We start from the raw sequence: 123,298 nt of genomic DNA, 5'->3' as shown, positions 1-123,298 counted from the left end.
GGGGAGCGCCGTGCTGGTGGCTGCTGGGCACAGCGTGTGGGAAGCTTAACCGTTCTGAGGGAAATTCCTGACACTGCGCAGAGGGAGCGCGGGGGCCGAGCGCTGTGCGTGGAAAGAAGCCTGAAGCCGCATGTGAGCGCACAGCCCCTCCATTTTAATGATTTCCCACTGAGGGAAACAGTGTCTTGTGTGGTCTTAGTTAAAAAGCTGCATTTAAGAGCAACTGCTTCTTTCTCTTAAATTGAATGGGTTCCAGCACTCTTATTATATGACTAACTGAAGTGAAAATAGGAAACAAACTCCCTGTGCACAGGCTCTCCACCAAGACGTTTGACGATCTTCTCCCCCTGGCTTGTGTCAGTTTCTCTCGTGTTGGTTGTGGGGAACCTCCATTTCACCGCAAACCCCCCCAGCTGCCTCATCCTCTGCGATGCAAAAGCAGTCGAGCTCCATAAGATGCTGTAACATTGCAGTTTCCACCAAGCATGTTGTCTGAGCCATCAAAACAGTTCACACAAAAAAACTCCTTGTGGGAATAAAAAATGTTCCTTTGCAGTCATAACTTCTTGAAATAATAATGCCCTTCTCCTTGGCTCACAGTTTTGGCATAGGAATGGCTTTTCGCAAGCCCCCTCCAAATAAGACTAAATTTGCTGATTTGTTCTTACCCACCATCAGGTTCTAGAGCAATATGTAACTGCTGGTTTGCATGAAGGTCAATTGGCACAGGTTGAATGTAAAAAATGCAACAGGCTGCACAAGTGTCAAGAGAAAGCTGGAGATATCAGTGCCTAAAAGGATGCCAGCTCTCTGTAACCTGAACGCAGGTGGTTACAAACCAGTTTTAGAAATTACCTCAGTTCTCACTCTCCAGACAGTAGCTCATCTCCTGAGAGCCCTGACTAACTGCTGCCCAGGACAGAGACACAACAGCTCTGCTTCACCTGCTGTAGGCTTTTCCAGTCCCCACGTTACTGACTGCGTGCACTCAGAGATGGGACAGCCCCTGTGCTGGGTTCTCTCCCTCCCTACTTGGGCAGTTCTGCAAACAGCACTCCAGTTGTTTGCCTTTCTCTCGGTTTGCAGTCTTCTGACAGCAGCTGGTGACAGAGTAGGGCTGTCAGTACATTAATAAAGCACCAATCGTTCCACCTCAGCTGCATCTGTTAGAACTATGGGCAAAGTTTTCTCGGAGACCCTGGGTAGTTCCTTCTCTGATACCAAAAATATCATCTCATTCCACTTTGAGCAAGGAAATGAGATAAAAATTGAACAAATAGTTCTAAGTTAGCTGAATTATGAGAAGCAAAATTTCATTTAGCTTTCGTAACAAATCAATAATTGTGTATCACACATTTACTGTGAATTCATTCTCTTCAGTGTCACAATAAAGAGGCATTTACTATGGAAATCTCTCAGCACTGCCTTCTGATATAATTGGGTGTCTGCCCTTTTTTTAATACATTCTTACTTCTGATGATTTTAGGGTCACTGTTTGGCAGTCTAAGGCTTCATAAAGAAATGCCGAGATATGCAGCTGGCTTGGTTTTTAAGTATTTATTTTTCCCTCTCCTAGACAAAACTTGCAAAGAAAATATAATTTTAATTTTCTCTTTTGCTGCAAGACTTCAGGTGACAACTGCATGAAACTTAAAAGACTTTTCAAAGTGAAATTAACAGATAGACTGTGGACATGGTCTTTATGTGTTTATTTCACATTTTTATTATAAAATGGGTAAAGTCTGCACAGAAATAAACTTCTCTGTCATTTAATCAGCTCTAATGTTTTGATTTTTTCTGTTATTACGTGACCATTCCCTTGGCTCCCTGCAGAGACTTTCAGAACAGTTAATGCCTGTATTTTGAGGATAACCACACTGTTCAGTGAGCAGCAGCACCAAGGATGCCTGGTTTCCTACAGGTCTGTGTTCTTTGTCCCTCTCATCCGTCCCACTCTCCCAGCAGCCCTGCATCTCCTGTGATGCTCCTCTCTACACAGACATGAGCAGCACGAGGTGCAGTCAGTCCAGGGCTGTGTTCCTGCGGGATCAGCTGGCAAAGGAACCACTCTGTGCTCCAGCTCCCTATGCCTTGCCTCGAGGCTGGCAGTGGCTGTTTCTCTCCTCTAGTTCTGATGAAACTTGGGATTCTTTCTTGCTCCCTAAATGCCGAGAAGGAAAAACGAGGGAGATAGCCTGACAGCTGAATAGAAGCAGACAGACCAATCACGTAAACCTCATTTTCATTAGGAAAAGAAGTCTGAAATACATTGTAACCTGCAGGTTTTCCTCAGACTTTTTAAAAGCAGGCAGGGAAGGCACTGTTCTGACTCTTACCCTCTAAGTTTCTTAAAATTAATCACTACTGCATATAGTATTGCACTATATCATACTCTATATTGCATACTTCATCCTGCTTTCTCTAACAGAACACTGACCTTTCAGGGATTTGGTTTTTAGCTTTTACAGTCTCACAGGACTTCAAAATTCTTTCACTCTGCTCAGAGGAGGTTCCTCTTGGCTATACTGCACAGTCCACCAGCTTTCACAGGGACATCACTAGGCGTTAGTTCTAGCCCCATCTGTGACAGATCTGTGTGTCCATTGCCTGTGACAGTTCACAACGGAAACCCACCATGAAAGCACGTCAGGATACTCCAAGGGCAACTAGATATAACTTTCCGAATGGAATCAAATCTGCACTGATAGCTCAGCTTCTCCAAAGTTACTGTTAGGTAACAACCACAGTATTTCTACCCAGTCCTTGGGGATTCATCCAGGGGTACAGAAAGGACTCTGTCAATGAAGGAACCCACCACACGTGAGTGTGTCACAAGGACTTCACTGTGAGTGCTTTAACAGCAGGCATGTGGCATTGCAGCCCAGAAGGCAAATAGTATCCTGGACTGCGTCAAATGGAACGTTGCCAGCAGGTCGAGAGAGGTGATTCTGCCCCTCTGCTCTGGTGAGACCCCACCTGGAATACTCTGTCCAGCTCTGAAGCCCTCAGTACAGGAAGGACATGGACCCATTGGAGAGCGGCCAGAGGAGGCCACTGAGATGATCAGAGGGCTGGAACAGCTCTGCTGTGAGGATGGGCTGAGAGAGCTGGAGGTGCTCAGCCTGGAGAAGAGAAGGCTCTGCGGAGATCTTACTGCAGCCTTTCAGTATTTAAAAAGGAGCCTATAAGAAAGATGGGGGCAGAATTTTTAGCAGAGCCTCTTACAACAGAACAAGGGGTAATGGTTTTATGCTAAAGGAGGGGAGATTCAGGTTAGACACAAGGAAGAAATTTTTTACAGTGAAAGTGGTGAAACACTGGCCCAGGTTGTCCAGAGAGGTGATCGATGCCTCATCCCTGGAAACATCCAGGGTCAGGCTGGACGGAGCTCTGAGCAACCTGATGTAGTTGAAGATGTCCCTGCTCATTGCATGAGGGTTGGACTACATGAGCTTTGAAGGTCCCTTCCAACCCAAACTGTTCTATGGCTCTATGATGATATGATTATAAATAATGTACCTCAGTAAAGGTACTTCTTACTCTGCTCCCATTTCTGAAAGATCAGTGATCTACCCATCTCACATGTGGATGTCCAGCCCTGGCAGGACTAGTGCAGCAGAAAGGTAGGAACATGAGTCTTTTGAGAGGACGCTGTTCCCAGGGAAGCAGCACACATCTCTCTAATCAATGCATCTGCAAAGTACACTGTTCCCTGCTTGTTGGGAAAGGTCTGGTTCACCACGAGCAGGAGCTGTGCTCCTATGCAAGTGCAAAATAAAGCACAGTCCAGTTGCAAGATGAAACAGGAGATCAGCTTATAGACATCTGCAGTGAAGGAACAGAAAGCTGTAAGGATGGGCAAAGTAAAGCCAGAAAGGTTTTTTTAAAGTAATGTATGGATGTTCTATCTTTCATTCACCAACACTGCTCTTTCAAATAAAAACACATCAATAAACAGAACTAGTGGGAAGCAGAGGGATGGACTGGGAAGGAGAAAGGCTCTGTTTCAGCAGAAACACTGACTATGCCTGAGTGACCTGCTCTTCCCCTTCCCTTCAGGGTTCTTTTCCACAATGTCTGCTCAGGAATCTGGTGGTCGAGTGCTCCAAGGAGAAATGACAGCATGGTGATGTAGCTGCCCGTGGCAGCAGAGGAAGCAGCATCAAAGCCTGGCTGTCCCTGGGTTGCTTTCCTAGAGTTGAGCACATTGCCATGCAGACTTAGAAAGCCACATTTCCTGTAGGTGCTGTCCCAAGCTTGCATGGCTGAGAGGGAGAACAGCAAGTCGATGTAACACCGCATCTCTCCCTTTGCCATCTCCTGGCATTTGCATCTCCCACACACACCACCTGAACAGAGCTGGGCAGTGCTGAGGAGCGGGCTGGATGGCTCCTGGCACAAAGAACTTGGGCCAGCATGAGGTGAAGCCCAAGTACCTGACTTGTGAGTGCTGTTGATCCTGCTCTGGCACAGGGTCCCAGTCTGACTCACCTCCTTGAGCCCTCACTTACCTGATCAGTGAAACGGGGAACAAATTCCTTGTCCATACTTTCAAACACTTGAAACAGGGAAAGCATTAGCTAATCAACATTAAATTTAATAACTCCTCGTTCTTTCCTTTGCACATGACAGTTGTCACAGCCCCAGATTCGAGTACTTTCAGCTCAGACAATATGCTCCTGCACTGCTATCTTTAATTGGCACTTTCCTGCCAAGCCTCAGCATTTTACATTGGGCTTTTTCCACATGAGAGCTGCCACAAACAAAGCAGCTCGCTGACCCACTTAACTCCCACGTGAAGGCACATGAAGCTTCGCTTCGGTCACCAAACAGAAAAGAAAATGCAAGAGCAGAAGGTTTTGATTAAAGTGAGCAAATGGCTTCAAGGCTCATCGTGTGCACAGGGACATGACTGTATGTGTTTTCTCCTCTCATAAATTTGGTCACCGAGGGAGAAGCATCCCATACAAAGCAGGTAGTCCTCATGCACTGTGAAGTGAGTTTGATTCAAGTTTTCCTGTTGGCATGAAAGTCCTATGAGCCATGCAATGTGCTCACGGGCCTCTTGCTCCGACCCGCAGTGACTGCCTCCAGGGTGGCAGGGGACAGTTCATTCTCCCTGGCCAAAACACCAAGGAAGGTACCAATTAGTGTTAATTGCAGCACTCTTTATTTTGTGACAGGAGTCTGAGAAAAAATCCCCCCAAACTGAACCCAGGCTACTGGCAACAGCTTTCCATCCTTTCTGACCTGAGCTAGGTTTAATGCAGTAGCCTAGAAGATGATCTCTAGTCTTAACAAGTCTGAGGCATTAGGTCTTGTATTTGCATCAGAGATCATATTTTTCTGGCTGCCCCCAGTCCTCTGGGAAGAGACATTTACAGGTCAAACTGACAGGACTCCTATCTTTGTCTTGCATTTAAATTTACATTAAACAACATTTCGGTCCTATTTCCTTCTCCCTCATAAATGCCATTTTAAACTCTTTCAAATTTATTTAACTTTTCCTGTGCCTGTTTCTATAGCTATCTGCTGTTATTTTATATAGTTATCTGCATTATTTTATCTTTTTTCCATCACCCAAACACTTACAATTATGCTCATGTCTCTTTTTTTGTACTTGCACATCACACATGCACATACCTTAGCAACATGGATTCTTTTAATCTTTGAAAAACATTTCCCTTTTATCCTCATCCAAATATTAAGCCAACTGGAAAGTGACACATCAAGGTTAGGAATGCAGTCTGCTCCTGACGAGGAAAAAACGCTGAGCTGTGCAAGAGAGGCTAAGTGGATTAAGATCCTTTTTAAAGATTAGGTCACCCTTCACCCTAAATGTAGATTTTTTTCTGAAATTAATGGAAGCTCTTGCAGAATGCAATGGGAGGGCTGACATTGAACAGCAACACAGCAAACATATATCGGCAGCCTGCTCAAACCTGATTGTCCAAATCACCAACTCCAAATGGTTCTTAACAACCAACTGATTGAATCTATACTATGTATTAACACAGCAGGATTTCATCTTGTAAAAATATGAGCTGATGGGGAAAAAAAGCTGAGCTAGTCATTCTCAGGATAAAAACCTGTGCTGTGAATCATCTGATGTGGCTGCACTGACGTTACACCAAAGGACAGGTTTGCCTCGGGAGAATCCATTCTGCCTCTGGAACTGGCTCCTGCCAGCCCAGTGGCAAAGCTCTGGCAGCTCCAAACCTGGGTAGTTTGTTTTTCAGGATACAATCCAATAGAATGCACTTTAAGCATTGCGCAGCTAATAAGCCACAAATGTCATGCCTTTGTGTGGGATAGCTGAGGCAAAAGCCTTATAGATTTGTCTTACATTTCCTCTGCCCATCGCTTCTGGGCCAGGGAACCCAGCCCTTCAAATAGGCAGACCTGCAAATGCAGCCCAGCACCTCAAAGTCATACCAGAAATAACAATCCTGCAGGCAACAAAGCAGCTGCACTGCTGCTGCAACTGGCACAGAGCCCCTGCTCACTCCCCACCATGCAACTGCCTTCTGCAGGGTGGGCTGGTGAGAAACAGGAGCTCTGAGCACACCCAGCAAGCAAGATGGAGAGGCAAAGTGCTACCGTCACTTGCAGAATGGTGCAACACTTTGAACCTTGCAAAGATATCCTAACAGAAGTAACTATTTCCCCTGCTCATTTTAAAGAAACCAAAACATATGCAAGCTGTGGGTTTATGCAAGCACTTGTGGGGAGCTGGCAGCAATGCCACACTGCGGAGCACGCAGCCCAATTTCCAGGTCTGTACCTGCTCACCAAGCCCTCCTCTCAGCCAGCGCTGGAAAAATGCACTGAAAAAAAAGTCCTGACTTTCCAAAATCACTGTCGTAAAACCCAGTTTTATTTGTTTTTCTCCTTCCTGTTCTTTAAAACAAGTTTCAAATCCTGGCCAGGCTCTAGACTCCATGTGATGGGTCAAATGCAGGGTCAAACGTGGCCACAGAAAGGTGACCCCAGTGCCTGTGGCTCACTGCAGACACCCACTTCACTGTTTCAAAGTGCTGCAGCATTCTTTCTCACAGTCCTGCCTGCTATCTTCACCACATTTGAAGACAATTACAAGCCAGCATTTTCTCCCCTGATCAGAGCCAGGTCTTGTGCAGGAGCTTCTCTGCAGCTTATCCTTTCCCAGCATAAGAGACCCACATAATTACTGGCCACAGACACTCAGGTGTGTAACTACTCCAAGCCTCCCAGGACAGCCTGCATCTCTGTCCCTGCCATATGCTTAATTAACGCTGGGCGGGAGAAGTGATGAGAGGCCTTGCTTTACCCTGCGTGGGAGAAAACAGTTCACTTTAGCAATTCTCACTCATGCAGTTAACCACTTCCTTGGTTTCCTCTGAAAGCTGCTGGCCTCGGGCAGGAGGGATGTGTCTGGATTAGCAGTGCCAGGTGCAGAACAGCCCTCCCCACCGCCTCCCTCCCAGCAGCACCCTAGGGTGGTCTCTCGCATATCTCTGGCCAGGAAGGCACAGATTATCACTGCCTGGAGTTGGACATTTCAAGAGTTTGTGGGTTATAACCTCGGGGAAACAGGATGTGTTTGAAGAGCATCTTGGACAATGAAAGAGTCTGGTCCAAGAGGAGGAAAACACCTAGTGGAGATCACACCCACCACACTCCTGTTACCTGCCAGCCCAAATTTCACCGGCAGTACCCTGCCCAGAGCAGGGATGGGCACAGCACCTCATGGAGCACAGCCCTATCCTGGCCAGTTTCAGGCACGGGCGAAGCGAGAACCAAACAGTCTAGTGCACTGAAAGCTGCGAGAGGAGGAATTTGCTAGAGCTACCCTCTGCTTTGCTTGGAGAGGAGAGGATATCACTGCTCAAAGCCATGCATAAATCCTCCCTTGCACCATGAGCTATTTGCAGACAGGTTTTAGCTTTGTTCCTTGGGGCTGCAGCCATTTTAAAAGCCAGGTATGCGAGCAAACAGGCTCATTACTGGCAAGAGCAAGTGTCACTTGCCCAGCCTGCTCTCCTCCTCCACTCGGGGCTCATGAGCAAGCGCTAGCACTTGGACCATGGTTTCTAGCACACTCCTGACATGCTGTGCAGCCCACACCACATCTAAGAGGCAAAACAAATAAGTAAAACACCAAACTGCATCTTTAATTTCAATCAGTCTAACACTGCCAGATTCACCAATGCTTTTTTCTCTAGAGGTGAGCACTAGCTTCATCATTCCTTTTTCCTCTCTGTTTTGCAACCAACTCTGCTTTCCCCTTTCCCCCCACTTCATTCTTCTTTTACTTCCAGCACTTGATGTGCTGGGAAATGCTATGCAGTCCTAAGCCCAGTACCCCTTCCTGCAAAACAGTGACAGTGGAATAAATGAGTGTAAATTAGCAGATTTTGCTAGCACCTAAGTGTTTCTGAAGTTTGAAAATGGTACTACATACACAGGTGTTCAGTAAACCAGCTCCACAATTCATGAGAAAGACAGAGAGCTTGCAACTTATGCCTTGAAACCAAAGCCCCAGCACCCCTGGCATCCCAGGAAAAACAACTCACAGTCTGGAGGTTTGTGTTTGTCTAAGATGAATCAACGACTGGAGAGCTGAAAAACAAAAATCAGTGCAAGGACTGTGGCCTAACGCATGACACAGCACGTCTGTCCATTTGCTATGGAAACTATGTTTGGCAAGTATCAGGTGTCTGAATTTCTGCTTATGTACATCTATCTCCCAGGACAGCAGTATATTAATAACACAAGCAGCCTAAAAACAGAAACTATCACCAAGAAAAGCTACACTTCTGCTGAGAGTTCCTTGCTGTAGCCTGGGTATTGTTATGCTTTACTCGAACAGCATAGAATTTAGTCTCCTTGCTTTTCAGATTTACCATCTAAGCTGATCTCAATTGAAAGAAGACTAATAAACAAAAGGAAGGGAAAGGAAACTTCCAGCAGGAAGCACAGTTTTCTTGACCGTCTTCCCATCAAGGAGAGTGAACAGCAACCAGGTGCCAGCTTAAAGGCACAAACCTTTCCAAGAGATCTGCAGAAGCGTGTCTGGAAGCTCATGCAGCTCAACAGGATGGCCCAGGCATGACAAGTGGCACAGAAAGGGGCCACAGAGTCAAACACATCAGAAAGCAGCAAGGAGACATGGGCCTGCAGGCAGGGGCAGAACTCCAGGCACAGAGAAGCTAAGTGAGAGAAGCAGAGTAGGGAGAAATCAACTCCAGGTTCAAAAGGCAGGCCAAGAGTGGGAATGGGAAGCACAGGGAGGGCACTGCTCAAACTTCAGTGAATATGGAACTGCATTGGATGAGTTACTCTAGACTAAGTTGTCTTAAGAGCAGCTTTAACTCAACAGCCTTGGAAGGAGTATTTGTGGCAGCACTAAAGAAATGGGCAATTTGGTTAAGATCCATACTAGATTTCTCCCACATTCTTAAATGGTGTTAGAGATGCGCTAGTCACACGAATGCAGCTAGTCACTCCAAACTGCCAGGACTAGACAGACTTCTTAAGTCTGGGAGGTAATTTCCCAGGAAACCTTGTTTTTGTCAGAGGGCAGCCAGTGTCTGCACAGCTGAAGGGTGCTGCCCCCCGGTGTCACACTGCGCCCAAGGGGTTCAGCTCTGGACGGGAGAAGGTGCAGCCACATTTCTAGTTCATCTTGGCCCAATAGCCATCTTCATTTTCACATGAACTTATGAACATGGACTTTAAAAGAAAACTGTCCTTTCTGGGCAGATGCATTTTGCTGCTGCTCTCTGCTCTACAAAGTCAAGATAGAAAAGTTCTTTCAGAGCTGCCTGTCCATTACTAACAGATAAGCAATTTCTGCCAACCACTCTGATCTTGTTTAACCCAAACCTTAGCTAAGGATATATTTTCCCGGGCTTTGAGGTATAAACACTACCTGTTTCACATGAAACAATGCACAGAGAAAGCCTGCAGACATATGGAGCAACACTACTTCTGAAAGGTAAGGATGTCCATGGCCATTGGGCTGGTCAACAGATTTCCCTGGCACGCCCAAGGTGACAAGCCTTTGATATAGAGACGCACTCATCCAAGTGGTTTCCCCAACAGTTCACAGTGACAAAGGAGAATGCTTTCATTTAAGTCTCTGAGAGAATGTCATTACAACCACAATTATTCAAGTGAGCAGGCCAGATAACACAGAATTAGCCAGGCCAATGGTTCAGATTTCTTCTCCTCTGCCAGGAGTCCGAGTCTTAAAATAGCCAAGGAATTAGTGCCAGCCACCTACCTGAGCAGCTGGTTATTATCACCTGGGCTTTCCTCTGAATCTTCTGCCAAGCCTGACCCTCAGCCAACAGCAGTAGAGAGTGTTTCATCTCAGACAGTAAACAATCAAGGCTAAGTAAGTGCCGCAAAACCTAAACTGGAATTTCTGTGGGTCTCAGATTTGCAATAAAATGCAAATTCTAATTGCATAGTCAAACTGCATTTTCAAACAGGACTGGGTATCTGCAGCCAGCTACAACAGGTCGTATTGGAACAAGAATAAGTCTTGATGCACAACAAAAAGCTACACTCAATTCTCTGATCTCCTACTACTGGTGACAAAAACCTGCCTTCCCATTCCTGGTTCACCCACCCAGAGGCTTATTACCATGTTGTGATGTGTTTGTCACCCCCTGAAGCAGAAAATACCCTTGTTTTATGCAGACAGTGAAACTAAAATAGAGGGACAAGGTGCTGTAGGGCCCAAAGGCCAACTGAACTCCTAAAAAAACCCAGATTGCCCCGATTGCTGCCACATCTTCTCAAAGATCTTCGCTTGGTCTGAGAACAGTGTTAGGTAGTGGTCACTGTTTGCTCACTGTTCAGCAAGAAGTCCCTCTAAAGGCAGCCACACTTTGCACATCCTTGAATGTTTTCTGAATCAGGCAACTGTACATCTAAGGCACATAAAGCCCCAGACAATCAGCAAGTTACCTTTGCCTGGTCAGCCTAGAGGTAAAGTAGATCCATAGATGCACATCAGGGACCTCGGCAGAGTGCAGGGTGGGGTGTTCACCCCTGCCCCCCGCTCAAGTGATAATTACCAGTAGTGGTCGTGATGGCTGCATCCTGCTCCAAGTGGATTTGGGGAGACAGAAAACACAATAGCCAAGGGCTCATTTACAGTAACGCGCCAAATTACCTACAGTGCTGGCCAATGTCTGACTCAAGCCAAATTTGGAAGAGACTAACATCTGCAGTGGGTACACAAACATGACGACAAGTCAATTATCTTACTCCATGAACAGTGGACAGCTCAGAGCCTTTTGAGCTCTCCTGCGCAGCAGTGGGCTGCACACCAGGACCTTACCTTGAGCAGGGACACCTCTCAAGGTCATTCCTCGAGGCTGAGAGGATCCTGATCACATCAGATCCTCGGTGACTAACAGCATGCTGAACTTTGAAATCTTAGCCAAGTGATATAAAGGATTGATTGTGTATATATAATTCTTCAGACATAAACCATTGACCAAGTCTGAGGTTAAGTCTGGATGCACCCTAGACTCTTCTCTGAGAAGGAGTTTAGAACGCAACGGAGTCCTTTCTGAACCTCATGACTCAAGAGGTGGGGCTCCTTACCAGTGTTGTCTGACCCTGTCCTCTACGCAGTACACAACCAAGTTCACCTTGCCATCCACTCTTGTTAAATCACTGACTCATTTACTAACAAACACTGTGAAATTGCTGGTTTGTATCAAAAAACATACTGCTGCTCCTCTCTTGCAAGTGAAGTGGATCACTCTTCCCACAACAGAGCGAAATCACTTCTATGCAAGTGTGCGAGGAATGAAAGCACAGCTGTGACTCCAGTTAAGCCACCAACACAGCCACCGTGTCCTCCACAGCAGGGCACGCTCCCAAACACACACCCTCTGCCTGCACGGGGAAAGGAATGGGAATCTTGAATGCGAGTGACTTCCTCTATGAGTGTAAGTACGTGAGAACTTGCATGAAACAGAGACATTCAGTTAAGCAGAAGAACCACCGCCAAGAGCCAAAACAGTTGAAAAAATGTTGTTTTTTGGTTTTTTTTTTTTTATAACTCATCATTAATCATCATTAGTTATAAATGTAAGACACAGCCCCCATCAGCAAGTTCTGAACGGACAGCCTCACATTTTCTTTCAACGGACAGCCTCACATTTTCTTTCAAAACAGCGAGTGCTGGAGACAAGTTACAGAACTAACTGAAGGTTCTGGCACGACCATAGGTTGTCACAGCATGGGCACTTGTGAGCACAGAGTCAAGAACATTTTCAAAAGCAGAGAAGACCATAGGCCCTCTGATGGCTAAAGAGGAGGGAGAGGATTTGTAAGTAGATTTCTTGCCTAGGAAAGACTGAAACAGTCTAGTCAAGATGAACCGAGCCAGGGCAGCAGAACCACCAGGTCTACCTCACCAGTTTCTGAGTTGAGGAAAAACACGGGAGTCATGAAAACTTTAAGTCTGTTTCTGTTTCTTCGAGTTTGGTCTTTTTCTTGGTCGCTGCTTTGGTCTCTGCACAGCATTCTTAACACTGGCAGGGGCCAGTCTGAGAGTTATTTCATTGTCCTCTGTGTCATCATCCACCTGAGCAGCTTTCCGGCGCTCCAGTACTGCAGGAGTGCAGACTGGAGTAGGATCCTGAAGAGATCAGAAAAACATGATTCATTGCAAAGCATCTGCCAAAGAAAGCTGTCATCTTCAAAGAAATATATGTGAAAGGCAGATGTAAATTAATTCACATTTCCTACCATGTCATTATGTACATTTGCTTTCTAAACTTTGTATTTCCATACTCAAAGCACTAAGAAAGCCAAGAAGAAAAGAACCAAGAAAAAAGGTATGTTTGAGACTGGCATACAGAAATGCCACGTTCAAACCCACAGCAGAGCTGAGACATCCCAGCTTCATTATCTCAGAAGTTCTCAGAACTCATTTGACTGAATGTATGAGTTACCCTGTCCTCCTCACAACCAGCCCCAGTCCAATTATCACAAGTAAATCCAGTAACATTTTTTTTAAAAAAATTAAAAAATAGAAACTCACAGCAGCAAGGAAACAAAACAAAAAAGTTAAAAACTATCAGAGATTTCAGACTGTCAGTGCCCCAAATTTCAGTGCTGATGACCCAAGCTTCCCTTACATCCCACTGCAAGTTTTAGCTGGCTTTAGTTCTCAAAATACTGGAACACCACACCTGGAGAGCGCGAGGGAGGAGGGACAGTATACGATATAAATGGACAGGCAGCACCAGAGTGTACTAATGGTTCCTTTTTGTCAGAGCAGACTGGTATTATAACATAGCACAGACTAACAGAAGGATGGCAGCAAGCAGATCATCCTGCACCAGTTTAAAGTAAAAATGTAGGTGGTGCAGAGGCGACTGTCCCCAGCACCCTGCGCTTCTCCTGCCTTGAGTGAGTGGAATGGCAGAGGCCGACAGCAGCCACAACGCTGCCTGGACGCACCAAGGGACAAGTGCTGCTCGTGATAAGATGCTGAGCAGAAACCTTTGCTGCTAAATAGTCCCACAGGAGAAAGAACTGAGAGGATCCAACCACCTTCCCCCATTCAAAAGTGTTAACACATCTCAAAGGAGCTCCTTCTCTCACGAAAATCTCTCAAGCAAACTATGTCAAGGTTTTCAGGTGTTGAAATTAATATGAAGAAACCAGTTGCAGGCGTGTAAAATCTGCCCCAGTGTGAATGGTGGAGCATGGTGCTGGGCACCACCAGGGCTGTTGAGTCTTACCTGGCTGCTCAAAGACAAGTTCAGTTCTGATTTCTTGGTTCTTTTAACTTTTTTTCTCTTTATGGAAAGCTCCTGTGCAGCCTAGGAAGCAAGATAGATCAGGCAGATCACTATAAACTTCCTTGTGTGAAGACACCATCACTTGTCTATAGGTTTCTTTGCTTCATAACTATAAAATCTTTGCTACGATAATTAGCTCTGAATTAATAAAATTACTTACAGTGCCACAGAGGTGATCTGGTTTGAACAAAACCACCCAAAGCAACATAAGAAAAGCTGCTACTATGCATTGTAAAATAATACATTAAACAGTATTGTTTAAAATTCAAGTACTTCAGCCACATGCTCCACAAATGAGCAATATGCTCAGTTTGCTCAGGCAAGGTCTAGGGATGGAAGTTCTAGTCTTGGGACCTGCCTTCAAACACCGACCCTGCCCAAGCCCCCCACAAGGCCTGGGAAAACTCTGCTGTTCTTCTGGGATCTACAGACAAATACGAAAAGCACAAGATATATATATGTTATACAGAAGAAAAGGAACATCTTCACTTTGCTGTTACTTATTTACTTCTTTAAAGGCAAACCCACACTCACATATAGAATAACACGGCAACAGCGCCACACCGATTTCCAGGAGCTTCTATGCAGTTCTCAACACAAATAAGTCTCCCTGGCACTCCAGCTCTTTTACCAGTTCCTCATGAAGCACATGATGTTATTGTATTTAGCACAAGCTTAGAAAAATGTTTTGGATAAAACAGTCATCAAAATAATGCCAAACTTACAAATCCCGGGAAGTCATAATTGAGCCCTTTTTCAGCCAGCCTCTTCCGTAAACGCTTCTCCTTCTGTAGCAGCCGCTTTGTCATCTTCGCCTTCTGAACGAGCGAGCGTATCTTATTGTACCTCCTGACTGCAGGCTGAGAAGGCTTCAGAAATCTTCTGTTACTGTTTTTGAAGAGGTTTTCATGAACCCTTTCAGGAGACATGAACTGACCTGTATCGTAAAGATACCCAGTTACGGCAGAGCTCCCCTTCTCACCAAATGTACTCACATAACGCTGTTCAGTTCTCCTCGTAACACTATCCGCTGCTGCAGCAGAGTGCTAGTGTGGCATGTTATAAACAAAGAACATGGAAAGTAACTAAATACTCACTAATAAGAGAAATGATAATGGATAGAAGAAAAGAACCCCCAGAAAACAGTCAGATAAACTTATTTGTCAAAAGTTCATGCTTATACAGCTCATAAGCTTTTACAGAGCAAGTGTCGCTATCACCATATCTGAAAAAACTTGCTAATTTCCTAAGTCTTTTAAGCAAAAAATCCCTCTATGTCTAACTACAAAGGCTGCACCTGCAACAATTACAAATACTTCCTCTAAAAAAAACCCAAGACTCTCCTAACAGTCCAAAAAGATAAAACAATAACTATGAATTTCCTCCACGTTTGAGGACTTACACTTCAGCTTATACTTACACTTCAGCAGTCTTTCAGAAAACAGGTAGTTGTTCATTGTGTCTGCAACAATCTTAGCGACGTCATCAGACTCAAACTCTATAAATCCGTAGCCTTTGCTAGCTCCGGTCTATAAACAACAGAAAGAAATCTAAAATGATGCTCGATACAGCAGAACTAAATTAAAATCACTTTATGCTTCCAAAGTCACAGCCCGTTCTCAGCTAAATACAAGTAATCTCATCAAGTTCAGTGAATCAATGAAAAGCACCGCATTTAGTTCTAAATTAGCAAGACATTATTCATAAATATATATTTGTATATGAAACAAACTGCTCAGCAATACCTATGTGGTAAATAAAAGCCGCCCTGCGTTGCTGTTGTTCTGTTGCTCTTACCAAGTGTATACAGCAATATTATAACGCAATGATAAATCCAGAAATTAGAAGTTACATTTATTGAGCACAAAGCAACAAAAAAGCTAAAATGGAGTGTTTACTGTGACATTTCACATTCTACCTTAAATTAGTGTATTCTGCCAACATTTCTCACATAAGCGTATTTATTTTTAGAAAAAAAAGTGGGCTCTGTTAACTGTCACTGAAACTGTTTATTTGCAGTTACAGAATCACAGAACGGTTTGGGTTGGAGGGCACTTTCAAAGATCACCCAGCCCAACGCCAGAGCCAAAGCCTCACCCGCTATCGGCCTGACACTCGCTGGAAGCACCATCGTTAGGACAAGCCGTTCCGCACGGTGCCCCCTCTGCCCGCTCATCGAACTGCAGCTCAGTTCTCCACGCGGCGCGCACGGCGGGCGGAGCCCCAGGGAGACACACGGAGCTGCCGAAGGCCCCTCAGGCCGGAGTTAACTCTGCTCGTTCCCCAAGCCGGCAGCCTGTGCAGGGAAAATCCCTCACAGAGACCGTCCGGCCCCGCGTGAGGCGTGACCGCGCTGTTGTGTCTCAGGCCTTCACAGGCAGTGGCGGCAACAAGGTAAAACCGGCAAGTTCCACAGCGCCCAGGCCCCTCAGCCCGGGCAGTGTTTTACCTTCTTACTCCTCGAGAGCCGGAGCCGCGTCACCGTCCCGAACTGCTGGAAGTACTCGTAGATCTGCGGCTCGCAGAGCCCCCGCGGGAGGTGCCCCACGTACACCACGCCCGGCGTCAGCTCCTCCTGCGGGCAGAGAGAACGCGCCAGATCAGGTCAGGTCGGGCCGGGCCGGGCCGGACTGCCCCCACCCCGCCGCAGGGCCCCGCTCACCTTGGCCGCCCGGTTGTTGCGGACCCGCTGCACCTTCTGCTGGACCTCTCGCTGCAGCCGCGGCTCCAAGGCCAGGAACGACGCCGACGGCGGTACCGCTGCCGCCAGTGCGGGCGCAGCCGCCTCCGTCGCCATGCTGCCGGCCTCGCCGCCGCCGGAAGCGCGTCACTCCGCTAGCACGCGGTGTCGCGCGGGGGCAAGGATGCGCAGGCGCAGAGCAGCGGGGCGCTGTCTCCTGGCAACGGCGCTTCCCCGTGCGGCCCCCCGGTCACGCCGGGCGCCGTCGCGTAGCAACGTGCCGCCGTCACCAGGCAGCGGGGCTCTCGCGCGGCTGGGCGGGGCGACGGCGTCTCCGGGCCCACCCCGCCGCACCGGGAGTGGGGCCCGAAATACGGACACCCCGTAAATACGGACACCCCGTCCGGGGCGAGCAGCTCCCCACGGGCACCCGCCTGTGCCGCCTCCTCCGCCGTCTTCTGGCTCATCCGGCCGCTCAGGCACTGAGCGGGGCAGCCCGGCGCGGCGCGGTGAGGCAATGCGCGGGGCAGCCCCCGCGCCGGCGGTACAAAAGGCCCTCTGAGCGCGTAGGAGGCCTAAGTGGCGGGAGGTGGCGGCAGCATCATGTCGGTGAGCGAGATGTTCATCGCGCTGCAGAGCGTCCTCACCGCCGACCAGGACATCCGAGAGGTGGGTGCGGGCCGGGCAGGGGCCGGGGCGGGCGCGGGGCACCGGCTTACGGCGGCCTGTCCCCGCAGGAGATCCGGCGGGAGGTGCAGGCGCTGGAGCAGACGGCCCGGGAGATGCTGACGCTGCTGCAGGGCGTGCACCAGGGACCCGGCCTGCAGGACGGTGAGCGCGGCCGGACCGGGAGCGGGGGGAGTGGCCCCCGGGGTACCCGGGTTCCTCAGTCGCGGGCACTGCTTTTCCAGCTTTCTGTCGCCCGTGGGCGCTCCTGAGGTGTCACAAAATGATACAGTAGTTTGGCTTGTCTAGTCTAGGCCCGTGCCAAAAGCAGGAACATCTTCAAGCAGATCAGGTTGCTCAGAGCCCCATCCAGCCTGGCCTGGGATGTCTCCAGGGATGAGGCATTGACCATCTCTCTGGGCAACTGGTGCCAGTGTTTCACCACCTTCACTGTTAAAACATTCTTCCTTTTCTCTAGTCTGAATCTCTGCACTTGTAGTTTTAAACCATCACCTCACAATATTGCCCTTCTACAGTCTGTCCCCATCTTTCTTATAGGCTCCTTTTAAGTACTGAAAGGCTGCAATAAGATCTCCCCAAAGCCTTCTTCAGGCTGAATACCCCCAGCTCTCTCAGCACATCCTCACAGCAGAACTGTTCCAGCCCTCTGGTCGTCTTGGCGGCCTCCTCTGGCTCCTCTCCAACAGGTCGATGTCTCTCCCATAATGAGAGCTCCAGAGTTGGACAGAGGACTCCAGGTGGGGTCTCACCAGAGCAGAGGGGCAGAATAACCTCTCTCAGCCTGTTGGCCACACTCCTTTTGGTGCACCCCAGCATACGGTTGGCCTTCTGGGCTGCAAGTGCATATTGCCAGCTCATGTCCAGTCTTTCATCCACCAGTACCAAGTCCTTCTCATTAGGGCTGCTCTCAAAACAGTATTGGTCCCAGTACAGGCCCTTGAGTGACACCACTTGTTACCAGTGTCCATCCAGATGTTGTGTCATTGACCACCACTCTCTGGGTGTGACCATTCAGCCAGTTCCTCATCCACCGAACAGTCCACCCATCAAATCCATACTCTCTGGTTTAGAGAGAAGGATGTTGTAGGGGACCATGTCAAAGGCTTTACAGAAGTTCAGATAGTTTACATTTGTAGCCCTTCCTTTGTCCACTGAGGTAGTCACTCTATCATAGAAGTTGACTAAGCTGGTCAGGCAGGACTTGCCTTTGGTGGAGCTGTGCTGGCTGTCCTGAATCACTTCCCTGTCCTCCATGTGCCCTAACACAGCTTCTAGGAAGGTCTGTTCCATGATCTTCCCAGGCACAGAGGTGAGGCTGACAGGTTGGTAGCTCCCAGGATCCTCCTTTCTACCCTTTTTAAAAGTGGGTGCAATATTTCTCTTTCTCCAGTCGCCAGGGACTTCATCTGACTGCCAGGGCTTTGCAAATATTATGGAATATCAGCTTGGCAACTACATCAGCCAATTCCCTCAGGACTCTGGGATGCATCTCATCAGGTCCCATGGACCTATGTACATTCAGGTTCTGTAGGTGGTCACAAACCTGATCCTCGCAGTGGGAGAGACTTTGCTGCCCCAGTCCCTGTCTTGCAGATAATTTTCTACCTGAAGTGTGGGAAGACAGTTCGCCCATGTAGACTGTGGCAAAGAAGCTGTTGAGTACCTCAGCCTTCTCCTCATCCATTGTTACCAGTTTACCAGTCTTGCACATCGAGTGGGCTATGCTTCCTTTGACCTTCCTTTTCTGTAGAAACCCTTCTTGTTTTTTTGTCTCTTGCCAAGTTCAGCTTCAGCTGCACCTTGGCCTTCTTGACCCCACCTCCACAACCTGGCAGCATCCCTGTCCTCTTCCCAGGATCCCTGTCCCTGCTGCTACTGCCTATGCTTTTCCTTTTTGTGTTTGGTTTGACCAGCAGGTCTTGCCTCAGCCATGCCAGTCTCTTGCCCTCCTTAACTGATTCCTTACACCTGGGGATTGTGAGCTCTTGTCCTTGATGGAAAGTGTCCTTAAAGATCTGCCAGCTCTGTTCTGCTCCCTCATCCCTGAGGGCCCATTCCCAGGGAATCCTGTTGACTGACTCACTGAAGAGCTGGAAGTTTGCTTTTCTAAAATTCAGTAAAAATCAGTGTGGGCTTCTTGGTGGCTGCTGGGGGTGGGGAGGGAGTAGCTGGGAGGTTTCAAGCCTGATAAGTAGAAAACCTGCTATTCCTCCTAAGGAAACACTGTTCTTTCCATTTCTCCCCTCCTCAGCTGGTGTTTTGCTGTCTCAGTGTCCAAGAGCATGTTCTTTATGCAGGAGTTCCCTGTCTGCATTGATGAATTGGCTCATATGTTGCCCTCAAAGTGACATGCATGTAGATTTTTTTTTGATCATTTTAGCATCACCTGTTGGGCCTTTGTATCCTGTTCCTCACCGCTTCACTGCCTCCCCCACCCCCGCCCCAAAAAAAAGCTGCGATCCTGAATGCTCTGAGAGGTGTTCAGGAATGTGTGGGGAGGAGGAGTGTTAATCTGGTTTGTATAAGCCTCTGTGTATCTCTTTAATATTGCAAAGTATAAAGGGCATGTGGAAAGCTGATAAAGCAAGACCTGTCCTTGATGTATGTTTGAGTGACAACTGGAGTTGTTCTGCTGTTTTTGAGGTTTGGGTTGTAGGCAGCCTGCTTCCTTGCTTTCAATGCAAATTTGTTGAAGATGTTTGACAGAATGTTTCTGGGCCAAGCTATTTCCTCCAGGGCATGAGAACAGCACTACAGACCTGGATGTCAAATGCACTCTTTGTGCTCCCACACCCCCATTTTCAGACTTATGGATGAAATTACTGGAATAAACAAGTTTTTCCCCCTTTAAATATGTGACTTACAAGCTAATTTTTTTTAAGTCAATATCTGCTGAGGAGAAGCAACCATTCTGACTTGCTTGGAAATTCTTGAGAGGAATTTGGGAAGGGGAAAAGCCTGGCAGGCCACCCTTGGAAGGTAAATAGAGGAACAAACCCCAGCAGGTGCTGTTTGATTCACCTGCAGAGCTGAGTGGTGGTTCTAAGCCGATGGTGCCCACCAGCACACTTGGGCTGGAGCTGGAGACCTGGAATTTCTGACCTTTGGGAGGGTACATGTTTAGCAACCTGCAACACCTGAGGTTTGACCTCTGCTGGCAAGTGCCGCTTCCACCTACTTGGGAAATCTGGCAGTGCTAAAAATTGGAACTGCTAATTGGTTAATTTACACAAGCATTCACTCGCTTTTATGTTGAGTAAACATGTGAATGTTGTGACTGTTTAGCATGGGTATCAACACCAGGGGTTGCTTTCCAGCATTTAGTAGTAAAGACCCACGTCTGGCTTGGTTTATTTTCATTTGATTGTTAATTCCAGGGGAGAGCTGGTCCTGGAACATGCGGACTGACAAGAGATTTAGAACAGCTGGGAAAAAAAAGCTCTGCTTATAGTTCTTGTAATGCCAGAGATAATGAGTACATGCTTAATAGGCTGGGAGATAACTCATCATAATAGACCTGTCAGTTTGTCATCAATTACAAGCATAATAAAGAAAGTCAATAGACATTTACATTAATAAAGGTTTACAGCAGAATAATACAATGCCAATTAACAGATTGTTAGGGGGATAAATAGCACTTGTCAAATGTCACATATTTAGACTACTGCTTTATCTGATAATGGTTGTAGTGCTTCAGTGTAGTGTGCTTAAATGGCTGTTTGGCTTTACTACAGCATCTCATTTGAGTCAGTACCATATTTTTACTCAAAGTAGAATTATTCTTCCTTAGTAAATTTAAAAGGGATAAACTATGACTCAACTATGAAAGAGAGGATTATTCATTGCAATAGAGTTTTGGCTAGACTTTGTAGCATCAAGATTTTTTTTTTTAGCCTTATATTTATTCAAAGACGTAAGGAAACTATTAACACTTTAATAAAGTATACTGAAATATAAGAATGTTAAATGGATAAACTAATTTAAAAAAGCAAAAATACTATTAATTACCACAAGTTACCAGGTCACAGAGTAACTAACCATGCCTGGTGACTGCAGCTGTAGTGCTGTGGATGGTTCCAGCTAGTGGTGCTGCTGCTGCTGACAGAAGCTGTGTTGCCTGTTGTGTCCCATCCCTCATGGCAGCATAACTGGGAGAAGATTCTTTCTCCCACAGGCTGCTGGTTGATCCTTTGTAATAATTCTTGCATCATCGCTTCAGGTAGAGGGATGAAAACTCAAGGAGACAACAGAGCCACTGAAAACAGGGAAAGGGTTTGGACTGGGTGGGCAGTCTGTGCTACTGGAGAAGCGGTGGCATGAGTGCTGTTCATAGAACTATGAGGTGGCTGGAAGCTGGATGGAGGGGAGTTTTCTGCACCAGTTAGTGGTAGTTAAAATGTTATCTTACACAATGCCTTTCCTCTGCTTTCCAGGGATTTAACATACCTCTTGGCTAAACCTGTTTTCATCGAGGTTTTTGTCCAACCTCTATAGTAGTGGGGCAGCCACCTGCCCACAGACAAGCTGTCTCATAGTGATGGCTTCTCTGTGGTCTCTCTGCACTGAGTGTGAGACTGTGTTTAGCTGCGGGATCAGCACTTTTGGTTGTAGCTGTTATTCAAGTGTGGGAAGGGAAGGAAAACCAGCAGAGCCTCACCATGGCAGCCTCCATAACAGGCTTACAGGATCTTTCTCCTTCTGCTTCCTCTGCTCCCTGGCCAAAATGGAGCTTGAGAACTGCTCAGAAAGCCGCTCAGGGCAGCGTGTGCTGCAGCCTGCTGTTAGCTGACATGAGTCTGAGTGACAGGGGATTTGGACTGCCCAATTTAGGGAAACATCAGCGGTGATATCCAAGGATGCTTGAGGATAGTTTGGAGTTGCAGTGTTATGAGTGAGTTGTTGGACACCATCTGAAACTTTACAGTCAAGATTGTCGTGGGTTTTTTTTGTCACAGGTTCCCTTGGCAGAAGCCAAAATGCAGATTTACTTCTTGCCCTGTCCCCAGCTGCTCACATGACTGAGGCAGACACCAGAGTTTGAGGACAGTGTTCAAAGGGCAGCTGTCAGTGAGCTTCACACACTTCCTTCCTTCTTTCTGCCTGCCACATGGAGCACTTCCACTGTCTGCTTCCTGAAGCTTTTAAGTGCCCCCCCCTTTTTTTTTTTCCAACAGAAATGATGGCTTATTAATTGAATTAAGTGTTTTTAAAAAAAAAATACACTTAAATGACTCCTAGTAGTGCTCGTTTGATAGAAGTTATGCATTGCAGCTTTCAGGTTTAGCTTCTATGATCTTGTTTCAATAATCCCAGCTTCTGTACATCAAAATGCGGGAGAGCCTGTCAGGTTGATCTTCTTTCTTGTGTCAGGGTCATGATTTCTGAGAAGGCTGTGGTTAACAAGTTTTGATTAGTTCTGTTGGGTCCTGGTACTGTGGGTACAGTGTGGCTGTAACTCCTGTCAATAAACAGCAGGTGGCAGTGGGTGGCATACAAACAAGAGAGCATTTCTCCACGGAGGTATTTCATATATTGGACAGGCTGAAACCCACTGTCTTCGAATACATTGCTTGAAAGCAGGAAATGCAGTTTCCTGAAGGGATGTTGCACCTCATCTAACCTAACTCTGATTGATAAGAAAAAATATTGTAAGATTTCAAAATAAAGAAAGAAAAGCTTTTCCTTTGGCTGTATGAGTTGCTTGGTGGCACTGCCTGGTATGGGTGCTTGCTTTGGGGCCAGATGCAGCATGCGATGCTGTTCTGTTGCTTGTGGTCTGGTGGTTCCCTTTTCTTCTTTCCTCTGTTGCCTCAGATGAGGTCTTACACTTGACACCCTTTTCAGCCTTTCTTTGTCTCTACTTGTCATCTCTCCTTCAGCACTGCTGGTTTGTCACCCTGCTCAGCGTGTCACCAGGCACTTTGCTTGTAAGTTCAATCCATAGGCAGACACCACATTGACTTTTAGGTTCCTCTGTTTCTGCCTCTAGCCGTTCGTAATTCCTCGTTGCCTCTTGGTCCACAGGCTGTCTGACCTTTCCAGTGCTTTCTTCTGTCAGTGCTTGTTACAGAATGGGGTCTTAATCCAGACTTAAGTTATGAGCAGTTATGAGTCATGATTACTAGTAATTTTTAAATACCTGGAGCATCTTATTTCAAGCTGGAAACTAAGGACTAGAGCTTCATCCCTGGAAATGTTCAAGGCCAGGCTGGACGGGGCTCTGAGCAACCTGATCTGGGTGAAGATGTCCCTGCTCATTGCAGGGGAGCTGGACTAGATGAGCTTTGAAGGTCCCTTCCAACCCAAACTGTTCTAAGATTAGACAGCACAAAACTCAGGATTATTTATTATCTACCTGTGTGACTCATGGTGTGACAGTGAATATCTCTTAGACTGATTCTGAATGTCAGTTGACTGTCTTGGACAACAAAGGAGAATAAAAAGCACTGTCTACATGAGAAAACTGTTCACAAAACCCTCTGTCAAGGACTGAATGTTGTGCTGTTTCTTTTTCAGTACCAAAGAAATGTCAGAAGGCTCGTGAACACTTTGGTACAGTGAGAACACAGCTGGAATCTCTGAAGACCAAGTTTCCAGCTGATCAGTATTACAGGTGTGCAGGACCACACACAGCCAGACATGGATATGGGAATTGCCTGGGCATGTTGGGCATCATTACTTTGGAAGAACTGTTTAAAGGCTTGTGAGCCCAATGCTGCTTTCTGTTTGCAAAGCAAATCATGGTAGAGAAGTGAGGTTTTCATCAGCATAAGTAGAAAATGCTTTGGCTCTAAGACTATAACTTCTCACTAAAAATATCCAGTATTTAATTATTTTTCTAATTTTTTTTTTAATAAAAAGGGATATTTAAGAAACTGATGTTCTGTTGGAGCTGCCCTTGTTTCTGGGAGCAGAGCATTTGCTGCTCCATTAATTTCAGTTAAGTTAGGCTTGGGGCATTTCTGAAAACAGAGCTCTAAATCTGTCATGAAATGGCTGCTTGTTACTGCAGATACTAAATGAAGTTGTCACCTTTGTGTTTTGTTTGCTGCCAGAAGGGGACAGTGTCTAGCCAGAACATTTCAAAGAACAAGAATCTTGTCAGCTCAAATCAAAGATGGGAGGGAGAGGAAAGCCCCCGTGTCTTGTGGGCACAACAACCTGAAAGTTCTGTGAACTGAGTAGGTGTGAGAGGTGTGAGCAAATGCTTGTGTCCAGTGTAGTGTCCTGGAGAGAAGTTGTGGAGTGCTAAGGGGACGACTTTAAGCTGGTGGTGTGTTGATAAACCAAAAATATTGCAGAGTGTGATGTGTAAAGGTGGAAAACATAACGTATACATAATGTATGCTTGTTACCTAACGGTTTGGTAATAGATGTTACTTATTTATACCTTGACTTTGTCTTCTTCAACAGATTTCATGAGCACTGGAGGTTTGTGCTTCAGCGGCTGGTGTTTCTGGCAGCATTTGTAGTTTACTTGGAGTCAGAATCATTGGTGACCCGAGAGGCTGTTGCAGAAATACTTGGGAGTAAGTTGATACTGTAACTAAAGAGAAAAAACTTGTCATGTTTTTAGACATTGTAGCTCTCAAAGGTATAGGGAAACAGCAGAACTTCATTTATTCCAAGAAGCTGATTCCAAAATGTATCTGGTATTTGTTTTCATTATAGAAATAAATTCTTTTAGAAGGTGAAAACCAGCAAACCCAATGTGAACAGAAGCATTCATTCATTAATAAGTTCTTCATCAATGAAGAGTCTTCATTCAAATTGCCTAAATATGATAAAAGAAAATACAAAAATGAGAGCTTATTTTTCTGACTTTTTTTGCTTTTGGTGTTTAAAAAGTGTGGAAAACAGGTTAAATTTTTATGTTGTAAGAGAACTGTGTCCATCCAGAGCAAATGATTAAAACAGAAAATTTTTCTAAAAAACAAAATGACTACAGACCCCTCTCCTGTATATTAATGTAAATTGAGTTTTACTGTTGGATCAATTATAACCTATTGCACATCCATCTGAGGATGCACAAGATGCTAAATTGAAATGCTGAGAAGAGGCATAATTACATCATGTACAGGAAAAGGCTGACTTTTATTTTGTAATAATATTTCATAAATTTGATATTTCAAATTAGCTTCAGTAAACATGCAATTTCAGCTTGCTGGCTTTGCTCATTTTCAGTACCACCTGATTACCGCTCTGTTTTTCCTCTTAGTTGAAGCTGACCGGGAGCGGGGCTTTCACCTGGACATTGAGGACTATCTTTCTGGTGTATTAACTCTTGCCAGTGAGCTGGTAAGGAAGATTTTCATGTGTACATTTGGATTGAAACTGACCTGAAAAAGAGAGTAATGTGTTTTCTAACTTTCCCAAGCTGTTTCTGGAAGTTATGATACAAAACATCTTGATCTGAACTTCTAGGAAACTGCTTCTCTGTGTGTCGGAATTGTTCCTCACTGATATTTTAAGGTTTAAGTAGTAGCTTGATTGAACATCCAGGACTATGGTCAACAGGTAGATCTAAAATATAAATAATCTGACTGCCTGGAACAAAACAACTTCATTTGGTGGAATAACTGATGGGAGTAGTGATGTGATTTGAGTGGGTTCTTCTACTGATGTTCTCCTGTGTGTCTTCCTATTGTAGGCCAGACTGGCAGTAAACAGCGTCACAGCTGGTGATTATTCTCGCCCTCTCCGCATCTCAACTTTCATCAACGAGCTGGATTCTGGCTTCCGTCTCCTCAACCTGAAGAATGACTCCCTGAGGAAACGTTACGATGGCCTGAAATATGATGTCAAGAAAATTGAGGAAGTGGTTTACGACTTGTCGATTAGAGGACTCAATAAGGAGGCAACAGGTGGTGCGGGTGGAGAGAAGTGAAGGATGCTCATTAATAGCGTCACCAATTACCTCAGATGGTTGCCAATTGAGGAAGCATGCCAGCAAAGCCTTCCTACAGTAGTTTAGAAGAACTGCAGCTGAAAGCTGCTCTCTATTTTCTTACAAAAGGCGTAGTACGGGTGTTAGATCTCAGTGTTCTGTAAAATCGTGTCTAGATTAGCGCAGGAGGCTCCCTGTTTCCAGTGGAATTCCTCTGTCAAAACACACGCTGCTGTTCTGTGCACAGCAGCAATAGCAGCCAGTGACTCCCATGAGCTGAAATTCTCCTTAGTTCTGCAGTGTTGTCACACTCTGTCCCTGCTCACACTCCAAAGGTGTGTGCACAGCACGCAGCTCAGTGCAGTACAGGTGAGGTTTTAAAAAGCATTGTGTTAATATCTATACATTTAAGACACTTCTTTGCTTTAAATTTTCACCTACTTCACTAAGTTGAACAGATTTGCATAACTGCTTATTAGCCAGATATTTTTAAATGGCTTATGTGTCCCACTTAATTGAGAAATTAGTGAAAGTATCCCTGAGAATTTCTCCATTGGAACTGGTATATTGTAACCCAGCACATACCTCTTTTTTTTTTTTTTTTTTCTTGTTCTCCAAGATTTGTTCTCAGGGAGTGCAAGGTTTTTTCAAACATCTGCTTTTCGCTGGCTGGTATTTGTTTTACTGACATGAGTAAATGTTGAGTTCTAATATGATCATTTGCCTTGAGCACTCGGTGAATCCTTTTTTTTTTTTTTTTTAACTACCAAGGTTTCTGAATAGACAAGAGTTAACTGATAAACTTGCAGGTAGCATCTGAGTTTAACAACCTGTATAGCCCACAACTGTATCTGTGTCCTGCAATTCAAAAAAAAAAACACCCCAAACCATCAAAACTACAGTTCATGTACTGAAATGTTTGTGTCTTCAGAAAAGATTACCAGCTTCAGGTAGTTTGCACGTAAGATGTTTGCAAACACCAGCAGCCTCTTTCATTTGTGTCAAGGGACAGACTCTTACTTCCCAGTGTCTTTGTCCTCTTGTCCTAAATGACTTGTTTTCCTGTTCTTCACCTACTTCTGGTGGTGCAGCAGGGTTAAAGAGAAAAACTGACTTCTTCAGGAGGATGAACACAGTCATGTTTATGTGGGGTTTGTTAGTGTTTCATTTTGTTAGCAAAGCTCTCCCAATGTTTCAGTTAGGGTTTTGGTTTTATTATTGGGGAAAAAAATGGTTTCTTGGTTATTTTGGCCAATAAAAGCTTTTTTTTTTTTTCTGGCCATTTGGTAACTTTGCCTGTTGTCTGATTATGTTATTTGCTTCCCTTCCTGAGTGTACTGTGAAGTATCATAAGTTTCAGTTCAGCCTTCAGCTGTACTTGGACAAGAATAGAACTCCTTGCTTTGGCTGTATGCTGTTTAGTAGCCCACTCTGACCCATTGGTGAGTTGCAAACATTTCATAGGCTTTTATTATTATTTTAAATTTTGACCTATTTCACCAAGTAAAACAGGAGAGGTATGGAGCAGTTTATGATTACCAAACCCAAGATGTGGCAAGGTTCATCTTCAGAGCATCTCATCATCTTTCATGTTTGTCCTCATCCTTTGTATCTGATGTCACATAACATAGGGAGATGGCAATATCAGTCTTTCACAGCTGACAAAAAGAGAGTGTAACTTCCTGAGCCCTGTGGCAATGCGACCAGCTTTCAAAGTCATTATTTGTTCTTGCCCAGTGCCACTGTTTGCATCATTCTCACTTTAACCCTGTGGAGGTGGGAGGAAGAAACTTAAGCCAGCTCTACTGCTAAACCCAGAGACTTAAGGTGAAACAACACTCTAAAACCCCCTGACATAACTGTGCAGACCAGGGTCACACAGGAAATGTGTGGGAGCAGGGGAGTCAGTGGACGTTTCCCGAGCATCATTCTGATGCCTCCTGGCTTAGAGGACTCCTGGGATGTGAGGCTGTGTGGCAGGACAGGTGTTCATGAAGGATTTGTGCTGGCTTGTGTCCCAGGCGCTTTGGTTGCATTTGGTCACGCAGCAGGTCTGCTTCCTGACATGGGATCTCATGTGCTGCACACAGCTTTTGAGTAGATCCTAGAATTGCCCACTCTTGTATATTATGGGGCTTCTGAGAGTTGGTGGAGATACTGTGGGAGGGACAACTGGAAGAGCAAGTCTCTTATCCAGGGCTTATGATGTTGGCAAGGTGTGAGATCCTTCTGTCTAAGGCTCTGTGAGGAGCAAGTGCCTGAAAAAGAGATGCTCCAGTATTGTGTTCCTGGTGTTTAGCAAGTGCCTCACTCTTTCCTGTTACTAGGTTTTGGGAGACCCTGGCATGGTTCTCTGGAAAACCATCATTTGCAAGAGCCAGGCTGTGTGGTGCATTCCCAAGCTATGTCTGGGGAAGGGAAAAAGAAACAGCAAGCTTTCTCCCTAGGCTGCAGCAGGGAGAGCTGGGGAAGTGCTTTTTGTAGCTTCCTCTGCTTGAGTGTTGCCTGTAGGACCTTGTGGCCTTGATAGCAAACCTGCAGATTACTCTGGTCCTAAATGATCAGTTGTATTTCTGTCCCAGAGCTAGGAGCAGATGGAAGAAGGGAGGACCCAGAAGGACTTGAGTAGGGGTCTGTCTTCTCTGACCCTTCCCTTTCCCAGGGAGCAGGTTGGGCAGTGGGGAATGGCAGTGAGAAATGGAGGTCAGGGGGCTGCAGAAGCTTGCTGGCTCATAATGAATCAGAAGCACTTGAACTCTTAACAAAAAACTCCTGTTGTTACTGAATGGGCTATGCAGCGTGTGCTGGCGGCTGGGAGGGGAGTGAGTCAGTGCAGGAGCACTGGAGAGTCTGACTCAACAGCCAGCACAGCTATTCTGTGAGCCACTTGAGCCTAAGTGTGTTCCAGGGAGTGCGCTCCTGGATCATCTGTGTATTCACTCGTTTGTTTTTTGGGTTGGTGTTTTTTTTTCCCCATCTTGACGTCATTTCTGTGGGTTTTCTTTATTTCAGTAAAAAGAGCACTTAAATAGCTGATTACTGCTCTTTATTTATAGCACTGTCTGTTCAACACCTGCATATCAATGGAAGTGCTGACCTGAAACCATTTGGGAAACAGGTGAACAGAGCTCCATGGCACAGGACACAGAGGAGACCTCAGGGATGGTTGCTGCACTGGGCTCTGTCTGCTGGGATTGATTAATTGCAGCCTGAGTCCAGCAACCTCTTTAAACTGGCACTTATTAAAGGACATGTTATCACCTCCACGCTGCCCTTTTCTAGTGCCAGTACACGGCTTTGTGCAGTGAACTGGATCAAGGAACAGATCCAGCTGAAATAATCTTTATTTTTCCATGGTGTTTGCTCCCAGCCTGGTTCACCGCACAGTCCCGCACACGCTGTGCCTGTGTGGAGGAGGCTTCTTCCTTTCCCTGCTGTGCCGGTTTTCAAGCGTTCACTCAGCTGTAACGTGATGTGGTAAACTGTCTTGATTTTTCTTGCAGCAATTTAACTGCTTCCTGTTTTGTTAGGATTATCGAGGATTTTCTCTTTGGATAAATAACTTCCCTTCGTTTTACTGCAAAGTGATGACTGGGGCGCTATAGAAGCTCATTCACATTTTTCCACTGATAAGGTCATTGGACACCAAGGCAATTAAGGAGAGCAGAAGATGGATGTGGATGACTCCTGGGGTCTGTGTGTAGATACTGACCTGTTACTCACCAGCAGTCTGTCTTCCCTCAATAACATACTGTCTCTTGCTGTGGTGCAACTGTACTAAAGTGTGTGTAGGTGCTATTCAGAGAGGCTCCTGCCTGCTGAGTTCATGGAGTGTCTTTAAGCAAGTGTTTGATTCTGAAAGGAATAGTCCTTTATGGTATATCCCTCCTGTATGGATGCTGTGGGTCAGGCATGAATTACCTGGAGATGGGTATCTCCTTGCAGGCTTCGCCACCTCTGTTTATTGTCACTTCAAACTGCAGTGCTTCCGGCTTACAGTGGTTAGCCACCACTGGAGGATTGTCCAGCCCAAGGGGATGTCCTAAAACCAGTCCTTTCTTGCAATAATGGGGAATACACTCCTTGTCTGAATGCTTGTTCGCTTGCATGTTCACACTACAGGTGTACAAACTTCTAATCTGCTTCTGTTGGGGAAAATGTAAGAGCCTGAGGCCTGCAAGGGTGCTGTCTGCTCCCTGGGAAGCCTGCTGGCTCCCATCCTGCTGTGGACAGCATCTGGCTGCCTCCAGGTCTGCACTGGGGCCCTCTGCAGCTCTCACAGGCTTCTGTGAAGTCTGATGACCACCAGAGCTCATTGGAGACCTCAACAGGGATGGCAGAAAGCATAAACGGAAGAAAAAGCCTGAGATTTCAGCCCCTGGGAAACAGTCCGTGGCTCTAAGGCCTTGTGTTCTTTGCATGTTTTGGTTATCCCAGGCATCAGTCATGGGATCTGCTTGGTGACTTTCTTGTGACCTCCAGGCTTCCCACTCTCATCTGCCAGCCCTCCCCACAACACCCGGAGGTCTTTGATGCGGGTCCTCCCAAGGATGTGATGCTGGCACTGCAAGGGAGGTTCCTGCACTAGGAGGGAAGGGTTCAAAACCACCTGGGGCTCCACCACTGCTGAAATAAAGGCTTCCTTTGGCTCCTCTGCAGAGCACCTTCCCTGGGTGGGCTGTTTGCAGTCTGGGTCTTCCCACCTGCAGCTGAGATAATTTCTCAGTGTTGCAAAGCCTGTGTTAGAGCAGGATTTGAGCTGGAGAGTTGCGAACTGCTCTGTAACTGCTCCCAGTCAAGCCTGGGCAGAGATCAGTGCTGGAGGATGCTCTGCCTTTGTTCTGATTCCTCACTGGGGTTCTCCACTCTCTGTTGAAGAGGACCCTCTATGTTCCTGCTGCTCAGCCTTTTCTATCTGCGTTTAAGAGATGTTTCCCTTTGGGGACCAACTTCAGCTTCCTGCATGGAATGTCCTTTTTCTTCTGAGTGCCTTTTGGGTTTGCCTAGAGGTTTTGGACTGTGCAGTGGTATTGTCAAAACGTTGTTTTGTTTTGCTTCTTTTTAATGGCTTGTACCTGTCTCTAGTCATATAGTCATATTTATACTCTGCAGCAGTCTCTGTGAGAAATAAAGTAGTTTCTTTGTCTGCTTGCCTGGTAAGACTTTTTGTTCTGTCATATTCTACTGTAGTGACAGTAGGTCACTCATCAGTGACAGTGAGAGCTTGGAACATTTATCTGATCTCCATCAGGAGGACGGTTTCCTCCACTGCTTTTGGCTCCAGCTTTTTCCAATTTCAAGTCAAAGAATGTCAGCCTAATTCCAGCTTAACCTCACCTGGTTCCCCAGCACACATTTAAGAGGAGACAGCTACAGTAGCTTCTTGGTGCCAGACCAAAGCTGGCATTCCCTTTCAGATGTGTTCTTATTCACACAGTGAAGACCAATGCTGAACGTCCCTTCCCCATCCTCACTTCTGTTACAGAAAATCAGGAATGTACAAGAAAACCACAAAAGAGAAGATCTCTGAACTAAAGTAGAAGTCCAGTGTTGTGTCTCCTCATGTGTCTGTCTTCTGAGCTCAAAGCTACATGGACTCTATGATGAAGACTGCCTGCTGTTGTTTTCCTGGTAAATGACCAGTAAGACTCATCCTAAATTCTTGTTAAAGGTGATTTATGAGTTCTGATTAATCAATGGAGTAATCCATTTGGCTTTTTTTTTTCCCTTAACATGGTACTTCTAGAGGGGCCTGCTTGTACTCACAAGGTAAGCTCAGTGGGCAGGAGTTTTGAGAAGTAATCTTGTCAGTCATGACTTCTGAGAGGCATAAAAATATTACAGAGCCCTAGGATGGCCAGTTTGTAACAAATAATTGCTTTCTTGGCTTACAGGCAACTCTGTTCCCAAGTACCCTGGGTTATAATAGTATTTTGTCAGGTTTATTAATCAGAAATGGAAAAATACAGCCCAACTAATCTCCAGGGCTGCCAAGTAAGATGTGTACATGTGATACTGAAAGACCTGGAACTTCCCAGGAGAGGGATCATTCTAGTTCAGAGCGGTGCCCCAGGATTAATGGAAATCTACTGCCGTGTCAGTGTGCTGACGCTCCTCACCCTTCCTGCGTGGGATCACCCCACAGCGTGAGCTCTTGCAGGGCCACAGAAATTGTTCTGTGCTCGTGTTCCCTTTCAACACCTGTAATTTAAAGGCAGGTGAGCAGCTGGGTACACACCGGATACTTACAAGATAAAGAACATTGGAAACACCACCTCTGTCTAGTTTGACAGGTTCAACAATCAGGCTGCCCCACATCAAAGGGCTTGTCCTGTTCCCTGGCCGCAGGTTTTTTAGGACGGGGCTACAGCACTAAGTACGTGTCCTGCTTGTAAATCAACACCCAGTAATTATTTATGGACCTTCTCTCAGAGAGGGTTTGCCTGGTTCAGAGGAAATAGGCCAGGAATACTAGGAGCCTGGCAGGCAGGTGTTTCCTGTGATACCTAGAAAAACCTTGAACCTGACAAATCAAACAATTAGCTAAATGCAAGATTGATGCTGAATATCAGACCTTTTACTTATACTTATTGTTCTCTCTTTTTGAACAGGCAGGGTGACTGAAGGTATCTTGATTTAAAGATATGACTGTACAAACAGTCCATGGCTGGTTCTGAGCATGAATTGGTGTGGAGAAAATCACTGTGCTGAGGAAGTCGTTGAAAACTTTCCATAAAGCAGCAGCTTTCTGTGGCTGTGAAAGCCACTCAGTGTTTGCATACATATAGCTATTAGGCTTACTGCTCTCATGCCTTCCCTTATCTAAACTGCCACTAGAGGTAACGAAGAGAAGGTTACCTGTGCCATTTTGATCTTGGGAGAGAAAACAAAGGTGCTACACGCTGTTGCTTTTTGCATGCTCAGTGAATGGGGTTTGAAGGCTGTTAGATGCAGATCTGTCATGACAGCATCAGAGAAATCTCCCTCGAGGAGCTGCTCTGCTTGGGTATCTGTTTGAAAAACAAACAACAAAGTATAAAAGTAATGCCTCGCACTCTTCACTGGCTCTTCAGTGTGTGCTGTGGGGGAACAAACTATTTATTGTCTAAAGACCAGAAATATACAGAGGGAATTCCAACTTAAGGGAGTCGGGCTGCTGCCCCAATAAGTGCTCTGCCAGCTACTGCTCGCTACAGTGCTCAGCTGTGTGCTGCCAACCTCGTGTCTTGGGAACGTGTTTGTAAAGCCTCCCATGATGCAATAACTCCCATTTCCTCAAGGGCAATTATGCTGGAGCGTGCAGATGAAAATACAGCCAGTACGCACGTGTTTCACTGCTAGTGTCTGCCTCAGAGCCCAGAGCAGTGTCACAGCCCCGGCAGCTGTGGCAGAAGGACAAGCACTGGGCATGGCCTGGAAGGCTGTTTACATCTTGGGTCAGCGGGGATCTACAAGACGAGGACTACCCGCCCTCTCCTAGCCTCTGTCTGCCCTCGTCTGTGTGCTCGCTGATGCTGGTTCATCTCTGGAGAAATACACAAATACGCTTCCTTATGTGAATCCTCCTGTAAATTAAATACCTGCAACAGAAATATTTTGTTGGTAGAGAATAATGCTGATTTGCTTTGTCTTTACCCTGAGGGTTGAAAGAATATTTACAGGCTGTCCTCTGAGATCCACCGACCAAAATTCAGTCTCCTTTAATTTAGCCTCCAGGGCTGTAATCTGGCCTTCGCTGTGTAAGTCACAGTGTGACATTTTGCTGATCTTGTAATCGCAAGGTCACAGTTGGTGGTAATGTCAGGCTGAAAAGGTTAAACCCTGTTTGCCTTTTTACCATTGTTCAGCTTTGAATCATTTCCCTGCTGAGGAACTGAGAGGCTGGACCTTAGAAGGCAGCACTTTGTGGCCTCAGTTTTGGCTCTCGGGTCTGGCACACCAGGGCCTGACGTGCCCAGGCAGGGCTGCGGCCAGAGCATAACATTTTGTGCCAGCCTATGATGGTCCAGTCAGAATTAGGGCAGCAGGCCTGAACCGTTCTCCCAGTGTTGCTAGGAGTAGCCGCTGAATTCTGTTTAGTGGATTCAAAGAACAGATGTAGGCACATTGTTCACCTGAACGCCACCCACACTAAATGAAGTATCTACTCTGGGAAACAAAAATTTAAAAAAATACCCACCCAAAGTCATTGAAACATAATTATTAAAAGATTTTATGTTACTCTACAGTACAATGTAAATTGTTCCTTTCAATTAAATTTTGAAATACACTAGATTACATCATTTAAATAACTGCAAACTTTTAAATTCACTATTCGTGATAGTGGAGTTATATTTACATACACTTCTGAGATATTTCAGATGCAGCGTTATGTTTCAGTCCCCAAGTCAGTTAAATAACAGACTCTCAGTGGGAGTAGACTGTTCTTCCACAGATTCTACACATATTTGGGGTGTTTGTGTCAGAAAGTGAGAACTCCTTTTATTCTTGTATGCCTTTTTTTTTCTTTTTCTTCTCTGTGTGCATGCAGCTGCATCTCAGTGAATTGATACCTACTTGATTTGGATTAAAGATGAAAGACCTTTCTTTTTAAACAAGTATTTTGACTGAATATACAGAGGTGAATAATGAAATATAGTCCTTCAGAGTAGTGGTGGAAAACATATTTTCTCCAGCTTCCCTCCCCTGTTGCATAATACTGCGCCTAATTTTGACCCTGACTTTACCTAATGCTGATGAAATACAGTCAATGGTGGAAACCTTTCTCATGTTGTCAAGACTGGCTTTCAACACAATCCATGCAATGGCAAGCATCATACATCATTCTCCCGCAGTGCAATATTAACAGGTTAAACTCAGTATTTTCCTCCAGAGATCTGTTCCTCGAGGGAAGCCCATCTCTGTATGTACATCAGCCAAAAACAGGCTGAGAGTTCTGAGGCTGAAGACCAGAATTACACCATAACACTTGGTTCCAGTGCTGCTAAGAGTCCTGGTGGACCAGACTCCTCCCTGTGTTGTCCACAGAGCAGAGCAAGTTCAAGCCACCGAGGCTCTCGATGGTCCTTGCAGGTGGCACTGGCCAAGCCAAGCCTCCCTGGGTGCTGCCCGGGCAGGACTCAGGGCCTGGTGTGAGGGGTGCTGATCATGATGTTGGGCAGCGCGTTCCGCCGCTTCTTCCAGGAGCCCAGCTCCCTCGAGTACCGCCTGATCTGCCTGAACCAGTGGTGAGTCCGCGCCCGGTCGCTGTCCCGGAACACAAACGCCTCCCGCCTGATCTCAATGAGTTCAAAAGTGTCATCACTGTCAGGATCAGTGGAGACGATGCAATTACTCAGCCTCAAGGGCTCCCTGAGCAAATGGAACTTTCCGTTATTTTTGTCCCTGATGAGTACCAGCACGGCGTCCTTCACAGGCCCTGGCTCAGCTGATTCCAGGCTGGACTCAGACACACGTTTCATGTTCACCAGGAGGAGGACCTGCATGTTCTGGAACTTCAGGGTCTTGCTGCCTTTCTTCACCCACTGTCCATCAGGGGGCTGGGCCAGCTGCAGAGGCCCCTCCATCACAAATCGTGTTTCCTCTCGCAGCCAACCTACAGTTTTGAGGGCAGTTTCTCTCATCTCTATATTGATGACTTCCCTCTTCTTCTTGCTGTCCTGGCGGAAGGAGCGGAGGGTCCACGTGTTCCCTTCCTGCTTGGTTTTCATGTTGATGTGCTCCAGGTGCGACTCGATGCGGCTCTTGGCCTCTCGCAGGCTGCCATGATCTGGGTGGTACTCGGTGGTGGCCTTGATGATTCTGCTGAGCAGCAGCGGGTACTTGGTGACTCTTTGCAAAGGAGCCATCAGGAAGGACCTCAAGTTCATCCGCCGCAGTGCTGTGTTGTCGTTCTGGGAGACATTGAGGAATATTCTGTAGGGATTTAAGAGCATGGAATGAAATGGTGGCTGATCTGCCAGCAGATGCTGCAATCCTAAATGCAAATGAACAGTGTAGAGCTGACAGCTGCTGGGCCCTGCAGCCCCACTCTCTGGTTTTCACAGCCTTGTGAATTCTGTCCTATCAAAAACTAACAACTATTTCTGCAGCTGTGCTCAGGTGCAGAACATTGATGAGGTGCTTGGGACACTAGCACGTAACATCCTGGCAGTCTTCTATAAATTGTTGTAAAATGAGGGTGTGAACTTTCTCTGGTACACACTGACGTAGGCCTCAGGCAGATACATGAGCTTCTATCAGATTACATTAATTTTTAGCTCCTTTCATCACTGGATTACAGAGCACACTAAACAAGAATTTGGTACAGTCATCATTTTAAGTTGTTGCAGTGGAAACAGAAGTGACTCGCCTGACATTGCCCAACAGGCCAGGGCTAGGAATGGGAAACTAACTCAAGTCATGCATGCTCCACACAGTGGTCTTCCCCAGTGGAAATCCAAACCTTGCTCTGGTGTCGGGACTGAGGGCTGTTCTCAGCTGGGTGTTATTTGGTGAAAGTTCAGCCCAGTGGTCAGTGAGAAAACACTGGTACCACAAAACACAGTGTACAACTGGGGACCAACTGGCTGCCTCAGTGGAGATATCAAGGGGTTGATATATTTTTGAAAGTAAATTACTCAGCTCATCACTGAAGAACATCATTAGCATCAAAACTTTGATCTAGTTTTGCTGACAAAGGTTTTGCTCTCAGCCTGGTGCCTTCCTGTCCCCAAAGCCTGGAAGAATACACTCAGCCTTTTTCTCACCTGAGCAACTCCTTCTCCTTCTCCAGTGCGTTGAGCATATTCACGGAGGAAGACTGCTGAAGACAGTAGGTCTGAAAGGCTGGCAGCATGTTGACGAACTCCAGAAATATTTCACCAATACACACAGTCATCAGGTCATCATCACCCTGCAAGCATGCAACACAGCCCCCGCTGGGTCAGCTCAGGAAAGGCACAAGCATAGAGCCCACGTTCAGTCCTACCAGCATGAATCTACTGCAGGGTCAATACCAGCCCCAAGGTGGAACTGGGCTCACCTGTCCTGGTGGAAAGGCCATTCCTGCAGGTCTGGGGCAAAGCAGTGCATGGGGAAGGGAAGGAAAGCTGGTCTAACTTTGTACTCCTACACAGGCAGAGATGTCTTCTCTGCTTCTGTGGGCTTGGCCAGCTCACCAGAGCAGGAACTCAAAGGCCAGAGGCCAGAGTGAGCCTGCAAGTCACACTGGGACCCTTCTTGGTGGCAGGTCTGCCCTCAGGCTAATGCAGCAGTGCACAAGTTAACAGGGAGTGTTTATGAGCAAATGGGCAGGGGAGGTGTGTGACTCAGGTAACAAACATGGCACTTAACAACTTCTGCAGCTGGTCCCAGCACAGGCCTGGCTGGGAAGTAATCTCCTTCAGTTGTGCTCTCACTGACTACATTAATGCCTACGAGAAAAATAAATTTTATGCTAAATTGTTCTTCAGTTTCTGTATGTGTAATAAAGTACGGGACTAGTAAGAATCTGGTGTCACACAATGCTCTTAGCTGTGTCAAGGTGTATGCTGACATGCTCTGCAATCACTACTCATTTGAGCAGAGAGAAGGGAGCAGCTCTCTGGCTGCTGGTGGCTTTTTGGTGCAGTCCTGAGCTCCGACTGCCAAGGGCAACATGGAGGCAGACAGAAACCCACAGCTGTTTGTAGAAGCCTTCGTCTCCATAAATTATTCACAGGGGACATCACACCCACAGAACGCATCTGTCTTCACTGTGCCAGGTGCATGACAGTAGTTGTCAAAGTTGTCAGCTTTTGAGACATGTGTCACTTGGTCTGACATGCAGGGTTTCGGAGAGGGAGAGGAAGGATGTTTCCTGAGAACAAAGCAACCTGGTGAAACTGATACAGCAACAAGTGGGTTTTGCTTTCTTGAAGAAAGGAGGGTTTAGAGCTGATTATCTGTCCTTTGCAGTGATTGTCTGCTGCTCTAGTCTTCTTTCTATTTCTCTGCCCTTTGACCATCACGCTGGTGGGGTAGGAAAGTCCCTTTTGCAAGGCAGGGTGCATCAGCAGCTCCACGTGTCAACTGTCACCAGAGCAGGGAGCAGCCTGTGCTGCCTGGCCCCACAGCAGCCTACAGGCAAGCTCTCATAAACCGCAACCCAAGGCAAATACACCCAAGCCAGCCTGAAGTAAGTCAGCAAGTGCATGGCCTGTGAGCCAGCCCAAGCTGAGCTCTGTACCCCTGTGCTCACACTCTTATCAGTGTCCAAGTGAACTTTGGTAATGGGACAGTTAGGTCCTATTAATGGGATAAATGAGCTAGACTGCTGATGGGCTGCTCGTGTCAGCAGCACTACCACCACAGAGTGAGGCCAGCAGCTCTGACCTGGCACAGGCTCACTGAAATCACTGGCTTACAATAGCTCCTGATCCTCTGCTCTACCTATGCTGCCTCACTAATACAAAACCTACTTCTGTCTGCCTGGTCTGGCCCCTTTAGAGCATGCAGCGTCATACCTGGTCAAAGGCCTGATCGATCTCTTCCTGGAGTATCTCCAGGAAGTTCTCGTTGAGGTCGATGAGCTCCTGGATGTTGCTGAAGATGCCCAGGAGCTGCTCTTGGCTCAGCAGCCCAGCTGCCTGCATGGGGAGGTAGAACTCCTCTTTGATGATGCGCAGGTCCTCCCCATAGCTGGCCTCTGTGTTGACAAACTCCAGCACAGACTCCTTGCGCTCCGTCCTGCGCTTACGGCATTTCTCGCAGAGGTCAGCCCGCCTCTGATTGCAGTTCTGCACATCTGTCTCCACCGGGAGGTCCCTTTCTCCACAGTCGGTGCAGGGACGGTGGGCTTCCCAGGCCTGCAGGGAGCTCAGCGTTTCAGATGCCCTGTTCCTCCACTTTCTGGCTGCCATGTGGCCAATGCCACTGTCTGCTCTCTCCACATCTGCTGACTTGGTCCGGGTGGCCTCGCTGGGATCCAGGTCATCTCGGACATCGTTCACGCCAACAATCCCGCTGTCTGTGCTCAGGCTGCTGACATTGCTCCAATGATGTCTGGAGCGGAGGGAGCCACGTGGGGCATGGCGGGTCTCATCAAAGCTGCCACCATGGCCAAGGTTGGCTTTTGCTACCACTGGACCTGAGAAAAGACACAAACCATTACAAGCAATGCCAGCTGCACAGAGCTCATCTGAGGAGCTCAGGCTGGCACAGCCATGAGTGGCAGGAACCCTGGTGTAGGAGATCTGGTGAAAGCAGGACTGTTAGCTGTCCCCCCTCCTGTTTTGCTGCTGGGAAGGGCAGAGGTCAAAAGCCAATGGCTCCCAGGTGAAACCTGCCATCCCTGCTCTGCTCATACCTGTGAGCTCATTTGGTGTCTCTCCATTCCTCACGTCTCTCAGCATTCCTCATGTGTCCCCCCAGGCAGGGACAGAGACACAGCACAGTAGATCCTGATTTCTTGCACATGTGGGAACGCTTCTCAGAACCCAGAACGCTTCCCAGAACCCAGAATGCTTCCCTCCCCCTGGACAGCAGAGTCACTCCATATTTACACCAGTGTAGCAGGGCTCAGCACGTGGCCCATCAACCCCTTCTGTGTGTGCAAAATGCAGGTACCGTAGTCTCGCTCCTGCCGGCGCTTCTGTGCGTGCTGCCGTGCTGCAGCTGCAATCTTCAGCTCCAGCTGCTTCCTCTTCACCGAGTCTGTCGGCATAGGGTCACTGAAGTGCGGTCGCAGCCGGCACTCCCGCTGGGCCTTGGCACCCTCCGTGCTCTCGTGGACGATGTCAGAGCTGGACCGGCGGCAGCTGGGACTGGGGGTCTGCAGGAAAAGCAAGTGGGTTTGGAGCAGTGGTCAAAGCAGTGTCTGGTTTGCAGCCACTGGACTTTAGTTGCCGAAGGAGAGAAAAGGCAACTCATTAGTGTCAGGATTGTCAATGCAGCTCTGCTACATGATCATTAGGAAATCTGTATCCCAGGTTCCTCTATCTTTCTTAGACCTAATAGCAAGGGCCCCTCACCCTCTGAGTACAGTGGCTCCACAGTGGCTGCATCACAGCTGTCAAATAACCATGAAGATGTCAAAGGCAGAGCCCTGGCTAAGGGCCTAAAGTGGGGCTGAGCCTGTCCTCCAGGGATCTGAACTAGTTTGCCTCTGTTTTGCAAACGTTTCAGCACTGCAAGGTCAGGAGCTCCAGCTCTATGCCTTACCTACATCAGTGGTTTGACCAAGTGGGGACTAGGAGGGAGTTTGATCTCCTGGGCGGTGCAGCAGTGAGGGCCTGGTACAACACTGAAAGCTATAAAGGAATTATTGCTGAACTCCCTAAAAGAGATGCAGTGACAGATAAGCAAGGGCACAAAACTGACTCCTGTTTGATTAACTGTAATAAAATAGGCACTAAAAATCCTTATCACAGAGCTATTCACTCATGGGAGTTGGTGTGATTTCAGATTCCAGGTTCCCAGCCTGCCCAGTTTCTACAACAAAGGGATTGTTTAGAGCTTCTGGCAAGAAAAATAATCCTGAACATGTGCCCAAAATGAGAGGGGAACTCCTCTTTCTTACATTTCCTGTAGGTGGAGTGTCACTGGATGTCTCATTGCTTGGCTTGTCCTCCCAGGTCTCTGTTGCCATGGACATCGCTGTGGGCTGCTGGCTGTCCTCCGCAGGTGGGAGATCAGCTTTCCTCAGATCACACCGTCCCTTGGAGGGGGATTTGGCAGCAGTCTCAGCATTGCAGCTGCAGGAGAAGAAGCAAACTCTGATGAACATCACATATGCAGTTCATCTGCTGTTCCTGACACAGATGACACTGAGTAGTAAGCCTAGGTTTGAACAATCAGTTCAGGGAAAGTGCAGGCAGGAATCTAGACTGGCTGGCACAGATGTCAGTGCGTGTGTTTCAGGGGCTCTAAACACAGCTGAATTATAGCAGCGCAAATCAGGTAATTGCACTCAAGCCAGCATCAGCCTGGGATATCAAGTCTCGGGTGTTCACAGGGCATTTTTGTGTCCACAAAACATGAGGTTCTCCCATAGGGACCAGAGAAACCTCTTTCTAAGTACGCCATATCCATATTTGCTGCTATTTAAAGAGATGTTGTCAACACAGAAACCATATTGCTCATCTGGAAGAAAATCATCTGCTAAAAACCATAATACTTTGAAGAGATTAGAGGATTAAAGGAGCTTTCCCTCTGTTTTTCATCCCATATGATCCCAAGCCCACTGAAACCACTGAATGATTCCCTCTGCCTTCAGTGAACTCCATATCAGGCCTTTTGGTGCACTTATAGAGTCAGGTAAAGATTGGCACAGTCTGTTTTTCTCACTTGGCAATTCTGGGATGCTCTTACTCACAGCTGCCTGGTGCTAACAAGACCCTGGCCTGGCTGATACAGGCAGTCAGTTTCAACCCCATGTTCTCCCGCCTGTAGACAACACCACCTCTCCAGACAGACAGAGTCTGGTGCAAAACCACTGACTTGACACAGTAGTGACAGTCTGTAGTTTGTGATACTATTGGTGATACATTTTTTTTAACAGACTCTCTAAAGACACCTTATTTCCATGCATAATGAAGCTTGCCTGGAAGAATGTTAATTTTTCCATTTTGGGTTTACTTAATTTTTATGGGCTTGGATTCCTTTAAAAATAAAGGCTGTGAGGACTGGATATGGATGCTGGTACATACAGGAAGCCAGTGTCTGGAGCATATTTTGGGTTATGCATGTATTTTACACTTAACAAAAGTCTCATATGACAAAAATCTGCTTCTTAAAAGCTTTGCTTGTGAACTTATGCTGGAAGGTCATACTGCTAATGTGCAATTCCAACACTGCCAGCTACAAGAAAACACATGAAACAGATGGGCATTTTCCTTACGATGAATGACAGTTGGCTCTGGTAACAAACCATCGGCCAATACTGAAATCATTGAAGAGGGAACAAATCTCCCAGAACACAAACTGGCTCTGTTGTCAGGCCAGAAAAGTTGGTTTGCAACTTTCCAGCTGATGCTCTTTCATCTTCCTCCTTTTATGCTTCCAGGTTCCAGCTGACACTACCAGAGGATTTACCACCTTAAAAAGAGTTTAGCCATGGCTGCACAGCAAAGGCACAGAACTAACAGCAGGCTCCGGGTTTTTACTTTGTCCTGTGCCAACTCCCCGCCATGCGGATTTGGAAGCATCACTTCACCCCTCCTGGCCTCTTCTCCTCAGCCTGTGAACAGGGGATACCCACATCAGCGCTGTCACAGAGCAGTCTGCAGCACGAACTGCATTGTCCCCTGTCCAGGGTTGCAGTAAGAGCAGTGCAGGCACACAGCAAGGCTGTGGTCCTGTCATGGGCCTGGCCTGGCTTAAGAGATTCCCGTCTCCTTCCTCCCTCCCATTCCCAGCCACATTCAGGGTACCAACACCTTCCGCCAGTCCAGTGTAACTGGCTGTGTAGACATGATCTAAAATCAGTCTTGAAGTGACGGGGGTTTAAAAAAAATATCCTCCCTCATGTATTCCCAGACAGATATTTCATCTGTGTTTAACTGAGTTGGGTAAAGCATGAACAGTTCAGCTGGGTATACCTGTGGGAGGGAAGGCAGAGGTTAGGGAGCAAAAAAGCTCTTGAAAAGGATCTGCCACTGCCAGAAAACCATCATTTCCAAAAGCTGCTCCTGCTTAAACAGCTCCTGGTTGAAACACACAGAAAGCAGGGACAATGCTGAGGCACAGAGGCAACGGGATGTGTCCAAGGTCAGTAGCAGAGCTCAGAACTGGAATATTATCTTCTCCTCTTGATCACACTACCTCCCACCATACAGATTGTACTCCCAGAGAGAAGCCAAGCTCTCATTTGTCACTTTTACAGTGTTGCAAGATCATCCACTTAAAACATGAAAAGTACTCCAGAGTATTACTGCTCCTCTAAGTGAAGCTGACAGCAGCTCTCTGCTGATAAGGTCTGCAGACCAGATGCCACTGCTTATTGTGGTTTCCATAACCTAACAGGAATATTTAAAAAAATTATCTCAAGGCATTACCTGCAATGGGAACAAGAGCCGATACTACCCAGAAAGCTGAGCTAATAAGTGAGACTAGAGATTGAGAAATTCAGCCTACCCCATGGTTGGTCAGCTAGGGATGAAAAAAGCAATGATGCAGAGCCCACATTGTGTGAAAGGAGATTTCTTCATCCCTGGTTAGACATGCATTGGCCATGCCGTGTGGGGGTAATGCAGAGCAGTCGCTGTGCACCACACCACCAGTGTGATCAGAGGGATGCAGGCAGAACAGGGAGGACACACACCATTTTGTAGGAACCAAACTTAGGGCTGCTCCTTTAACCTTTGCCCCTGGCAGAGTTCTGGGTTGCCAACAGATCTACACCAACACCTGCTTAAGCAGTCCCCTCTCCTCTCAGGCAGAGCTGCAGAAGGGGGGACTCTGCCGTGTTCCCTTCTGCAGGATCAAATCACTTACTAGGACAGGAGTTTTCTGCCTGGGGTTGGTGTCAGTTTTCCCTGTTCTCTCCAAGACAGATGATGTCAGAAGGTGCTGGAGCACTGGAACAGGCTCCCCAAGGAGGTGTCACAGCCCCAAGCCTGACAGTGTTCAAGAAGAGACTGGACAACACCCTCAGACACACGGTGCGAACTGTGAGGTTGTTCTGTGCAGGGACAGGAGTTGGACCGGATGATCCTTGTGGGTCCCTTCCAACTCAAGACATTCTATGATTCTATGTGCTTGGGCCAGCACCGGAGGACCGGTTCTTTCTGAATGTCCTTATAAATCTTTGTGCCGTCATCTCTGAATCTCAGGGAAGCAGAGGCACTGGGTGTGCCGTGTACAACTGGAAACACACCTGGTTTCCTTCACAGTCTCTCCAAGACTCTTCATGGTTACATCCCTGTCCAGGCCAGCAGTTCTCAGCCTTTCCACATGTTCTGATTCTTTCTGACTATGGAAACATTTTTGTCCGCTCCTTCCCTGCTGGCACAGGACTTCCAGACTTGGAGTCCTCTGCTATGGGAAGCCGCTACTGTACCTACCATCCCGGTGTCATCCCAAACACAGCCCGTCACTCTTTTCAGAAAGTCTTCTTAGTCGTGCTCTTTGCTTTCCTGTGCAGGTTTTAGTTGTCACCTTGTCCCCCATATCGTAGACAGGGTCCTTCCATGTCCTTATCCTGAACAATTCGCTACTCAAAAAAGTTCAGAGAGTGGACTATATATTGAAATGCATACAGGGTATCCACCTAAATCTCAACAGCCTTTCCCCACCAGGACTGCCATCTGAGTTAAAGATATCCAGTGACCTATGGGGAGGCTAAAGCCACCATAATTATGAAGCTGAAAATCAGATCTCCATTGCTGAAGTATTAAGCCATTTGAAGGAGTCTTAAGTAATTAGCTATGAGTTACTAGGGAGGCAATTAACTTACCAGATGAGAGTGCTTTGCAAAACTGTAACACACAGAATGACTAGAAAGATTAGACAATTTCAGTTATTCTGTGATGTTCCATCACAATATCTCTATCAAAGGCCTGCTGAGCTCCATATCATGGAAATAGGACCAAAACCGCAGCTTTCGCTCATTTGAGACATAAAAATGCGACTTGGATGTCAGTGATCATAATTTAGGACCCAAAACATCCAGACAAAAAGTCTTCCACCTCCACAGTGAGAATCAGCTTGAGTTATAAATCAATATTCAGGCACTTTACAGTCTCAGGTAAAAATGATGGAAAACTGAGAAGTTACCAGACAAAGGAAACTGGAGTTTCCCACTAACCAGTATTTTGGCACTGGCAACAAACTTATCTTCCTCCTGCTATCCTGAAGAAATTACAATCTTTACCATTATTTGTTATTAGTATAGAAAATAAACAGGCCAGAGTGGTTTCTTCACATGAAACAACCTCTCTAAAACTGGAACCACTGTCATTCCCATTTTTAGATCAATTGTCATTTTGGTGTTAATGAAACCACCTCATATAATTTAACAAATCCAGCTAGAGAGACTGAACACACAGAAACAAAAACCACTACGGATATTAAAAGCACAGAAACCACACTGAAACCATAAAGGCCCTGGGCAGAAAGTGTTCAGACGCTGGGAGAGTAGTGGGAAGAAATATGATATGCACTATCCCATTCCTGTGTACTTTGCTACACAGACACCTCAGGCTTCAGATTCTAGTCAAACCTTTGATCTGCGTGGAGACAGCTGTTCCTATGCTCTTACTCATGGCTTGTGCCATACTGTGTATTCCATAATAAAATAAAATAAAAATAGCCTACTCAGTGAAAAGGGCTGCATACCATAACTTTCTCATCTGTTTCTTTATTGGGCTTTCATACTCTAGAACAAAAGTATAAAGGCTGGGTTGGACAGCTGAAGGAAGCTTTTAGGGCTCTGATACCACCTACTTTCCTTTGGATTATCAAGTTGCAGAAATATTTCTGCTTGTCACTCAGGCTCTGTCTACAAGGGAAGCTTCAGCTCCCCAGAAGTTCCTTTAGACAACTGTCATTCCTGTGCTGAAGTCACTATCCCCTCTTCTAAAACCTGAGTCCAGTCTCAGAGCTCTAACATGCCCAAAATACCAAGTCAGTGTACGAGGTTGATGCCGCGGCATTTCACACACAACATCAGTGGATGGCAGAAGCAGCCAGGAACCAAGTCAAATGTAATTCTTGCCAAAGCTACTCCCAAATGCCAAGTGTATGGAAACAAACCACTCCAGCAAGATTTACTCCTCCTCTTGCCATCAGCCTTATCTAGTGATAAGACAGTGATAGCTGCCCCAAATTCCTAGCTTCCAGAACTTTGCTGATTCCCATTGGTCTACCTACCTGCATAGGAAGGGATCCCCGTTTCTTTGGCAGGAGGAAGGTAACAGGACTGCAGTGTCCTTGTGAAAACCTTACCCAGAGAAGGGGAAAACCCTGGTTGGAGAAGAGGGAGGAAGGCTTTATACAAGTATTTTCTGTCACTGCTTACACTGAGTTGGCAGAAGGACAGTAGTTGTAAGTACTTTCACTGGCTGCCTGGGCTGGTCTCCAGACTTGCAGCACCATCTTGCTCCCACTTGTTTGTCAGTTCACTTTGTACAGGCAGCAAGTGAAAGCACTCGTTGCCGCACGTCACACTACCTGAATTCATGTGTGCAGTGACAGGACAGATTCTGCATCTTTTTTCAAAGAAATCATATTAGTTCACTGTATCCTTCTGCTGTCCTCTACTTTTAACAGATGTTCAAAAAAAAGAAAAAAGACCTTTCAACAGTTTATTACAGAAATGAAATGGGTGGGAAATTTGGTGTCAGGACTACTAATGGCTGCTGTCTGTGCAGGATTAAGGTGTTCAAAAAGGCAAAGTCTAGATGAAAATGCTTTTTGATGTTTAATCCCACATAAAGATGGAGTTTAAGCTCAACAGCTTAAAGACAGGTCCATGTGGCTATCAGAGATCCTAAGAAGAAGGGCTCTGCCAGCAGTGTATTTATGCTACAGGAGTTCAATGTGTGTATCAGGAGAGAGACCAGATTGTTAACAGGGGAGGTGTTATCAGGTGACCCCACAGAACATGTTACCTTTTCTTAATAAGTTCCAGGGCTGAACCTATGAATTCATCCTTCATTTTTTGTAGCTTAGCTCCATAGCTGGATAAGTCTGTGGCTTCTAACAGCAGCGATGAACAACAAGAGGACTGGGCTTCAGAAGCCAGCGACTGCCCTGCAAGGTGGAGGACATCATTTAATTGTCTTGTCTCTCCTTTCTGCTGCTCATCACTGAAGATCTCCTGCCCAGTTCTGTGTATGGATACTGCCTGCAACGATGATCGTGGAATAGGGCTAGAGCAAATGGGGACTGGGGATCTGTCCGGGCTGGAGATCTGGAAGGGTCTGTCCTTCACCTCAGGGCTGTTCATTCTGAAACCATCCCAGGTGGCTGGATATTGGGAAAAGCCAGCAGAGGTGTGGTTTTCATGGAACACATCATCATCATCTTCCACGGTAACAGCAGCCTCATTCACAGCTTTGGTCCCCAGAGCTTCTGGACAGACATTCTTATCATTCACCGCCAGGGTTTGGTTTGCAGGCAGACCCTTACTCAAGCTCTCTGTTGGCCCACTGCTGCTGCCAGACGAATTTCCCTCCTTACTTCTCATTTGCTTGAATTCCTCAAAGGTGGGGATGTAGAGCTTCCCTTTGCAGAGGCCTTTCTTGCTCTGTCCCAATGTGGCTTTGACATCTGCTTCCCCACTATATTGTTCCAGGGTTTCTGTTGTTCTGGATTTGGCCATCTCATGGCTTTCCCCAGCATGCTGAAGGGGCAAACTGGGGGAGCTATTCTGCCTTCGGAGCTGAAGCCTCCTCTGAGCCTCCTGCTTGATGTCTTCTGGACTGATGATCCTGTGTGCAAAACACAGTCTCTGACACCCTGTGAGGCTGTGCCTGAGAGCAGTGTGTTCCACCAAAACCGTGCAGCAGTTGACAGCACAACCATTCTTGTACTGGCGGCACATCTGGCATTCAAAAAAGTCCTGGGCCATCAGGTCAGGCAGGGCTGCCTGTGGACGCACCGGCTTGCAGGGCTCTGCCACCTTACTGCTGTGCAGCCTCAGCTTCTCTTTCAGCTCTTTTTTGGCATCCCCATGTAGGCCTTTATCCTCTGCTGAAGGGAAAAGCCACTGAGGCACTTTGGCAAAGGGAGGGAGGAGCACATTCTGTGCTGATCGAGATGTCTGTTTAGCACGCAGAGAAAGATTTCTCAGAGAGTCCGATGTGCTCTGTACTGGGGCCGCATCCACACAACCTTCTGTCCACTGACTGGTGCCACTATAGCGAAAGATGATCTCGTTATCCAGGCTCCGGCAGTGAGAATACAGCCCCGAGTCAGCAGTGGTTGCCCAGTGCAGGTTCTCCACGCTCCGATACATTCGCTTCTCCACAGGACTGGCCAAAGGTGCCTTGCCCGTGTGGCAGGAGTCTGGAGTGTGGAAGTCCCCAGAGAAAATTTGAGTGTCTAGGTTCTTTAGTGGATGCATGCTGCTAACTGAAAGATCCTTTAAGCCATGTTGTGCATAGAGCTGATTATTTTGGCAGCTCAAGATCACCCGGCAGTGTTCCTGTCTCTCATCAACACTGATGTATGTCATAGCAAATGTACATGGAGGCTCTAAGACAGTGGCTTCTAGGGGGAGAGGAGGGAGCTGGGGTGTCGCTTAGATGCCAGTCAATGTCCACAGACAGCAAAGTGTGCTGCTGGGTGCTCGCAAAAGAGAGCTCTCACATGGGTTGAGTCGCCATGCGTAGAAGACCTGTGAATGGAAGGAAAGATGAGTTACTGAAGCAGCCTGGTGATGACTTGCAGGATGCAATAGCAGGTCTGCTTCCAGGGAATGCAGAAGACAAACACTAACAGCTTGGGTAGAAACAGAGCAGCATAACTAGGAGATAAGCTGTGGGGCTTGGGGCAGGGAATCTTTTCCATCTCCAGCCAAGCCAACAGTGGCCTTACACTACCCCTCTGAATTTTGGAGAAGTTTATCCTACCTACCCTCAGCAATTCCCTCACTATAACAATGCTCAACTCCAGTGACGAATACTCTAAAGCACTTGCTGCCAGCGCAGCTTACTCACACAGCAGTGCTAAGGAGATGGGAGCTTTACAAGAGAAAGTGAGGTTCTTTCCCTCAAATGGGGTGTAGACAAGATTGTGTGGCTTAAAAGGAGGAGGCTGGGAGTGGCAAAGGATGACATGACAGTGTGGTCTCCTGGAAGGCTCAAGTAGCATGGAGGAAGAAGGCAGCTGGCTGGTGGTGGCTTTGTCCCTGAGAGTCACACTACAGCCCCTCAGTGCTCTGATTTACCCTTCACAGGGAAGATGCACATTTTTTTAGTGACTGGTAGCCAAGCACTTCCAAGGCCTTTCCAGTGCAGAGGCAAAGGCACCTTTCACAAATGCACCCTCCTGACCCTTCAGCAATAGGCCCAAATGATCAACCCCCATGACAGCTCAGTGGTGGCCCAGAAAGAGAAGGTGTGTTTTCCAAGGCTGTTCCTGTGATCTTTGTTCAGCATTGTAAGGCCCAGGGAACCTAAATGTCAAAATCACGTGTTCAGAGCAATGCAGAGAATCAAATCTCAAAATTTCAGTTTGGACCAGCAGGATGTAGGCTAAGTGTCTAAGTCATTCTTGGAAGTGGTAGGAGCCTCCTTACATTGAATGGAGAGACACCGAATTTCTCTTAAGGATTTAGACCTCATGGACTTGCCAGCAGTCACACAAGACATCAGTGTCTGCTACAGCATTGTCCACTCCCTCCCTTGGCAACCAGAGGCAAAGGGAATGAGTGAGTGCCATAGGTAAATGAGAACAAGACTGGGCAGGGGATATGGGGTTAGTCTGAGATTTGTAAGGGCAACATAAAGTTGGGATGGTGGGACACCAGTCTCTAGTACCAGACAGTCTCTAGTCTCAGAACCAACCAGGCAAAACACCCAAGAAGAGGTCTTGATGAAGCAAGATGAGACCATGTGAGTTACAGCCCAGACTATTTTCTTTGTAGTGCAGCTGAGTTCTCCACACGCTGCCAACCATTCAGGCAGCACAGCCACCTTGACCAGGAGAGGAACGAAGAGGCTTGTTGCCCCCTGAAGGATAAAACACCTCGGGCATCTAACAATGTGAGACACCAAGAGACGTCTTCCATCTGAGGGAAAGTCTGAGGTGATGCATTGCCTGGAAGCCAATTGTGCTGGTTACTTGATTCACCCCCTGCTTAGAGTGGTTCAAATCAGCAAACTTTCCCTGCATTAATGAACCTATCTCTAATCTAGTCCCAGAGAGGGAAGGCAGAGCTGCTCTTGTGGATTGCTGCTGCATGGAGAACTATTTCTGCCCTTCATAATTGCTAAAAATAAAAATTAAAACTAGCTCTAAAGGTTTAGCTGCTCCCCAAGATGTCACAGGCACTTCTCACCCAGTCTTCTCATGGTGGGGCTGGAGATCCCCCTTCTTCACGGCTCTGGAGGAGCCCACAGGTGACAGCAGAGAAACGTGAGGATCAGGACTTTCTGTGATCATAGGTTATAACATGATCTGTCAAGAAAGAGAGAATGAGATGATGTGAGAGCCAGTCACTGAGTAGGGAACAGGGCTCCTGGTAGTGCCGAAGGGATCCTGTGATAAAGTGCTGTTAATGAGAGATGGCATGGCCTGTCAGGTTGGTCTGTGACCAGGTCACAGCCACGGGACTAAAAGCCACTGTGTACTTCCTGCACTCTGCTTTCAGACCAAGTAGAAAGAGAAAACAACCCTTGCTGTAGTGAGAGCTGAGAATAAAGCAGCCCTTGCCCAAGGCAGGGAACTACATACAGTGAAGCCTGAAAAGAAACCAGCGCTTGCTTGGCAAGCTCTGTGTGTGTGCGTGAGAACGAGGGAGCTGGAGAAGAAAGTGCAGAGGCAAGAGGAGAAGCAGTCACGAGAAGAGCAAGGAAGTAGAGGCACAGAAACGACAGACTGGGATCTGTTTGTGGCTGCTCCCTTTACCAACAGATGAGGCAACACTGAAAATACAACTGACTTGTGTCCTTGAAGTCTCTCTTCAGGTGGAAACTTATCACCAGGGTCCATCATGCTGACCTGCTTTGGGCTGCAGGACAGCTGCAGTGGCACCAGGCGTGGGTGGCACAGGCCACTGCCTGCTCAGGTACGTGGCACAGGGAGGGACGAACAGAGAGGGGCAGCAGAGACAGTTTTGCAGAGTGGAGAACCCAGAGAAGACAGAGAACAGCCAGATCCAGCTGTGAGAGACGGCAGGAGACAGAGGCTTCCCAGACGAGGCTGGGCGGGGTTTGCTGACATGTAGGCAGGCACCAAAAATTACTGGATTAGGTGGAGGAAGAGGGGAATTTTGTTTCCAAACAATTTATTTTAATCTTTGTCACCCATCAGAGCTGAATTTTCTTTCTCTAAAATGTTACTTATTGGTCTAAGACATTGGAGGTCCGCTTGATACTGTCAGGAGAGCTCAGAGCAAGGTACGCAGGGGATGTAGCTCAGAAGCGGGTGTGCAAGGGGGTGCAGTGCCCTGGCTGCAGTGAGGGGAGCCTCAGAAACCCGTCAGCTCTGTGTCACGTCACGCTTGCAAGGCAGCTGCAGAGATCTCCCAACAGCCAGCTTAGACAGGAGCACCTTTCTTCCCTGTCACTCCACCCTCGAAAGGACCATCTCTTTCCTATCGAGCTCTTCTAATCTTGTCCATTCCCCCCATGTCACTACTCTATGGGCTGTGCACTGCATGTCAGGTAGCAAAGCTTAATTTCAGTGATCACCCAGGTCAACTGCAGCCTGAGTCACGACCTGTGAAGTGGGACGACCTGTGCTGAGGTACAGGCTGCTTGCCCCGCTGCCCAGGGATGCTTGGACCAGGAAGAAAGCAGGGGACTCTCTAAAACATCAGATAATTCTGACCTGGCCCATAACCAGGAAACACTGAGCCCTTCTCCATTCCCCTGTTCCTTGCTCCACTCCTCATGGCACACAGAGTTTCAGCTCAGATGCCTGCATTTGTCGAGTGACACTACTATAATATAAAGCATGTGTCTACACACTCAGCTCTAAAGTAACATGACCACAAGCATGTTCTAGGCACTCTTCTGGAGGAGAGCATGAGATAGAGATGATGTGAGTTCATGTACTTATGGTTGATATGCTAAAGATGATCTTTCAGCACATCCTTGCAGGCTCATTGTTCATACAGAATATTTAGCTGCAGTCTTACACAGTCACCTTGAAGAAACACTGGGAACTAGAGCAACATGAAAGCATTTGTCCTTCCACCACCTTGGAGGTATAACTACAGTCTATAGCTACAGCAGGGGATTCCAGGTATGAAAACTAGCAAATGCCACAAAGTGTGAGGCAACGGAGAGAAGGAAATGGTGATCTCTCACACAGTAACCCAACTCAGGGTCGTAACTTACTCTGTTCTAGAGGTACACAGCAGTCCTAAGGCACACTGTGTTCTCTTCCACTTAAACCAAGCAGCGACTTGCCAGTTCTCTGCTATTCCCCAGTGTACGTGAGCACTATGGGTTGATGCTGCACTCCTTTGTTTACCCACCTGGGCAAAGGACCCACCTGGTCCACACTTCCCCCAAGCTAGGGACTTATTCTAGCCCAGTAATCCTCCAGGCCAAAACTGACTTATTGCAGACCAAATAGCAAAAAAGAGCTTAGTGTTGGTTACTGCTGTGGGAATAGCACATCATTGCTCTTTGATCATGTAGTCTGTGCAACATTTGCCTGTTCTCTGGTTCAGGGACTGAAAAGCTCCTGGTGGTTATGAGCCCCACACCTTAAGTGAGCAGAAGACTAAAGGCATCGTGTGCTTAGCTTATTTTCTACCATGTGATTCTGTTTAATCAACTTCTTCTCCACTACTCTAATAAGTGTTTGCTTGGAGACTTGCCACTAACCTTAATTTTCCTGCAAAATCCTCCCAAAGAACTTATTTCTTAAGGATTAAAGCTTGAAGGATAAATTATTCCTTCCAATACACATAAGTATGCTTCCTGGCTGACCTTCCCAGCAAAGCACCAGACGAAGTGTCAGGAGGATGAAGCAGGCAAGCATGGGATAAGCTGTTCAGTGCTGGTTAAAAGCACTGTGGAGAGGACCAGTCATGTCCAAGGAATCCAGGGACATCAGGACAGGGGACCACAGAGCCTCACAAGGGAAAGAGGCCACCAAATGTGGCTGGGCTGAGTAGGTTTGCCAGTGCTGCTTTGCAGAGTTCACTGCAGCAAGAATTGCTCGATAGACTTGTCAAACAGGGAAGGCTGATCCATGAGATGGTGGAGAGCAGCTTGCTATCATCTAGCCTCTCCTGCCTTGATCAGAAAGATCAAGTGAGTCTGGCACATTTTCTACTCTCCACATTTACAACATCTCAGTCACAAACAAATTAACTTCTGAGTCATGGCCATCATACCAAACTCCTGTTTCCAGGGGAGGGAGTAACCGGAGTCACTCAGTCTTGAAATAAGAGATTAAATTAACCTTCGCGTCTTATTCTAATTTCTCTGCATTGGGTTTTGCAAATTACACCACTGAACAGAGGTTGGTTTATTCTGGAGTACAGTCTCCCTTTTATTTCAGAGATCTAACCAGCTAGAAGGATGTGAAAGGCACATTTCAAAGAGCTGTGAAAGGGATTTTAGCAAGCTATGATACCACTGTGAGTTTTTTGCTATCTGATACAGCAAACCTCATGGACACAGCATGATCTGTCTACTGCTATGTCAGGCATATCACTTCAGCAGCTTAGCAGGACACCAGCAATCTCAAGGGAAAGAATGCCAGATACTTCTATTTTTTCAAGTTAAAGGTTAACAAGAGAAATAAAGGTGTTTTGGCTGTATTTGCTTTCTTGTTCACTTAATCAGGAACCAGTTGATGCAGCAGGATGATTAGGTGGCTGCAGTTATATTTATTAGGGGTTTTTTGTCTGTTCTAGCAGCTGAAACAGGAACAGGGCTTATATAGTGTCTGTTAATTGCAGCAGGAGAGGTACAGCCACAGTATCTAAACTGGTACAATTTCCTGGGTTTCTTTTCCTAAACACCGGAGTGTAACTTTCCTTGAGTTTACAGTATCATCACTGCTTTCATTGTCTGCCCCACAGCACAAACCAGGATCACAAGCAAGAGGAACAACTACCATCTTGGTTACAAAACTAGGTAATATGGAGAAAACCATAATCTCTATAGTGTGCTCACTGTATTTACAGTCCTTGTGTTCTCAGCTTAATCACAAACATGAACAATGTTGTCTCAGAGACAGCTTGGCATGAGAAACATCTCTCTTGAACCTCTGAAGACTGAGCTCAGCCCAAGGTCTAGGAGGTTGCTGAGAGAACAGGCAATGACATTAAATTTCTGCTGTGCAATGAGCTGCTTGCCTTATCACATCATATCGTCTGCCAGCTTTCTTCCTTTCACATCTCTTCTCATTCTTGTCTGTATTTTTTTTCCCCCCACTTCTTCCCCAACTCTTCCTCCATCCCACTGCATTCAACATGAGTTTACACAGCCCATCTGTGGCTGCTGCTTAACAGTTACCACTTCTGAAGCATCATCACCATTACCTCCAGAAAAATAACTGGTCTTGGCCATGGTCAGGGCTGGCTGATAAGAGCAGCCCAAAGGTATGCATGTGCCAGCCAGATGTGCCAGAGAAGAATCTGCCACATTATCCGTTGATCATCATGGGAACATCCTGCTATGGTACACACAGTTCCACCTGGGAGAGCATAGAAATCACCATAACTTCACGTGAACTTCTATTTTGGTCCAGTTGCCAGCTAAGTAGTCTCAAGGCAGTGGAAAAGCTAATCTCAAAACATTATGGAATCAGTTGAAGGTCTTGGGCATTACTGGCTCCTTTTCTGTGGGATTTTTAAGCTGTTTGGAAACTTTGCATTACTGACATGAAAGGTTTCACCTGAGAAGCCCTACTGCTCCACACATCTGTGCACTTGGCAGCAGTACCTTTGATGAATTTTTCTGCCTGCTCTTCAAGTCTGAGCAGCTTCTCCTTCTTGTGTCACAGCATGGTTTTTTCCTTGCGTTCCTCCTTCAGAGAGGCTGTGATGACACAGTACTTCCAGCCTACCTCTAAGGACAGGCATCCCAGCACACTGATTTCAGGCAGCATATTTTCAAGGTGACTTCTGTTCCCTCTTGATTCCTTGTTTTGGGAAAGGGTTTCCTCTTTTGTTTCACCAATGCACCACTCAATCTCTTGGACAACATTGCTCCAACAGTCCTGCTGACAATGCAGCAGAGGGAATGGAGCTTGAGAGGATTAACATTCACCTTACAGCCAAGGAAGGCTGAGTATGTTGGTTACTGTGACAAATGCTTCTGGAGACACTAGTGTGACACCCCCATCATGTGCCCCAGCTGGAGCTGCTTGGCAGCATAAGCACTCCAGCAGATGGCATCACTCATCATCTGCCAAGCTTTCAGTGAGTCAACACACTGGCTGCCCACAAAGCTCCTTTGGGTGACTCCTTCTCAGGAGGAAGAAAACCCTACTCACAGTAAAGTCATCTCCTGGGACAGATCACCCACAGCACTCGATCAAGAGATCCTGCACTTGTCTGTAACACCATGAGCCACTCAGCTCCCCTCTTACAGGTGGAGAAATAGCCCACAGGGTTATAACCAAGCAGAGCCAAGGCTTAGGCTCGAGTTAGTTGATGTTCAGGACCCAGGTGTTTTCCCCTGTCCTGTGTACACACCATGAACCAAGCCTTCTCATGCCTTTGGGCCATGCAGAGCAGATCTTGCCCACCACCCACCTTGGTTTTGGCACATACACACGGCAAGTACTATTAGCCTTGTGAGGCACAGACATGAGTTGAGCACAGTCTCCAACCCGGCTCCATGCTCCCTGGTTCAGACACATGCAGTTCTCAGGCAAACCTGAGCCAGGAAAACCTGCCCACCCTCCCGCGAGATCTGGGCAGTATGAAGTCGTGTGTGCCCACTTTACAGCCTGGCACCTACACTCCTCCCTCCTTCAAATTCCCACTCTGCATAGATCATCAGCACTAACTGCAGAAAATGGTCACAATATGACTACAAGTGAATTTGTTATTCCTCCTGGGGTAGGGAAGAGGTGCAGGGCAAAAAAGGTCAAGGCTGTGACTTGAAGCTGAGCCCTAGCAAAGCATCCAACATCAATTATAACTTCCCAGTGCCAGCTGCAGATCTGTTCTCCTCTGGCTTCCAGCAGACAGAGGCGCATCCTCAGTACCACCCTCAACACTCAGTGGATTGCTGGATATACTGATGTGAGCCAGCCCAGAGGCCTGTCTTCAGCAGTGACAGTGGCAGATAACTTTTGAAAGAGCAGACATAGAGCATGTCTGCAGCAGGTAGCTGATGAGGTGGGGAACTACACGTCAGATCATCTAGAAGTGTCTTGATCCTCTGCCTGTGTTTTATGAAGGCAGAGCAGACAATGCAAAAAATGCAGGGGGCACACTGGGTTAGGTGAACATCAAAAGTGAGAAAGTACCTCAAGCCAGCAGCAGGGAGGAGTTGGCCACCCCCTTCCTCTTGCAGCATGTGATGAGGATCAACAAAGGCTTCACTTAAGCACTCAGCTGGGTGTTTTCTAATCACAACTTTCACTCACTCTTGGGCAAGAAAGAGGTAAAAAGCCAAGTCACACTGAATGGGAAAAAAATCAGGATTTTTTAAACATAATCACATAACCCATGACTTAATGTCATGATTTGCAAGGTCTGAGTCATGACACTGGATTTTTTCAAGATGGAAATACTCCTGGCTGCACTAGCAATACATGACCAACATGGAACACAGAAACGCAGGTCTTCCCACGTCCCACCAGTCCCAGGAAGACAACAGAAAATTAGTCTTATACAGCTGGATCTATCAGGGTTGCTGAAGAGATTCCTAATTTCTTGTTCTAAGATTGCCCCAAGAGTCTCAGCCAAATTCTTTAAAATGCATAGGGCAGAGGAAAGAAATCACACACTAATTCTAAGAATAAGGTGTATGTCAAAAGTTTCTGTTCCCTTCCTTGCACCAGGAAAAGGTATTTTGCAGCACAGCCATAAACCTCCAAGATTGAGTGCACTCGTGGCTTCCTGCATTGGTCTTTCCAACAAGGCAATATGAATGCTGGCTCTCATCTCACTAGTGGGGAAAAAAGTCCCCCAACCTAACTCTATTGATCTCAGTTCATTACCTTTGCACCAGAACCTAGTCCAGCATCCCCATAGCTGGGGGAAGTGGATAGGCAGAGTCCTACCAAGCCAGCAACACACACCTCACCAGTGAGCTCAGAGAGAGGCGTGGGGGAAGAATGAGGTGTCAGGAGCGTGAGGGAGACGGATGATCTCATCCTATGCCTTTTTTGGTCACATCCCAAAGTTGTCAACAGCTGCGGCATATTGCTGGCGGGGGCGGGTTCAGCATGACAAAATGTGGATGGCAGTAGCATTAGCTGTCCTGGCTGGGGCATGGATGGCCATGGGCAGCCACACTTCCATTCCACAGAGCATGGAGGTACCAAGCAATGCCTCTACAGAAAACCCGGGAGGACCGTACCGGTCAGCTGTCTCAGCTGAAGGATTTGTCCTCAGAAGGTCCCACACTGCATGTTGCCTGCTATCAGGCAGTGAGAGTCCTCACAAGGAATTGGTGCAGCTGGTCAGGCTCTGTCCCCAAGGGAATTCACAAGCTTTTCTCTACCCATCTAGGATAACTTATTTCCTTTTTTTCAGATTTTCAACTCCTCAATCCCCAACTCCTCCCACAAGCCTCTCTAAACAACCCCCACTCTTTCAGATGCTGATGCTTTTCAGCTGATTAAACTGTGGACCAGACCATGAGCTGGGTGTAAATCAGTATAGCTTGTCAATGCTAATTTACACCCACTGAAAATTTCCCTTCCTCCACCACTTAGCAGAATTATATGACAAGTCTTTTATCTCTCCTCACAGTTTAGCCTGCCATTCCCCTTTCCTGGCCCCTGAGCCTCCTGCTTTGCTCTGAACTCCCTGTAGGTTTGGAATATAAGTTGCTTATTTGCAATGTAAAGTGCCTTTCAGTGCCACAGACCCATGCAAACAAACCCAGGAGAGGCAAATTTATCCTTCTTTGTGCTGCAAAACCATCCCCATCTTTTCTTGGCAGTAGCTCCCTACAGCACACACTGCACATGACTTGCAAGGGAAGAAATATGTCCCTTGTTGCTGCTACGCAATGCAGGACCTCTCTGAGGAGATGCAGGGGAAGAAGAATGAGAGGACTGATCCCACAGAGACCCTGAGGTCTCACCTTTCTCCTTGAAGCTGATGGTGATGGCTCGTCACTCAGCTCAGTGCTGCGTAGACACTGACTGTCAATAGGCAGGATACCATTAATGACGTCTTGTTGCTATGGTGATATTGATGGATAGTCCCTGAGGTTGGTGGGAATTCAGGGAAAGCAAGCAAACAAACCCCAAACAAGTGGGTCAAAAAAATCCCCCAGGAAAATGTGAGTTTGCCCTTAAAAGGGCAGTAGTATGACATCCTAGATGAATTCAGTGGCACTTCACACTTCCTGACTCATCCTCCCTCTTACAAGAACAACACTGTGTTCTTCAGAGCCAGAGCAAACGCTCCTGCTTGCGCCAGGGCTCTGGCACATAGGCATGCTGCTGCAAGTAGATTTCATTACCAGGCATTATTTTTGCAGCTTCACCCTGGCAATTCATTTCACATGCAGAGTAAAAATCTTGGCTCCAGTGAAATCACCTGGACCTGTGCCAGTGGGTGCAGAGCCAGGATTTTCCCCAGCTTTCAGGATGCCTTATCACAAGTGACAATTTAATTCAGTCACCACGATAGCCACTGGGAACCCCTTGCCTCTCCAGAGCTGTTTCAAGCATGGAAAAGCCACAATAGCACTGAGTGTTTTGCTCTCTTTCCTGAGGCTCAGCGCTGTGCACTCTCTGAAGTCAGTGTCGTGGGCTCTCTCACAGCTTCCTACTCCGCAATATGTAGTTCAGAATAATTTTTTACCCTTCATCCTAGCTGAGTAATGACCACTGGCAAGGACAGGCTGCACTCCAGTCACAAATGGGCCCTCTCACCTTGCACAAGTGTTCTAGGGATTTGGGGCACAGGAACCACCTTCCTAAAACACCAGTTCTCTCTTTGGCCTTGATTTCTCTGGGAAAAACATTCCTAATTCAGGCTGGTGACTTATAATGACAAGCAATAAAGTCCCAGTGGAACTCCCCCTTCCTCTGCACATGCTATTTATCTAAGCCCACCAAGAGGTGTACAAACTGCAAGATGCCTTGTTTGGGGGGGCGGAATTTTAGTACGATCAATAAATTTCAGAGTACGCTTTTTGTTCTAGCAAAGACTCTTTTCTACTGTGTTTTATGTCTAGGAGTTGGTCTACACACATACAAACTTATTAGAAAACTTTTTGTTCCAAACAGTGGTAGCACTCCAGGCATGTACCACTCCATCACCCGATGGTCACTCTTACTCCAGAAAGTTGTTATTGGTTTGGATCTGTTATTAAAGAGTAAGTATATCCACAAGGGAGCAGTATCTGTAGCAGTATCATTATGCAGACAGTTTTGCCAGTAAATTATCTGATGTAGATCAGATCCAATTGATGTGTCAGCTTTTCCATCCCTTTGTGTGTTCAGATCCTTTGCCTCCATGTGAACTCGGGAATTGGAAACAAAATTACCATGTCCCTCTCTTTTGCATCTTTTGATAAATGCAGTTTTAATGGACTATGGACTCTACATCAGGAACAGAGCCCAAGAGCAAAATTCAGTTAGTTTCTCCTACATTACATGTAGCTGTTCATCAAATTTATTGGGCAAGGTTCCTAAGCACACAGAGGCCTGACCAGCACTGACAGAGGCTCTCTCTTGTATAGCAACCCTTTGGTTAGCCTGTCAGCATCATTTATTTGCTTGTGTTTCACATTCTTGAATACTCCAGTAAGTTCTTTTTCCTAGTTGACAATCAGAGGCAAAGGCTTCTCTTTCAGGTTGGATTTGCATCTCTTCCCTTCCCCTCCATTTCAATTAGCTATGGAAACGATTTGTTGGGTCATCTTTTTTTCCCAGCTACTTTTGCCTGGCAGTCTCTACTAGAAGCTTTACGAACACCCACAGCTGGAGAAGACTCCAGTTGGCGTCTTCGCTGTAGGAAAGGTTGTGGTTTGCAATTAGCAAGCTTAATTGCTGTGTTTGACCTGCTGCTGGCCAGGGTGGAGAGCGCAAAGCCAGCTGCAGCGTCCTGCCTTTCCCCCAGCTAGAAGCAAGGGGATGCGTGGGCTGAGTGCTATGGGTGGAAGAAAGGAGGTATCACCACAAACCGGTGGGGCTAAACAGGGACAGGAACTGGTTTATTGAACTGAGAGACAGAGGAGGCTACAGCAGCATAATAGTTTCTTGAAATTGGATCTCTGCCTGTGGGGAGCTGTTGTTCTACTGCATGTGCAGCTATTATTTTTCTGCTAACGACTCTGTGACTGCAGAGTGGTAGGCGGTGAACTGCCCAGAGCAGCTCAGGGCTGAGCAGGAGTGGCCAGTTTGAAGTGGGCAGGAGCTCTGGGTTCCTCCACTTGGAGACACCAGGGTAAATTCCTTTAGGCACCAATCCCAACATGCTGGAAAGAGCGCATTTTCCAGAGGGCAACTTTCCAAGTGAGGTCTGCCCTAAATGGCTGGTCACCAAAGGTTTCCAAGAGTAGATCCCTTATGCCAGGATTTTTAACTTAAATTATATCAGATGCATTCAAAATAGAAGGATCTTTCTGGGCTGTCTTTGACCCCAGCTGGGCATTAACTCCCCAGTGACCCCATAGGAAAGGGATTTGGAGAGATCAGACTGGAGGCAATACAGATCCATGTGACTTCTCACAACACACAAACCTGGCCTCACCTCCCACCACGTGCATCATGTCATGCATGTTTTTTAAACAGGCAATGTTTTTAAAGTCACCATTAAGAAACAAATTCTATGACTGATTAATACCAATACATATGCTCTTGGCATGCTCCTAACCACATCTATATATTTTTACTTATTGGTAATGCCAAGGGATTCTGTCTTTTTGGTGCTTTGCCTGTTCCTACTCTATAATGAAAGGTAATGGAGGAGGAGGCAGGACATGATCCTTTGTTTGGCTTTGCTTGCTCAAATGCACTGGATAATCTGTGCAAGTAAGCTGCATTTTCTTGCACTGAAGGTTAGCCATTGCACTGGTAAGATTGTGAAGAAAAGTAAAAATAAATGCAGCCATTCTGCAGCTCTTCCTAAGCAAGTGAGAAAGAGAAAGAAGGACACTAAACTAGATGTGTGCTGTGGATCTCAGGTATTAGCTACATCACATAGTCACCATGAGGTTAAGTGTGAAGGAGACCTGTCCTGGATCCAGAGTCACAGGTAGCCCAAGTCCCTTCCTAGGGACTTGCTGCAGGGTCTGAAGCTGGCTGCTCCCAACCAGCTCCGGGCTCCGTATTTCCCCTGCAGTAAGAGTGAGATATCATTACTTTCATTTCATTCTGCAAAATATTCCAAGTGTCTCATGAAGGTTGCTATATTCTCGTTATTTTTTTTCAACTGGGAAAAAATGAGACACAGCTCATGGTAGCTAATGAAAGCCATCACAAGCACATTCATATTACCAAGGCAGTGCTAAAAAGCTGAACCAAGAGCATCATGGCTGCACCGTAGGCAAAAAATGAGCTTTCTTGTAATAACTTGGCTTCTGTGCAGCACTGAATGTCTGCAGCCCTTATGGTTGTCTCCAAGTACCCACACCTACCCAAAGCTGAACACACACGGCAGGGAGAGACAGAACCACTCTACAGATACAATTCAGTAATACCAAACAAAAGAGGAAAAACATTGTCCATGCGGGCACCAGATCCTTCATGGGCAACAGATATGAATTCTTTGTAAACACCTTTTATAAGCAGTACTCGAAGAAGGCAGGGTGAGGATGCTGCAGTCAATGTGATGGTAAGGTTCTCATGCAAGACAGCACCTCACAAAAGTATTTAACCACATCTTCATAAATACTGCCCATCAACAATTCCTGCATGTAGCTATAACACCTCAGAAAGTTTAATTACCACTTAAGAAATGGAAGACAAAATGAGCTATGTGACCTTTCCCACCCCAGATCCTGTAGGTCAGCATTATTTAAGACAACTGGGAGCCTGAAAAGCTAAACATTAGTGTTGGCAAATGAACAGATGGATGGATCACTGCCAGCAAAATCCATCTTCTCACTTGCCTCCACAGGACTGGGTGACATTCAAAACTAAGTACTTCCCTATGCAAAGAGAAATGCATTCAATGCAGTGAGCAGGTTTTAAAATGGACTCATCAGCTGGCAGCACCAGTGGCAAAATGCTTTATGGCTGCTATTTAATGCTGCAGGCGAGGCTGTAAACAAGAGACATCAGATTGTGACAGAAATGGGGAACATAGTGACCACAGTGGATTTGCTGTAAGCCAGCCCCTGAGCAAGCAGTAAAAATCTGTAAGGATGCTGTCATTTTTCCTTTGTGTATGAATGCTCTAAAACTAATTAACCTTTTAATCAGAGCAGATAAAATTATAATATTATCGTTAAAGGAGGTGCTCTATCTACAGCTTCATTAGAAACTTTGATCTCTGCTCAACTTGGAATTCTTTTGTTTTGTTTTGCTCAGGGGTTTACAAGTAAAACCCCCAACACTGAAAAATAGAAAATAATAAAGTCCATTTCATAGGAGATTTCTTAATACAGCCAGTTACTATGCAGGCATCAGCTTGCCTGGAAGTTGCCAGATGGGACTCAGCCCCAAGCCTTCAGACCCAGCTCAATTACCTGTTGCCTGAGCACAGAAAACACTCCTGCTGCATGTCCAGGGCAGGCTCAATAGCAGCTGCAATGTGTTGCACTGGAATCAATCACGATACCTTCCTCAACACAGTGGGCACTGAAACCCACGGACTTCCACATATCCCCAGACTTTCTGAACCTCAGCGAGGATTCAAAGCTAAAAGAATTTCCTTCATCTACCGGCTATAGCAGACTGTTCCATCAGATATTAGACTACAACATGACTCTTCTAAACTGACACCAATGACTAACGTGCATTTGTACCTATATTACCCCAAAGGTCAGAGAACTCCATCTCTGACCGACTTACAATAGCACCCAGATCAGACTGTATGTTGTGGGGTTTTTTTACAATGGCTGAAGTCTTCAGAATTCTCTTCGTCTGCTGGCAAACATTCATACTGTTGACAAAGTCAGCCAGCACAGCCAAGAGCAGGAACCAACCCCCATCAGGATCTGAACCTGGGATTCCAGGTGAATGAAGCTTCCTGACTAATCCACTGCAGCATCTGGCTTCACTGAACTTGTCTGTGTAATCTGAACCAAAAAAGCACTCCTTTCCATTTACTATTACCCATATGCCACCTCTAAGTATAGTTACATATTGGCATTTATGCAACATTCAGTACAAAATCCATATGGCTCCTTTCAGCAAGAAGTAACAGCAAGAAGGGTGAGTTGCAAAGAGAGTGTGAAGATGGAGTTTATAAAGATTTCTTTCTAAGCACCGCTTAACATTTGTTGCAGATGGACAGTGATGAAGGAGTTGTTAAGACCTGCTCCAGATGGGCCATGCTAAAATGGATTTCTTTTATATAAAAGTGTCTACTAGTGATCCCTCTGGAACAGAAGCTGGGTAGCAGAAAAGACCCAGGCCTAGGCTGTGGAGTGTCACACCCTGTAGTACAACAGCCTCTAATTACCTTGACCAGCCTCATCTGAGACCTCCACCCTTGCTCCTGCCACCCACTGCCCTGGGAGCTGTATTGAAGTCCTTGCCCTGGTCCTTGCCTGAGCTGGGCTGTACGTATGCTGATTCTGGCCAAGCTGACTTCTTGGGTGTCATCAGAGCTGTGTTGGGACTATGGCTTTCTCTGGGGCTTGTTGCACTGTTGGCCGAACCAAGATACAGTCATGGACCCACTCTGCTCTTGCCATTTGGGTCCAGCAGGGCTGTAACCCTTGTCCAAGGTTGTTCTCTCAACCTGTCCTGCTGCCTGGCTTCCACCTCACCTTTTCTTCCAGACACGTCCATCCTTATTTGCTCCCTGACAAGTTTTCCAAGCCCTTGAGTTTGGCTAGTATTACTTCCGCAAGTTAAACAGAAGAAAGAAATATTCACATGGAATAACAGAGTAGAAAATCCAGAGTTTTCAAATGTCCCTTGCAGCAACCATTGACAGGAGACTTTACAGGATATAGGAGCAAAGCAACTCAAGCTTGTCACAAGTGGCCTTCTGACTTCTGAATGGCAAACCACACAGAGCCTTTGAATGCTAACAATTTGCTTTAATAGATAAAGGGTAAAAATGTGTTTGATGTCACCGCCTAAATCACAGAAAAAAAATTACGTATAATGCTTACCTTAACCATCAAGACTATAAGACCATTGAACTTTCACGTTAACTCAAAGAGAAAAAGGCTACATGCCTGTAAGAGACTGCATCAGAGTGGTAAATAAGGGGCCTCATGCTGCTGCTACTCCCAATCTTATAGATCATGGGTGCTTAATTTCAAAAACTGCTGTATCCCTTGATTGCACATGCTGTGTTAGACTTAATCTTGACAGATAGCAAGAAATCGATCACAGAATTAAAAACATAACTGGTTGCTTAGTTACCAGTAATCACTACACAGTTATATTTGCTGTGTGCAAACAGAGCCCAGTGCAAACCAATTATCCATCATTATGACTCTAAAAATGTCAGTTTTGGAGAGCTGAAAATAACAGTGAGCCAAGCAATAAAGGAAATTTTAGTAGAAAAATACAAGTGATAATTGGGAGGCTCTTTTTTTCTTTTTCTAAATGTTCAAATAGCCACAATCCTCTGGCTGAGGAAAGTAAATATATTGGTTTGGAAAAAAACAAGATTCTTGTTTATTGTGAAAGTGAAAGCAAGTGTGTTATGTGTATAAACACTGGGAAAATAAGAGAGTAGTAAATAAAAATTACAAGCTAAGAATTTGACAAAACTGATAAGGGAATAAAGACAATAGGAGAACTAATGAGCTTCAGGATTAATAATGGTGTGAAGGAGCTGAAATATGTAGAGTCCTAAAACCAGCATAATATAATTCCAAAAATGAAGTGGAACTACAGTCAGTAGCAGCGCCATGAACGTAGAATAAGTAGAAAGCTATGTCTGTTCCTGCTCAGCAATAACTGTCTTGGGAGCTCTGCAACATTAATCTGAGATCTTTTTGTTTGTTTGTTTGTTCGAATACAAAAATATGAGATCAGAGTGGCCTCAGATTTATGCCAGTTTGCAAAATACATTTCATAAAAGCAGCACATTCCTGTTGGCTGGGAACAGAAGCTAGACTGAAGCAGACTACAGAAAGGTACATGACTTCATAGTGAAGGTAGTTAACCTCCGGAACAATTTTCTGGGGGCTCTGATGATCCATGGGAATGGCTTTGGCACGGGAAACAGCCCCACATCTGTGAGGCAGAGTAGGAGCCAGCAGGTGCAATGTTTGCACGGATCTGCGAATGTCCCTCCCACTTCTTGAAACACAGACATATGGATATTGCTATTTAATACACTGTGAAGCCACACTCTTATTTCTCATAATTAGGTGCTATTCTTTCATGTTCCATCCCCAAAGATCAAATCATTAAATCTCCCATAACTGTGACCTTCCTTTAGCAAGGTCTGTCTTTCACCTATCGATCAAACTGAGCCTTGGTGCCAGATCTGTGAATAAGCTGCTGTACTTGGATGCCTTACCAGCAGCACATTTGTGAGAGTATGCACCACGTAGATGCTGGCAGGTTAGATGCTCACAGGCTACCCCGTCGACTGAATTTATCACCATGGCTGTAAACAATTCATGCTCAGCATTGCTGGTGTCCATCCTCTCCTCTCCCCAGCAGTTCATCTTCCCTCTCCTAAAATACATTATAACAAAAGCAGCTACAGAGATTTCTGCGATCCGTGCTCGCATGTGTTGTAAAGTGCAATTGTGCTGTATCTATCATGTCTTCATGACAATTTAAGGCTTCTGAAGGGAGCAATAGTCAGGGCTGGATGCAGACACAGTAGAAATGGGTTTGGGCTGAACACTCAGTTTCTCTCCAGTAAAAACTGCATGTTCTGTGTACAGGAAGGATAAGGACCATAAGCACTAAACCCTCTACAAGATCTGGGCTGGAGAAATCCCCTGTTCTGAGTAACCCACAATTTAGAGAGAAAGAGAAAAAGGAGCATATAGGTCAATCTGACTTCCTTGTGCAACACAGCACAATAAAGTAAAAACAAATTCTACAGGGGACATGCAGCATCTTTTTGCCTTTGACTCCATTATAAGGTTGGTTCTTATTTGGCCAAGAGAGCAGAAGCAAAGAACAGGCAGAGCAATTTTGAGGTTGATAGCAAATGAAGAGAGACAAGTGCGTCCCTGCCAACTCAAGAGATGTACAGAAAGTGCTAATAGTGCTTCAGTGTCAGAAAGTATTTTCTGTTGTTGAGTTTGAGCAGAAGCTGAGGGAAAGATGAGCTACAAGAGTCACCAGCTCAACTTGGCATTTGCTGTGGCAGCTACTGCGCTGTGAAGAAGTTTATGAGCAGCTTGGACAGGATGCATGCAGTGTCCTGAAAGATGCTGGTTGCATATGTATTAACAGTTGTTACATGTTACATACAAGACTGATCCACACAGATGCTTACTAAATGGGACTGGTTCATAAACACCACACTCTGCCTGCTCTGGAGAAATATCAGAGACCTAGGAACACTTTCATGAGAGTGAGTCTATGTGAAAGAGGTAAAGTGCCCCTTTCAGCTGCTGTGGTGTCCAGGCCATCTGTCTGAAGGGTGACACTCTGCTCTGGAGGTCAGCATGTAGCAGCTGAGTTCACTTCTGTACATGCAAAATCATCTTCCCTGTGTAAAGACAGGGCTTTGCCACCCCCTAGGAGATGAGGGAGTTCTGTTGCCTCTTCTGCCCACTGTAGATCTACCCCAAATTTCCACTGTCTGCTACTAATCCCTTGTTAGCTATGAAAGCCCTCAGGTATGTAAGCCTGGACCAAACAAAAAAGGCCCCAGGAAATAATGGGTTTACCTCATCATATCCCAGCTGGCAACACTGCCTAGAACACGGTGGAAAACTTGATTTATTAAAATTAATGAAGGAACTGGCTACGCTTGAATAATTCATTACTTATCAGCTGCTGCTGAGGTAATAGGAGCTCAGCAAGATCCGCTTTAGCACCGCACAGTGCCTAAAACCTGGAAATAAAAATTAAGTCAAAGATTGGCTAGTTAAAGATTGAAAGACTTTCTCCATGTGAAGCGAGAGGCCCTGATTCCTGTCCCTGAGGTCATCCAGCTACCATCTGCAAAAATCAATGAGGTCTTTCAAATGGAAGCCAGCCAGCTAACATCACCAATTTTTGCCAGGGCACAAAGCATTATGCCTCAGCCATCAACTTCTGCAGCATATAATGTCTCTGTTTTTCACAATTCTTACTGAAATAAAGTTTAGATTACAATATTTACCAGAAGCTAGGGATGTCTGAGCATGTCAGCTTGCTTTTACTGACCATTATGTCTGAAAATAAATCAGTCGGACATGCAAAGAAGCAGGTGCCACCAACTGAGTATGCAGATCTTAAGGTGCAATCTCTGCTGCTGCTCAGGGCTTTCGTCAGCACCAGCAACAATCAAATTACTCACAGCCGGGGCAGTGTCAGGACTGGATTTTGGAAGCACGTCAGAAGCCCAGGAACAGAATCCTGCTAACTTAATCTGGTGCCCCTTGATGAAACAAGGGCTCTTTTTCAACTCTGCTGAAATTAATGGTAAAACCTTTGATAAATATGTAAAAGCAGCAGCAACATCAAGCACTGTAAGTAGACGGCTGATATCCTATTCCTGTACATCCTCTTTCTGTGGAGGTCAGAGAAATTGTAGTTAATAAAGAAGAAAAACAGATAAATGCAATTAAAATCCTTCTGCCTCTCAGCTGCTGGTATGAGGTCTCCTAATGTGATCACAAAACCCTCCAATAGCCACAGCTAAAGACCCTCCTTCAAGTCACCACCTTCTCTCTTCCCAACTGGTGATGATGGAAACTGGCCCCACAGGCCAGCACCGTGTCCAGTGATGGTGCTGCTCTCAGCTCCAGCTCTGGTTTGCTTTGCCTTCCTTTGTGCCTCACTGGGCACTGAGGAATTTGTGATGCCCTGATGGGACAGCAGCTCTGGATTATATTAAGACAGTTAGACAAGACGGCCTTTCACTCAAGATCCTGATGAACAGGGAGAGATCCTGATGCCTTGTTGATTGCCTCAAGCCAGATTTTATTTCCAGATGCCATTACTGCTTAAGCCAGAGCAGATGATTTTGGCCAGGCCTCAGTGTCTGAGGTATTTTGGTAGAAGTACTCTGATGTAGGCAATTGGCATCATGAGACGTTTGACCTAGCCCTAGGAGACTGCCGGTTTCCTCTCCTCTCCTCTCCAAAAATACTGCTTCATCTATCACTTGTGAGAGTGTTTTAAAAATTAAAGCCCAGTCCCCTTGCCCTGAAATGAAGCAGTACTTTCTCTTCTTGCTGCTAATAGCCTCTCTGCAGGAGGTCACAGGACATTGATTTATACTCCTGAGCTTTTTGTGGACATAGGTTAAAATCACTTGGAGAAGCCACAAACTGACAGTGCGACTTCTCACCCTGAAGTGTGCAAATGAAGCAAATATTGCACCTCTCACAGCTGCAGAGTGGGAGATGATGTGAACAGGTTGTAACCTGGTAACACGAGATCAGCGTCTGGTCCCTGAGCTCTTGGGGTCTTCCCAAAGAAGACAATCCAGTTCCTGTGTTTCAGCTCTGATATCTGTGAAAGGAGATAATAAAACTACCTTCCAGCACCTGTAAGAACTAGATTTTTCCTCTCCTTGCAGTCTTCAAGCACCAAGGCAAGTCGAGCAAGGTTTCCTAAAACTGAAGTTTAATTATTTGTAGCTAACTGAACTCTAGGACCTATGTTCAAGTGTAAAAGATCCAAGCCACTGCCTGAGCACAAGCCAGCATGGCTCTTGCTTCCTTGAAAGACACGGGTGCCTTCCCCCCTCAAGCTGTAAGGAAATGCAGGTATGCAGTCTAGGACAAGACTGTGGTATCGAAGGACCAGTCCACGAAGCATACATGCCTCTCTTTACACACCATCAGGGTAACTGCATGGTTGTGTCTCTGCAGCTGCTTTTGGCCTTTCACCATTGTTTTCTTCTCCTTTTCCTTATTTCTCACTCCCTTTTTAAACAGTCATCTGTTATCTTTGGAGAGGGCACCTGACTAGTGATGGTGCACAGTTGCTCTGGGAGCTGGTTTAGGACGCACAGTGCCCCTCTGACTTGCCAGACAACAGCAATTGCTACATGGCTTCCTTTGCTTTGTTCCTTTAGGAGACCAGTTGGTATTTACAGCATTTTCTCCAAGCAAAGCATCATCCCTGAGATACGCTCACTTGAGAGTGCTTCAGGGAATTCCAACTGGCAAGCCAGAGTACAGGATTTTATCATTAAAAAAAAAAAAAAGAAAAAGAAAAAAAACCAGGACAACCAACCAAACCAAAAAAAAAAAAGCCCCTCAAAGTAATCCTGGAGGAGATGCTGTTTACTTCCAAGTGATTCTGTGAAGTAGGGACTGTAAGAAAAGTAGGGAAGTGAGAGTGTTACCAATTTCAAAGCAATTTCATTTTTTCAGGAAGATATTAGAAGTTCATTTCAATGCAAACTGTTTTGGGGAAAGGTGGAGGCTGGAGCCTGTTCAAATATTCGCCTGGTTTTCACTTTCTCAGTGTAAACAGTGAAAAAGAGTTAAGGGCAAACAGCAGTCTAGTTCTTATTCCAGGCACAAAGGTAGGCAAGCTTGGTATAAATGAAGAGTAGCAGAATTTAGATGCTTCTGTTAAGTTTGTTTTGGTTGTGGGGGAGGAGAGGTTGGTTTTGGTTGTTTTCAACCTAAAAGATACAAAATGGATGTAATTGAGCTGGGTAGGGCTTTGGGGACACTGGTGTAGCTGGGCTGAGATCACAAAATAGTCTGTAAGCTGCTTGAAGAGACGCACTTGTTGCCCTGGGGTGTGACAGTGAAGTAGCAGAAGGGCCCTTCTCTCAGTTCTACCAGTTCTGCCCTCGGTGCTGGTGTGCTGAAGGCACATGTAGCACTGACAAGTGAGCCCAACTAAGTGTTAAACTTGGCTTAGTCTAAGCAGCAAGGGGGGGGGAAAAAAAGTTCTGTTTTTAATTTTCCCTAAGGATATGGTGGAACTAAGACAGAAGTGTGTATTCGTACTGCTTTGCCTAAGGCAAAAGATCTCTGGTGAATCACTAGGTCCCCAATGCTTTTGCTCCTCCTACATGAACACCAAGTATTTCAGGGAAATGCTGCCAGTTACAAGGCCACTGTGACGCCACAGGGCTAATACATGATGGGTGTCCATGGCTGAGGGTATGCGGGATTCTGCCCCAAACTCCCTAGGATGCTTACACTTGGAAACTAATACCCAGTATCTGACTTTTCACTGTGCCCCAATTTTCCTCAGTTTTTCTGCCTAGCGCTATTTTCTAATCTTCCAAAAAGTATTTTCCCAATCTGTTGCCCAGAAAGCTGGTGACAGCAGTTCCCCTCTTTTCATGGGTCAGCATGAGTGGGATGTTAGCAGACAGGTACACAGGAGAGTTTTGGAGGTGAAGGCAGACAGACATGGACAGACGATTGCTGCCACTGCCATGCTATGGACAAGTCACACACAGCAATGTTTCTGCGAGATGGAGATAAGAGGAGCAGATAAATCTGAGGCTCCTTTGCAGCCAGGGCAGCCATGTTAACGTGCACTAGATGAAGACCAGGCTCAACTGTTTCATGTGAATTGCCTTGCTGCTTTAATTGGATATAGGCTTCTAAGTCCTAAAGTCAGATGTGTGACAAGACAAACTGATATTTACCTCTTATCTGCTTTATCCTGGTTTGACCAGTGCTGTATGGTCTGTACATACATTCGCATGCATTAGAATTGTCTACAGAGCTAATGGGACTTCTTTGCAAGAGGAACAAGTTTTTACATCTGAAATTACTGATCAGACTCTTGAGTTGAGGCAAAGCTACTCTGGCCTGAGTTCAGTTTCTGCTCCAGAAAATGCCTCTAAGACACCAACAACCATCATCAGCAACCAGATAATAATCACTGAGCTGCAGGGCTACTCATCGTCAGTGCAGTGACTGCGTTGGGATACCAAATAGCCTCTGAGGATGTGACACTTGCATCACTCATCCAGGGCAGTCAGTGTCCCTCTAGACTTGCTGAGGGACATGCTGGTCTCATGCTGTAACAAGGAACTGGAGGATGAGTTACCACAAAGCTGCAGTTTGAGCTCTGAGGTTATGAGCACGGATGAGGACAATGTAGCTTTCTAAGATGCATCTTGGCACATCAGGCTTCCTGCTACAGTCCATGCCAAAGCGCTGGCATGTGAAGGGATGCAGGCCTGCTGAGTCCATCTTCTGCCTCTTTCCTCCCTTTCCCCTTTGACTCTTTGTTATCCAAGATGATGTAGGATACGAACACCATGGGGGACAGAAATCACCCTCACCGCTTCCAAGCACTGTGCTATGACCTAATTTGATTAGGTGGAACATCAGGTTTGCAGTTAGGCCCAGTGAGCCACCAGGAGCAGCAGGCTGCATGGCACAGAGCCAGCATGTGGTTCCAGACTAGGGCTGGCCGTGCGCTTGCACCAATATACTGACACACCAGCCTGGCTCCACTGGAGTGTCTCTGAGCCTGTGGAGCAAATTCCTGCTAATGCGCATGCACGTTATCTTGCAGTCACTCCTGTTACAACCAGCAAGACATTGTTTCTCAACCTCTTTATCTCAACTTCTTGTATGGCTTTGTACTGAGAGAACTCTGGCTCTGTCCCCCATCCCCACTGCAGCTTCAATGATGCAAAAGCAGAGGAAAAAAGAAAGACATTAAATAGTTTGCACCAAGGGGGGCAGGGCCTTTCCCTAAAGAATGTGGGGGAAGGTTCCTCAGTAGGGTGTAGTCTCACACCCAAGCTTTGCTGGACAGTTCCCTCACTGGGACGGAGGCCCTGAGGCCAAGAATCTCCCTGACCCCATGGATAACTGAGTAGTGGTGCAGTTTAACAGGTGCCCATCAGCCAAGCTCGACACATGGAGACAGAGGCAAGAGCCTTGCAAAAGGCTTCCAGGACAGACATGTGCTTGCAGAAGCACTGCTGGAAGACACCTCTGACTGCAGCTTTCCTCCTTCCTTGCAGGACAATTCCCCTCAGTGAAGACTACTCCTGCGGGCTGGGCTGAGAAGCAGGTTCATCTCCATCAAATGATCACAAACCTGTTCTCACACTCAGTACATTGTAGAGAAGGAAGCCAAGCAACCTGGACTACTGCATATAAAGAAGCAGTACCATATGCTCAACTTTATCCTCACTTACATGGATGTAAAAAAATCACTTAGAAGCAAGCAAAGGTAACTGATTTTGGCTACTGCAGGAGCAAGGAGGACACTACATGGGCTAGAGAGAGCTACCAAGGTAAACTACAGTAAAATTGGCCACCTCTTTGAGCCATTTACCACATCACGAGGCAGGATGAATCAATAATATGTATCGAGCTGGGAATGTTAATCTGCATCCAGAGCATCATAACAAATTAAAAGGAAATAAAATCAGTACAATTCTGCTGGCCCTCATTACTTTCACAGTGGTGAGTAATTAAAATCCATGAGCCAAATTCAATGCTGGAAGAACTCTCCTGAAGCGAAAGGCACTGTACAAGGGCATTGCTTTTTCCAGATGCTGTGTGTTTCAAACAGCAGCAGGAAAGACAAAATTGGCAGAGAGGATAGGGCATGGTAAGAAGCGAACCTATTTAGAAGTCAGGCATTTTGCATCTTGCTCTTCCTCACCTAGACTCACATTGCCTGCCTGCTGCTTTGGTGTTTGATGGGGCTGAATCTCAAAAGCTCCAGGCATTTGTATGTGGGGCTCCTACTAAGATTACAAGGCCTTCCCAAGCTCATACACAACTGCTATTCACCAGCCTTGGCTAACACCCCTGTCCTGCCCTTTCTGTGCTCTACAATCTCAACATGCCCCTCTCTCCTCCCCACTCCTCAGCACAGCCACCCCTGCTACACCCTCTCTCCCTTGCTACAGAAATTCCTCTCCTTACCACAGAGCACGCTCTCCTATCCTGTTGCCTGATGACGCTCTCATTCCATATTTCTGTACTTTCCTATAAACTCCTCATCCTTTGGCCCTTCCACACCCTTGAAGAAGAAGCTGAAGGAGGACTATCTGCTGCCCTTAAGCCATAGCCACTTGCATTCCCATTACAGCTTTGGTCCAGTCCTGCAAGAATTATGAGCTGGAGCTGTGCTATGAAGCAATAATTCAACCTGAAGCAGCATCCGCTGCTCACACCTTGGTCCGCTGCCCCTCTGTGTGGCCCCAGTGCCCCTGTCTCAGCTCAGTCCAGCAGCTGATTCCCACGGAGTGGAAGGAGAATGTGCGATGCACAGGAAGCACATGCCTCATCACCGCACACAGCACTGTGTCCAGCTCATCAGCACAGGCACCCAGAGAGGCAGCTGACGGTGACACCAGCTGCTCACAGCCAGTGGGACTGGGGATGTGAATGCAAAGTTTGGTTCATGGGGCTCAGGCCTTGGAAAAAGCCATTAAAGAAAGATGCATTGGGCAGAAGAAATCAATTTGGGAAAGTCCTATAGCCTGTGTCTAGCAAAAGATGAGATCTCAGCATTCTTGTTCAGCTTTGAACTTTATAAACCTCTTATCTCTTATTACCACACCCTGTGCAGGACTTCCACGTATTGGAAGCTATGCTGACATCAGCAGGATTATGCAGCTACTAAATATCATCTAATGTGTGGCAAACTCCAGTCTGCACATGTACATTACTGCTGAGGACTTCTACACATGGACACATTTGCTATGCAATAATTATGATAATCTACAGAGACAATCCAAAGTAGATTGTTAATGCTGTTTTACAAAGTGATGTATTATGGTCTTGCAAGTGGAACCACAGACTGTTTTATTTCCAGACATACCACAGTCTGGAAAGGTGGACATCTCACTTTACCTAGTTTTGCCTCAGTATATCTTTCAAAAGTTCAGTTACTCTACAAACACACATCCACCTCTGTGGCACAGCAGCACAAAAGGCTTATTCTTAAAAATGTCCAGCACCTATATTCCTAGCCATATTATCACAGAACATGCTACATCACCACAAAAAAGTGCTTGCATCTTTTCAGAACAATTTGGCAGGAACTACAGAGACTCTCTGGAAATCTGCCCCTTAAATAAGTACCTATCTTGGGGCCAACCTCCCTCTTTTCTCTGATTTCCATCTGGAAATAGCAGATCATCTCTCTTGGTCCAGAAAGCCAGGGCTTCTCTGCTAGGACACCATTGTAGCTGGCCCCTGGGAAATGAGCAGCACAAGCTTCTGCTGTAACATGCAAGCAGGTGCATTCACGCTCACTACTGTGGGAGTGAAAGGCTTGGTCTCGTCCTGGGAGGAAACCTTACCTATGACTAGGTAAGGAGAGGTGTTTCTTCCACAGATACTAAGAAGAGAAAGTTGTCTAATTTTTTCTCTTTATGTTGGAGTAGGAACATAATTTTTAATGATGTACTACTTAGCATATATATATATCATCTGCCTTTCCTACTACAACAACTTTGAGTTGATTTGTATAACATTTAGATATTCTCAAAGGTATTACTCTTTATAGTAGCGTTAGCTTGAGGCATAACTGGAGTTTTGTCCTGAATATGACTTTACTCAAAAAGGATTGTGTTTTGACACAGTCTTATATTATATGAGGTGAGGTCCAGGTAAAAGCATGGCTCCTAATGCAATGAGGAAATAAAGTTGATGACTCTTCCTGGACAGGCCAGAAGGAGTAAGGAGCTTCTTGCCATGGAGGTCAAAAGCCATCTTGTATAAAAAAATCCAAGCTAATGCATACTGCAGCGTCGCAAGCATGGAGGAGATGGCAGACGTGGCTGTGTGCTATGCTAGTGCCTGCAATTGCGTCTGGACTGCGCTAGCTCTGTTTTACAGCATTACCTCATGCTACTGCTGTAATGAAAAGCCTAAGGAGTGTGCTGAGAGCCAGAATAAAAACTGTTGCAGAGTTATTGCTCTACTGCTTGCATGTGACGAGAAATAACAGTGCTGTGTAGACAAGCAATGACTGCGTCCCTTGGGGACACGGCTATACAGCAACCAGGTAGCACAGAACCTGGAATAAAGGGCAGAAGATCCTCCCTGAAAGACATGACTGGCTGTGGAGGCACTTTTGTAATAGCAGATCTGGTTCTCAGACCCAGGAATGGGATTGTCAGCTCTTCCCATACCTGCTGGAAGTTGTCCTGAGACTCAAGTGGCAGACCAAACAAGCAAGCTATGCACCTTAATCTTAAAAGCTGATCAGCTCAGGGGTTGCTTATCAGTAAGGAAGGCTTCCGTGGCCTACTCCTTCCTCTTCCAAAATCAAATTTGCTTTTTCTTCTCCTGTTGACTTTGGCTGATGTTTGTTCTCAATGATACTGAATTTTCAGAGAAGTTGAATGAATAACTCGCGAGGTCTCCCCACTGCAGGTATGGCTTCTGCAAGCACTGATCTTGAAAACCATGTCTAGCCTTTAAACTAGGAAGAGGACTGCTGCATTGGGGCTCACAGACAGGTTATCTTATGTTGTGGAAACCTGAACCCTGCTTGTCCACAGAGAACAGGGCTGTTGCAACAGCTGTGGTAAAAAATAGGGCACATCAGTGCAAAACAGTTAAGTACCACAAACCAGACCTCCTGAGGGAGTGCTCTCAGATCTTCTTGTAATTGAGAGGTCTCAGTTCAGTTCAGGTTTGAGGTTTTTCCCAAGTTAAACTACCACAGCATGGATTAGCAGTGAAACTGTATTGATCCTTTATGAGTAGCAGTTACCTCCCTGGCTCTTGAAAGGCACTTTCTTGAAAGGGGTCTTTCAAAAGGGACCTCCTCTTGAAAAAGGTTTCTTCTGTCTGCTGCTAGGAGCAGACTGGAAGGATCAGCCGCACCACGAGTGACAGCAGTACTTCAGCACAGAGCTGACTGATATCCCCATGCAGTGATGTCCCATTAGTCCAGAGGGCTCAGCTCCCATCCAGTACCAGTCACGGCTGGTGCTAACTCTGCTCCACTCAAACTTTAAACAACTGCTTTGTCTCTAGACCTCTCTGCAGGGTGGGTTCATTGAGTCAGGTGCCTGAGACACAAAGATCCTTAAGATGAGCAAGGACTTGATTAGAGGGAATGGTAGGCAAGTTGTCCTTGAGACAAGCTATGAAGCCAGCAGATAAATCTGTCACAGCAGTTCTGACTGGCTGTGACACTCAGAACTAATGTGTATGACTTCCGTGCTAGGTCTAAATGGAGCTGCCTCTACTCACTGTCAGAAGGTCTTTAATTCTCCTCTTCCTAGGGGAAGAACCTTGTGGGAAAAGCTGAGCTGCGTGTACTCTAAGTCTTGTGAATCACTCGCTTGTGTTCAAAGCCACTGTTACCTTTCAGTCACTTAACTGGTTTTCAAAACATGCCTGCAGAAACAGTCAGATCACTGTGTTGCCAACAAATGAGTTTTGACAGGACACTGTCAGTGCTGCTCCTAGACGCTGGGGAGGCCCCAAGATGGGCTGCACATTGTCTGACTGGAGCAGCTCTAGCACTGCATCCACAGCAAGTGCAGCGTCTGGCTGCTTCTGCAAGCACTGACAAAGAACCAAGCCTGTAAACTCCCACTAGCATCTGCTGAAGCTTCGGATCCCAAAGGAAAAACTGATTTTTGCTTACACTTTAAGCATTTCAGCAGCAGAGGAGGCAAGGGCGTAGACACTCTCTCCAGCTAAAAACACAAAGCCATGTTTTTTCTTTATAAGAAAAAAATTTGCTCCTGCTCCTTGAATTCCTGTCTAGGATAGAAGATGGAGAAGGACTGCAAAAGCTTTAGTTTCTTCAGTTCCTTCCTGGAGAGAAGTCTTTAGGACAGGTACTGTTTAATTCCCAGTCAGGTTACTTCTAGAAGGCAAGGGTACTCTCTCAAACCCAGGTTCCAAAAGGTTTGCAGAGGGCCTTGAGCTGTTCCAGGCCTCAAGTTATTCCATGACAAAATGAATATCTGCAGACAGTGGAGATTTTTTTTCTCTCTTTCCCCTTGTGTTTCACCTTGAAACAGCTGTTAGCAAAGCCAGAAAACTCCTCTGCCCCTCAGTGTATTTAACACATCCTTGGCAAGGAGACTGCAGCCTGTTATCTCATGAATATGGGAATTGCCTAATTCTCCAGCTATTCTTATTACCTCAGCCTGAGGGTCCCAGCTTTCCACAGCTAATTCCTGAAATCACAGACTTTCCACTGTCCTTGCTGTCCTTGAGCAGCAAATCGCTGTTCCTCATATATCTGATGCTGGTGGCTGCTCTGGTGACCCAGGTTTCCCCAGGGCCCTCCTTGAGGAGGGGCTGGCACTGTGGACAAGGCTACTGACCCCAGCTCTCCTGTGCAGTTCCTGGAGCTGCTCACCCTTCGTTGCTATAACTTAACAGTAGAGTGTTTGGAAAATAAATGCTGCATGGCACTCTGCAGTGGTTCTGAATACTGGGCAGTGGGCTGGCAACAGTAGTACAATCTGTCCTTGGCAGCAGAGATCACTCACCCTGTTCCTACAAGCAGCGGAGCTCCCTGCCTTCTTTCCACATCCTACCTCATCTGTAACTGCCAAGAAGTCTAGGGATTTGCAGGGTCTCACACCTGTTGCTTCATTTTCTCCTCCTTGTCATCTATGTTCTCAGTCTACCTTCCCTTCCTCTCCCCATGCATCTGTTTTCTGCTCTTTCATTATTTTTCCTAATATCACTCATCCTGCCAGCCCTGTCCATCCTCCCAAGACTCAGAGCTAAAGCTGTTCCTGTTCTGGAAGGTGATAATGGCTGCCAGGAACCAGCTGTTCAGGCTGCTGTGAACTGCAAAGCAGCTGGAAGCTGAGGATGAGCAAATTACAAAGCAGGGACCATGAAACTTGTGGAGATTCTGCCCAGAAGTGCCTGGTTTATTTCCAGACACAAATGGGCACATCCTTTAAAAGTCAGCAGGTGATGTGTGAGCAGGAAAGTCACCAAGCTGTGGACAGACTGACAATCCTGGCTATGGAGTGCTGCACATGATGCCTCTTCATCTTGCAAACACCCACGACTGCTGCCGCCAAGCTGCTCTGGACAAGGAGAATGTGCTCACGTGCTGCAGTAGCAGCTGAGGAAAATTTGGTGCTGGTCTCAAGGGCCAGATTCCTGCAGAGCACAGGCAAGTACAAGCTTTTCTCAGAGGCCAAGAAGTAGCTACAGTAGCACAGGCTACTCAGTCGGGATCATGGCAAGGTACAAGTTCTTTTTTCTATTGTGATATAGGATTTTTTTTTCCCCTAGAGTTTACCAAAAGAGTAACTGCATCAATGATAAATAAAATCTGGACTACGTCTTCTAGTAGTCTGTTTCTTCTTCATGGTTTAAAACCAGCTTACACAGAAGCCACAGAAGGAATCACCTTGGAAGTCCATAGTTTTGTAATCAGAACCTCTCTTTCAATTAGTCATATTATAGTGTTGTAAATACAATAATTCCATCAATACTATGGAACAGTCATACTGCATTTGTATTAACATAAACTAGTGCTAATGTGGCATAGAGCTAATCTGATATGACAGTAATTGGCTGATGCCCAGCCATGGAGGCCCTTGAGCTACGCTTGCTCTCTCTTCTCTACAAGAACTGTCCTCTGAAACACTGGAAAGGAAAGAAACTGTGATACCACATCTTGCCTGCCAGCAATGAATGATGCTTCTTGCACCTGCAGCACCGACAAGTTCGAGGGAGGGGGAAGAGATTGTTCGGTTTGTGGGGAAAGTATATTTAAAGTGGAACTTGACCTCCTACAAACTTAAATATTAAGAAATCAGGATTTTCAGAACACCTTGTAAGACTAGATCACACTTGGCAAGTACCAATGGATATTAAACACAGAAAAGCCATAATAGCATTCGATCTGCTCCCTCTCCTTCCCTCTGTAACTACTGGGAGCTATACAATATCACCTAGTCTGCAGTAGGCTTTTGTTACACAGATGAAGCTTAAGAAGCTTAAAACTTAGTAAATGCTTTGGGGTTACCATTGTTGTCTTGTTCAGTGATCTACAGACAGGGCAGCGAGACTTAAACCTGAGACTGCAGCTGGGGTTCTCTGGTTAAAGACCTTAAAGGAGATCAACATAAGCAATGCCTAAGGATGGGAACCAGACCACAGACACAGCCCATCTCCCGTCTGGGCACAAAACCTAGTGGACAGACTCTCAAAAACAGGCTAGGGTCGGGAGTCTTCTGGATTACAGTCACAATAGGAACCACTTCTTTTGCTTTTGGGAATATGTCCTTCAAAGAGAGTCTTAGTGATGAGAGAGCCTCTCTCTTTTGTGAGGGAGGTTTCAAAGGAGTCATAGCAGATATCTAGGCTTTTTGTATTTGACTCATCAGCTCTATGAGTGCTTTGCTGTCTGGCTGTACAATGCCTTGCCTAATGCACCCTCATCCATGATGGAGCTCTTGGGTTCTACCTCAGAACAAATCAAACAACAATCAGAGACCTGTCTTAACTAGAAACCATCCTTTTCAACAGTATGGCACTAAAACCATGGATATTTTGGCAATATGCAACAGCATTATCTCAAAATACCAAAGCATACATGGCCTGTCAGCACTCAAAACAGTTTCCAGGGCACCAGTGAAACTGAGAATTTCTTTAGAGGGGGTGGGGAAGAGTACCCTAAAGAGAAGATTTAAGATCTGTGAAATGATGGGTTAGATTCTGGGTTTGACTTAAGTTTTTCTACATCTCTGATCTGGTCCTTGATCTGTAAAATGGGAGCAATAAAATTGCCCCAACCTGCAGCAGGGCTCCTGGTCTTAACTGATGTTTGTGAAGCACTTTGAGAGCCATGAATGAAAGAAACCGCTACCAAGCCCTCAGGCATAACTATAATGCCAACAAATACTGCAGAGTTGTTTCTAACGGTTTTCAGTGCCACAATGTCTAGGAAATGAGGGAAGGCAAAAGCATAGATGCACCCAGCACCACTTTGCTGCAGTGTAAATGCAAATGGTAGGAGCAGGTTTTATAGATTTCCCTCCAGGGAATTCTGTTGTAGCTACTATTTTCAATAATGCAGTAAAACTTGTACCTCTGTGGATTCAAACAGATGCTCTTACTAATAGCTCCAGTACCGAACCTATTATGAATTTGGCAAAATGCATCCCGGAGTTGAAAACCGTTATAAACCACATGGAAATGAATTAAGAAATTACTCACTTGCGCCCTGCAGATTTAAAGAGCTAGGTGCTGCTCAGCCACTCCTTACAACAATTAAACTCGGGCTAAATACCGCACAAGCACACCATAGTCCACCTTGCACAGGGCAAAAGTCCCACGGCATCTACAATAAAACGCTCTAACGTGCCAATTTACGAAGTTGCCTCTGCAGCTGCTGTTTTAGGACACGGAGAGAAAAAGCCAGGAGCACCAGCCCGGGCGAACAATCAGCGCCGGGCAGCGCGGCTCAGCCCGCTCCACTGCGCCAGCAGGAGCCATCGCCCAGCGCTGCCATGAGGGCTGGCAGAGGCGGATGGGGGCTGCGGGTCCCCCGGCAACAAGCAGGTGTCCGCCGGGAGAGGTGTGGAAGGCTGTGGGAAGCGCGTCCCCCCGCTCCCGCAGCGCTCCCCGGGCTGGGCGCGGAGCTGGCGGTTGTACCGCGCCGGGGCAGGCTGAAGCACTCGGGGAACGAGACCCAGCGAGCAAATAACGTACCGAAAAGGCTGCTCCGGGTTCCGCTCCGTGTGCCGCCCCCAGAGAGGGGCAGGAGCCAGGCAGAGGCGGGTCGGCCACCGCCAGCCCCGCAGCCCTGCCCGGCGCGCAGCCATTTGCCTTTGTTGCAGCCCCGCGCCCGCAAGGTGCGGCGCCAGGCCGGGCTGAGGCCGGAGCCCGCGCCCCGGGTCGCTGCCCCCTGAGGAGAACGGCCCCCGCAGCGCGGCACAGGGGAGATGTCCTGCGGGATCGGCTCCCGAGAGGGACCTGCCCGCCCGCCGCCCGCACCTACCTGCGGAACCCGCTCGGGACGCCTCGCCTCCCGCCTTTGTTGTGCATGCCCCGGCAGCGCCGACCCGCCGCCGCCGCCTGTCCGCCCCTCCGCGCCCGCCGAGCTGGAGCCAGGCCCCGGCTTAGCCCGTCGCCACGGCAACGGCGGGCGCGCGGCGGCGCGTGCGGCGCGGGTGGGGTAACGGCCGCAGCGCGACGGCCGCGCGCTCGGGGAGGTGGTGAGGAGGGGCCGTGGTGAGGGGGAGAGCGGGGTGGGGGGAGGCGGCCCCAGAGCCGCGGTGGTTTGGGCACTTGGCTTTGGGGAGCGCTTGTGCTGCTGGAAGGGGAGAGGGTGACAGCCCCGGCAGCCACTCGCCCGACCCGGCGGCTCCGCGGCGGCTCCCGCGGGCACGTCCAGCCGCTCCCCGACCCGCCGTCGCCCGCCCGGCTCCCCAGCCCCGCACCCCTTCTTCCCCGGCGTGCCTCGCAGCTGCCGAGCTGGCCTTGGGTTAGCTCTCGGCTTCCTCAGTGGAGCTTGGGACCTCTCATCTTCCACATCCAGTAGCTTTTCTATACATTGACCACCAAGTCCCTAATATCTGATCACAGATTGCATGTTCTTTTGTCCTAAAGCAAACGTGGCTCTGGTGACTTGTATGACTGTACCAGCCTTCACAGACCTTTACACATGATGGGCAGCAGTGCTGCAACCACTGGAGCTGCATAGAGAATAAATATGATGATAATAATAATAATAATAATAATAATGATGCTTCAATTCTCCCCTGTTCCTGCAGATAGAAAGGAGCTGTATCTTTCATTTGCACCTATTTTCTTTTAACTCTCCACTCACTATAGGGGTAGCAGTGCCAGCTTGAACATTTCTTCCTTTCAGACAGTAAGGACTTCGCGAGCTTAATGGTTGCTTTGATTGTTTCTAGGGTTAAGTGTCGCAGTTCACCGGCTTTACAATGTCATGCTAGATGGAGCTGGGTCTTATTGTCCATCTGTATGTGCGTATGTTCATCTTGTTCCAAACAGGCAGCTTCTGGATTGGTGAGACATGTTAAGTGAAGTTTCTCTGATCAGAGTTGCTTGCTTTCAAGGGTTTTATTAAGTGACCAAGCATAGGAAAAGACATTGTTTCTGTTTGAGGATGTAATTAAATAGAGAAGAACTAAATTCTGCAGAGAAAGGCTGAATTTGGAGAGAAAGAAATAGCATGGCAACCCTGGGTTCTTCCTATGTGTTCCATATCTGATTATACAAACGCTTTTTCTTTCTGGGGCCCCTCAAACTGCCATTCCACCTTAGCAGAAAGGGATTCCAGTGGCACTGGGCTCACACAGCATCCTCCACTGCAGGCTCTTAAACCAAATTACAAACGCAACATACGGAAGCTCCTCAGTAAGCCTCAGTCTGAGAGAGGAAAAGACACAGGCAGAGGCAGAATGTGCTCAAGGTCACAGAGGAGCCTCTGGCACTGCTGGGAGAAAGAAATTGCTAGAGCTGCTGTGTCCTGACCTTGATCCTCACCTGCCAGACTTCACCCTCCTGTCCTAACCAGGCAGCTGGAGTGAACCCAGCCCTGGGCTCGAATATCACTCCTTTAGTAAACAATCTCTTTATTAATGAGTTTTTCACTATATTCCAGGATGCCTGGAGGATGAGCTGGTGCTAGTGTGCTATAAAGAAGGATGATAAGGAGAACTTGGAGACCAATTGTGATGATCTTTACAGCTCCCCCTGCAAAGAGCTGCCTCCTTTCCTGATGCATGCTAATTTATAAATAGCCCAGATTCTGCTACTTGGAGAAAGCTTTAATTTCTCCTTGTCGTTGATGTGCGTGATACTCTGCAGTGGAGAGCAGATGTTCATACCAGATTCTGCACCCATGGAAATCAGCAGTGGAAGACTTAGAGGTGAGAGGTGAAATAGCATCGGGGTTATCTCAAGTCTTCAGTTCAAGAGCTCCAGTTACAGCCAGTCTGAAAGGCCAGGAGATGCCCTTGGACTTAGCAGTGTAGTCTCAAGCATATGCCTGTGTCTCTGCTGGAGTTGAGCATCATGTTGTTTGCAGAGTCCAGTTACAGCTAAAGCTGAAAAAAAAAAAATCTGTCTGTATAAAGAGGAATTTTCCTCAATTGCCGGAGCCAGCAGAGGACACTGCTTTGTCTCTGGCTCTGAAAAGGCTGAGATTTGTGGGGTTTTTTTTGTTCCTTTTGCTGCCTTCTTCCCACTCCATGACTCTGATGGCACCTTTAGCAGGAGAACAGTCACTGTCCCTTTGTTTTTTATCCATATCCATCGTAGGATTTTGTTTTTCAGGTTGTTTGCTGCTGCTGAAACTATAGCAATATAGCTTTACTTAAGGAAGAAACAAAATCACATGACAAATCAGTCCAATTTATCACAACAGAAATGAGCAATTCAGCTAAATCACCCCCACAGGCCAGCTTAGACTGCATCAATATTTAACAACCTCACAGCTCTGGCTTCACCTCTGCCCCTCCTCATGTCACAGCCTGTCCCCCAGGTTTGTCACTCCACCGGTGGGGACAGCACCCCGTGCCTCCCTTGCTGTGAGCAGGGTCTGTCTCCAGGCTACCGGGGCAAACTGCTCACCATCCAGAGTGACACAGCCCCGGTCTGCTGGGCATGACCAAATTCTGCCCCTTTTTCCTTCCTGGTTGGACTACTTATGCAGCACATCTATGCCCCAGTAACAGCTCCCAGCTTTCTGAGCATGCCTGTGATCTCTGTCAATCAGACACATGGGAGCAGGACTGGACCCATCTCAGCTAACAGCCTCTCCTACAGTCCATTTTCAGGTGATAGTATAACCCAGACAGGACTGTTCACCTGGTAGCAGGCTGGATGGAGGTGGCTTCTGCTCAGCTGTGTTCCCATTACTCAAGCAGGAATATTTTATCCCAGGAGCTGCAGTGAAATAAATCAGCAACATGTGCTGTAAGTGGCCCAAGAGGACCTGAAAGGAGGATGAGCTGAGCTTTGCCACATCCCTCCCACCCGTGAGCAAAGGGGGGCAGCAGGGGAGATTTGGGATCTCTTCTGCTGGGCACCAGGCTCCAATCTCGCCACAGTGACTGGCATCCAAGAGCATCTCCCAGCTCCACCCCAGCATGCTGCAGTGGCTCCTCTCTGCCTGGGACAGCAACGGGAACAAGTGACAAGTTATACGGTTATATATGGCCATCAGCATGTTCCCTCATGGCTCTTGTGCCTTGGTTCCCCTCGTCTGTAAAATGGAGATGACTGAGATCTCCTGGTGACAAGCACAAAGTAAGAAAAAATATTTTTATTTATCAGGGCAGTGGTGGGGCAGGGGAATTTGCACTGCTGAGCTGGTAATAAATGATCCAGCAACTTGAATTCCTCCAGCAAGACTGCACCTTCCACCAGGCTCTCTGTTCACTTAAAAAACCCATTATACAGCAAATTGCACATTACAAAGGGGGAGTTCATTATCCACTCAAATGGCAGTGAGTGGCAGAGGCCATTACCATCACAATATATGGATTTTTGGTAAGAGGGCTCTGTAATTCACTTGGTATTTAACACTGTCCAGGGGGCTCATCTCTACATCAAATACATTAAGCAAAGCACCTTTGTTAATGTCCTCCTGTGCTAAAAAGCATAATGAGGGTGATAAGGAATAAACATAACATCAGAGGCTGCTGTCTCAAAATAGTTTGGGTCAGAGGCTGCGCGGCAGAGGGGACTACACTGTGCACAGAGGACTCATGTATTTGTGAGGGAACAGCTGGTTTGCTGCAGCTCATCCAGAGCCGCTGGGCGTTTTCCAGCACCAGGCCTGGCAGCTGCTGGGGTGTCACTTCCATCCCCTGTAGCATTTGGTGGCTGTCCCCCAGCCATTCCCCTCTGGTGGTCATAGGGCACCTGCCTTGCTATGGGCTCAGCTTAAAACTAACAGCAGGGCTGTGCAAAACAACATGTAAGTCAACAGACACATGCAAGTGCCCTGGCAAATACTTAACGGATTGTTCCACCAGTTAACTCTCCAAGAAAGGAACTGAGAGCCAATTCAATGCCTTCCGAATCACAGCTCTGTTAAAAAAGCTAACCTAGAGCACAGCTCTTCGTCTTGGCAGCTGTCCAGTTATTAATTTCAGTGTATCAGCTGCATCTGAATGGGCTTGGGCTTCTGCCCACTATTTGTATTTATTTGTTTTCCATTCATCTCCACTAAAATTAAAACTCAAAACCTTCTAGAGAGAATGTAAAACAAACATGCTGAACCAGTATTGCTGCCCACATACAATTGGCAGAAATCACTGTGCTTTTTTCCTCCTGTGCAGTGAGGTAAGATCTAATTCTTAAGACTCCCTGGGCCTCTCACCTAAAAAATTGCACAGGTGCGTACAGCACTAGCTGCAGTCTCGAGTTCTTGCTTTCTGGGCACATCAGTAAGTAGCAGCTTTTGGTACTTGACTGTAGGGTTTTATTGTGTATCAGGTCACAGTGACTGCAGAGGCCCTGTCCTGGAGACCTTTCTGGATTAAACAGCATCTGCATGGTTTAAGAAGACAAAGCTGAAGGTCCAGATGGTCACGATGAGGCTCCAATCCCATATAACAGTTTGGACTGCACCCATGTTATACTGCATTGCCCTGGCTGTGGAAAGAACTGTGTGCTTTATAGGAAAACACATATAAACCAAGAATATTGGCATTTTTTTTTTCTACCCTGGCTTTTTCCCTTGCTGCTATGAAGAGGCTGGTGGAGATTCCTCAGGCCAAGCTTGCTTGTGCCAACTGGAGAGAGCTGTTCTACCCTGCCGTAAGCACCCAGCCTGCCTACTGCTTGCCTGACTTCTTATCGATGTCTTGTTTTGTTCTGAATCCACTTTTATCCCAAAGCACATCACCTGATAAAATGTTTTGCTATAAAAGCCCAGGCTTTTACAATGGTGTGATTCTTCATGCAGCCAAGTGTGAAGAAGAATCAAAAAGCCAAAGGTCATGAACTTACTTTTAAAGTAATACAAATTACAAAATATCCTCGTTTACCACTGCAGCATTTAAATCCCATTTGCAACAGCAAAATCAGTAGCATCTAACTGTTGATGTACAGGAAGAGATTCTTAATGAATAAAGCACACTAAAATAAGGCTTTGGTCTTTTTCAGTGCTTTGTCTTACAATTCAAGTGTTTTCCTTCCTTAAAAACACACCCAAGTGAATGCGTAGTGCCAGGTATGAGTCTGGTTGAGTAAGAAATTCTACTGCCTGTTACCTAAAAGGATTTCTTTCCACCAATAAATAGAGTTCCCAGTTCTGCATGTAGAGCGTCATCAGGAATGACATCATCCTCCTCAAACTCATCTCCAAGCTTCTTCCACCACGGCCAGCGAGTGTATTTCAGCATAGTGTTGTGGGATTGTCTTGCCTTGGTAGCTACAGGGATTGATCGACTCATAAAGACATCAAGATCTTTTTCTGTGGCCTCTGCTAACCCTGGAGCATCTGTAAGAACAAGGAGAAGAGTTTTCTGTGTTTTGTTTCTTATGCTGCAGTTTTACAGCTATTTCAGACTAAAAAAGAAGGAGCACCACCCTCCACTTCCCACTGTCCCAGGTCACTCCTTTCCCCATGCTGGCATTATGATTTTATGGCCGCATGATAAACCTGATTGGAGAAGCCATCCAAATTAAGGCTAATTTGAAAAAAAATAAATATATAACAGGGGGAGGGAGAAGAAGAGGGGAAAGCAGGACTACTTCATTCAGGTGCAGTGGTGGCATCCATCCAAATTACTTTTTGTGAAACTATGACCTAACAGGATCTCCTGGTTGCCACTACTGGATCAGCACTCCTGCTGCAGGGTGACATCACTGTAAGTATTTCCACTGCTCTGGTGCAGCAGCTCTGTGTATGCCCTGCCTGGGGACACAGCACAGCGTAAGAGTCTGTTCTTGATTTGCCTGGCCAGAGAGTGATGAGCGGCAGTGGTGACACAACACGTGACACACCAAGGAATGGAATTTAGTAACTTGCTGAATTTTGTCCTGCTTGGGTGCTCTCTGGTGGCTGCAGTTTGCTATTCTCGCTCTTTCACTCCATGCTACTTGTCTGGAAGTAAGATAGCACAACACTGAATTTTGTTTCAAATAAAGGCAGAACAGAGAAAATGAAAACATGGGTTGGAATTCATAGCTCAAAGATTTCCCTCTTTATCTGGAAGAGGTGAGAGCTCTTCAGCCAGCAGCTTACTTACAACACAAGAAAACAGAACAAAGCAAAACAAATATAGATGAAGAGGTTGTGTGAAATCCCCTTCTTAGACATTTTAAAGCCTTTTACAGGGCCATTGCTTTTCTTGTGAACATATCAGAGAGAGACTTCTAGCAGAAGAATAAGCTGCTCCTTGAAAAGCAGGTGTCTATACTTAACCTATAGCAACACCTAGATTATCTCTAACAATGCCTGAATCTCAAAATAAGGCAAGTAGCAAAGGAAGAAAGATATTTCGGTTTTGAAATGAGGCTTTACTACTGTTGCCTCTAATTTTCTCTCTAAATTATTTTAATCCAAACGGTAATCAAATCTAAAACCAGAGCAGTCACATACTCATTAGCAGCTCCACATCGGTGTTGACCTGAGCCATTAACGTCTCTCTCCGCTGTGCTGCTCTCTGATCCAGTCTGCTCCTCAACAGGAACTGCGCCAGCTTTTCCTGGGCCTGCACATGCAATTCCTTACTAATTTCTTCTGACATTTGAGAAGCCTGGAGGAAAAATTACAGTTTATTACTGTTAGGGGCTGGTTATTTTAAATCTTTTAGGGGCAGAATAATATCTAAACAAGGAATGCAAATGCTGCTCTTAATTGTTAACTTAATAATTTTGCTTTCTCTGCAGCTCTCTCCAAAACTAACCATCAAGCATATAAATTTTCCAATTACAGTTTGCTTTGACCCCTTTTATTAGATTAATGGTTAAAATTCCCAATATCCTAGTACCTTGCTCCAAACAAGCAGGGTTAATATATGCATACCTCACACGGATTATCTTGATCAGAATTTATGAAGCTGAATACATTTAATCCTTACAGTATTTTATGTTGCATCATTAATGTGAATTATGAAATGACTAAGAAACAGACCGGATGCAACTTGATGTAGTCATCCACCTTCTGCTGCAAAGCCGGTCTCCGCTCATCAGTCAGTCCCTTGGGATCTTTCCAAGGAGAGAGAGGTCTCCTCCTTCTCCGTTTTTCCAAGAATTTACAAGCCTTTGTAAAGAACATACGCAAAAATGACAATTACAGACAGGAAGTTTGTCTTCTTGCTTTGTTTGTAATCAATCAATGAAAGAAAAATGTTTTCAGTACTGCATCTGTTAAAGCATAAATTTAGCTATGATGCTAACGACAACATACAATGGTAAGCACGAATACTAAATAGTAGGAACACTCATAATAAATTAGTGACTCATCTGCAGCATGGTGAAATTCCAACCTTACGTTGCAAAGAGGCAGCTCATAGATTTTAGTTACAAGACTGTATCAGGCTTTGTACCCTGTGCAAGGTTTAGCCCATCTAAGCAACTGTGGCTCTAGACTATCATCCTCTGAATAACTTTTAAAATAAACTATGGCTACATCGACAGTAAGAAAACAGAGTTTTTTGAGGCATTGCAATAATCTACTCAGTCCTATCTAATGTTTGAACAAAGCATATATACTTACTGCTCTCTGAATGACAACAGCCGCTTTATACTCCTTAAGAGATTGTCTCTGTTGATGAAAATTTCTTCTTGCTCTATATCCTCGCCAAAATCTCTGGATAGTTAATGCTGATTTGCCCTCCATCTCCTCCATGTATTTATTTACCTGACCTACAAATGTAACAAAAATCCAGTTATAAGACTGTGGGTTGGGGTCTCTTTACAATTTGCATTTTTATTCCTCAAACTAGATAGTACCAAAAAAAAGCTTGGGTGATATCAGGTAGAAACCCCTCTTCATCCAAGGTCCACTAGCTGTGGGCCATGTCTCAGAGAACTGTAGCTGCAAAAGAGCTTTGTAACACAAGAGAACTGGGTCTCCCTTTCTCCTGTGCCATTTTGAAGGCAGCAGATCTTTATCAGCAGTTAGTGAGCCCTTGCGCAATTAGCATGTTCTTTGTCAGATAATTGAGTCAGGAGAAGAGACTGTAAGACTGCAGCACAAAGAGATGTGCAAGATTAGGCAATATATTTGGAGAAAGTGTTCTTAAGGAGACCCAGACAGTTTAATCTTCTGATATAGTTTAATATAAATCATACTGGCATGGATTATTTCCAGTACGGCCAGCTGTCGTTCATGGAAGAGTCTCATGGCCCTCTGTCTCTGAAGTTGCATTTGCAGTTTTAGAGCCTCGTCTTCCTTCTGCTTTTTTAAATGCTGCAGCTCCTGTTCCCGTTTAGCTCTGCAATACACAAATACATTAACAATTAGCTTAAGTTGTTAATTTCTTAAAAGCATCTCTCTTTCTCTCTGTGTTAAATGGTCCAGCATCAAGGGCAGAAATCCACAAAGCCATCTGCCATTGCTGCTGTTGGCTGCAGGACCACACCAAGCAACGAGAAATCACCTGCAAGCTAACAAATTACCACACTATCTATAGCCACAAAAAATTCCGAGCCAGTCACTCAATATGGTATCAAATCGAAGGAGGTATTTTTACTTAGGATGAAGTTCTAAGGACCCTGAAGAGAATGATGCTGCATGTGGGACATTCACAGCTAGCAGAACTAGAACAACAATTTTGATTCCATCTTCTAAGGAAGAGATAAAGCAACATTAACCATCTGCTCCAGTACACACCTTTTCCAGTGCATCCATCAGCATGCATGGCACATGCTTTCTGTAATACATATGATTATTTTTGTACCAACTGCAAGAGTAGATGAGAATGTTGGTTGTTAAGGCACACTTCTTAAATTTGGAGGGATTTTTTTTCTCCAGGAAATACAGACTGACGCATTTTCACCATCAACTTTGTTAACAGAACAACTACGAAAGAATTTTCTTGCAAATTCTTTCTGATCTGTACTGGTTGTTGTAATTTGAGGTTAGGATCTTGCCCCACTGTGCTTGGCTTTGGAAAAGTCCCAGCAGGCATTTCACGGAATAGACAACTGAAAACTCTAACTGGCCCTAAAGTGTTTAAGCTAATAATAGCCTGTATACCAATTATACATACACTAACATATTAATATAGAAACGAATATATTTATACTAAATATATTGATGTATCAATACTAATAATTACTGAGACCACCTGGACACGGCCTCAGTGAAGCACAAGGAGCTGTGAGCAGGGATTCCCCCTCCCTTCACTACTTCTTTGCGTCCCAGTGAACCTGACCTCATTAGCGGCTTAATGCTCAAGACTTCACGAGTTCACATCACAGCGAGGTAATGATGTGACTCCTCTTCTCCTATTGCAGCAAAATCATTTGCCCACTCAGGACCCGAGCACCCCCACTAGGCCCACAGCCCCAAGTTCTGCTCTCCTCTAGCACTTTTCCAGGGACAATGAAAGGAGCACCTTAAGCACTAGGAAAGAGAACAAATGGACAGAGCACAGGCGTATGGGGTGCCAGAAAGGGGGAAAAAAGGCTGTAGACTAAAACTAATGCCCAGAAATTTTGTTATTGCTGCATGTCACATACCTGTCGACTCACAGTACTATTATTTATGCATTTCCCAGAAACTGAGTTGTAATTTTTGCACTAACTCCTAAGTCTCCATAGCTGTGTGGGGAAAGATGGGATGGAAGCCATTTTGTGGGAGAGATGCTCTGGATTTAAAGATCTGGTCCTAAGTGATAAAACAGCCTCCACCACGATCTGAGAGATCATAATCCTTTTATGACAGTAATGTAGACTTGAAGCGTGCCCACACATCTGCCTACAGAGACAGATCATGATATATGTGATTACATCAGAACAGTCTCAAGGAAACTAGAGGTTTTCAGCCTACACACTTCTGCAAATTGGAGCTCTAAATCCTCACATTTTTAATCCAGGCAGCACAAATTATACTTCTAAGTGGAACGATGTCACAGGAGCAAACAGGACTTCTGATGACTTTTTTTTGGTATAACTATTAATAATTTTCCTTATAAATTTTTATCAGCTTCGCTAGGTAGAAAACTACAAGAATGTTTCATGAACTTCTCAGATGTGCATCTGTGAAACTACGAATAGTGTCTGTCAGATATGTAAATGTTTCTTTGATACTGATTCTTTCCCATGTAGTCTGCAAAACACATGTTCTTCTTCATTCTCTGTTCCTCCTAATGACAAGACATATTTGTTTGTACAAGACCACACTGTGATGGGGAAATGCCTTTGAAAAGAAGCAAAATACACACAGAGTAAGATCCAAGCTTCCTTCAGCAGTTCACAGCACAGATAAACCTTTCTCTGATCGATACAAACTATTGCCATTTTAACAGTTCTACAATTAGCGAAGTAATAGCGAACAATATTCACCAAGGCGACATTTCTGAAACCACAAAGTCTCAGAAGTTTATGACTTGCAGAGTTTAAGATTTTCTGCTGGAGCTGCAGGTGAGCCAAGTTCGGAGTTTCAACCTCAGCACTATTTAACCACACTTGTTCTAAAATAAATCTGTGAATATAACCAACCCCTGACTGCTAAAAATTCAAAAGTCCTCTTGAAAGTTCTTCTAAAGTCATGTTTACAGTATTCCAGACATTATTTTTCAGAGTAACACTAACTGCAGCTTTGACCTACACAGAAATAAACCAACACTGGAGCTGTACAGTCACTATATTGTGCTCGGTACCTTGGGACTGAGCCATGAACAAACAACTGTGAGAATATTAATACATTTCCATTACTCTCAATATTAAACAAACATTCAAAAGTCTATTTAAATGACTCAAGAACTACTTAAGAGGCATGCACTAACTCTTACAATACTGAAAATATGACACAACAAAGTCAAATAGCTTGTTGATTGCCAATAGCCTCGTCACCCTTTCCCTTCTGCTTTACCATGTTATGTCTTAGCCCATCACCCAAGTTTTCTGGGCTATGATTTTGGCTTGCAAGGTGCCTGATGAGGGACAGAATATTTGCTCAAAGTGTATGGTGGAGTAAAAAGGAGTGATCGGGATGTCATTCTTGGTGTTTCAGCACGAAAGCTGGAGTGCCTGGTGACCCTCAACAGACACACTGATTGCCCCTGCAAATCTTCCAAACTTTAAAGTTTACACCCTAGATAGTCCTGTATCTTCTTAATGCCAGTCTAGATAACAAATCTTAACTGTGCACTATTATCAAGGTGTTAGAAAGCAACGTGATTTGACTAATTGATTTATAAGATCTAGTTTTGACACAGCAGTGCTCAACATGTGCAAAAAAAGGTTGAAAAAACCTGCTGTGGAGTCCAAACTTGATTTAGATCCCTTAACCTATGTTAAATTCACAGTAAATTTCTCAAAAAAGTTTGCCTAACATGTGTTAACATTACTGATTAAATCCTTCTTCAAATAAGACAAGCGTTATTTTCATATCTTCATTTGTCTGTGGTGCTTCAAGTCAGAGGATACTATTTCTAGGTCATTGAGGTAACTCCAATTCTGAGAGTCAATGATTTCAAATATTAATGAAGAACAAAGTCTTGCAAGCACTATACTGAGCAGGCACTGTGGTCCTTAGTTTCTGTAGCACCCTGGCATGGCAGATTGGAAACTCCAGGACAGCTCCGCATTGAGCTTATGGTGGAATTTTGTGCCAAGTTAACTCTGAACCAGTTAACTGTTCTACCACCAGTCCATCATCTTCTAGTGCTATTTACTGTTCCACACTTTCAGTTTTCCATATGCCATAAATTTTTACACTGAAAGCATGATAGAAGTAAGTTTTTTCATGGAGAAGTTTGGCAGATGGGAAAGGGACAGTTGGAGCTTTTGGCACCAGAAGTAGCAGTTAGGTACTGCTGGAAAAGCACATTGTTTGGATGTTTCTGCTAAAAGAATCTGTAGCGAAACAGCTCACATTGGCATTACATTACCTTCATGTTTCAAAATAACAGCTGACTGGAACAAGGCATCTTCAAGACGAAAGACAGCTCAGTCAGCCCAAACTTATGCCCTGGGATATGGGAACAAATCCTCACAGAAGCTATTTCCAGGAAGGACAGGAAGTGAATGGGAATAGCCAGCATAGATTTATCACAGGCAAATCATATTTGACCAGCCTGACTGCCTTCTGTGATGAGATGACTGGCTCTGGGGACAAGGGGAGAGCAGCAGGTGTCATTTTCCTTGACTTTAGCAAGACTACCATCACAGTTGCCCATGCAGGGCAGGGCTGACACTCAGACGAATGTCCACAAACACATAAAACATGTTAACAGAAACCACATAAAGTTCAAATAGGAAGTTCTACACCTGGCACAAAATAACCTCATGAACTGGGACAGGTTGGATAGTGACTCCCTGGACAGCAGCGCCAATGGAAAGGACCTGGGGTTCTTGGTGGGTGACAAGTTGGACATGAGGCAGTAGTGTGCCCTTGTGGTAACAAAAGCTAGTTGTGTAGTGGGCTGCACGAGCACAAGCAGAGGCAGCAGGTCAAGGAAGATTATTATTTTGCTTTACTCAACACTCTTGAGGACACACCTGGAATATTTGCCATGCTCTACTGGGTCCTCCAGTAGAAGACAGTTGTTGACAAACTGAAGGGATAGAGACTGTTCAGACTGGGGCAATTAGGGCTACGGAATGTGTGATATACAGAGGCAAAGGGTTTGTGTAGGCTGAAGGAAAGGAAGACAGAGCCAGACTCTTAGAGATGCACAGAAAAAGGATAAGAGGCAGTGGTGAAAAGCTACAACAAGGAAATTTCCACTGGCTGTAACAGAAGAATTCTTCACAAGGTGGACCAAGTGAGATGGTGGGATCTTCATCCTTGGGGACCTGCAGAAGTGGATACAGCCCCAAGCAGCTGGATCTAGTCTGAGGCTGGCCCTGCTTCAAGCAGGAGGTAGGATTAGATGACTTAAATTTTCCCTGTCACTCTGTCACCCAAGAAAAACCAAACCAAACCAAACCAAACCAAACCAAACCAAACCAAACCAAACCAAACCAAACCAAACCAAACCAAACCAAACCAAACCAAACCAAACCAGATTCTCCTCTTTAGTGCTTTTTACAAAGCCAAACTGTTTACCTGAAGCTTCTCTGTAAAGTGGTCACTGCTTGGGGTAGTTTTTTCAGCCTTTTCCTTGTTTGAAATCCTCTCCACGTAGCCTGGATTATACAAGCTGCTTGATGCTGCCTCTGAAATCAATAAAGCAGTTGGTAGTGTATTTTCTCTGCATATAAAACCACTTTATTACTGCTGCGTATTTGGAACAATCTCAACATTTGGCCAATAAACATTGGGTTTCAAATGCATCAAAATTCAGTATTTGTAACAGCTTGGGGAATTTAAGGTCGTATAAGACAGTTACTATCATGAAGCCTGTACTTGCTCCAAAGGCAGCTAATCAGATCATCTGGATCGATGCTATGGTAAAAAAAAATGAATCTACAGCACAAATATAAAATGTATATTAGCTGCATTGATCAGTGTTAGAAATTTGTATTTAAGACACCTGAAGCATTTGATATTTCAAATTGTGGTTCAATCAAAATACTTGCACTAGAGAGGACAGAAAGACAAGTTTGGAGAATTAGCAGCAGGAAAAATGTTACACTTGCAGTATGATCAGAAGTCGCTGAAATGCAACAAATCTTGAAGAAAAAAAAAATCAATTCCATTCTTAAATGGAATTTTTTTATGAAAAAACCCCGCAACACAAAACACTCTGCTCTGTTGAAGATGAAATCAGGTCTCTACAAACATAACTTTGATTTCCTTTCAAGTATTTTCTCTGAGAAACCTGCATGTAAAATTCTGGCATGCAGCTCAAAAAACACACATCATTCCTTTTATTTGGAACACAGCCCAGAAGGTGTTCTTACCAAATATTTTTGCTATAAGACTTAATTCTATGTGAATGCTGCCTGGAATTCAGAGCTCTAAATCTGTGACACTGATGTGAGAAAAGCAGATACAGTTGTTTTTGTTTTATAGTTAGCAAAACTAAATTGATTCTTTTCCCCTATGGTTGTACAAAAATCTATGGTGAATCTGCAACAGAAAGTCAATCTCCCATGTCACAGTCCCAGATCTTAAACATTGGACAATTTCTTGATGTCTTCAAAAATGATGGAGAGAAAAAAAAATTAGGAAATTTTAAAATCTATTATTACAGTGAAAAAAATAACACAGGCTCTGAAAAGCGTCAACAAAGTGATAGAGTAAATCCATTCTAAACATGTATAGATCATACGTAACTAGGATTTCACATACAAAAGTTTCATTAAACTTCAGCACCTGCATTTCTCCTTTTCCATTGGATTGTTCCAAGTACAGCAGGTCCAAGAGTTGACCAAGATCCCTGTCAAACCCTTTGCCAGTCCACTGTTTACTTAAAAGCCCTTTTAATCCTAAGAAAGAGAGAGAGAGAGAGAGAGAAAAAGAGAAGCAGCATGTGATACTGCTCAGGTGAATTTTTCTTTTCAGGATTTCAAATTAACAATTTTCAAGCCAAAAAAATCAAACCTGATTCTATGTGCAAAAGAACAGTAGATTGGAGCTGAACACCATTCATCTTTCAATTCCAGCACAGAATATTATCAACAAATATCTGGTGCTCCAGCCATCACAGAGAAGTATTATACAGTGGTTGTAACTCTGTATGTCCAAGTCACTATCTATTGTGTCTACATAACTGGCAGTTAAATTGTCAATGTACTTTCAGTGTCTTATCAGAAAGTCATTGTAATGTACTAAAAGGATGTAAAGCACCATGCAAGTGCTGGCTTTTATTAGCACTGCCTTCATATTTTTCATAACAAAATCTATTTATTTACAACTAGAATTCTTTGATGTCTTATCTGTATAGAATAGTCTAATTGTGAGTACATGTGCATCCATTCCCTGAGACAAAGTAGCTTTTTAGGTTTGCAGTAGCTGAAAACCACATTTGTACTCCTCCCACAACACACACATACTTCCTGTGCTGCACACAGGCCACAAGTAGACAGTAACACCCACTCTTCAGCTTTCTATCAGACAAATTCCAGAGCTTGGGAGTTCTGCAGGGAGCTGAAGGGAAACGGAAGGAGGGCAGAAAGAAGACGTGTTTGGATAGACTCCTGAAGAAGGGCAGATTCAAATAACTTTTCCATCTTCAAATCATTGTCGATAAGCATATTCATACAGTGGGCAACTCCAACACTCACATATATACACACAGGATCTGGATATGGAGTACAAAGCCCTTCATGTAAACAGAAATGGCACCTCAGTTCTATCACACATGCACCATTTTGGAAAGATGATTACGATTATATACTTGAGGTGGGAGGCAGGTGAGACTCCAAATGGAGTCAGTGGGTGTCCCAAGGCCACCTGAGCTCTGCAGAAGCACGTAGCCTGGCTACAAAAGGCAAGACCCTCATAGGAGTCCTGCAGGTCTGACACAACCATTTGCCAGTTTCTGTACAGACTACGCAGCCACAGGCACCATCCAGCTACTGACAAGGAGTACAAGTGTGCTCCTCAGATGTGTCAGCCTATGGAAACGTGATGTAAAGACTCTGCTAGTTCCGGATATGTGAGGTTCAGGTGATGGCCCCACCCCCGGCAGGCTGCCCTTACTGGCAGAAGCTCACACTGAAGTACCTCACACTGGTAACAGCTCTGAGCCGCTGTGAAGCCAAGTTACTTCAATGAGATGGCCAGATGGTGGAAATGCTGTAACACTTTCTTTGTTGCTGCTTTTCCTCAAACTATCCAAAGGGTTCCAAATCCTGAGTGAAAACTAACATACGGACTCTAACTTTAAAAAAAAAAAAAAAAAGAGGAAAAAAGTGATCTTTTTTTTCTTAGTGGAAACAGGACACATATAGAAGAGAGATGGAGAGTCTCTAAATGACTGTGGCACATTGTGATTCTAGAGCAAAATAAAACATAACCCTTTGATGGAGATTTGCACCCCTTTAGACAAGCCAGCATTCTACAGCTGGGATAATCAGACCATCACAGCAGCTTCACAAGAATCGGCGATATGCTACCAGTCTTAGGCACATTATACTTAATTTCACACCAAGAGGAAGCCCTTCTCTCTCAATTCTGTAGGCAAAAGGGCAGCAACGCTGCCCATCTGGTCCAGAAATTTATTTGGCTGGTACTGCCACTGGGCAGCAGAAGCGTACAAAAAGGGAACTGGATCTTTTTGTCTAGCATACCCACTTTTTACTGTCCTTGTCCCCAAAGGACTGAGGCTGCTCACAAGTAGTTCTGATCATCAATAACATCCAGAATATAAAAGACCTGGCAAATATCAAAGCCTCTTTCTTAGTCTCCATGGGCATGACAGAAGACAAAAAGGTTTCCTGAAGCTCCCTGCTAGGCTAGAGACAGACACATTAAATGGAACACCTCATTAAGTAATGAAAAATATAGAGCAAATTATATGCATACTCAGCCTCCTCATCTAAAGACATCCAGACAAAAAGATAAACTCATTTCATGAATTCTTGCAAAGAGTTCAGTCTAATCACTTGGGTATCGAAAGACAGTCAGTTCCTCAATAAGAGAATAGCACCTATCAGATAAGCAGATCTGTAACAGCCAGGGTCAGAAGTTGGCTTTAAGTAAAACTTCCATGCTTCTGGATTAGTGAGCCTTAGCACACTGGCAGGTGTTTGACACAGGGCTCTTACCGTGATGGTGCAAGCACCCTGCACTAGGATCTCTCAATAGCCAATCTGCACAGGAAAAAAGATGCAGAACATCACATAGAAATAAGTATGGCCCATCAGGTTGGAAGTGACAAATAACAGCTTTAAACGTCAAGCTGCCATATGCAGAGTAATGAGAGGCAATGGGCACAGACTGAAGCACAGGAGGTTCCATCTAAACATGATGAGAAACTTCTTTACTTTGAGGGTGCCAGAGCCCTGGAACAGGCTGCCCAGAGGGGCTGTGGAGTCTCCTTCTCTGGAGACATTCAAAACCCACCTGGACACATTCCTGTGCAATCTGCTCTGGTGAACCTGCTTCAGCAGGTGGGTTGGACCAGATGATCTCCAGAGGCCCAGTCCAACCCCAACCACTCTGTGATTCTGTGAGTCCTCACTACACAGAAAATAATAAATCTAGAAACAGAAAGAGGTGTGGCACATTAAACTAAATGAAAAATAAGTGAAAAAAACGCCAACCAACCAACCAACCAACAAAAACCAACACAGCACTGCAGTTTCCATCTGTATTGGATAGTTACTGAACCAAGATGGGAAACCTCCATCTTTGTATTTTACAGTGAATATAAGAGGTCCCATGCATGTTTACAAACCTTTGTAGCGAGTTGTGAGTAACTTCACAAGCTGCTTGCAAAATTTTGCCACCAACAATAGCAGTTTTGTAGCCACATTTCCTATGACAGGATTGGTGGTAGATGAAAGCTTATAAACAAGTTCATCCAAAATGGAGTGAAGGGTCTCTTCATCAACCTGAAGCAAGACAGAGCTTAAAAAAATGGAGGGGGACAGAATTGAAAGGTTAGTTACAAATGGTGAGCTTTGTAACAGTGACTTATTTTTAGATTTGTCAGCGATTCAGCAAGCAAACATCCTCAGCTAGCTGGACCATCAATCTGATCCAGGCAGTACTACTGTTTCAATCAACCAATTCCCATTCCCTCAATTTAACAACAGGATAAATAAGTATTTTTTGCTATTTGTACAGCAATACTAGGAAAACCAACCAACCAATTCTTGTATATGAAAAAGTTCTATTTTACCAAGCAATAATGAACCAAGTTTTAAATTTTAAATTCAGAAAAACCAATTATTTAAAAACTACTAACCTATTGACTCTCAAAATGTTGTGTAAAATAGACATTGTTATAATTGCTGTTTCAGTATCATCTGTTATTAACAACTGCAGGAAGTGATCATTTTGCAGCACTGAAAAAGAAAACCAACACCACAAAAAACAAGCAAACAAGAAATCACACAGACAGAACAACAGAATTAAAAAACATATAAAACAAATAAACTTCATTATGGAACATAAGCCATAGCAAGTAGAACCAGATACTGTGTCTGGAACAAACTCCCTCTTTTATAATTTTTACACAAAACATACTGGAATAAGTAAACTACTTCAACATCCAAAAAACATGTCAAGCCCTGTTTTTCTGCCTGTGGATGTCCCTCAGGCACTGGTGTTGCAATGGAATAAAAGCTTATAAACCTTTTATGTTACACTAGTACCAGTTTCTTATTACAACAGTGGAATTATCACTGGGGCAACAATATCTGGAAAAGATAAGGACTTCAACCTTGACAGTTTGCTATACCAGGTTTACTTAATACAAGTCCACTGATGTCATTAGAGCACCATCTTTTTTTTATTTCAGTATATCTCTGTCTACATATTTAGTAATTTTTCTGGCCATGTGTGTTTTTAGTTACATATCTTACAATCCTTACATTTTTGTTCTATATTAGAAACAAAACCAAATTCTGCTTTTTAAAATCAGTGTGATTAACATTGGTTTAATTGAAAGCTTAGTTTGGTCAGAAGTGTACAGTAAATGTTGTTAGATATTCTTGGCATGGCAACAACTTCAGAAATCCGTGTTGAAGTCCACTTTTCAGGGTTGGCAATGTACCCTGGTCAAATTTCCGCATATATTAAACACACATAGGTAAAAAGATCAACAGTATCTTATCAGAAAACGAAACAAAACAGTAGGGTTTTTTAAGGTATAGAATTACAAAGGGAAATTACGGGAAAAGACTTTTCATGTTTGTCTCTGAAAAATCAGAGCGGGAACACTTTAGTATTTACCTTTAGTGGATATTTTCCACTTTAGATATTGCTGTTTCTGTTGAGTGGACTAGTTAAAGAAAATGAATTAACAGCTACTCCAATTTAGAAAACTAGGTGGACATTAGTTTAAGAGTGATTCTTGGTATCTGTACATGGCATAAATAAATTTTCAGGTGTTTTATGGGTTTACTTTTCCCTTACCACACACTGCTAGTTGAATGTGCCCACCGAACAGCCAGCAGATGGCATCAGCTACTGTTTGGAACCAGTGTAAAAAATCCTGTTTTTCTTTATCCTAAACAAAAGAGAAGTAGGTAAAAGCATTTGTATGTATCTTCACTGAAGACTCCAGCTTGATGTAGTGGAAAGGTTTGTATGCGTCAGGGATTTGGAGAACAGAACTCCATCTAATTCCCAAATGAGGTTGGTGAAACTGTAGGAATCAGTCAAAAAACCAACTTGCAAGTCCTTCAAGGCCAGAGATCAATCAAGAAAATCTAAACATACTAAAAAAAAGCATCCATTCCTGAAAATATCATAACAGGGAGAGAGAAGTTTTGTTTTCTCCTTAACAAATATTTGATAGTATAGGATGGTTAAGAAGACAAATAATAGCTCAGTACAAATGCATCATAGATTTAATCCACAAAGTGGGAAATATATTCTTTTAGATTAAAGCACAGGAAAAAAAAATGTAAAAAGTGGCCAAGGAGACAGCTAAAATGGAAAAGGCTCCTAAAACTGGCATGGTGAGGCTTCAGAAGCACCTCCTAGTTGGAAGTGTGGGAACAAACACCAAACCACGATTAAGCTGAGGTTTGATCAGGTTGCCAAACAGACTTCGTTATGTGCTGGTCTGTGATAATACCAGACTAGAAAGAATGATCAGGAAGAATCCAGGTTTTAACACATGAAGGCACATACACCTGCACACCCTGGAGTCTGTATTCCAGGTGTGAGCCACTGGTAATCTAAAATCTTGGTACGTGGGACAGCAAAGGAACTTTGGTTAGTACTGCATTGCTGAGAAATGTTGTTATAAAGAACTCGGCCTGATATCTCCCACATTTCTTGAGCCTCCTCAAATGAAACTGTGGAAAGCCTATTCCTGGATCCACGCTGTAACTCCCAGCTGACAGTCAAGATTTAACTTTTTATTTAGTTCTTACTGACAATGAGAGATGCAAAATCACAGTAGTAAATTAAGCTGTAATACTATCTGTTCCGTGTTTTGGCAATATGACAGTTTCTGAAAGCTATTTCAGTACTTCCCTTGACTTCAAAGACTTGCACAAAAAGCAAATGAGGGCAGAATAAACTACAAATCTCCACTGGTAGAGTGGGATTTCCAGAGTTCCACTGAACAAGCACCAAGTCTGGGTGCCCAGTCACTTCTGAGACCACAAGGTTTAAAAGCCAAAGTACTAATTATAATGTAGACTGCATTTGCATTCAAAAGAAATCTTTGCCCACAAGCATGACTCAAGTAGCATTTAGGCTGAGACATAATATGAAAGTGTGGGGGAAATTACATATTGTGGATAAGACTCAAGTTTCCTGGGATATCATTCAGGAAGCTTCCTTCTTAAGCACTAAATGCTCTTCTCAAGTAGAGAACTAACAGAAAATATGCTACGCTACTGCTACTTTCTGAGAATTGATTGTGTTTGGAATGCCCAGCACAATGCTCCATAGGAAACTTTTGACTAAATGCAAGAAGCCAGTGAGGCAAGAAATGAGATACTGAGGGGAAATGGGGATAGTAAGCTAGCAGAATACATGAGGTTGGTTATTTAATTTTTTTTCTTTCTTTTTTTTTTTTCCTTCTGACTCTGGAACACAGGATGTTTCAAACGTATGAGGGAACCTAGCAGGGCAAACCCTTTCTTCTATGCTACAAAGACAGCAATGTGAGGAAGTGTTCAAACTTAGAAATCCACAGAGTCTGCCTTTGGGGTTTCTAACATGCACATTTAGAAGCAGTGAGTATTTCAGGAATTTTTTCCCATTTTGTGGCAGAAATTGAATGGCAAAACAAGCTTCAACATATCTGATTTAAAGTCTTAAGACTTCCTAAACCTTTTTTTGTAAAGCTGAATAAAGCAGTGCGAACAGAGCTGTCACAAAGACTGAACTAATTGTATGCAAAGTTAAAAAGACACTACCGTGACTGGGATGCTGCCTTTTGTTAGGCAATTTTTTTCTATCATACTGCTCTAATTCTTCTATCCTACATTTAATTGCATTCCTTCCCCCGCTTTTAAAATTTGTGAAAAGTAGTAGCCATACTCTCTAAAAAAAACTATGATTAAAAAACTACCTTTGCGCACGTAATGGACTGAATGCTCCACAACAACAGGTTTCTATTTCAGAGCTCCGAGGCATAAGAAAAACTCTGTCATTTCTGGAAAATAAACTGTCATAATAGTGTCCCTAAAATAATATCCTTATACAATATGTAACCTTGGAAAGTTTACAGAAGTTCTCTGCTCTTTCAACTATGAAATTTAAATACCTTGATTGTTCGGATAAATCGTGCTTGCAGGCGTCTTCCCAAAAACAGCAGGTTGTCTATGGCTGAAGGAAGAAATTTATTGTGAAATTCCTCAGGATCTTCTTTCACCTCTAGTCCTACACAACAATGACTGAAATGGAAAAAGAAACAAGAAAAAAGAAAATCAACCTCAATAGTTGAGGGCCTGTTTGAACAGCTTTGAATGAATGTCACGTCATCGGAGAAGAAATGCTTCACTGGCATGGGACAATTCAACACTGAACAACAGTTAACTGCTGTGACTGGCTCCAAGGTAGCTGCCTCAAAAGGAAGAGGGATCACTGCCAGGCTAGAGACAGCAAGTATATTACTACTTATTATAGAACGTCTTAGTTCAAAACATATACAAGACACTTTCTCCTTTAGCTTCATAGGATCTGTTCAGGCCTGTTCCACGTGGTAGGGAAGGGCTCTGATGGTCACAAAGAAGGACAAAAAAAAAGAAAGGCAAAATAGAAAGGTAGACAAAAGCCTGATAAAGTGAGCCTGATGATGAATGGGGTGCAGATCAAGCAATGAAAATATGTATAAAAAAATATTACCACAAAATCTTCAGAAAGTCTGTCTACAACTTTTGCCTCTCTGAGCAATACATGTGGGCTAGAAATCAGTTCTTCAGATCTCAGTTTTCTCATTTTACTCACTGCAAACATGCTGGCCATTTCTAGACGACTTTTTACAAGAAACTGCATGTTTTACAACTAACAAGGTTTTCAGTTCTGTACTCTGCACTGATACTAGTGCAACAAAAGAATCTTCCTAACTTTTTATTCATTTTGCTTTCTGACACCTTATCTAGGCTTTTTGTGAATGCACACACGTAAAGCTTCGCTTCCCAAAGCCCTTGGAAAGCAAATTCTAGGCATGAAGCTGAGATTCATCTAGTTACAAAAGGACATATTTATAGCTAAAATAAATTTCTGTTTTCTCTGCAAACTGGAATAGCTTATAGGGGATGGTTTATGTATCCCACAACTCTGGCGATAAATCTTGTATCTCTCAGTGAAAATCTTGGCATTAAAAATTCATACTGCAGATATGGCATAAATAAGAGAAGGTTGTCTAATTGTTTCATGCCTTAGAATTTTGCTCCCTAATTAAACCAAAATCAAGTACAACTTGGGAAAATTTAAAACTTATTGTTTTTCCTGACATTGAAAACTGAGTTTGGATCACTGGGAATTTGAGTTTAAAGTTGTCTTATTTACTAGCTATGAATTAAGGTTAATTATGCCATTCTCACAATATCACTACATCAAGCTATCTAGTCTGTATTAACTTTGTTCTCTGTTATGTTTAAAGTGTAAATAGATACTTAAAATGGGTATATTAAATAGATATTTAAATAAAGTTAAGCCAAGCTGTGAGTCAATCAGGCTAAAGATTTTTGCAGGATGAAATCTAAGTAAACAAACTTTTAAAAATAACTACAATTCAAAATTAGCATTTACTGGGTAAGAATTGTGACACTGATGACTCCTGCTCACAAAAAATGTAAGACCGACACAAAAACTGTTCCCACCAAACAGTTTACCCAGCTCAATGAAACACAATGCGAATGAATTAAACAGGACCAATTAGGCTATGCCTGACCCCTCTGCTCTTGACTGCTCCCTGCACTTTAACCCTGCCCTTTCCTGAACAACAAGCCTTGTTCTGGATGGAAGCCCATGTATTACAGCTTGAAAAGAAAAAGAGTGAGATGAAAGGCCAGAAAGAAAACAAGAAAACTTTTTAGCATTTCTTTTTTACCTTAGTATCTCTGCTAGCTGGGCAGCAGTAGCCCAGCCTCCACGCAGTCGAGAATGGTCTTGTCTAAGGACCAGCATGCAGTACTGAGTAAGGTCATAGTTGTATATATCTTGCTTAATTTTTTTTGATTCTTCAGATCCTAAGGAAGCACTATTTAAAATTCCTGTGTGAAGTAGGAGAGAGACAGAGAGGAACACAAGAATCTGACACACAAGATTTTTTTTCCTTTTTCCAAAACATAAGAGGAATGTGTGCACACAGAGCCAGCATTAAGGTAATTCTAAAAGTGCTAACAACAGCATAAAATGTTTTTTTCAGCATTTTTCACTTCTACAGCTATAATCCATTTGTTATAATTGGGAAGGATAGCTAAACTCTAAACTTAGGTTTCTATTTTCTCATTACACGTTTAGTTCTAAAACGTGCATTACCTGGGATATAGCCCGTTTGTATGAATATTCTAGGCCAGATAAAACCACAACCACTGTGAAACATACGGCTTCCTTATAATTACATCCCAGTTTAGAACACGACCTAACTTGTTTCCACCATTCCTATGAGCAGAGGCTATGTGGCAAAAGGAAATACATGGGGACTCACACAGGAGTTCAGGATTGCATATCTATGTTAAAACTTAAAAATTTAATAGTGATGACCACTCTGGCTCTCTACCCAAAAGCACTGGGAGACAGTGGTTTGACCAAGTGTGAGATCCTTGCCCACATCAGCACAAGTCCTACAAACACAGTGGCAGCTAAGAAGGCTTCCCCTCCACTTGCTCACGAGGTCTTCCTCCTTACTCTTGTCAAGCCAAATGCCACTCAACCCTGTTCTCAGCAAAGGCTGCTTATCAACCTTACAGAGCTTCCAGCCCTGCCAGAAATACTCAGAAAAACCTGTTTAAGGAGGCAGATGGAAGGACTGTCCATACTCCATTACCTCATTCTTTTATTTTAGAAACGGTATTAATTACCCTTTAACTTGAGAAGCAGCAGGGGGATGTCCTGTTCTTTGCTCTCAGTGACCTGAGCAGCCAAGGCCAGCACCCGGGGGTCTGCAGCCGCCCACCCTGCGCTGGGCGCGTTGGCCATAGCAAACAGAGAGAGGCCCGAGATACCATCGATTCAAGCCTCCTTCCCTTTTCAATTGTTTCAGTGCAGGCGTGGGGGTCTTTAAGCAACCACTTCCATCAAGCCTCCAGCTCCCTCAGCGGGGAGTTCACGCTCCGATCTGCCCCCTAAGGAAGGAAAGAAACATGGAGGAAGCCCCATCCACGCTCCCTCACGTCGCCTCTCGAGGCCGCGGGCAGCAGGACCGGCTCTGCCAGCAGCGCAGGGCTCCAGCAGGGCGGCCCGAGAGAGGCCTCCCTGAAGGCCGCCAGCATCGCCTCAGCCACGGGCGGGGGCGGGAAGGGGCCGCGGAAGGGCGCTGCCCGCCAGCAGGGCGGCGAGGGAGAAGTGCCTTCTCCTATCACAGTCACCTCAGTTACCCGCGGTCTCCACCAGCGGCGGCCCCGATGCCACGGAGCGCCCGGGACGCTCTGAGGGAAACCCCTTTCCCGCTCACAGCCCCGATCCCTCTCACGGCCACGCGGGGGGCCCCGCACTTCGGGGCGGGGGGGGAAGGTCGGGGATCGGAAAACCAATCCCGCTGGCTCTAACCCGACCGCTCCCACATGCCCCCCCCTCCTCTCCCCTCCCAGCTGTGTGGTCGCGGCCGCTCTCCACCAACCAGAACTCTCCCTTGAAAGAGGAGGGTGTCATTTGCATATCCGCGTGCGGGGCTGGCACCTCCCACAGCCCCACTCGTGGAAATCTACAGAGCGCCGCCTCGCCGCCCAATCCGAACTCGCGCTGCCTGTGACGCACCGCTTGAAGGGGCGGGGCTCCGCCGCCGCCGGCCTGTAGAACGCTAGGTGGGCGGGACCAACCCAGGCAGAAGGGGGTGTGTGGGCGTGTCCAATGCGGTGCGAGGGATGTTCGGCGGCGGCAGCGGCGGCGGCCGCTCGGGCTCGCCATGGTGTGAGGCGCGGTCCGGGGCGCCGCGATGAACGGAGCCGTCCCGTCGGTTTTCGATCCCAAGGAGCGAGTGCTGAAGCTGGGCGAGACCTTCGAGAAGCAGCCGCGCTGCGCCTTCCACACCGTCCGCTGTGAGTGTGGGAATGGGGCGGCCCCCTAGGGGACCCGCGGGCCCGGGTTGGGAGGACCCATGTGCCGCCGAACGGCGGCACCCGGGCCCCCACCCCCCACGCCCCGGGCCCGCCGGTTCCCTGAGGGACGACAACGCTGTTGGGGCTGATGCCCCTCGCTGCTTTCTGGGCACTAACTTCACATTTTTATGCCTTTTGCATCCAGAATAATCTCTCGATTCAGTTTTGCTGGAACCCAGAAAACTCTGGCTTTGCCATCCTTCCTTGTGCTTAGTTTTTCCAGAAGTGTAATTCAGCAATCAAAGGTTAAAGGCGGTATTAATCACAAAGCTCGTTATACCCTCCCTGAGTACATAATTACTATCTAGAGAGGTGTATGCTCAAGGATTCTGAGGGTAGCTAGGAAACAAATGCTCTTAGGATTATAGTTCTGGTAATTTAGGGCTGCTGCTTCTGGTTTTGATGTCTCATTATTTATAGACCGATCCCCAAGATTCGGTCTCACGTACGTTCTCTGGAGAATGTCCCCTGTGCAGTGCAGCGTGATGGGTAAAGTGCTTTCTGTGAGCAAATGGAACGGCACTTAGTAGGGTTGTCTATAGGAGGGGGAGAGGGAGTGAGCAAAAGCTATACAAGGGATTTAAACAAATGCCATAACTTGAAATTTATCCTAATTTTAAAGTGTACTGAAAACCTCTTGTACCTCCTGCCTTTATGATTTCTTGCTGACTCCTGTAGCTTGATGATTTATTCTGAAATCTGTTTTGAAAGCTCTCTTTCTTTCCAACAAACGAGACGTAGAAACTGGCACATTCATCAGTTCTGTCACAGGCATGTGCAAAAATACCCTTCCCTGACACCCTAAGTTTTTGTTAACAAATGAGTAAAGTGTAAAAGTTAAGATCAGAAGTCTGTTTATGGATACTGGAATCAATGTCTTCGTTTTCTAAAGTATTAACCACCCAGTGGCCGTATATTAAAGCAAACATTCTCTAATTCCCGATGATAAACTTTGGAACTGTTTTACCCTTATCCCCATAAGATGATGTGTGGGGTTTTACCATAAACAAGGTTAACAGGGGCTGTAGCCCGTGTCTGAGCTCCAAGCCTTCTGCTGTGCCTGCCATCCTGCCCACCAGCTCCTGGAGCCTGGTTTTCTCGCCCGGTCAGTGTGTGAGCTGGAGCCAGGGTTCCCAGCTGCGGTCTGTGCTGCCTGGCCCGTGGCTCGCAGGCGGTTGTTGAGCTGGGAAGCTGCCCAGCCATAACAGAGCACTGCCAGCCGTGGGTGACGTGACAGGTTGCGAGGCCAGGAGCGTGTGCTGTCTCATGGGTGACCTTTGCGTGCCCAGTCCCTCTGTTGCCTCCCTTCAGCTGCAACAGGGTGCTGCTCCCCAGAACGCCTGACACCCCTGTGTGCCTGACGGGCGATCACTAGAACCGCGGGTTCAAACCCGCATGTGTTAGCACGTGCCTTGCAGGGCCTCTTGATTCCGTCCCATCTCTGTCTATGCAGGCAGGCCCTTTGGCTCTAGCCCTTCCTAGTCCATTTGTGGTGGAAATAATACTTCATAGTAACCTGCTTATATGTATGTTACATGGCTGCAGTGCTGGTGCCTGAACACATGCTCATTTTCAATGTCTCAGATTTTTGGAAAGGGCCAGAAATTGGTATCTTCTTTTGTTTAAAACTTATTTCGATCTACATTTTAGACGTCAAAAAAAGAGAAAAAGGAATCTAACATTTAATAGGGAAGTAATTTCACTTTTGACAAAAATAAATTTACTGAAACTCAAGTTTTGGTCAGCTTCTTACATGTATGTTATAATAAAATCAGAAAAGGATATAGAAATGGATATTGAGGATTGGTGTTGTACTTTGCATTTTCAGTGACTTCTTGTCTACGTCTCCCATGGTTTGGATCAACATTTTCAAGAACTGCTTACTGCTTTTTCTGAAAGTAATTATGTGAGGATTTATCTTTTGAAGTATAACACAGCTCACTCAGCCTCTTTATCCATTAAAACCTAAATACATTTTTGCAATTTTAACTGAAAGGTTTTAACACTTATACTGAATCTTAGGAAAACCATCTTAACTTTGAATTCTCTTGACTTACGGAATTATCTGCTCAGGGGAACGGTAGGTGATACACTAGCAAAAAGGCTTTAACTTAATAACCTCGAACTGTGACTGAAAGGTGTCTACATTTATAAGATTCCTGAAAAGCCTGTCAATAATCCAGTTTGTTTTTTTAAATTTAGATGACTTTAAGCCTGCATCTATTGATATGTCCTGTGAAGGAGACCTTGAAGTTGGCAAAGGTGAACAGGTGACAATAACACTGCCAAATATTGAGGTGAGTGGGGTGGCTGAAGAGCAGTGGGCCTAAGGGAATGATTTATTTTCTTGTCTTAAGATTAAATTGAGTATAGAAGGATATGAAGTGTTGTATCAGAGCCATGTGATTTTTAGAGTAGAAAAATAATTGCTCTAAGAACATAAAATTACAAAGACCTAGAGGTTAAAGAGCTGCACTGTAGCTTTAAGTGTATTCGCCGCATTGCAAATATGCTGTAGGATGACCCAGAAGTGTTGCGTACACAGAGAAGCTTCATGTGGATGTTGGCAGTGCAAGTTTCCCCTTGGTATTTACTGCTCTAGTGCAGTTCTAAAGCAGGAAAGACTGGAAAGGGAAAATTTACTGCCTGCCATGTTTTACTGCTCTGCTGATATGGGAACTGACACCCCTTTTGGTAAAAGGAGTCCTGCAATGAGCATGGTCTCTTTGGGAAAACAGCATTTAATCAGCTTCAAATTAAGCCAAGCTGGGTGAAATCCCCTTCCAGCTGCTTTTGGTCATGGCTACTATGACTAATTTGAATCAACCAATAACATGTTTAAAGGCTAGAAAGGATCAGTTGTAGTGAACTTGTCATTACTGTGGTGGATTGCTGTTCCTAAGAAAAAAAAAGACTGTAGGAGTAACACTTACTGGACTTCTGATTCAATAGGGCTCGACTCCACCGGTGACTGTGTTCAAGGGCTCAAAGAAACCTTACATGAAAGAATGTATCTTAATTATCAACCACGACACTGGAGAATGCCGCCTAGAGAAACTTAGTAGCAACATCACTGTGAAAAAAACAAGGTGGGTGATTTACCAGAGAAACAGCTGTGCTTTACTCATTGTGAAAACTGATTTGTTACTCAGTCTAAACTGAGATGCTGGACTACTGTTTTTAGCAAAATGTCATTTTTAGAAAGTACCTGGCCTTGTTCAATAGAGTGACAAGCCTGCTTTCTCACTGGCTTCACAGCTTTTGAGTCTTGACTGGAGAAAGAAATGGGATTTTAATTTTAACTAAGAACTGCCACATTGTTGAAAGAGATGGTAACTATTTTCTGATGTGTTTAGAGGGTAGGGGGAAATATGTTTAGAAAGTGGTTTGTGACATGTTTCAGTAATATTAATAGCTTGTTTTTTCTTATATCAAGATTTTATTTTTTTTTCTTCTTTGCTGCTAAGTCTGAGTAAGTGATTTCCAGCAGAGTTGTTTTTAAGTAATCCTGGTTAGCCAGGTATATAAAAAAAAAAAATGAACTGAAAAAGGGTTAAGAAGTTGTTAGTACTGTGTATATATATATATAAAATCTATACATACTTATATGCCATTATAATGTACCTAAAAATCTAATTATGCTATTCAGAAAGGTGTGACAAATAGTTCCATAACTTAAAGTACTGTATCCCCTGTATTCTTGCCTTTTTCCTTGTGTCTGATCTTCTAGTAATTAAAAATCTTTTGCTCTTATGCACAGAGCTGAAGGAAGCAGTAAAGTCCAGTCTCGCATAGAGCAGCAACAGCAGCAGATGCGAAATGCGACCAAGGTTCCAAACAATGTTAAAAATTCTCCACCAAAAGAAAAGATGTTTCCATCTTCTCCTATGGATGATATTGAACGAGGTAAGCTCCACTGGCACGAAAGTTTTGGAAACTTTTCTCTTAACTAACAATTACTTTTTAAGAGCCAAGGTTTTTTGTTTGTGGGTTTTGTTGGTTGTGTTTTTTGGTTTTTTTTTTAAATTTTTTTTTTTTTTGAGATTCACACTAGAAGCTGATTATGGTAAGCACTTTACCCTTGTATAGGAATGACCACTGGCTGAAGTGGGAACAAAGCAGTATTTGAAACTTGCTAAGGTAAAAAATCAGATGAACCATTAGGCTGAATAACGCCAAGGGTCCCACTGCTCACTGTCCTTGATTTTGTCTTCTGCTGCTGCTTTAACCAAGTATGTAGCTGATTGTATTGAGGCACTGAAACCAACTGAGTCACTTCCATTTTGACATCACTCCTCATTCTTTCTCTGCATGCAGCAAACATATAGGTTACAGTGGTTTACAGTTCAAAATACATTTAAAATTACTGGATAGGACCTTGTGAAAGATGAAGTTTCAATGCAAAAGACAGCTAAAAGCCTTGAACAGGACTATATATTCTTGAAAGACTCTGGCTTGGTGTGACACTCATGTTTCACTTAATAGGAGGCCTTATTTCCTTTCAGAGGGTGAGGAAGACGGCAGGTGGTAATTACTTGCTACAGAAATGCTGACAGGTGGCAGTTTCATTGACTGGAATTGACATCTGCCTCCCAAGATGTTTTGAATTCCTTTAAACAGATATTTTTTTAGCTTGGTCATTATGAAGTATTTTGTTTTGTTTTCCATTTCTTCTTTTTTTTTTTTTTTCCACCTCCATTTTGGTCTTAAACTCTGACCAGAAATCTATACCACAGAACAGTACTAGAATACATGTTAGGTTGCAGAGAGGAAAGAGCACTAGGGCACACAGAATAAAATGATACTTTGTCTTGGTGGTCTGCTATTTCGGAGGGTGTGGTGGTGTCAAACATATTACAAGTCACCAAAGTGACTGCCAACATGTATCAAACTCTGGTGTAGTGCCAGCCCCATTTTGAGTACTGTTGAAAAATGTGGAATTATTGACAAACAGGGGTGTTAGGGACACTGCAGAGCCATCTAGTCCATCCTTCTGTCCTAAAGTCAGATTTCTGACATAATTTTTAACCTGTTCTTAAAGCCTTCCAGTGACAGAGCCTGCGTTTTCTTTGGCAAGCCATTCCAGGGCTTTGCTCACCTTACTGTTCAGGTTCTTACTAATAAATAATCTTACAGTAAGTCCTTACTATTTTCATCTTTATCATGCAAGTATAGACCCAATTACTCTTCTGCTTTTGAGCAGTCCTTTGTATACTCAGAAGTTGCTATGGCTTTCCCATTATTCATGCCAAATGATGCCCGCTGGTTCAATCTTTCCTTAGATATTAAGTTTTCTAGATCCCTGATGCATTGTCACTCTCCTTTAGGTATCTTCCAACAAGTCCAAAGTCTTCCTGAGGTACAGTGCCTGAACACATTTACTGTTTCAGCTAAGGTTTTAGCAGTGCTGCATTGAACAAGAAGACTGCCTTGCTGGCAGCATTCATCTCTACACACAAAGACTAAACCCAGTGTAATGCTTGTCATTTCTACAATAGCATGGTGCAGTACAACTGTGTGTAGTAATCCACAGAAACTCACAAATTCTTCCGAAGTGTCGCCTACTTAATCGTTCTGTGGTTTTGTAACTGACTGTTCCTGCTTACATACACTACCTTGAACTTGTTACTAACTCGCTCAGGTAGGGGAAGATCACTTTGCCTTTGTTGTCCGGTATATGGACAGCTCTTCCTTTGCTGTTTGAAAATACTTAATTTAAATTCTGTCAGATCAAATTGCTTCAAAATTCAAGGCAGGGATCTTGTTCATCTGGTATTGGTATTAACTATTAGCCTTATGCTTAATTTTTTTCTCGTATTAGACATTAGTGAGAGCAGGGAGGAAGTGAAATTAAGTGCATAGGACTTGAGTGGTATCTTTGTTAGCTTACAGCTCCAGATGTGTGGTAGATCAGTTCTTTTGTTGGCATTTCTTCTCTAGAATTAATTTTGAAATTGCTTCCTGATATTTTGGCCAGTTGCATCCTAATTTTGCCTTAGCCTTTCTGGTTCCTTTTCTGTCTTTAAGCTGTTCTCCTATACACATCCTTAGTAACAGGACGATCCTTCCTTTTTGTAATTTTCCCCTCACCCTCTCTTTGGTTACATTTAAGTCAGCCGGTATGGTCTTTAATTGTAATTTCTATTCTTCCTTGGCACTGGATTAGTGTGTCCTTGCAGCCATAGCTGTGCTATTGCAGGTGCCATTTTTCCTGAACACCATTTTTCTTTAGACTGACCTCTGATAAGGCTGACCGGCCTAAGCATGTGTCCTTTAGAGTGGCCTTTGATAACACAGAATTGGAAGGATTCATGGAATTTTGTGTTCAAACTTATTCTTTTGGTGTTCAAACATATTCTTTTGCTTTTCCATCTTCTCTTGATTAAACTCTGAGACATTTTGCATCTTTGTGACTTTTGTCTTCAACCTGTTCTTCTGTGTTGGGTAAATCTGAAGTGAGATGAGCCACTCTCCACCTTGCTTTTCGTGTCTGCTATATCAAAGCTGTTCCTGAAATATTCCAGGTGCTTGTAAGACCATCTTACAAATGTCTGGGTAGTTACAATTTTGTGTAGTGATGAACTTCTGCACTCTGGGTAACTCCTCAAGTCACTGTATAAAACCTCCATCCACCATGATTCAGTGGTCTGTTTCAGACTTCTTGCTTCAGCAGCACCCCTATTTTGCACAATTATTATGTGTAGCCATTCTACAAGACTGAAATTCCTCTGTATGCTGCACGTCGGCTAACATATAAAAACACATACTGTGCAGGACAATCTATCCAGTCATACTCTCCTAAATATTACTGTAGTCAGGTGTGTTATTTCATCAAGAATGCAATGTGGTTGAGTGAGTTTGATCTGTTAATTTCCAGTATTTCTTGTCTACCTCTTGTTGTTCTAGATCTCCTACCCCCATCCCCATATGTACAAGGGAAAAAGGATTTGGTGAAATCTTCGTAATAGTAAACTGTAGGTGGTTCCTTTGGATATTCTCAAACTTAACTCGGTTTTGAGCAAAACGTCACAAAGTCCGAACAAGTGTATTGATTGTAATGCTGAACTGCTGGGAAACTTTTTGGGTGCAGCTGCAGACATCTTACAGCAAACTTATATGTGTGATTGAAACTTTAGCTTTTAGTCAGTGAAAGGCATCTTCAGGCATGCTAAGGAAAATACAGAGGATTTGTCAGCTGCAGATATCAAAAGCTATGTGGGATGCACTACCCTGTGGAATGTGGGCTTAGCATTTGGGTTCACAGTCACCCTTGTTCTAACACTTGGCTTGAAAGGGAGAAAGTGCCCAAGCTATGAAAGAAGAAAACCACATGACAGGCTGGATGCTTCCTTGTGCCCTTTTTGTTGTTCTGGAGAGTTTTGGTGGGATTTTTGTGTGGTGGTCTTGTTGTTGCTACAGTGTGTTTACCTGATTTCTGTTGTTGCTTTATCTTTTTTTTTCTTCTTATTTCAATTATGACAAATGTTAACTGAAAACCTAATCACACTGTTTGCAGAGCTGAAAGCAGAAGCCAGCATCATGGACCAGCTGAGTAGCTCTGACAGTTCATCTGACTCGAAAAGTTCTTCATCCTCTTCATCAAGCAGTGAAAATAGTTCTAGTGATTCTGAAGATGAGGAAATGAAGCCCTCCCTTCCTATGTCAATGCCATATTTGCAGCCACAGCCTACTGTGTCTGCCATACCACAGCAGGCTGTCCCTGACAAAGATGCCAGTCATAACAGATCCCAGGAGAGCAGTGGTCATATGATGAATACACTACGTAAGTACAAAGGCTGTTCTTTTCTTAGTGCACAGTTCCAGACATCAAGATTCTGAGAGGAAACCATATTGTTTTTAAGTATATTTTGGTTATAATTAACACTGTGGGAAGTGATGCTAGGGTCTGATTGTTCAGCAGTGGTTTGAATTAGACACTAGGCTGGAAGGTTCTTGGTCCCCAGAGATATTAAATTAAAGCTGATGCAGTTGAAAATATTTCCGAAGCTCTTCTGGCTTCCTCCCAGGTATATACATTGGGACTGGAGAACAGTAATTTTGCATTGAAAATACTTGAACTAACAGGGCACTCCCAAAACATATGCTTATAATTTCTTGGGTAGGACTGTGGGATTGTATACTGGTAATACTTCGAATTAGAGAAGAGATGGTGTATTCTTAGCTACTTCAGTTATTGTTGTTCATGGCACTGTTTCACTGGGCATCATGGCAAAACTCCTTGGCATATAAGGAAGGAAGCAATTTGCTCTCAGGTGATACTATCTTTTTCCACCCATTCAGGCGACTAAAAATGTAATTTGAAGAGTAGCTGTGATGTTCTTCAATAAGTGGTTGCTGTGCAGCCTGGAATTGAGTGCTAAGTGTATTCAAAAAAGGAGAGTTTGGACGGAAAAGAAAATCCAACTAGGTAGAGAATCTTTAGTTTACTACCTAAATAGCAGGAGTTTTCAGGCATAAATGTGAGTGTTCAGCTTTGGTGACTCGTCAAAAATTATTACAATTTTAATTGAATGTTTAGCTGCAGGGTCATGGTTTGAAGAAATTCCCATCAATCCTGGTTTGCAGCCTAAGATCTTTATGGTTTACCATTTATATGTAAACTTGTTATACTGAAATTTTAGAGTCTGGCAGATCTACTTTTATTTCAGTATTTAATATATAACACGAACAGGTTTTTTTGTAGCTAGTATTTGAATACTTAATTAAATATCTGTGCTGGTTATTTATGTACTGCATTAATAGATAAGATCAGACTGAAAAGTCCTGTGAGTATGCGTGCGAAGGACTAAATGCTGCATTCATGTTATTACCACTATAGAGAACAATGTTTTCGTGTTTATAATTTGCGTAACTTTTGAGTGCCATTTGTTTCAACCCTTATTTACAGATGGGATTTCCCATTCTTCATGCACTAGATACAACTGTTATGAAAAAGCGATTAAGCTCTATCCACAGTGACAGAATCCCAGCTGGCAAAGCTTCCATTGAGAAATACAAGTACAGGTGGCCAAATTCTCCAGTTCCAACAGTCATAGTGAGAAAACACAGCTTAAAACATGACAATATCAAAATAACTACATGGAAAGCTGGTGGCTCAATGGTGCTTGAACCCCATTGACAGGTAGAACCTCTGTAGCATCAAGCCTTGGGCTTGACTGAGCTTTCCTAGGTCTTCAGCTTAATTCCATTTACTTATATTATGGTTACAGATCTATTTACTGCTTTAAATGGCTCTGTTCCCAATGTCCAGTACAGTTAACACTTGAAGTACACTTGAACTAGACAGATCAAAAAGTTACATTCAAGGAGAATGTGTTTCTCTAGCTCCCTTGCTGAAGGAATTTGGCAGGAGAGTGAAACCTGGAGAAACTAAATGGACAGCAAGTGGTTGAATGGCAAGAGTTTTCAGTTGGGATCCTGCACAGTCACTTCTATCTCAAATAATGCTTTACAAAAATAAAATATTGAATCAACAAATGTCAGCACAAGCTGTTTGCTTGTCTAATCCTGTTTTGAGGTTTGACTGCTTATGTACGTGACTAGTTTTGTGCACCTCTGTAGAGTCGGGGCCATGCGAGGTAATCAGTGAAGTTTTCCTTCGCCTTGCTGTGTGCTGGGGGAAGGGTTAGAGCACAGAGTTTCATCTTGCATGTAGAAATCGTACAGCTGAGGTTTTGTGGAACTTGGAAAGCACAGGAGGTGGCGTTTAGAAGCATCGTAATCAAATACTTTTGTCAGATATACATGATCTAGCTCTTCAGGAATCCGGGGCTCAAGACTGCCCCTCGCCCTCAAAATACAGCTTCTTTCCCTTTATACCAACAGGAGTTGATTACATAGGCTCACAACTTGCCTTATAACAAAGCTTGTAAAGGGTGGCACTAATAAATCTGTTTTTCTTAACTATTTGATCATATGTTGCTTTATGTCTACATTTTGTTTGAACAAGAGTTATGTTAAATAAAGTAACTTTCCAAAGAAAATCCAGCAGAGATTAGCTATTCTGGGGCCTTGTGTTATGTACATAGTATTCAGCACAACTTCACCTCTTTTGATAGTTGGGGCTGGTACAAGCACCTGGTCAGGAAATAATTTTCCCGTGTATTAGTTTGGTATTGGTGTGATCATAAAGGTCTGTGAAATAGCTCGCTCTTATGAGTTTCCCTATCCCCTATGACTTGCAAGAATTCAATTGAATGTATTGTATTCAGATTTAAAAGCTTAGGAAATGTCATCATTTGCAGCACAACCTATTTCCCCAATTCACGTTGCTAATAAGCAGTGGGCACTGTGAAAACCAAATTCAACAGTTTTCCCCAATTTTTTTGCTGCCTCATAAGTACAGAGTCTAGATGTTTCTGCAAAGTCTCAGTTAAATGAACTTCCCATTCTTGCACCAAACCCATCTGAAAACTACCAACTCCAGTCTGATAATGTTTTGCCATCTCTCTGAAGGTGTTTTTTACAGGTAGGGTTATAAAAATGGGGCAGAAAGTTGTTGCTGAAGTAAATCCTAATGCATTATTTCTGACTCTGGAACTTGGAGCTCTTGCTTTTCCCATCTGCTGGCTTTCACAAGCATTGGTATTTTTGGCTGGTGTTACAGGGTTTGTGTAATTTCTATTAACTATGTTGAAATAACTTTTAAAGGCTGCAGAATCACTATTTGGAAAGTTATCTTCTTATTTGTACTCTCAGTCCTCTCCTAAAGTAGGTAGTGCACAACAGGTCTGACATTTCTAAAAATGCACTGGAAGTATTCCTCTGAGTGAGAAATGCGTGAGTTTAATTTACTAACGCCTTGAGATATTACTTCTCGAGATAATACATTGTCCTGAATGATTATTGACATATTACTTGATTTTGTTCTTTCAAAATTGCTTTTTAACTTTTATTAAAATGACATGACTGTAAATTTGTCTATATGGAGAACTGGAAAAGAATAGTCTACAGTAGTACTTTAAAGATTGCTGGAAACAGCCATCTTCGCTATTCTTATCTTACATGAAGTGTTTTCTATATTGTTGTAGAGAATCATGTACCACTTTCTAAGCTTTAATGATGACACAATAGAAAACAAAGGAAGGCTAAATGCAGCTGTGTTAAAGACTTCTGTGTTGTGGCAGAAATATTGTGCTGGATCACAAAAGATCCAGTCTGAGAGCCTTGCTGGGTTAACCCCATTGAGGTTACTTTTTTCCCCATCTTTAAAAGTGATCTGTGAAGGGTGGGTTCTGCAGCTGAGGAAATCGCATGTGAAAAGAGTGTGCCCACTCAGTTTCAGTGGTTTTTTCTCTTCTTTTCTTTGCTCTCTAGGCCATTTCTGTACAACCTGAGATGTATCCCTGCCCCCTATTTTTTTATTCTTAATGGCTGTTTGAAAAGGGAGCTGTGAATAAAAGCATACTAGTTGGAACCAAGTATTAAAATGTGTGGAAAGTTGCTAGATATGATGTAGATTCTGTATAGCAAGCTGCTGTATTTTTTTGTTAGTTACCTGTCATCCTGGAAAGATTCCATCCCTCCCATCCGCTAAGTTTATGGACATCCACTGCAAGCACAATGCAGTCTTTCTTCTTACTTCTCCATTTTGAAATATCTCTCTCTCTCTCTCTCTCTCTCTCTCTCTATATATATATATATATATATACACACACATATATATATATCTCCATTAAATTAAAGTGCTGTGCAAAATCTCTTTTGATGTTTTGTTTGTTCACTTGTTCCCAAACCTGTTGGAAATAGTAGGTCACTGATACATCTTTAAATGGCACATCAAAGAGCTGCTCTTCTTGATTGAGACACCACTTTTGTTTTCAAGCACAGCTGAGTAGCATTCAGATGTGTTTCAAAAAAACCAACTTGTTTTCGACAAAACTGCCTTCACCAGCAGTTTTCTCACTTACGATGCATGGAAATGTGGGTGGGAAAGATAGCTAGGTGTTGTCTTTTGTGATCTGGTGATATTAAATAATTGCATTGTGGCTAATGACTTCCTTGCCAAGATTTTAAAATTGTAGAAAAGCGATTTCTCTAAGGTTCTGTCACTGGGGAGTTTGATTCTACAGCTACTTATTATCTTACCAAAGAATTGTTTGGGTTAGAAGGGACCTTTAAAGACCATCTAGTCCAACCTCCCTGACCTGTTTGGTGTTAGTTTCTGTAAACCTTTAATTGGGAAAGGGAATATATTGAAAGAATAAAAGTATTTCCTTGAAAATGACTAATATGATGACTCTCTTTCTTCTAGGAAATGACTTGCAGCTGAGTGAATCTGGAAGCGATAGTGATGACTGAACAAATTTTTGGCCTTAAATGTATCACCTTTTTTGCTAAATATGTCCTAGCATCTGTTTTGCACTAAGATTAGATTACCAGAGACTGGAACGAATGTCCTCGATTTTGATAATAGACATCCTAATTTTCTACTGACGCATCATGTCTATAATACGGCAGCATTGATATATCCTGTCAGTGCTATAGTTGTGTTTATCTTTCAAATTACTGTATTTACAGTAAAATTGTGTATGATCTGATTTTGATTATTTTTGCCTCAACCACCTGTTTTACTTGAAACTGACTTGTAAGAGCTAGTTACTTTATATAAATAGTTGTGGAATGGAGAATTTTCTGATATTTATGGAGGCAAGTTTCCTTCCTATCATTTAAATGCTGAACGCTGATCTCACAACTTTTACTTGGAGGGAGTGAAAGGCAGGACAACTCAATGAGGTCTGCTGTGGCAGCTCCACTTTTTGTTCAGTTCACAGTTCATACCTTTAAGGAAACTGCTGAATAATGCGGTCCACTAGTGCAGTTACAGTTTACAATTGTTCAACACATTGCTGAATTCTTAATTTCATTGTATTATAGGACTTTATATTTCTGAGCCTCAAGATTCCTAAGGGAACTCATCTATTCTCTGCCTTTTTTATGTAACTTGAATAGGCTGGCCTTTTTACAACCTTTTTGTATCTAAATTTAGGTAACTGCGGAGACAGCAATGATTTTCCTTCATTTAATTCTGTAACAGAAATCAGAAAATTTCTTTGTAGGAGTATAAAAGTAATTTAATAAAGCAATATTTATCATTTTCCTCTGTCTGATTCTGGTTTTACTGGTTAAGAATTCCACTTTCTACCTACAGTAGTCACACTGGTGGAAGGGTCATGTGAACAAATAGAAAGCGGTGAAGCTGTAGCTAATACAGACTCCTCACCCTGCCTGCAAGGCTTAAGTGTTTGTTGCTTTTGTCTATGTTGAGAAAAAGCCTAATAAGAGCTCACCAAAAGTTTCTGGCAGTGCTAGTGTACTGCTGAATGTGTATTACAGATTATATCCAAATGTCGTTGGTAAGTGATACTGTGTTAGAGAAGAAAAGGTGTTTGCCCAGTCTTATTTTTTTTTTCTCATTTGAAATTATATTTCAAGACCGGAAGAACTGCAGGTAGGAGTCCACATTTCATCCAGTAGTTTACTACCGAAGAGTTCTGTAACAGTAGCAAATGTCTATAGGATGAATTCTGATGAGTTAAATCTGCTTGCTCTTGCACAGAAGTCTCCTTTGCTAGATTGCAGTGGTTGAATCACAGCTCTGTGTCTAAACTGTGAGGATTGAACCCTGTATGTAAGCCTGAATGTGCAGACATTAGAAAATGCACACTCAGTAAGTGTCTACAATAGATGGTACTAGACTAGCTTATTCTCTCGACTGTGCTGTGAGTATCAGCCCGTGCTTACCTCTAGACAGATTAGGAGGCCAAAACCATGTCTACACCCTCACAAAGAACCTTTATTGGTTTCACCAGGCAGAAACTAAACATTGGAAATGCTGCTTTTTCTGATACTTCTCTGCCTCCCACTCTGCACCCCAAACTATGGCACTGGTCCATGCTCTGCACCAGGTGACAGCTTGCTGGTCTTCCAGCTTCCTTAAGTTGGTATCCAAAGAAGCAAAACATTTTCTTGTTTATACCCAAAGGAAAAAGCTGAAGTTAATAACCATGGGCAAACAGGTCTTCGAGAAGAAACGGACTAATGAGCAACCTTGAGGAAGGATGCTATGTAATAACTCCTGTAAGATACTTAAAACTTCCTCAAGGGACAGGGTGTTGGGTTCTCTGATGGATCAAAGCTCTTGGCGTGTGGGAACTCCAGCAGAGTACTTGGTTCTTGGCACCTGCTGCTAACAAAGTCTGCAAGGGCCATGGGGGGACCAGGTGGCCTCAGCACTAAGGAGCAGCCCTGTGCTGATAATGCAGTGCCCTGAGCCAAGGTGTCCCCTTTTTGCCTTCCCCTGTCCCCAGTGGTTCATTTGCATGAAAGCCTTCTTTTAAGTCAACACTGAATTCTAATTCGAGCCAGAAAGCTGCTGTTTTTTCTGAATAACAGGGCATTCAGGGTGCATGGCAGCGAGCAGATGTGTGAAAGCACTGACCAGGCCAGGGTCTAAATCATGGAGAGTGTATGTGCTCACAGATTGTAACCACTTCTTCAGTGATAAAAATGTACCTGTATATAATTGCACTTGTGGATACAGGTGCTCAAATAGAGCTCTGGAAGTAAAGCAAATTTCCAAGTTCCTGAGCCTCAGGACGGTAACTAAGCCTGTGCTATCTTTAGGATTTGATCTTCAGATTGAAATCTTTCTAGAATGGGAAGAGTCCAGGTTAAGCTTTTGTATAGCATGTAGTAGAGAGTGATTAGAGGCCAGTCAGGCACTACTTGGGGTAAGCAAATATGCGATCTTGATGGATATTTGTCAAATGTCAAATGCACAATTGTGGTGATTCAGGAAAGGCTTCCTTTAAATATCAAGACAGGAGAAAAGATTCTGGAACAGAGTTCACACAGAGATAAGGAGAAGAGGTAACACACCTCAAATGTGTGAAGGAAAAAAGCTCTGTGTGCTGTATCCAGCCCAAATGCACATGATCTGACTCCCCCTCCCCATGTGAAGTGTCACACATCAGCAAGTGAGCTGACCAGCTTGCTTGGGCCCATGCAGAGGGGGCTGGTGATGTGCCGGGGGTATCTCCTCCCCTCGGGCTCAGTCTGTGTGCCCTGAGCAGTGCTGAGCCTCCGGATCTGCTGCTGGGTGTTCTCAAATGGTAGGAGGGAGAGGGCGATTGCATTGAGATTTAGAAGCCTGAATAAGAGAGGTGTTCTAGCAATAGAAAAACAAATCAGGTTGTCTTTTTTTGATTTCGGAATTTTTTTTCAGACCCTGATTTGAAAATTATTTTATTCTCCTTTAAAGACAGTTTTATTCCTGTGATATCAACTAAAATGAATAAAATCAACAACTGCTGTAAGTTCCTATGGCCACTGTTCCTATGACCTCTAGGTGCCTCTTTCAAAATAATATTCTGAAATATATCTGGTTCTATCTTGCTGCTTTCAGCTATTTCATCTTTACATCCAGAGATTTAAAGCATTTGTGTGTGCATGTATCTCTAAGCAGTAGATACATTTGAAGAATAATTTATTGTGACATTATGTATTTTACTGTGACGTTATAATTGAGCTATTGTGTATGTTTTGGATTTGAGGAACATCTGTGTATCACTTACATTGATAAATCAAAAATATCTTCCAAATGCAGCTGGAAACTCCAAAATTTTCTACTCCTCTGACTAGTGCAGTGCTCAGGACCACGGCAGCCACAGCTCACCTGAGCCCTTCTCTCTGCATGGCACCTGGTACATGCACAATGTGTCTAGTAAAAACCTCTTCAGGGCTCTAAGTCCTGGAATGGTGATTATGGACGCCTATCAACTGTAACTACCTTCCCTGCCGCTTCCAATTTTCGTAAGAGCTCCATCCTACTTTTGTTTTTCTTGAACCCTGCCCCAGGGCACGTGGAGAGGCTGAGGTGGTCTCTTCAGGGCAGCCCTGGCCACGCTGTATTCCATGACTAACACTGGCATTGCCATTTAGTTGGGGTTTTCTATCTATCCGTCATTCCCTCTTGAGATCCCTGCCCTTAATGCTGTAATGGCCCTTTAGGAAGTTCTAGTTTATAAGCATCAAACTCAATATAATGTCCATGCATTTTGTAGTCACTTGGTAAGTAACAATCTTATTTTCTGTGTAATCTCTGAAAATTATATTGATGCCTAAGCATGGACTGCTGAAAATATCTGCTTATCAAAATCATCAGGTGGAGCACAGATCACTGTCTAGGCACATGATATGATCAGCTCTATTGCACGAGCTTTCATGTTTTGGTTGGTTTTTTTTTTGGAGGAAGGCAGTAGATAAACATTTTTCAGATTAAAAGACTTTTTAGTTAAGTCACTTCTGTGTTAACAGGCAGTGAATCATCTTGAGAACAGAGACAATTCTAAGAAGAATTATTTGTGGGCTCTTTCTTGACTGGTTTCTGGGGAACCACATACGAACATACCATCTCAGATAACTGTGTGCTTTGGTTCTCAAGATTTTGGCCCACAAAAATCGTATAATTTCTGTCCAGCACGTCTTATTTTCTTGAGAATTTCTACAGGAAAGTTTCTGAGAACAGCCAAGCAGACTGTTCAGCCCTTCTTAAACAGAAGAGATGAGGACACCTAGGCTTCACAGAAACAAAGAAGCCCAGAGGAAGAAAGAGAAGTTGACTTGACTCATGATGGTTCCTAGGCTAAATGCTTGCAGTACATGTGAATTCCTCCTCTCACCACTTTTTGAGGTCATCTAGCTAACCATGTAAGGTGCTGGGGACAGTCTAAGTAGGTATGGAGTTCAGACCAGCTTTGTGAGGAGATGTAAAAAGAAGAATGAGAAAAAGACAAGTTTTGAATAAGAATGTTTGCATTTTGCTGATGTACATATTTCTGCTGCTTTA

The 123,298-nt window shown here is 44.8% G+C and overlaps 5 protein-coding genes across 14 annotated transcripts; 2 read left to right on the top strand and 3 right to left on the bottom strand.

Moving 5' to 3' along the window:
- Positions 1-12,039: 12,039 nt before the first annotated feature.
- Positions 12,040-16,654, bottom strand: NIFK (nucleolar protein interacting with the FHA domain of MKI67). Its single transcript, XM_065841030.2, has 6 exons — positions 16,483-16,654; positions 16,270-16,395; positions 15,241-15,349; positions 14,546-14,757; positions 13,761-13,841; positions 12,040-12,649 (listed from the first exon to the last, which is right to left on the bottom strand). Exons 1-6 carry the CDS (start codon positions 16,615-16,617, stop codon positions 12,467-12,469), a joined length of 846 nt encoding a protein of 281 aa, XP_065697102.1. The 5' UTR covers positions 16,618-16,654; the 3' UTR covers positions 12,040-12,466.
- A 359-nt stretch (positions 16,655-17,013) lies between these two features.
- On the top strand, positions 17,014-27,364 carry TSN (translin). Its single transcript, XM_065841546.2, has 6 exons — positions 17,014-17,169; positions 17,238-17,331; positions 23,704-23,800; positions 24,601-24,716; positions 25,406-25,485; positions 25,838-27,364. The coding sequence occupies exons 1-6, from the start codon at positions 17,104-17,106 to the stop codon at positions 26,072-26,074; spliced, it is 690 nt and encodes a 229-aa protein (XP_065697618.1). The 5' UTR covers positions 17,014-17,103; the 3' UTR covers positions 26,075-27,364.
- LOC136103432 (uncharacterized) lies at positions 26,808-81,090 on the bottom strand. 5 transcript variants are annotated; one of them, XR_011739964.1, is made up of 11 exons: positions 80,978-81,090; positions 50,040-50,158; positions 46,645-48,374; positions 40,614-40,788; positions 39,662-39,866; positions 38,560-39,182; positions 36,823-36,968; positions 34,801-35,989; positions 33,401-33,654; positions 32,933-33,084; positions 26,808-32,275 (listed from the first exon to the last, which is right to left on the bottom strand). XR_011739964.1 is itself a non-coding variant. In XM_065841524.2 (8 exons), the coding sequence occupies exons 3-8, from the start codon at positions 48,210-48,212 to the stop codon at positions 35,194-35,196; spliced, it is 3,513 nt and encodes a 1,170-aa protein (XP_065697596.1). In that variant the 5' UTR covers positions 48,213-48,374; positions 50,040-50,158; positions 80,978-81,090; the 3' UTR covers positions 34,260-35,193. The 5 variants fall into 5 exon arrangements, 2 of the variants coding, with proteins under 2 accessions (XP_065697596.1, XP_065697597.1); XR_010651607.2 differs by lacking the exon at positions 26,808-32,275 and having other exon boundaries at positions 32,623-33,084; XR_011739963.1 differs by lacking the exons at positions 26,808-32,275; positions 33,401-33,654 and having other exon boundaries at positions 32,623-33,084.
- A 978-nt stretch (positions 81,091-82,068) lies between these two features.
- IQCB1 (IQ motif containing B1) lies at positions 82,069-105,896 on the bottom strand. Of its 6 annotated transcripts, none has more exons than XM_065841194.2 (15): positions 105,700-105,896; positions 105,193-105,456; positions 104,220-104,382; positions 102,429-102,558; positions 100,115-100,208; positions 98,943-99,042; positions 98,430-98,602; positions 95,402-95,514; positions 94,190-94,299; positions 89,263-89,405; positions 88,685-88,833; positions 88,100-88,228; positions 87,566-87,722; positions 86,232-86,461; positions 82,069-83,054 (listed from the first exon to the last, which is right to left on the bottom strand). In XM_065841194.2, exons 2-14 carry the CDS (start codon positions 105,308-105,310, stop codon positions 86,232-86,234), a joined length of 1,809 nt encoding a protein of 602 aa, XP_065697266.1. In that variant the 5' UTR covers positions 105,311-105,456; positions 105,700-105,896; the 3' UTR covers positions 82,069-83,054. The 6 variants fall into 6 exon arrangements, with proteins under 6 accessions (XP_065697266.1, XP_071666926.1, XP_065697267.1 ...); XM_071810825.1 differs by lacking the exon at positions 82,069-83,054 and adding an exon at positions 83,064-83,322; XM_065841195.2 differs by lacking the exon at positions 82,069-83,054 and adding an exon at positions 83,064-83,303.
- Positions 105,897-106,173: 277 nt separating this feature from the next.
- On the top strand, positions 106,174-119,547 carry EAF2 (ELL associated factor 2). Its single transcript, XM_065841196.2, has 6 exons — positions 106,174-106,368; positions 108,631-108,725; positions 109,381-109,517; positions 110,189-110,334; positions 113,945-114,211; positions 118,703-119,547. Exons 1-6 carry the CDS (start codon positions 106,266-106,268, stop codon positions 118,747-118,749), a joined length of 795 nt encoding a protein of 264 aa, XP_065697268.1. The 5' UTR covers positions 106,174-106,265; the 3' UTR covers positions 118,750-119,547.
- Positions 119,548-123,298: the final 3,751 nt, after the last annotated feature.

This window comes from Patagioenas fasciata, chromosome 7 (genome assembly GCF_037038585.1).
Source record: "Patagioenas fasciata isolate bPatFas1 chromosome 7, bPatFas1.hap1, whole genome shotgun sequence".
In the NCBI taxonomy this organism is placed as follows: domain Eukaryota; kingdom Metazoa; phylum Chordata; class Aves; order Columbiformes; family Columbidae; genus Patagioenas; species Patagioenas fasciata.
Note: the sequence above shows the minus strand (reverse complement) of the source record. Positions and strands in the feature narration are given on the sequence as shown.

Coding starts and splice junctions, on each gene's coding strand:
- NIFK (XM_065841030.2), bottom strand. CDS start 16,617: ATGGCGACGGAGGCGGCTGCGCCCGCACTGGCGGCAGCGGTACCGCCG. Junction 16,396..16,482: donor GCAACAACCGGGCGGCCAAG/GTGAGCGGGGCC, acceptor CTCTGCCCGCAG/GAGGAGCTGACGCCGGGCGT. Junction 12,650..13,760: donor ACTTGTCTTTGAGCAGCCAG/GTAAGACTCAAC, acceptor TGATCTCTTCAG/GATCCTACTCCAGTCTGCAC.
- TSN (XM_065841546.2), top strand. CDS start 17,104: ATGTCGGTGAGCGAGATGTTCATCGCGCTGCAGAGCGTCCTCACCGCC. Junction 17,332..23,703: donor GGGACCCGGCCTGCAGGACG/GTGAGCGCGGCC, acceptor TTTCTTTTTCAG/TACCAAAGAAATGTCAGAAG. Junction 25,486..25,837: donor TAACTCTTGCCAGTGAGCTG/GTAAGGAAGATT, acceptor TTCCTATTGTAG/GCCAGACTGGCAGTAAACAG.
- LOC136103432 (XM_065841524.2), bottom strand. CDS start 48,212: ATGACATACATCAGTGTTGATGAGAGACAGGAACACTGCCGGGTGATC. Junction 40,789..46,644: donor CTGGAACTTATTAAGAAAAG/GTAACATGTTCT, acceptor CTTCTCCTGCAG/CTGCAATGCTGAGACTGCTG. Junction 35,990..36,822: donor AAGGAGAAGGAGTTGCTCAG/GTGAGAAAAAGG, acceptor AAATCCCTACAG/AATATTCCTCAATGTCTCCC.
- IQCB1 (XM_065841194.2), bottom strand. CDS start 105,310: ATGGCCAACGCGCCCAGCGCAGGGTGGGCGGCTGCAGACCCCCGGGTG. Junction 100,209..102,428: donor GATTTATCCGAACAATCAAG/GTATTTAAATTT, acceptor TCTTTTGTTTAG/GATAAAGAAAAACAGGATTT. Junction 88,834..89,262: donor ACTGGAAATAATCCATGCCA/GTATGATTTATA, acceptor TTACATTTGTAG/GTCAGGTAAATAAATACATG.
- EAF2 (XM_065841196.2), top strand. CDS start 106,266: ATGAACGGAGCCGTCCCGTCGGTTTTCGATCCCAAGGAGCGAGTGCTG. Junction 108,726..109,380: donor TAACACTGCCAAATATTGAG/GTGAGTGGGGTG, acceptor CTGATTCAATAG/GGCTCGACTCCACCGGTGAC. Junction 114,212..118,702: donor TCATATGATGAATACACTAC/GTAAGTACAAAG, acceptor TCTTTCTTCTAG/GAAATGACTTGCAGCTGAGT.